General features: G+C 33.9%; 1 protein-coding gene across 1 annotated transcript; it reads left to right on the top strand.

The window, feature by feature from the left end:
- Positions 1-70,501: 70,501 nt before the first annotated feature.
- Positions 70,502-139,820, top strand: GABRG1 (gamma-aminobutyric acid type A receptor subunit gamma1). The gene is made up of 9 exons (XM_057727804.1): positions 70,502-70,602; positions 86,416-86,564; positions 105,084-105,151; positions 123,606-123,826; positions 124,656-124,738; positions 127,914-128,051; positions 128,179-128,331; positions 131,194-131,405; positions 139,551-139,820. The coding sequence occupies exons 1-9, from the start codon at positions 70,502-70,504 to the stop codon at positions 139,818-139,820; spliced, it is 1,395 nt and encodes a 464-aa protein (XP_057583787.1).
- The last annotated feature ends 4,359 nt before the right edge of the window (positions 139,821-144,179 follow it).

The raw sequence follows: 144,179 nt of genomic DNA, 5'->3' as shown, positions 1-144,179 counted from the left end.
AATGTCATCACTTTAACACACATTCAAGGTTGAGTCTCTGAGTTGGTATTAGTATTTCTTCCAGGCGACCTCATCTTTTAGCTTACTGGTTTTTGTTTATTTGTGTTTGCTTTTCAGTTAAGGAAGATGTTACATAGGGGTTTTCTTCCTTCTTGGGAGCTCAGGCATGCATTAAAACAATATTTTATGTAAGGTCTAGTTATATTAAGATTCCCTCCAGATTTCCTAGCCTATCATATTCCCAGTCAACTTTATCCCATAGTGAATTGGTTGTCTTTTATTTGTGAATGCTTTCTTTAAAGTCCTTATTTCTATTTGAGCAAAGTTTGTAGTTTTAGCATGTAGAAGTATTCAACAACTTAAAATATATTGCAACCTATAGTGGTATAAATCATATAGATAACATAAATAACCTCCAGTGTACAGTGCAGAATATTGAACATTGGTTGCTTATTTATTAAATTGTAAATGACAGTTTAAAACTGGAACAACATGTGTACTTTAATACTCATTGACAGTGAGAATGACATTTGAATCTTCATATCATAAAGAATTATTTTTAACTGGGCAAATTGAATATAAAGTGAATTTTTACTGAGAAAAACTTTCAGGCTGCTGTGACTTATAGTATGTCTAACTAATGTTATATGTTACAATATAAATATTGAAATAATAATACAAAAAGATTATATCAGTGTGCATGTGTAAAGCTCTGCAAAATGTATTACCTCATTTAATCTTCACAGAAAATTTATAGAAACAATTAGTGTGATTTAATATTAAGGATACTTTTGCTCAGAAAATTTAAGTAATCTGGCAAAGCTCAAACATATGCTGTGCCCAAACTTATGTTTCTCTTCCCAGTTAAGGTGACTTCCCACTGTATCTTCAGAAAGCACTTCATTTTTAGTTCATAAAATATTAATTTGTCTTGACAACACCAATCAAAATAGATAATTAGCTTTCATTTTCTAATATTGTCTATTTTGCCTGTATTGTTTAGTTCTTTTATAATTTTTCAGTCTTACATAAGAATAAGAAAATTATCTGAAGTCATTTTTAATTTTTTTTCTGAGTCAATAACATGCCAAATGAAGCAAGACACTGGAGTATTGTTGGTGATTGAAAATTAACCATCCTTCTTCATATTTGTCCATATCAGTGTCAACTGGGATTTTATAATATAATTTAAATTGGGCATGATTTTGGTAAATTGCCCAAGTGCCATTCAATATTAGATATCGAGATTAGTTGACAAGAATCATTTCTTGATGAAAGTTAATTATCTCAAAAACTATTTCTATCTAAATATCTCAGATTCAAATGATAACATATTTCCTTTCTATTCTTAATGAGCAAATGTAATTGGTCTATCTATAAAGGTAAGAAAATGTAATTGTTTTTACTTCTAATTTATTATAACATTCAAAGGAATGTAAATTTTCTTGATATCATTTAGCAAAGTTTAAATAATATAAACATCGTAAGAAGTTATATGAAATAGTTTTTAAAATGCATAAGAAGTCAGTATTGTTTAAGAAATATATGTATGTGCTATGTGAATAGCATAGTATTTGAAAACATTATATCCCTCTTTTTATTTCCTCTTTTTACAAAAGTCACCAGGTAACTTCTGCTTCTGTTGAAACTGAAGTAACAGAAATGTGATTTGCTCCCATATCTGAACGGTCCAAAGAAAATCAGACAAAATACATAAAGCAAGATTTATTTTTTAAACCTTACACATTAGGCAATGGAGGATGGTAATCCCTGAGAGACAGGAAGCAAATGACATGAACTCTATAGATTTAAGAGAGTTTAGAAGCCACAGTACAGGAGGGACCACTAAAGCTGAGTCTGGAAGATTCTGTGAATTGAGGAGAAAAAGCTGAGATTTCAGAGAAACCAAGCTAACTATAGTTCATAGGATAGACTGCCAGAAATGAGAGAGCTGCACAGAGGGAGAGAATTCTGGAAATCTGCAGAGGGTAGTCTGGAGTATTCTGAGAATTACTCTTCAGAGCAAATGCATGAGGAATCTACTCAAGTCTTGGGAAAGAACCACCCCAATAGACAGAGGGAACACTTACCAGCTCTCACACAGGGATGATCTCAATGCCTATTCTCAAGAGCTGGACTAGAGAAACTCATAATTCACAGAGCATTGAACAGAGAACTCAGAAAGGTCTTGCCTCAGTACTTGGGGATAATCAGCCATATGCTGATCTCTGCTCAGGACCTACCTAACAAAGCATAGAAGCGAGGCCTGAAATGATTAAACTGTTTCCAAATATATTAACTACATTTTAGAATAAAGCTTAAAATTTATAGGCATGTAAAAAAAATCCAACACTCCACAAAGTAAAATTTGAGACATTGAAATCCTAATGGAGTAATCATAGTTCAGGTATACAGAATGGAGTTGGATGGCCATGGATCATCTGGTCTCAGACATGTCCCTGCACCACTGAGAACTTGAACTTTCTGTGAACTGTACCAAACTCAAGGACACTATCAACCGTTTTTGAAAGAACATCTGCTAGCTTCAACCTTGTGGTCTTAAGGTTCATTTTAGCTGTATCTTCAAAATATATCCTGAGATTATCCTGTTCCCTCTTGTATTTATGCAATCATTTAAGCTCCAACCAATCCTAGCTTAAAAAGCACTCTTACTTCTTGCTAGTTCCAATTACAATTCTTTATAAACACCTTAGGTTACTAACTGTGGCCTTAGGGTTTTTGCCTTTATAAACGTTCTCCATTTTGTAGTCCAGCAGAACACAATTCAAGTTCTTCTTGAATCTGTGTCTCTCAGGCTGTAGTCCTAACAAATGCCAAATGAATTCCTCTTTAGTTTGATTAGGTCTTTGATTCTGAAATATTAATTAACAAATTCATAATGTCGCATTCAGTCGAATATTACTCAAGGCAATAAAACAGCCTACAATGAGGAGAACAATCAACCAATAAAAACTGACATGAATCTTAGATCAGCAGAAAGGGACATTATAACTATGTTATATACTGTCAAATAGTTAAGTAGGGGCACAGAAAATATAAATAAAATCCAAATCAAACTTCTAGATATAAAAACTCCAGTGACTGAGATGAAAGATACACTGAATGGGATTAATGGCAATAATGGATAACAGGGATTGATTAGGCATGGCAGAAGAAAAGCTTAGCAAAATTAAAGACATAGCAATAGAAACTATTCAAAATAAAACATACAGACAAAAAAGAATTTAAAAGTTAAAAGAGCAGAAGCGAGCTGTGGGGTAACTTCAAACAGAGAGGGTCAGACAAAAAAAGTTGAAGACATAATGACTGAAAACTTTCCAAATTTGATGAAAATTGTAAATTCAGAGGACCCAAATCTCAGGATATATTTTGAAGATACAGCTAAAGTGAATTTCCTGATAGACTGGTTATGGGATTTGAGAACAATGGAGTTAAGGACCAGCAATTCCACTTCTTTCTGGGTATTTATCCAAAAGAATCAAAATCAAGATTTCAAAGAAATATTAACTTTTCCATGGCCATTTCAGCACTATTCACAATATCCAAGATGTGGAAACAACCTAAATGTCCATCGAGAGATGAATGAAGAAAATGTGATATATACATACAATGGATGTATACATTCATCCTTAAACAGAAGGAGATTCTGCAATATGTGACAATTTGGGTGAATCTTGATGTTATGCTAAGTGAAACAAGCTAGTCATAGAAAATAAATACTGCATGATTCCAGTTAGACGAAGTATCAAAATAGTTAAATTTATAGAATCAAAGAGTAAAATGATGGTTTCTAGGGGCTGAGAGAAGAGGGAAATGGGAAGTTACTAATAAACTGGCATAAAGTGTCAGGTAAGCACAATGTATAAGCTCTAGACATTTGCTTCACAGCATTGTACCTATAATCAACAATAAATACACTGAAAAAAATCCACTCATAGTAAATCTTATGTTGTGTTCTTACCATAGTAAAATAAATACAAAAAAACTTTTAAAAGAATGAAATTAGTCTGACCCTGAGATTTTTTATCTGAGCAACTGAAGGATATAATTGTTCTCACCAGATATGGAAATTAAAGAGGGTATCACAGTTTTTGTTTGTTTGTTTGTTTTGAGTTGTAGATATCTTGATTTTGAAAAGCCATGAGATAGCTCAGTAAAGATAATGAAGTTTTATATGATCTGGCATCCAGGGGTGAGGTCTAGACCAGAAATACTAAACTGGGTGTTGTCAGCATATAAATAATGAGACTAGATGGGATATCCCAAGGGCTGAATTTAAATAGAAAAGATAATGCTCCCAAACTAAGCCTTGGGGCATTCAGCCATTAAGTGACTGAAAAGGAGAACAAAGAACACTAGAGAATTAGAAGAAATAATGTTGGGTGCAGTAGAAAAATCAAGAGTGTGGTGCATCCTGAAAGCCAAGTGTGCATAGAAAATTCATCTAGAAAAGGAGTACTTGTCTCTATTAAATGCTACAGATTGGTCTAATATGACACTGAATTTAGCCAAGTGAAGGTCATGGTCAACCTGAAGAAGAGTAGTTTCTTTAATAAGAGTCATTCTGAAGAGTTAAAAAGTCAGAACTGGATGAATAAATTTGAGAGAAACATTAAAGAAGAAATTCGATACAAGGAGTATTTTCAGAGTTTTGTTTCAAAAAAAAGTACCAGTAAATGAGGCATCAACTAATAGGAAAAGATGGGAGAAATTTCATCATGTTTATATGCTGATGGTAATGTGTTCAGCTGCACAAGATCAGGAATAGAGCAGGTGGAGGGTTGGCTTTAACTAGTCTGTGGATTCCCAAGTGTGTCAAAGTAATGAGGGAAAAGAGGGACATTCTTTAAAACTGTATTTTTTTTTCTTTATAAACTTCCCTACTTTGGAATTGTCGATCTACCCGAGTACTTTAGATCTTTTATTCAAACGGTTCTTGGTTTGAATCTATGCTTACTGCTAAACTGTCTAATGTTGAGCAAATTAATTAGCCTCTCTGTTACTCAGATTCCTTCTCTACAAAATAAGGTTGATAATGATATCTGTCCTCATGGGATTATTGGAAGAATTAAATGAGGCAAGTGTGTGTAAAGTATAATGCACAGTACTCCAACATAGCATACGGCAAAAAAATTCAATTTATTGCTGGCTATTTTATATGTTAAATATATTTCTGGCCCATAACTTATTCTTCACATAATTATATTGTTCTTACTAATTTGAATGCCACATTTATGACTTAAAAATTGACCTTTTGCCTGATACTTGTGTTCTAAATATTTTCCCCTGATTTAGTTTAAAATTTTTATCACTTTTTTATCACCTTTTTATCACTTTTTTCAAATAAGAACACTGAAATTCAAATAAATTAAAGGTTACTTCCTACATTCATAGAGCTAGTAAATATTGAAGTTGGAATTTAAACCAATTTGGCAAATAACAGCAAATAATTCAGCCTTAATGATATCTGAGTCACTTTATTTTTTCATACATTTATTTGTTTGTTTTTTGGCTACATTGGATCTTCGTTGCTGCACACGGGTAGGGTATTCTCTAACTTTGGTGAGCAGGGGCTACTCTTCTTTGTGGTGTGCAGGCTTCTCATTGTTGTGGCTTCTCTTGTTGCAGAGCACAGGCCTTAGGCATGTGGGCTCAATAGTTGTGGCTTGCAGGCTCTAGAAAGCAGGCTGAGTAGTTGTGGCGCACGGGCTTAGTTGCTCCACGGCATGTGGGATCTTCCCAGACCAGGGCTTGAACCTGTGTCCCCCGCATTAGCAGATGGATTCTTAACCACTGCACCACCAGGGAAGCTGTGATTCACTTTAAATAATCATATAAGCTTCCTATTATCTAGCATGTTGAAAAAAATTGGTGACTCCTCTTTATTAAAATCTTCCTTTCTGATAAAACATAATTCAAGTTGCAGAAAGATTTCTCTCTTCTTTAGCTATGTTCAATTTACAATAAATTTAGGCAGTCACTTTAATCACTTTGTAAGAGCCCTCTCAGGCAAACTGTATATTGAACTTTCCCACTCTGCTCTCATAGCCCTGACTTCGAGGTAGATGGTGGAGAACAATGTTCAGGAAAGGGCTCCTAGAGGCAAGCACACTGGAGTGGGGCATAGGTTGGAAGGGAAAGAAAATGAGCTTGGTCTTCTTAAGTTTGAGGTCTGTGAGGGTCTGGAGGACCTTAGTTAGAGATAGAGATTTGGAAATAATCAGAAAATGGTGTTCCCTGAAGCAGTAGAAGTGGATGACATCAGGAGAAACTAGGTCAGAGACAGAAGTGAATTCTGAAGTTCTAACATGGAGGAGCACTGTTATTTACAAAAGAGACATAAATAGAGAGGCCGCCTGATGACAAGAACAAGAGTGCTCACGAGGTCTTTTACAAATGAACTGATAGAAAAATCTTAGGATAGTAAAGTTATTCCACTTCCCCAACATTCTTGAGTTGACATTTCCCCCTAGGAGGATGGACTGGTTCTAGAATTTTATTACTCAAACATGCTAATTTTGCTAGTCTCAGGAAGACATACAGAAAATGGAATTTATATGTTGGATTCAACCCCAAAGAACCTAAGTCTAGAACAATTTTAGAACACAAGAGTCCCATTAGTCTGAAATTACAAATTCGCTTGGGGCCCTGTTATATTAGAATTGAGACAGTCAAATTCCTGTATTTTAATCTCAGGTGAGTTTCAACCTCAAGATATCTGAATGACAATCACATTTGGTAGCAAATACTTCAAGGGAAAATGATGTACTCTATAGATGTTACATAGATGCAAAGATTTCTCGTTATTCAAAACCTTCAGAAACTTCAGAGCCCCAAAGCTAATTCCTGCCTTTGTTTCTCTCATTCAGAAATGACACTAGCTATAGTTTTAGACATTAAAAGGGAAAAATAATCTTGTTGTTCTCAGCTTATATTTATTCATTCACTTATTTGAATCTTAAAAAACAACAGTGTCTGATTTTCAGTTGTATCTATCTATGTATAAAAATGTGTATTTGTGAATATTTGGTTATCTTCTTATTTCTCTTGCAAAAAATGAATATTTAAATGAGATTTTAGAAGAAATTTGGTATAATTCACCCTTTTCCATTAGTGTAAGTAATCAACAAATGATTAGATATATAATCATTTTGAAATATCTAGAAATGTATTTTTTAATTAAAAAAATATTGTAGAACAAGTAAATACTATGCTTTAAATTCTTACCATTCTTTGGCTTTCTCCAATCATATCTTTTACAACAACTGCAACTATCAGCAAAGAAAATGATTGGAAGATCAAATGATATTTTCAATCATCTTTTTCTAAAATGAAATAAATTTAATCCTTGTGATTACAAGTTATTGCTTAAACTTTATTTTAATCTAGTCTCACAATGCTTGCAAACCTTAACCTGAGTTACATCTACCTTTTGGCTGAATGTAAAGATAAATCTTGCTGTGGTAGAGAAACTGTCAGGAATAAAATGTGTCATGTTTTATTTATGCAATAGATTTCATTCTTTTAAAGATCCCACACTGTGTGCCTTTCTGTTGTTTTGTTGAGCAGGAGTATAAAATAAAATGCGACATGTTTAGGTGGGATGATTCATTTTGTCTTTCTACCTCTAATCTACTAACTCCTTGATCATTGGTTATTTTACCCTTGTCAAGTGACTGTAGGCTATAAAAAACAAGTCCTACTCATGTATCAAACAAATAGAATGAGTACAGGAAGCATATTTATTGAGAGTTTTGTATGTGCTTGCTGGAACATGCCTCTAATTACATCACTGGATCCCTGAAACAGCACTTTAAGGTAGGAATAATGTGCCCATTTTACAAATTAGGAAATTGAAGCCCAAAAGGCTTATATAATAGCCTAAAGTCTCATAGATGTAAAGGAAGTAGTAGTCAAAACCTTTCTGGTTCCAAGACCACAATACTCTGATTTTCTTTTACTTTGAAATTTCACAGCTAATGTTTATACATGGCATTTCAGAACCATTTAATAATAATTATAATATTACTATAATAATCCATATACACAGGTGTTTATTATATGCAAAGCACTAAGTACCTTTCATAAATTAACTCACAACAGCCCCATCAAATAGATCCTATGTTATTTCCATTTCGTAGGTAAGGAAGAAAGTTTAAATAATTTGTCAAAGGTCATCAGCTAATAAATAGCAAAACTGAGATTCAATCCAAGTAAGTTATGTCAGGATAATGGACCTCTTTACTGATACATTTACTACTACAATGAAATAATGTCATTTGTAGCAACATGGATGGATCTAGAGATTGTCATACTGAGTGAAGTTAGTCAGACAGAGAAACACAAATATCATATGATATCACTTATATGTGGAATCTAAAAAAAAAACTGGTACAAATGAACTTGTTTACAAAACAGAAATAGAGTCACAGATGCATAAAACAAACTTTTGGTTACCAGTGGGGAAAGCAGGGGAGTGAGGGATAAATTGGGAGATTGGGATTGACATAAACACACTAGTACATGTAAAATAGGTAGCTAATAAGGATGTGCTGTATAGCACAGGGAACTCTTCTTGATACTCTGTAATGGCCTATAATAGAAAAATAATCTAAAAAAGAGTAGATACATGTATGTGTATAACTGATTCACTTTGCTGTACAGCAGAAACTAACACAACATTGTAAATCAACTATACTCCAATAAAAATTAAAAAAATAATACATTTACCACAGTATTTTAGAAACAGTTCTAGGAGTTCTTGGATCTTTGAAGTTTGCATAGAACTAAATCCCCACCGAAGTTAATCAATCCTGGGATTGGAAGATAGGCCTTAAACAAACCTTAAAGAAAATAATAAATACATTTATGGCAGAATTTAAACTATATTATATATTTTTTGTTTAATATAAAGGATTATTTAAAAATCAATGCAATGGAGAAAGGAAGCAAAAAGCAAAAATGGCAATTTAAAACTTCAACTGATGCAATCAGTTTGCAGGACTAATGGAAAGTTTTATTTCCTTTTAAGTTAAATGTACTTGTGTTCAAGCAGAATACTTTGATGGGCCCAATCTGGTCTAAAACAAAAGACAAGTGGGGCCAGAGGTGATGAGAAGAAAAACAATTCCTCTCAGTCTGTAGCAGGCAACCAGGCACTTTAAAGATAAAAGAAGCATCTTGGATCTCTAACTGAGTAGATGAAGATATATTAATTTTATTTGAATTATAAAGGAAAAGTAATGTTGGCAGTCTGGAAGACTTGGGTCATTTCAACTGATATTTGTGTTTTCATCATGAGTTATAATATGGACCTTCTCATTCAGAGACAGTGCACCTTGTCAGAAGTTTCCTTCTGACTAAACACCACTGGCAGCCAGCCAAATGGTCTGGATAATGTAGAGGAGTAGTCTTCTTGTCACATGTATTTAAGGACTTAACTGTTCAATTTCTCTTTAACCATGATGCGTGATTCTTTACAATCCCTCAGGGCAAAGAAAATGAATTCTACACATATTATGAATAATATAGCATCTCTGAATAAGATGTCAGAATAAGCTCTTTAACAGTCAAGCAATTTCTTAGTTGAATACCTTGGAGAAGTTTTACGAATATTTATTAAAAGTTTGAAATACAAGATGGTACAACAGAATTCTGATTTCCACATGTCAAAATACTGATTTGTCAAGATTGACTCCACTATTTGCAATAGCTTTGTTCTCACTGAATATATTTTGTCACACATGAAGTTTTTCATAGTTTTTAAGAGTATTCATTAAATATATGTTTTTAACTTTTAAAGTTTTTTTTAAAAATCAGAGCTGTGAGAGTTAATTAGGTCTAATATGTTCAATACTCAAATATGAGTGGATAAAATAATTGTAGTTAGTATTATAATATACATGTTTTGTACATATAGCAAATATATACAAAGTATATACACAGCAGTGTGTAGATTGAGAACAACACTACATAGCAATATATAGATTAAAAATAAGCAAAATTATATCCTATACTATGGATAAATTGTATGATTTCATTAGTTGAAATCTGATTAAACTAATCCATTATGTTAAAAGTATTTACACTTGTGAGATTATAAATTAGAAGGGATATGAAGAAGTTTTCTTGGATTCTGATAGTCTTCTCTGTGGCTTGGCTACTGGTCACATAGCTATATTTAATTTGTGAAAATTTACTGAGTTGTATGCTTGTGATTTGTGCTTTCTGTGTGTATACTCTTCAGAAAAAAATTTTACATTAAAGACACAGACATATACATATTCAACATCCTGGATGTATGGATCTTATTTTAAAAATAGGTAAAAATGATAATATTGATGAGTTTTGAGAAATATGCTTGCTGATTAGTCAGTAAAGAATGCTCACCAAAGCTAAAATCACTGGTAGGCTGCTTTATTTTAATAAATATTCTAATAATAAACACTAGTTAATTTTCAAAACATAATCACTTCCAGGCCCATTATTTGTTTGAGAAATACAAAAAATATATGCATGGCTATATTTTAGTGGAGAGACATTTGATAATTTATGCCTCTAGAGTCTGTAACAAAATTATCTCTGAAATATTTAACACATGAATATTTGATACATTAAAATGTATTCAATTCTATCATTTTAGATTATTGTTCCAAAGACTATTTTTTAAAAATACTACTACACAATATGTATTTTAAGAGTTCCATAAATCTTTTTTTTTTTTTTTTGGTATAAAATGGGATTAAAACTAAACAAATCTATAGAGTTCTGAAATTACATGATTACAAGTCTGAAAGTTTACTCGGTTTGTTTCTGAGATCTTTAAGATCTAGGAATGTTTCATTTTGGAATCACCTCCTGCACCTAGTATAACATTCTCTGCTTAATAGGTTTTAATGAATAATTGACAGTGAATGGATGGATACCCTTGATCTTTCATAGCTTATAGATATATATCCTGATAAAAATCAAAGTTCCATGTTTATTGTGATATTCATGTTCTACAGCAATTATATGGAAGCATCTCAGTGAAGATACAAAGGAAATACAGAGCAGAAAGAGTGCCTGACCTGAAAATGCTGACTCACAGTTCTTGCTTAATGAAACAGCCTAATCACCTATTTCTCTTACTTCCACAAATGTAAAAATACTTACAGATTATTTTCACTTTCCTTGACAACCTTTGCTTTGGTTGAAAAAAGTTGTCTAGAATTTTTATTTTCTAATATGATTAATAAATAATTTCATACCATAAGGAATAGAAATTAACCTTGCTTTGGTTTCATTTCTAGTCCATTTTATTAGCAAAAGTCTGTAGCCTGGAGAGTCCAAGAGAAAACAAACCATATATCCAGGTAACTCAGGAAAATAGGAAATCAAAATATCCATACACTAATACAGCTTACAGTTTTCTGGTATATTTTAGGACAAAATATATTTTGGGTCTAAAACAATCTCCTGAATATTATAATCTTCTTTTTCACTCTCCTAACAGATACATGATTTATAGCACTTTAAAAGTATGTAAATTAAGAAAATAATCTACTTTCAGATATTATCGTAAAGGTGTTATGGGTTGACTTGTATTCCTAAAAATGATATGGTGAGGTCTTAATTCTCAGTTTCTCAGAGAGTGATCTTATTTGGAGAAAGAGTCTTTGCAGATGTAATTAGTTAAGATGAGGTCATAGGGAATTGAGGTGGGCCCTTAATCCAATAGACGAGTGACCTTATAAGAAGAGCAGAAAGAAATACATGCGGAGAACACCATATGAAGAAGCAGGTACAGAGGGAAGACAGCCATGTAACACCTGAGGTAGTTTAAGAGTTATGCTGTTATAAGGCAATGAATGCCTGGGGCCACCAGGAGCAAGAAGAGGCAAGAAAGGACCACCCCCCATCCCCCATCCCCAAGAAGGGAGCGTGGCCCCCACCAAACATCTTGATTTCAGACTTCTACCTTCCAAAACCTTGAGAGAGAAACATTTCTATTGCGTTAAGACATCCAGTTTGTGATACTTTGTTCTGGCAGCCCTAGGAAACTAATACAAAGGGTCTGCTAAAAATCACCATCAACCATCTGACCAAAACAAATACTAGTAGGACATGTCAAATATATTAGCACTTATTTCTAGTCAGAAGATGGACGACAAGATTTCTGGTTACTGGGATTATGGAGAACAGTTGTGTGGTGTGTCAGTGAAAAGCTTACACTTGAGAATTATTTAAATTTATTTGGATGCTAGTTTTGCGATCTTGGTCAATGCACTTCACCTTTTTTTGAGCCTTAGTTTTCTCATGGATGAAAAGTGAATATTAAGTATTTCTACTGAATAGCTTTTAAAGATTAAATTTAAGAGGAGCCTGGTAATCCGAAAATGGATTACCGAAATCTGAAAATCCAACAAGGATTCCTTACTATTATTGTATTGTGTTTTTATGTACTCCCCATTCTGTATAAAGTTTTCTGTATTACTTTGTAATTAGAAAAAAAAGAATAATAAAGATTATTTAGAAAATATGTTTAACATTTATTGAGAGCTTGGTTTTAATGAATATCTCAGGTATTATGGGATATGTATCATTTCTAGTCAATATTACATATAAGGTTAGTAAAATTTAAAGATGTGAAATAAATTGGTAAAGGACAGAATAAATCTAGACCATTCAAATTTCAAAACTTTGTTAATAATTATGCTATGTTACCTCTCGGATGCCTAACCAATCCTTCTCCCAAACAAAATAATACAATCTTATGTCAACTGATAATGCTCTTTGTGGTGTGAATAGTGTTGATGTGGTGGAATTACTGTTTAATTTACTTTTCTATTCTTTGAAATTGTGACATGCTAATTAGAAAAGAAGAACCATATCGCTTCTGTATATTTGCTAGAAAGCCTGATTTGGAGTCTATGGTTCTAATTCCCTGTAACCCTCATTCTTTTTACTGATTTCTTATGTTATTTCACTGCCTTTATGTAATATGTCCGTTTTTAGATAGAAATGTGTGTGGGCTGTAAATTAAGACTAAATTTCAATTCAACATCCAAATAAGGAAGCATACAATGCACTCCCCTGAATATCACAAACACCCCTTGCAATTCCTATACTATCATATGCAATATTTTAATTGAGTATAATCTGAGATAAACATGACTTAAACTTCTCTTATTATTCCAATTTGTAAAATCATGGTTCCACGAATTTAGAGGTAGGTTAAAGGCAAAACATATTTTTTGTAATGTGAACATATTTCTCTTTAGTCAAACAAATGTTATTAATAATTTTATTTTACTTTTTCTTTTCTGATGAACCAATTTTATCTATTCTTGTTAAATCTCTCAACAATCAATGGCCTAATAATTATAAGATGGCTTTCCAGCAAGTGCAGAAGATTTGTTATTCCTAAAGGAAGGCTTTCATTGAGAAATTACATATCTGATAACTTAGATGTTTCAGATCTTCTCACAGATACTTTCTGATTTTGTTTACACCACTTCATTTGATGCTGCAGGAAAGAGTTAACTTCTCCATATCTTTCTTTTTTGAATTAAAATACTTGGTGTTTCCCTAAGGTAAGAATGACTGCCAAGACGAATGCATCAAAAAATAGCTCAAACACAAGAGAAACATATTTCTTACTCACATGAAGCTCAAAATTGGTATTCCTGGTCAATAATGGCTCTCCATGAGATGATTTGGGATTGAAGCTTCTTCACCTGTGGCTCCACCATCTTCAATACATGGATTTCAGGTTCGCAGTGGTTATCTTCATTGATCTGACAGTTGCAACAGTGTGGCCAGCCGCACAGAGGGGCTGTTCATAGGCCAGTTCAGAAAGTGATAGATGCCACTTTTGCTTAAAAATCCATAACTACCAATACATGAGATTGCCAACTCTATCTGCAAGGTAAACTAGGAAAGGTAGTCTGGAAGTATGCATGGAAAGGGAAGGAAAAGACTGCCAATGAAGAATCTCACATTCTTGAACTCAAATTATAGTGTAAACTGTCAAGGGCAAAGAATTAGAATAAAATTAGTCCATGCTTTCCTACTATAACTAGAGGAAGAAAACTTATCCACAGATAGCAAGCCTATTTCATTAATGAGAGATTAGCACCAGTCAAAATGTGGTTCGAATGAGTTACAGCCCCAGCATCTATTGCTAGCAAAAGCCATTGTAGGGGATGATGCTCTTTCCTCAAGAGGCTCTTGCCTTGGGAGACTGAGAAAACTGTGCAGAGTGGAAGAATCAGTCTGCTATTGACCTCTTTTCCCTCAACATTTCAATTAATTGTCCCTTGCCTTAGTGCTATGATATTTAGTGCTTATTTTGAATGACACATCTGAATGGATCAGAAAATAGAGAATAAGAGATGGTATCCTGTACCCATATTCTTCTGGTTATTCCTTGGGCCTTCCAGATGCTTTTCTTAAAAAGTTAAATTTAAGATTTAGTACTTGTTAAAGGAAACATTTTAAATCCCTAACATAGGAGGGGACAGTATAACATTATTTTTTAATATTATATTTATTGTACAATCATGGGGTTCCTTTTTTTAATTTCATTTCATTTTTATTTTATATTGGAGTATAGTTGATCATAGGATTCTTAGAAAGAGAAAACAATAAAACTTCTTCTTTTATCCTCAAAATAAGCCGTTAACCTACAAAATTAGTTTGAGGGATTGTTATTTATTTATTTATTGAGTTTTAAAATAATGCACTTTGCTTAGAATAAAGTGTTAGCAGTGCAAAATATCTGACATCTTTCAACTAGTTATAGCAGCAGTGAAAAAAAGTCTGAGATTCAAACAAATGCATGTGACTGCACTTGATTTGAGGAGGTCCTGTCCCTACAGCACTGCTGATTTCCAATGCGGAGTTCCCCAGATGCTAGTTACCACCATTAACAGGCAGACTGTTCCCAAAGCTGCTCAGAAACAAAGGAAAATGTACCTGTAGGCTTGACCAATTCCATAAGGCTGTGAAGAATCTGGGTATTGTTTACTGCTGCAATCTCACTGTATACTGTTCTCAATCTCATTCACTACACTGCTTATGGTATTTCCTTCTGCTTGCAATGTTCTTTGTCCCTGATCTGTTCATGCATTTTTCCTTTCTGTCATACAAATCTCATTTCCAGTGTCATTGTGTTAGAAAGGTCTTTCCTGGCTATCCTATGTAATATTTTGTTTTTCATCTCTGCCCCTGAGTTCTTCTCTATCAAATTACAGTTTATTTATTTGTTTGTTTTTTTCCCTTCATGGTACTTAAACTATCTGAAATGATCTTATTTACATATTGTATTCTACACTCTACAAGGAAAGTGAGCTTGTTTGTCTTGCTCGTTTATTGATGTGTTTCTAGACCCAACAAAAATTGGCATATGGTAAGTATACAGTCAACATATGTTGAATGACAAAAACAGTGGGTAATGATAAGTGGGTTAGAGAAGCTGATATTTGTCCCTCTTAGTATGTAGACTAGTTCTGAAATTGATCAATGAACTCCACATTTCCCTTGAAATACCCTTTCGATGGAAGACTGTGGACCTTCTCATCAAAGCTAAAAAAATATGTAAGGTACCTAGGTGGCTCACCAAGGAAACTGCTCTCTCTCTAATATCTAATTGATGCTGATAGAAATATGTTTATATCCCAGACATCTCTAATGATTTTGATAATGCTGTTTCAGAGAATCACCTAGTCAGTGTAATGTGCAAAATAATTCTATATGAACATCATTATGTAACTTAAAATAATTAGGTTTTCCAATGATTAAAGATAGCAATAATAATACATAATTTATAGTTATCAACAGTCTAATTAATAATGAATAGCAATCATTATTGGTTCAATGAACTTTGTAAATAAAATGCTATATTCCTCTTCTACACATAATAACACTGAGCTTCAGTAATCTGTAGAAGGTCATAAATTGAAGAATGATGAGGCCAGTTTTTCACCATAAATTTTACTGATGCTAAAGTTTGTGCACCTTAACAATTTTGCCTAATTGTCACCAGCAGCAAATGTTTATTGAGTTTTGTTATGTTACACAGAGCTTGAATACGAACCCAAGAGTATGGTTTTAGAGACCATGCTTACAACCTGTACTCTAAGTGACTTCCTCTCTTGTTTTAAATGTTTACTTTGGTCCCCAGTAGAAATATATCATTCTTTTAAAAAGTTATTTCATGTTTCATGATATATTTTTAAGGATATATTAAACATGGTTGTCTAGTCAGGAAGTTTCTTAAATGCATTGAAATAGATTTGAAAGTGTATAACAATTATAATTTGGGGATTATAAATCTCATACTTGCTTATTGTAGTAAAATGAAGAAGAGAAAAATAAAAATCATTTATAATCCCTTCTTTTTAGAGATAACTACTGTCAAGAAATCTTTGGATCAGAAAACAAAATTGCACTTAATTGTGAGAGAGAAGAAAGTTTAGAGAGTATAAAACCCTTTAAGCTCTCAAAAACAATCAAAAAGTGTTTTGATCATCAGAAAAACCATTGAAACCCCTTCGTTTTCACATGCTGTTATAGATAGAAATCACCAAAATATGTGCAGAAGATGCCATATAGCAAGGTCACAACCTTTTGGCACCTCAGATGCTCTTCTGAAATATAAAAATAATAAGCCCTAGCTTACTTGCCTCAGGGATGTTTAAGGATAAAATTAGATTATAAATGTGAAAGCTCTTTGAAATATCTTCTCTCTTGCTGAGCACTTCCCTACAACTATATTCTGTTACTCTGCCCTCTGCCCTTTCTTCTCACATGAGAATCATTGTGTCTAAGTCGGGGCTCTCTTTGCCCTCTTCTTCAACACAGCATGGGAAATCAAGGGACTACATACTCTCTAGGCTACTTTCTGATTCGGTGCTATGATTTCTGGGAAGAAATTAATGACATCGTTGCTAGGGGAAAAATGACATACAGAAAGAGTGTTGGAAAATAGTTTAAAGATGTTGCCTTCTGATGATTTAGTGCACCATTGGTCTGATCTGTCCAAATATAGTGAATTTCCCTTGAGTAGTAAGACTGATTGCCAAATGATGAAGCATTGAATTACAGTTGAACCACACCAGTTTGAACTGCATGGGTCCACTTATATGTGGATTTTGTTTAATAAAAATATTGGAAAATTATTTGGAGAGTTGAGACAATTTGAGAAAACTTACAGATGAACCAAATAGCCTAGAAATACCAAAAAATTTTTAAAAAGGTGGTTGTCATAAATGCATAAAATATATGTGGATACTAGACTTTCATCATTGACTACTATAAAATACACTCAAGTGTATTATAAAAAGTTAAAATTTATCAAAACTTACACATACACTTACAGACCATACATGTAACAGTTGAGAGAAAGGTAAAGATAGAAAGGTAAACAAACATAAATCATACTGGCATAAAATTAATTATACTACATGCTGTATTACTGTAATAGTTTTGTAGCCACTTCCTGCTGCTACTGTGGTGAACTTAAGTGCTGTGTGTATCTGCTTAAAATGCCATGTAATCATCTCTGCCTGATCAGTTTCTCTTCAGTAAATCACATATCAAGGTAAAAAGTTATCTCTCAAGGTTTTCCCATGTTTTTCACCATGTTTAGTGCAACTTTGTAAATCTTGAATGACATCAGGGAACCCACATGAAGTGCCACTAGTGATGCTGGAAGAGTTCCCAAGAAGCAAAGTCACAACATTACCACAAAAAGTTGAATTGCTTGATATGTACTGTAAATTAAGGTCTATAGCTGTGGCTACCTGCCATTTCAAGATCAATGAATCCAGTGTGAAAAAAAGAAAAGGAAATTCATGAAACTATTGATGCAGCTATGCCAGCAGGTGTGACAGCCTTGTAATTTTTCAAAATACATTTTTATCTCATATTGAAAATGAAGCTTTTATGTGGGTGCCGGATTGCTATAACAAAAGCATTCCTATAGACTCTAACATTATTTGAGAAAAAGCAAAGTCATTATAAGACAACTTGAAGCAAAAGGAGGGTTAAGGATCTAAAACTGGAGTATTTAATGCCAGCAAAAGGTGGTTTGATAATTTCAGAAAGAAATTTGTCTTAAAAAATGTCAGCATAACAGGAAAAAGCAGCTTCCTCAGACCAAGAGACAGCACACAAATTCCCAGATGCCATTAAGGAAATCACTGAAGGGAAAGGATATCTGTCTAAACAGGTTTTTTAACGCAGACAAAAGTTCACTATTCCAGAAAAAAAAAAATGCCACAAAGGACATTGATTAGAAAGAAGAGAAGCAAGCATCAGGATTTAAGGCAGGAAGGGATTGAGTTAACGCTACTGTTTCGTGCAAATGCAGTTGGGTTCATGATCAAGACTGCCCTTATCTATAAAGCTGCTAAGCCCCAAGCTTTGAGGGAAAAGACAAACACCAAGTGCTAGTCTTTTGGTTGTACAAAAAGAAGGCTTGAGCAACCAGAATGCTTTTTCTACATTGGTTCCGTTGATGCTTTGCCCCTGAAATCAGGAAGTCCCTTGCCAGCAGGGGACTGCCTTTTGAAGTTCTTTTGATACCTGACAACATCCCTGGCCACCCAGAACCCTGTGAGTTCAACATGGAAGACACTACTTGCCCCTAATCGCAATGTCTTCAATTCTGCCTCTAGATCAGGGACTGATACCACATAGGAACATTTTTAGAGAAATAAAAAAGCAAAAAAATTCAGACAGAAATGATGATGTATTTCAGTAAAGTTACATTTGTGCCTGCCTCTTCTGCTTCCCTTTCAATCTCCTCTACCTCCTTCACCTCTTCCACCCCTGAGAGAGTGAAACCAAACCGTCCTCTTTGCCTTCCTCCTCAGCCTACTCAATGTGAAGATGACGAGGATGAAGACTTTTATGATGATCCACTTTCAATTAATGAAGAGTAAATTGTCATTATGCTATCCAGTTAATAAACTTATCTGCTGTGTAGTGTGTGTCTTTGTGTGAAAATCTAATAAATGTATAGCAGGAACTGTATGAGACCTTTTGGTGTCAACACCATCATCATCAAAGTATTTACCATATAGAACATCATGTGTAAGACTTGTATTGAAGTGGGTAGCCTATCCTTACATAGGCAGAAGGTGATACATAATATAAAATTAATAAAGTGTAAGTTTTCTTAATGTTTTATAACTCTGCTTTCAACGAATTACATTACTGTACAGTATGTATCTCTGTCGTGTAATTGGAGAAAATGCATGTCAGACTATCATCAAAATAAGTGTTTTCTTGAAAAATGTAACATTTCTACTACTCTATTATGAGTATGACAGTGATATTGTATGCCATAAAAATTTTATAATGACCTATTTATTAGTGTACAGGCTAGGCTTCTGTGAAGCAATCATCAATTATACTAGGAAGCCATAAAGTAATCATATTGCTGCTTCATTATATTATAAATGCATGAACTGTTATAACTGTAAATAAATATTAATTTGTTTTTCATATTCTCATTTAATTTTTCATGTCTAATGTTAGTAATACACATAATATCTACAGTGTTTTTTATCATATAAGACAATATTGATGCAGGTACTGACAAACAGATAATTCATCTTGTAAACAGATGATGTAAACTTACGGTATTGATAAAGACAGTACAATACTGTAAATGTATTTTCTCCTTATGATTTTCTAAATACTTTTTCTCTATCTTATTTTACTAAGGTAAGAATATGGTAAATTATATATAAATAAACATACAAAATATGGGTTAATCAACTGTTTATGTTATGGGTAAACTTCTGGTCAACAATAGGCTACTAGTAGTTAAGGTTTTGCGAGAGTCAAAAGTTACGAGTGGATTTTCGACTGTGCAAAGGGTTGGTATCCTTAACCTCTGAGTTGTTCAAGGGTCAACTGTATTTTCATACCCACTACTTTATTCATTCTTGGAGCTCTCATTGCATCATTTCCTACTTTCTTTTATTTTCAAACTCTGCTTTTTAAATTTCTGTATCTTTTCTAATAGCATTAAACATCTCACATCTCATAAAGAAAACCCTCAGTTACTCATTTCTATCTTATTGAATTATCTAATAACTTATTTTCACAAATTGTCTCTTAACACTATTGTCCATATGCACTGACTCTAGTTACTTCCCTCTTGAAGTATGTCTTTTTAAAATCCATTATGAAAGTAATATATACAATGATAAACATTTCAAATAGGTTAAAAGAATTTTTAAGTATAGCTCAGTCTCAGTCCCATTTCCTCCCCAAATTTTTCTGTCAATCTCAGGTCCTAGAGGCTGCCCACTGTCCCTGCCACATGGCCCTCTGCCAGGTTCTCTCACAATCTGAGCTTAATTCTTCAGGATGCAAAGGAGAATTTTTACTCTTTGTGTCTCCTTTTTCAGGGAAAGTCTGTATCTTTTGTAGAAGGACCCACCTTTAAAATCAGGACAGGCTCCTCTCCCTTTTGGTTAATGAAAGTCAATCATCTAGGACCTTAATTACATCTGCAAAATTAATTCACTTTTGCTACATTTTACTGGTTAGAAGTAAGTCACGAATTCCATTCACATTAAGGGGTGGGAATTATACAACTGTGTGGTTATCAGAGGCAGGGAATAATGGGGGCCATCTTAGAATTCTGTTTACCAAGTATTCCTCAGCATACTCGTTGCATTTGAGTCTGTTTATGAAGGTTTTTCTACAGATATCCTAAAATTTTAGGTAAACAGTTGTATCAATCTTTTTCTTTTTATATTTCTATTTGTGCCTTAATAAAGCTTTCCCCATTCTAATAATGAGAACATATACGGTCAGTGTGTTTTTTTTTCAAGTGCGTTTACAGCTTTATTTCCTATATGTATTTTTTTAAATTTTTTATTTATTTATTTATTATTTTTGGGGGGTACACCAAGTTCAATCATCTGTTTTTATACACATATCAACGTATTCCTTCCCTCCCTCGACTCCCCCCCACCCTCCCTCCAGTCCCCCCCATCCTCCCCCTCCCAGTCCTCTAAGGCATCTTCCATCCTCCAGTTGAACTCCCTTTGTTATACAACAACTTCCCACTGGCTATCTATTTTACAGTTGGTAGTATATATATGTCTGTGCTAAAATTTTAGGTAAACTCAGTTTTATCAATCTTTTTCTTTCTATATTTCAGATTTGTGCCTTAATAAAGCTTTCCCCATTCTAATAATGAGAACAACATATACGGTTAGTGTGTTTCTTTTTCAAGTGCTTTTACAGCTTTATTTCCTATATGTATTTTTTCTTTTTGTATTTTGTGAATTATTCTTTGATACATCTAAATTTTTGTTGTGTTTTGTTTGTTTTGTTTTGTTTTCTTAGAGATCTTGCTAGTTGCCCTAGTGCTATTTATAGAGTAATCCACTGACTGTAAACACTAACTTTATCACATAACAAATACTGTAAACAGTAAAATCTTAATTCTACTTAATTGGGTCTGTCTACTTTTTTTTTTTCTGCAGCAAAACAAAATACTTTTAAATTCTGTGTTCTTTTACATGTATCTACTCCTTGAAGGAATAGTGTCCATTTGTTTCTTTTATGTTATTCAGAATTTTCTTAGATATTTCCAAATGTTTATTTTTCATATATATTTTAGAAACAGTTTTCCTGAATACAAATAATATTGGTAATTTTAATAGGATCATAATATAACATTAATTTAGGAATAATTTACACTATAACAAATTTTATATTTTGTTGATGAATAATGGACTTGCTTTGGTTATCTCTTTTTCTAATGTCCTTTAGTAGCTTTGATTTTAGAAATCTTTATATATTTGGTTCAGCAGGTGTCTTAAACTTTACTTTTGTGTTTGATTTTATAAATGAAATATTTTCTTATACTTATTATTTATTTCCACTGATTTTTGTAGAATGACTTTGTGTCAAGAATCATTATTTAAACATCTTATTTTATTTTTAATAGTTTTTTGTTAATTATTTTGAATTCTCCAAGTATATAATCAACCCATTTGGAGATACTGATATTTTTGCCTCCTTCTTTTTCAATTTTGTTCCTTCTTTTTTTTGCTTTTGACTAATGACATTGAAAAGTGCAACCAGAAACAGTAAATAACAATAACAATAGTGAGGATTCTTGATGGATCATTTTACCAGAGGTGCTATTAGTCAAAAATAAAGCACTGAGCTAGAAATTAGATTGAAATTTATATATTATGAAACTAAATAAATAACCATCTGCCCTATTTTAAGAAGCACTTTCTTAAAGCAGAATTCAATGTTATGCCTTATCAGTTATATTTTAAAATCATCTATAAAGATGATTATATGTTTATTCTAGCATGTTATTATGGTGAATATTTTCCAATATTATTAAACTTTCCTTGTTAATGATGTGTTTATTTTTTATTTTTTAATTTTTTAAATAAATTTATTTATTTGTTTATTTTATTTATTTATTGGCTGCGTTGGGTCTTCGTTGCTGCTGGCAGGGGCTTTCTCTAGTTGCTGCAAGCAGGGTCTACTTTTCATTGTGGTTTGCGGCTCCTCATCGCAGTGGCTTCTCTTGTTGCAGAGCACGGGTGTCTAGGTGTGTGGGCTTCAATAGTTGCCGCATAGGGCTCAATAGATGTGGCTCATGGGCTCTAGAGCACAGGCTCTAGAGCACAGGCTCAGTAGTTGCAGCTCATGGGCTTAGCTGCTCTGCAGCATGTGGGATCTTCCCAGAGCAGGGCTTGAACCCACGTCCCCTGCATTGGTAGGTGGATCTTAACCACTGCACCGTCTAAGAAGTCCCATGATGTGTTATTTTTAAAGTGCTGCTGTAATCTAATAATTATAATTGAATTTTTGTATCAGGATTTATAGGCAAGATTAAGATATTTTTTGTCAAATTTTTACATATTTTCATATAAAGTTGTACTGCTTTGTAAAATAACTTTCCATAGAATTCCATAGTCTGGAAGCCTCTCTTATCTCCTTAAGCTTTAAAACACTTTAATGACACTAGAATGATCTGTTCCTAGAACATTTAATAAAATTCACCTCTGAATTTTTCTCAATTCTAGAATGATGTATGTTGAACCTCATAGTGAATATGAATCACTGATTTTTTTTTTTTTTTTTTTCTACACTGCTTACTGGACCAGAGTGGGAACCCCTATTCCCTTTTGTGGAAGCCTGGAGTCCTAACCACTGGACAGCCAGGAAATTCCCCCGGAATCACTGATGATTTTGTTAGAATGCAGACTGATTTCATAAGTGTAGGACTGGGCCCAAGATTCTATATCTCTAACAAGCTCCCATGTAATGCTGATGCAGCTGGTTCTGGAAGCACATTTTGGAAAGATCTAGAGTTTTTTCAAGGTTAAATTTTCTCTGTTAATTCATGAAAATTGGTCTGTGAAGTTTTTATTTGTTTTTGGGGGTTTTTTTACAGTTAAATTTAGAAATTGTATTTTTCTAATTTTTTTTCATACCATGTTTTAAAATCTATAAGAAAAAAGTTGTGCAGACTCTTATTCTAATAAAATATTTTCCATCTCTGGGGATTTGTTTACTTGTCTTCCGTAATATTGTGAATTTAAGCTCTGTTTTATGTTCATCTATTTTAGTCTTTCAAAAGAAACATCTCTTGAGATTAACTCCTGCCTACTGATTTTATACATCTAATTAATTTATGCTCATATTTAATATTTTTCTGGTTTTGTGTTATTTTTTTATTTTCCAATATCTTGAGTTTTATGTTTAAATCATAACATTAATTCATACTAATTACATTATTACTTCATTATAATACTACTCTTATTTTATTAATATATACTTTACATATAAAATTCACACATTTCAAGTGTAATAATTCAACAATTATTGATTTTATGACACTGTGCATTCATCACCATAAATCAGTTTTGGAATATCTCAAAATTCCAATATATTACTTTTTGGTTAAAAAATAAGTGTTTTTTTATACAGATTTTGCACCGTACTCTTTAGCCTAATCTTTGCCTAGGTATTACTCAACCACAAGGCTGAATTACTACCCTTTTGTTAACAGCCTCATATCTACAAATCTACCATACACACTTACCCAACCGTGTAGGAACACATCCCTTGGAATAAAGCACAATGTGCAGAATAGAGTTAATTGACTTCTTCTACACTCTGTCTCCTAACACTCCTTTGCCCTTTTGTCTATTCAATGACAAATAAATTACAAGATATCAGCTCTGTTAACCTGCCTTATAAAGAAAGCTTTACCTGGGGCATATTGGTTTGGACTGTGCTCTGCCCTACTTCCTCTCCTCATTCATTTCCCCCTTCCTGCTTCTCCATTGTCAATTCCCTTCATCCACATAACTCACAGAAAACATTTCAGTGTATGGTATGGTTAAAGGCATGGACTGTGGCACCACACTGCCTTCTTTCAAATCTGACTCAATCATTTGGCAATGTGACTTTGAGTCACCCTGTGAACTTAAACTCTCTGCCTTATAAAGTAATACAAGTACATCCATTATAAGGCTATAAAGTGATTTAATCATAAACATATAAAGCAATGATGCCTGACAAAAAGTAAGAATCTGATAAATATTTGCTCTTATTTTAGGTCCAATATTATCTATTTCCTATTATAAAATCCAAAAAGCTCTGGAAAAAAAGAGCTTTGGAATTTATTTAGCAAGAAAATCAACCCTAACCCTGTGCTTATTGGGATACAAGATCTGACTTGAACTAAAGTGATACTATTATGTTATTTACAAATTAAAATGTATATTTACATTTCTCTGCTGAAATAGAAATACTTTGAATACTGGAGTGCTGCCCCATATCTCACTAGAGATGTTACATAATATACTAAATATGCACCATCTTATCTTTCTAAAATGTGAAAAATTCTGAAGTCAGAAATACATCTGACTCCAGGATTTCAGAAAAGAGATCACGAACTGTACTGCAGTTTAGACCTTAGCTTCAATACTGCCTTCTTATCAGAGCCTTCTCTGTATTCTAAAACTGATTAGAAATACCTCCTGTGTGCCACCAATGCATCTTACATTTACCCATCATAGCAGTTTTGAACTATTTGATTTGCTTGTAAAGCATGTGCTCTTTTATTCAACATAGTACCTGGCACTTGGTAGGTATCCAGCAATTATTTATTGCAGATTCTTTGAATAAATGTATTGGGTAGAACATCCCTACACCAAAAAAACAGGCACATTAACATTTATTTGGTGCCTTGCTGAACATTAAATTTGTTGCATCAAAATGAATGAGACACAGAATCTGCCTTTGAATCAGCTGTAACAGTCGTTAAAACAAGAATATTGACATGGATTCCCTTTAGAGAGATTTATGCACTGATAGCGAAATCCACAGCACTATGGGTGCTTTCAGGAAGCATCTTTGGGATTCTGGCAACATTTCCTCAAAAAAAATTTTTTTTTGAGTTAAGGGTTGAAGGAGGAGAAGCTGTTAGCTCTACAAAGAGAGAGCACTGAGCAGACAGAGCTAATAAGCAAAGGCATGATAGCCGGAAACTGCTAGATGAGTGTGAGGAATCAGAAGCAGGATGATCTCCTGGGGACAAGGATGGGTAGGAGAGGAGATTAATAAGAGTTAGAGTCAACTGATATATCTCCTGGGGATTAATTAATAATCATTGTTTTTCATTTGTAAATGAGAACTCCAAAGAGCAAGGGAAACTGTGCTTGAGAAGAATAAACTCTTAATCCATTATGATTGACTGACTCTTCCAATGGATTGCCCCATAACCTGAGATTTTCTTTAAATTTAACATTTAACTAAGCATAGTTATTTGATGATTGGGTTCTATAAACTGATTTCCTTGTCTGAAAATTATGCAGCTCAATTTCTGCCAAGGATGACAAGAGAGGAAGTACAAAATTATTTTTGTCGCAATAGGTGACTATAAAAATTCCATGGTACAATAAATGTCTAAGTATTATCAAGATGACTGAAGATGAGAATATCATGCTCTGCAATAATTTTGTTAGCAATATTGTGAAAAAGTATAAAAAATTCAAATTACTTCCCTGAGGAAGGTTAAGATTAGGATTTACTAGACAACTTTCAATATGAACAGCTGGACTAGTAACCTTCATTGCAATATGAAAGAGGAAAACATGATCAGATCTAGATCTCTGGAGAAATTCTCCATGTGGTTGGCTTTTACCAACTCTGTATATAGTGTTCAGCCTTATCTTATTTAAAATAGAGCTATGTTGTGTACTGGTAATTAACATAATATTATAGGTCAATTATATTTTCAAAAACAAACTCATAGAAAAAGTGATTTGTAGTTGTCATGGGCAGGGAGTGGTGGGAGGGGGAACTGGTTAAAGGCAGTCAAAAGGTAAAAATGTCCAGTTATAGGATAAACAAGTACTAAGGATATAGTGTACATCATGATAAATATAGTTAACATTGCTGTGTGCTATATTTGAAAATCGTTAAAGAAGTAAATCCTAATAATTCTCATCACAAGGAAAGGTGCATTTTTTTCTATTTCTTCATATATATGAGATGATGAATGTTTACTAAATTTAAGGTGGTATGTAAATCAAATCATTATCCTATAGACCTTAAACTTGTACACTGTCAATTATTTCTCTGTAAAACAGGAAAAAAATGAAACCAAAATTTAAAAATTAATACAGCTATTTTCACAATATTGGTAACATGAGCTATTGAGTTAAAGTAGAGGAAAGAAGTGACAAATAGGACCCTATTTTTATCTTCTGGCCTCAGACCTCTATCCTGATTCATTAACTTCAGATTGTGTCTTGAAAATACGAATTATTTTTTCTGGAATGTTTGGAAACTTACTCTTCTTGTAAAGACAACAGTGAACTGTGTTTTGCTATTTGACTTCCAGACACAGTGTTGGCTTTTATGATTTAAGGAATCAGTAAGTGAGAGGCCAAGTCCCAATGACAGTAGCAATAACCAACGGAAAACAGGTGGTGTTGAGCCATAAGAAGACAAAACTATGGACAAACCCAGAAATTTTATTGCCTATATTTTTTTTAACCATAACCACATAGGATGCTTGATTACTCAATATTAAAATGAGGTGATATCTACAAAATTCTGAATGGCTAAAGATAATATTTCATTGAGCAACAGAAGAAGGGTTATTTATTTGGACATTACCTTCAAAGCATTAGTTATCAATAGTGTGGGGTGAAAACCATAAAATCAAAAGTTTCCCAAGCACGTTTTCTTCCTTTTTAAGGGTTGTGGATTCCGTTGAATAGAGGTTCCACAAGAGCAGTTACCTTGTGTGTGTTTTATTGCACAAGTCATCCCCAGGGCTTGCACAGTATCTGGAAACTGGCATGTGTTAAAAAATAAAATACAATGTTGAATGAATGAATGAAGAATGGCCATAAAATGGGACATTTATTGAAGAAGGAAAAGAATACTTATATGCTTTTAGTAAGTACCTTATTTAATCCTCACAGTATGTCAGGTAAGTAGGTATTAGTATTTGCATTTTATAAATTAGAGCAGAGCTAGAAAATATCTCACCCAAAGTATGAGTGTATTTATATACATATACTCATTATATATATATGTGTGTGTGTGTATATATATATATAATGTGTGTGTATAAACATATATCTATCTGTCATCTGTCTTATCTCTTACCTACTTGTCTATGTGCCTATCCATCATGTCTAGAAGATAGTGGAAGCTCATTAGATGTTAATCTCCTTTTCCTCTTATTAAGGATCCTATATTTAACATGCAGATTAAATAAAACCTTGGAATGGATTAATATTTAGCTTCGTATAATACTATTAGGTCATAAGGTGATTTAAACAGTAAAATTTAAACAGAAAGTAAAACTTTCTCTTCATTCTCTCTCTCTCCCCCTCCTTTTCTCTCATTTGTATAACTGATTTGTCTAGCTTTCTTTCCAATAACTTAAAAAAAGACTTTTGTGTCTCAAAAATTATAGCCACCTCACTTGTTCAGAACTTTTATTCATTTCCATAAAAAACCTAGCATTTCTCTGCATTTCACACAAATTACAATGTAATGTATTTTCCACATTATTTGAATTTGTGTCTAGGAATGTCAAAAGGCCAAGAGCTTGAAAGATAGATACAGTGAATCAGAGAGTAAGGAGATACAAAATTTAAAGTAATATATTCATTTTGATTGTGCTAACCTTTCCCCACAGACTTTGAATAAAATTACTTTTGGAAAGGAATGAGTGTTCAGAGGTTTTAAGTTGTCGAGAAAATGAGGTCACTACATAAATGGTAGTTAAACAAATCCATAAAAATGATGACTTGAAATTCCGGTGTACTTGGAGGAAGTATTTATCAAGTCATATAGAAAATGTTCTAAAATTCAGGCATCTTAACATTGTCCATTTGGGGATTACTTAGTAAGGCATATGGAAATATCTCAATGTATCATTTTCAGAACTCATTCTTTGTAAATAATTCAACTACTTCATTGTGCTTTGTGTTCATCTGAAACAGATTGTAGGGTTTGTTTTTTGTTTGTTTGTTTGTTTTGCTAAATACTGGGCCACAAAGTAAAATCCAATTCATCTTTATTTTTTCAATAATGAAAATATTACAGATCTTTCAAAAGAGAGACAAATCCATTAGATAAAGAGTGCTGCTCAGCCCGATTACAAGCTCTTTACTATTATAATGCTAGCCAGAAAACACAAAAATGTAAGTTTTTATGTAAATAAATGTGAATAAATAAATGTAAATCTCCTTCCAAGTCTGAGGTGGCTGTGTGACTTGATTTGGCTAACAGGATATGTGTTTTTCCTGACAGGAAACTTTAAAATCCAGTGCATGGTTACTCATATGTTATTCCTCCTGCTACATTAACCTTGAGAAAGAGTCTAGGTGGAGTCTTTGTCAGCACAGGTCTCTGACTAAAATGAGCAGAGCTCCTCTGCTGACCTTATTTGCATGTGGAGCATACCTGATAAATGTACCTGCTATCCAATTCTGGTTTGGTTTGATTCTGAAATATAATTTAGCCTCTTATGACTGATACACTATTACTTGGAAAATGTATACAAATGGCCTGTATGCATATTTGAAAGCATAAAGTCACACATTAAAATAATTACTGGTTTTATCTAAAGAAAGCTTTACACATATGCTGCATTGTGCTATAATACCTAGGAGTAAATAATTACTTGTGAATTATGACTATGTTAATTAAAATCTAGTTCACAGTCATTGAGAGAGAATTCAACCTGACAATAATTGTATGTCTAGTACAGTATAGGGGCATAGAAGGCCCTCTATAGACAGTTTTCTTTTTTCTTTGGCTTTTAATTGGTATGGCTATTAACTGGTTTATTTTAAGCAAGAATATAGAATTTGACTAAAATAAGTATTAGTCACACAATCTTGAAGTTTTGGATTCCCAGATTATTGCATTAATAAAAATTCAGTCCTTGCTCTCAAAGGGTTATAGTTTTTAACCAAAGCATAAAGCCCCAAATAATCACTGATCTACTTTCTCTAGTATAAAATAAGCATGCTAGATGGGTTTGTATATATTGGTCAATCACAGTTTAATATAAATCCTGAATCATATGTGTATATGTGCCATAAAATCTTGGTATGGCAGTGTTGATGTGTGATATGGGCCATGTTTTCTCATATCTACATGCTTGTACTTATGGTGTTTAACATGTATTCCCTGAATGCCTAATAAAGTACCACATACTATGATCAGATAGAGTTGTTACTCTTCTGGAAATGCCTATTTTTTTCCTTTACAGTCTGATTTTCTGAATTTGTAAAAGAGGTTTCATTAACAATTTTATATATTTTAATGCTCAAAATAGTGTCTGACACATAGAAATGACAGAAAGAAGTAACTGAACCTGATTGGGTTTAACATTTCCATAGTGTAAATTTTCCTGTGATGAAAGTGGCCACTTATATCCAGGAAATTGCTGCCACGTTTCCTCCAGCCACAATTTTAATTTTGACCTTTATTATTTTACAGAAATGACCACAATAACTTTGAACTGGCCTGTTGCATCTAGTCCTCTTTCCTTCTATTAATTCTGCATTAAATCACTATAGTAAACCTCCTATCTCTACTCTGTAGAAATAAAACAAAACAATCAGTAATATCAGAAGTCAGCACTCTTAAGACTACCTTCGAAACTCTTTTATATTTCTATAGCCAAGTATTATGAGCCAAGCATCCCTATTTCACTAGAGTGGTCAGTTGCTGACCAGTATTTCAGCAAGTGCTTGGCTTTCCAAATGCCGATTAAATTCCATTTTGAGTAATTTGTTCCCTCACTAAACCATTGAATGACTTTTAACCCATGAACCTCACTTGGTATTTATTATTCATTTCATAGTATTGTAAATTCCTTTGCATTATGTCCTCATGTTATCTCTGTAACTAAATTTTAAACTCATGGAGAATATGCATGTTATGTTTCCTCCCACAAAATCTCTGACACAATGGATATATGCCAATTTGATTCTAAAAATTTTTACATTTAATTTACTTTTTAAAAAAAGAATATTGAAAATTGTTACCTTAGCAAAGATTTATATGAGACTTACCCTCAAAAATGAGAAACAAGATTACTAAATAAAAATGTTCTGAGATTAAAAAAAAACCAAAGATTTTATACTTCCTAATATGCAGAAACTTCTAGTAGTCTTCAAGATCCCTTTTTGGAAAAACTAGTTAAATAAGAGAATAGGTCTTTCATCTCCAATGCTCAGCCTTCAGTTTTTGACATTTATAAATCATACGAGCAAGGTGACTTCCATTTTAATATGATAATATTATCCCCAGATGGAGGAAAACAAAAAAAAGATATCAAATATATCTTTTAGAAGAGAAATGTGGTTAAAAAAAAGAAGAATGTTTGCCTTTGTTAGAACAAACAAAAAATAAAGTGGTGAAAGACTGCATTTGTCAGTGTGCAAATGGAACTTTCTTGTTAATAAAACATTGAGGGATGTAGTTGTAAACTTGGACACAAAAATAAATATTGAAAAAGACAAGGGGAATTCATACAATTCAAGGATCATAAACAGAATTTCAAGTCAAATTTTTGTCAATGTGGGGGGAGTTAAAATTACACATTGGGTTATATAGAGCTGGGAGCAGAAAACAGCAGAGTTAAGAATTATAAAGTCCCAGATGTTTTATGAACAGAAAGCCAGTTTCTCCACTTTAAGACTCTGGGAGGCCAGCGGAAAGAAGAAAGATAATTGTCTTGCTTAAGTACTTGAGGTTAAAAGATGAAGCCTACAAATGGCCTCCCAGCTCCTGTCTTCCAGATCACCTTTAAAAAATAATCATTTTAGACTTTTTGATGACTTTTTGTGGAGAAAAGGGAATCCTCCTACATTGTTGGTGGGAATGTAAATTGGTACAACCACTACAGAGAACAGTACGGAGGATCCTTAAAAAACTAAAAATAGAACTACCATATGATTCAGCAATCCCACTCCTGGGCATATATCTGGAGAAAACCGTAATCTGAAAAGATACATGCACTCCAGTGTTTATTGCAGCACTGTTTATAATAGCCAAGACTTGGAAGCAACCTAAATGTCCATCAACAGAGGAATGGATAAAGAAGATGTGGTACATATACACAATGGAATACTACTCAGCCATAAAAAAGAATGAAATAATGCCATTTGTAGCAACACGGATGTACCTAGAGATTATCATACTAAGTGAATTAAGTCAGATAGAGAAAGACAAATATCATATGATATCACTCATATGTGGAATCTAATTTTAAAAAGATACAAATGGGGGTTTCCTAGGTGGCACAGTGGTTAAGAATCTGCCTGCCAATGCAGAGGTCACGGGTTCGATCCTAGCTCCAGGAAGGTCCCACATGCCATGGAGCAACTAAGCCCGTGTGCCCAAAAAAAAAAAAAAAAAAAAAAGATACAAATGAACTTATTTATAAAACAGAAACAGAGATATCCAAAACAAACTTATGGTTACCAAAGGGGAAATGTTGGGGGAGGGATAGATCAGGAGCTTGGGATGAACATATATATACTACTTGTATAAGATAGACAACCAGTAAGGACCTATTGTATAGCACAGGGAACTCTACTCAATATTCTGTGATAACTTGTATGAGAAAAGAATCTGAAAAAGAATGAATCACTTTGCTGTACATATGAAATTAATTCAACATTGTAAATCAACTATACTTCAATAAAATTTAAAAAAGAAAGGAAGAAAGAATCATTTCAGATTAATATTTGTAAAATGTTTGGTACCAGGAAGATAGGCCTGATTTTGAGACTTCTAGAGAGATAACACAAACAAATTTAGTTTGTTAAAAAAAAAAAAAGCTTAGAAATTTTTAAAATATAACACAGTAGTAAATGCTTTCGTAGAAGGAGTATAAAGCAATTCTATCATCTTCCTTTCTGCTGACTTAAACCCAGGACAGGATTCACTCATATCTGGTGAATCTGGGTGATGATCAGCTAAAGGCTCATGTTCCCCCTTGCCCTGCAGTACAGAGAAAAAACAAATTTCATCCATCCTAGAAACAGTGTTCAGTTCTGAGGCTGTTACACTTTTGGAGTTCCTAGACTGAATTCCTGCTCTTCCTGGTATTTAGAAACCTAACTTTTGCCTTTGCTTTACCTCATCCCACATTAGGTTTCTATGCTGTGCAGCAGACCCTCTTGGCTCACCCTTCCTCCAGTTCCATCCAGCTCACAAAGCTCCTAAGTTTAGACTGTCCTATCTTATTGTTCAACTATAGATGCTTTTTCACACCTTGCTCCCAATCTAGAGATGGTGGCTTGTGGATCAAATAACAGCAGGTGAGGTGAAGCAAGAGAGTAGCACAGACATATATATACTACCAACTGTAAAGTAGATAGCCAGTGGGAAGTTGTTGTATAACAAAGGGAGTTCAACTCGAGGATGGAAGATGCCTTAGAGGACTGGGACGGGGAGGGTAGGGGGGACTCGAGGGAGGGTGAGGGGGAGTCAAGGGAGGGAGGGAATACGGGGATATGTGTATAAAAACAGATGATTGAACTTGGTGTACCCCGAAAAAATAATAAATAAATAAAATTAAAAAAAAAAAAAACAACAGGTGTCCAGTCAAGTATCAAGTCTTGTTGCTGAAGACAAATGAAACCAGCAGCTAGCTGATTGCTCAAAAATCACTCCTTACTGTGCTGGATAACATCCCCATTTTTCGCCTTCTTTTAAAGCTAGAAAGAACGCTATATTACTATAAAAGATCTCCATGCTCGCTATTGTCACAACTCATCTTTGATACAAATGTTAAAATAAAATGGTAGTGTCAGCAACAAATGTAAACTGATAATGTGCAAAATTACAAAGGAAATGTGGTTTTAAGTACTTCCACTTGCTCTAAAATCATAGATACCATCTGATCTTCAAAGAATACTGGTCACTACAGCTGTGTGAACAGTACCTGGGAGAAGTTTATTGAAGTTCCCACATTTATAAGTGGTAGAATCAGCACTTAACAGTGTGTACTAAATACATGCTAGATGGTGTGGAGAGGACTGACTGCCAACACCCAGACCCTCCAAGTTATTGCTTTTATGATACAAATGATTTCATTGTATTTGGATCTTATTCTCTGAAGATCTCAGACTCCCACTTCTTTCTTTCTCTCTCCCTTTCTCTCTTTCATTTTTATAAACAGAACTTTGATAGGAAAATTTTCTCCTTTTTAATACAGAGTAAGTTTTCAGATATATATACATTTCAGATGTGTGTGTGTATATATATATAATATATATGTGCTTAGTTTTTATAATGTAAACATTAACAATTTTATGTTTTCAAAATGTTTATTTCTCAGCCCAAACATTCATAATTTCTATGACTTACCTTTCACAGATCTGTCCCAGGCTTGGGTCTCACCTTAGTGGTTTCCAGTTCTCTAGCTTGTCATTACCATGTTTTCTCTCCTTTTATTCAGGACACCCTTAGCCTTAGATTCTCCCTTTTAGTTTTTAGGTTAATTTTTACTTCTGTTATTCTCATAAATCTACCATACTGATGATATTTAGAAAGGGAAGGCTATTTTCTCCTGTGTCCCAGTAATGTATTACCATTTTTTACTTAAACTGTATTATCTATACATAATACTTCCTTGAAATGTGCAAGAAATTTTCTATTTAGGAAAAAAAGTTAATTTTGTTCACTGCACCTTTTTCTATTTCTTTCTTTTATGCATGTTTTTTCTTTTGAATTTTGTCTGTTTTTATTGTTCTAGGCTTATCTAGCCCCTCACCACCAACACCCAGCCATCTCTGGTACATACATGCTGTCTGCCATTGTTTCTCTTGTTTTGTTTTTTTATACTCATTTCTAACCTTGATACGTGACTTCTGACATAATTACCTGTAGGTCCCATGCTGGAACTCTCTTTCCACGACTTCACCTGCAAAGGGTATTAACAAATTTAAAAATAATTTTTGCCAGTCTAAATTATAAAACGTGATGTTCACTGTCATTGTAATTTACATTTGCTTCTTTTTATTATTACCTTTCAATTTCTGTATACTTATTTGCTATTTATTTGGTGAATTGTCCACATTCATTGACATTTATTTTTTAATTATATATTTTATATTATTTTACTTTTTTAATTGAAGTATGTTTGACATACAATCTTATATTAGTTTCAGGTGTACAACATAATGATTTGACACTTGTATACATTGCAAAGTTATCTCCACAACAAGTCTAGTTACCATCTGTCACCATACAAAATAACAACTTGTTCTTGTGATGAGAACTTCAAACATTTACCTTCTTAGCAACTTTCATATTGGCATTGACTTATTTAAAAAAAATTCTTTTACCTCCTTATGCATTCTGCTACTAATGCATTCCATAGTTTCAATTATTTTCTTATAGTTTGTCATTTTTATTTTGTTTAAAATTTAACATTAAGTTTAGAAGTATTCACATCTTTATATTGCAAAGATTTTCCATTCCATAATATGAAACATTCTAAATTTATTCCAGTTGTCTTTTATGTCCTTAATTAAAGTGTCAGCATAACTTTATATGGATTCTACACATACATAAATTTTCTTATAAGTTTGTTGCTTTTTTTTCCTTTGGTTTAATTTTCTTTATGTTGTATAAGAAAGTTATCAACATTTATACATCATTATTTTGCATGGCAACATTAATATTTATGTGTTAAGTACTCACTATGTGCAATGCAATTTCTAACCTCTGAGGACAAAACGGTCCTTGCTTTTATGGAGTTACATATCCAGCTTATATGATGTGTTTAATGACAGTTACAACTCTTCCCTTTCAAAAGACACAATGTGTGAGTGTTTCTTACCAAAATACTTTGTTTCTCCTTGATATAGCTGTGAATCTTAAATTACTCTAAAAAAAAATCAATAAAAAAATTACTAGTATAGTACTGAGTAATAACATCATTCTTGTCCAGTCCTTGGCCGTGATTGAAAATATATCTAATCTTTCACCATTAAGTTTGAAGTTTTTGATAGATTTCTGATAGATATATATATTAACTAAAGTTTTGTTTTAAAATATAAATTTATTATTTCTTTGTAATTACAAATACATGTTAAATTTTCTTGAATGCTTTTTAATTATCTATCAAGATTTTCATGTAATTTTTTCACCTTATTCAATAAGGGTAATTGATCCTGCAATTTGTTCATGTAATCAATCATATTGTCATAGTATATTATCACTTTAATCAGTTCTAAATTTTATGTTATAATCATCAACTTTTTAAAAATACAAACTGTGATCGATAGCTTAATGTCTTTCACTATACATAAGAAATAATTTGGATTTTAAATATTGCTTTAACCATTTTATTTTGTAGCTAATGTTTATTGCATTCTATATCTATCTCTTTAAATACATTTGTAAAAAAATTCTGCTTTACATTCTCACAAAATTCTTTCAAAACTCTCCAAATGACAAACTGACCAAATGCCAATTATTATTTGATAATTTTTGACTAAAAAAATCTGCTTCATCTTCCAGATTTTTAAGTAGTACTGAGAATACAACTCTGAGATGAAAGTAAATTTCATTCAAAAATCTGAAGAAATAATTATATTTCTAGTGTCCAATGTTGAAAAAGAGAAATGTAATGCAAAGTTGATTATTATTCCTTTAAAGTTACTGTTTTCTTTCCCTCTTGAAGCTTTTAAATTTCATTTTATCTTAAGACTTGTATAATTTTACCAGTTTATTAATAGGTCAAAGTAAAGGAAAGAATGAACTGTTTCTCAGCAATTGATAGACTCTTTCAAGGACTAGTTTTAGAGGTATCATCCTCTTAAAAAACCTAACAAGAACAACAACCAAAAGCAACAAACGTTTTTTCTCTTCCATTTTCTTTGTTCTCGTCTTAAGGAAAACACATTCGCTAGACTTCTAAATATGTCCTTTAGACTAATCCTCTAGGTACTGGAAGATTCCTCTGATTTTCCCTTTCAGACAATGAATTTTATTTTTAGCCAAATTCAGACTTACTTAGCTTATATTTCAAAATTACATTTGTAGTGCTGTTTAATATTTTCTCCTCTTTCACAACAGCCTTTTTCCCCTGGATTAATTTTTCCTAAAAACTGCTCTGAGAATTTCTAGTACTCAGAATTTTCTTTTCTTTTCTTTTTTTAAATTAATTTTTATTAGAGTATAGTTGATTTACAATGTTGTGTTAGTTTCTGCTGTACAGCAAAGTAAATCAGTTATACATATATATATATATATCCCTTCTTTTTAAAATTTCCTTCTCATTTAGGTTGCCACAGAGCATTGAATAGAGTTACCTGTGTTATACAGTAGGTTCTCATTAGTTATCTATTTTATATACAGTAGTGTATATATGTCAATCCCAATCTCTGAATTCATCTCACCCTCCCTTCCCCCTTGGTATCCACAAGTTTGTTCTCTACATCTGGGTCTCTATCTCTGCTTTTCAAATAAGTCCATCTGTACCATTTTTCTAGATTCCACATATAAGCAATATTATATGACACTTGTTTTTCTCTACCTGATTTACTTCACTCTGTATGACAGTCTCAGAATTTTCTTTGACTCTTTCTGTTTCTTTTGGGTTCAGTTATTTTGGTCGCCCACTTTGGTCCTTTTCCTTAGGTCTATTAATTATCCCCCCAACTAGAAAATTCATTGTATTACTGAATGAAAATGAATATTTATTTATATAGGTACCTAGTTTAGCACCCCCCCCACCACATACTATTATAAACCTATTTAGACACTTGTGCTATTGTAATAAATTTAACTTCAAGGGAAGGTGTGTTATTAATTAAATATTAACTATGAGAATTGACTAAGGAGTCCCTCTGGATTACTTATTTCTTGATGCTAATATTGGAATATCATGGAATTACAATAACCTTTCAGTGACTTGCTCTTATATGTATTTTACATTGTAGTGGGCTTTCTTCAATCTTCTTTCTTCATCATTATAATCCTAGTCTATCTCCTAGAAGTTTTTTAAAATACATGGCCTATTTAATGGTGCATTTTGGTTTCCAGGGCTATTAATGGTTTTCCTTTAACAAAATACCATTTATGCAAAATCATGATGGATAGGTTTGGAGGAGAGATACAGGTTTTCTCCATCCTCTGTCTTAACCCAATTTTAAAAATAACCGCTCTCAATTTGTAAAATTCACAATCTTAACACATAATAGTATTTATGTTTGTTGGATTTAGTAGATTGGCCCACTTGAACCCCTATTCCAATCTCCTTCTAGTGTACTGAAAGTGTTTCCCAGATTTTTTATGAGCTAGGATCTTGGATCTGAGTTCAGCTTTGCCAACCAGATGAATTAGTATAAGATTTGAATTTGGAAATGAGTTAAGTGGGATGAGAGGTGTTCAAATAAATTTATTTTTTTTCTGCTGAGGGATTAGTGATATGACTCTGAATCCAACATTCTGGAGGGGCATTTCCTGAGTATAACTGCAAGCCAGTGTGCTCTTGGAGCTAAAAATTGCAGAGGCAGCTTTTTGATCCTCCAATTTCCAGATATAACAGAGGTTCCAGGAGTCATTTCCAAGGGGCTTAGCCATGAGTCTGTTCCTAAATTCTTTTCTGTTTAATATCTTTAAAGATATTAGAACAGAGACTGGAGTAAGTTAAACACTCAAGAAACTTAGGATGTCATTATCAATGGAATTTTTACTTTCTGCTTACTATATACATAGCCTCCATAAAAGCAAGGACTTGTGTTTGGCTTGATCTTCTACACAAACGTTCTCTTGCTGAATATATAAGCACAAAAGGATATATGAATCTTAGTCAAAAATTTGCTTTTATCTATAAGTGTAAATTATAAAACCTATATTGGGTTTAAATTGTAGGTTTGAAGCATACAACAGAGACTTTATTTCTTTGGCAGTGAATAACTTCAGAAGAATTTTTATCTTGCATGTTCATAAAAGTTAGACAATATTTTTAAATATATTAATCAGGACATACTATTAATATAAAGGGCACTGATAGAGAAACAAAATATGTATGATCACACTCAAACCAAGATTACAAAGTAATTATCAAATTGCTTTGATATTTATGAAGTAAAACACAATCTACACCATTTTAAATTATGATAAACCTGTTATAGCAATTTTAAAATAATTTTTCTTTTATTTTTAAAGATGTAATTAATAGAAAATATTTACTGTATAATTTTGCACTTAAATTCATGAGTATGGCAATAACAATTAGATTAAGGAAATTATTTTTACAAAGCAGCTGAGGAGTAAAATATGGAATTCAAAATGAATCACACTTGTGGAAGAATCCTTAATACTGAATCACCTTTCCTGGTTTATATACTTCTTTAGCAATTACAGTTAGATTAGATATTAAAAAGAAGATATATTAAAAGGAGTCACACAGAATTGTAAGAACAAGAACAAATTTGTTTAAAAGAAGCAGAGAAACATTTTCATTCCTAACATCTTCTTGATCATTTTGTTTATGTAAGAAAGCCTTGACAATAGCTCAATCATAGCAAGGCAGACATGGCAAGAGCATGGTATGGTGACAGTATGTTATCTTAACCATAAAACACTATTTTATTATTTTTATCTTTATTTTATTTTATATTTTTTATTTATTTTTATTTATTCATATTTCTATTTTATTATGTTATATATTTTATTTATATATTCTGTATACTTTATTTTATTATTTACACATACACACATTATATAGATATAATGTTTTTTACACCTACTCTGGTTAACAATCACATAGTAGGCCTTCCCTGGTGGCACAGAAGTTAAGAATCCACCTGCCAATGTAGGGGACAGAGGTTTGATCCCTGGGTCAGGAAGATCCCACATGCAACTAAGCCTGTGCACCACAACAACTGAGCCCACGCACCACAGCTACTGAAGGCTGTGTGCCTAGAGCCTGTGATCCACAAGGGAAGCCACAGCAACGAGAGGCCTGTGCACTGCAACGAAGAGCAGCCTCCGCTCGCCACAACCAGAGAAAACCCGTGCACAGCAATAAAGACCCAACACAACCAAAAAATAAATAAATAATAATAAAATAAATCTTAAAAAGAAAAAAAGATCACATAGCAGAATGCTGGTTTTCAAACTTCACTCTTTCCACCTCTTACTGATGAGTCTGATTAAGGATTGCTGTTGGATGGTTTGGGATAAGTACTAACAGCAGTGGAATAAGCAAGCAGGGCTCCACAGCCTGGGCCCTTGATTTATCCAGTTAAGGTTTTTGGTTTTTTTTTTAGCTTTTTTGTATATTGGGATTTGTGGTACATTTTTGTCTGAGATTAGGACTAGAAATAAAACCAAAATCAAACCAAAACAAAACCCAAATATTTAAAAATAAGTGATCAAGTTCAAGGTCTGCATTGTTAGATGAAGGAACTCAATCCTTTAAACATCCTTTGATTAATGCTGAAGTCACCATTTAAGACCACTTCCTACATGTGCCAGTCCTCTTTATGCAATGGTACATAGCTTCTTTTTATGTTAGTCTTTGTTCATTCTACTTAATTCAGTTCATTTCAGTAAGCATATTATGGCCCTCCTGTAGTCCATGCATATATTAGGAACTGGAGACATGAAAATGGATAATACATGATTTCCTTCCTTCCCAAATCTCAGTTTACTTAGGAGATAAACAGTAAACACAGATTTCAGAATACAGGAGTAAATGCTACTGCAAGATATATCATACCCAAATATAATTGAGGCTTTTTAAGGCAGGAGTGTTTGAAAAAGGGTTTTTATTCCTGATTTTGTTCATTCTGGGTACCAAAATCTTAATTCTAATATTCAGAATATATCCACATTTCATATATCAATATGAAACAATATTAAAGTGTTTTCATTTAACTCAGAAATTTTTGAAGTTGACAAAAGGATTTATTGAGCATAATTAAATCTACACTCATTTATGAAAGCTATGTAAAATTTCCTAAACTATACTTATACATAAGGAACTCTAAAAGAGAGTGGCTTTTATTATTAATTTCTAGTTTTTCTTCATTAAATAACAGGTAATAACATTTAATCCTTTATAAAAGAGAAGCTGTGATCCAATTTGTGTTTTTCCCTGGCATTCACCATGTTGTTCTTTTCGCATCTTCTGGTCAATTCTGGGATGTTTATATTTCATTTCGGGGCCCTTGTTACTAAAGTTTTTTTCTCCATGCACCCTCTGCCTCCCCCTGCAATGACTGATCTCCATCTCCAGTCTGAATAACGAAATATCTGGAGTCTCCATTGAATCGATGTGCTCCCAAAGTATCAATATTCTTCTGCCTGGTAACTAGAGAGAGGTTGTATTTTAAATTTCTTTGGCTACAAGACTTCCTCTGTTCAACTTAAAACAAAACCTCCATTTACACTGATGACATGTCTAGTGAATCCTTATTAATCATATCACAGGACCTGACTTTTTACTTATCAAATCACATGGTCATAAATGAGATGAAGCTCAGTTGTAGAGCTTAAATTATCAGACTTCATTGGACTTCACTGGAAACTATGTCCTATCAGGAAATAATGTCATAAGTTGACAGAACTCTTCTCTGCTTTGTGTTATACATAATGCCAGCTTTAAATATGCTTGAGATACTAACAAACGTCTATCTTATTACCGGAGAGTAGCTTTAAGCCTCAGAGATCATGGTTCACGTTGCTTACACGAATGATTTTTACTTTCTAGTATTTCTCTGTAGTCAGCTTTATTGCTTGTACTTCTATATCTGATAAATTATGTTCACTTCTATAACATCGCGATTATTTAATCTTGTCTTTGAGTAAGCATACGATCTTTTTAATGAGAGGCTGTAATGAAGACACCTAACCTGAGGTTTCTGCGACTGATTTCTTCATTAATAGATTGTGATACCCTGACTTTAACTTATAATCATAAATTATTGTCAATAAACCCATGCATCTAATAAATTAGAATGAAAAGAAAAACATTGAGAGGATATCTTTAAAGTTATATAGGAAAAGTTGCTTTAGTTATTTTGGATATTCAAGTCCCAAGTTTCTTTTATGATTAAAAAAATCAATGCTTTTTTACCATTGGTGTCCAATTTGCAATTTCCTTCTTTGATGTTTTGCTACCATCATGTTAGTTAAATGAAGCAAATATGCTCTTAGCTTTAAGCAGCTACTTAAATTCTTTTGAAGTATAGTGGAAAGCAGCAGGCTTTTGGAGTTAGAAAGATCTGAGATTTAAATACCCGCTCTGCCATTTAGTAGCTGTGTAACCCTGGGCAAGTTATTTAACTTCTCTGAATTTTCATTACTCTATCTATAAAATAAATATAATAATATAAAAGTGGAAGATTTCTTCTAGGGATTAAATGAAATACTAAATATATGCAAAAACATAACACAGATCCTACTAAAAATATTCATTTAATGGCAGCTATTACAAATTGTATTTCTCAATTTTAGCAGCTTACTTTGCATATACAAATATTTTATTTTCTTTTTTAAATTTATTTATTTATTTACTTATTTTATTTATTCTATTTATTTATTTATTTATTTCGTTTATTGGCTGTGTTGGGTCTTCATTGCTGCACGTGGGCTTTCTCGTTGCGGCAAGTGGGGGCTACTCTTTGTTGTGGTGCATGGGCTCCTCTTTGCCGTGGCTTCTCTTGTTGCAGAGCACAAGCTCTAGGTGTGTGGGCTTCAGTAGTTGCAGCACATGGGCTCGATAGTTGTGGCTCACGGGCTCTAAAGCACAGGCTCAATAGTTGTGGCACACACGCTTAGTAGTTCCACGGCATGTGGGATGTTCCTGGAGCAGGGATTGAACCCATGTCCCCTGAATTGGCAGGCAGATTCTTAACCACTGTGCAACCTAGGAAGCCCTACAAATATTTTAGAATGATATTATACTTAACTTGAACTGATTTTTTATTTAGAATATTCTAGAAGCTTTCACCCAAGACCAACTGAAGTCATAAAGAAGACCTTGGCTGCCATGGGGAGGAAGAGAATAAATGCAGAGAAAGTCCTATTCCCAAGTCTGGTGACACTGGGTTAGTCTCTGACTGAGACTGGACGAGGACAGTAGAAAACCACTATCCCTGCATCCCACACAGTTCAAGCAAAAGGTAACAAGCAGCAATAGTCTGGCACTAGGAAGGGCAAGGACATGCAGAAAAATCCTATCTGTGGTGCAGGTGTGCAAAAATGACTAAAGTTGAAAGAGGAGCAGGGCCACTAAAAAAAAGGCTGTTTCTCTACTCCCTACTTTCCACACAAGGTAACAACAGCCCATTGCTAGAAGAATTTGAAGAATTTGTATCTGTATGAGTCAGGGTTCTTTAGAGAAATAAAAACCAATAGGATATATACATACAAATGTGTAAAAAGAGATTTACTATAAGGAATTATCTCATGTTATTATGAAGGCTGAGAAGTCCCATGATCAGCCATCTCTAAGCTGGAGGCCCAGGAAAGTTGGTGTAGTTCCTGTCCAAACCCAAATGACTGAGAACCAGGAGGCCAGTGGTTTGAGTTCCAGTCTGAGTCCAAAAGTCCAAGAACCAGCTATCTTGGCATCCCTTAGCCCAGTCACGTTGACACAGAAAATTAATCATCATAGTATACCTGAAGATAATAGTAGCAATAACAAAACCCAAATAGAGGTCAACTACAGACTAAATTAGCTCATCCCCTACACTACCAGCATAACAAAAGAGGCATGACCATTTACAAGCATAAATACTATTTAACTTAGTCTTTATTATTTTAGGTACAATTCCTGATACTCAAGAAAATTATGAGACATTAAAGAATGTAAGACAAAAAATTAAAATTATTGCCAAGAGATAAAGCAATAAACAAAATCAGACTCAGAGATGGCCCTGATCTTGGATTATGAGATAGGGACCTTTACATAACTAAAATTAATATGTTAGAGGATCTATTAGAGGATCTACTGGAGAATGCAGACAACATTTATGTTGACATGTATGAGGAAAGTTTAGCAAAAAGGTAGATAACATAAGAAAGTAAAATAAGAATACTAGTGTGGTGGAAGCTCCCCCAGAACAAAGTAACACTAGGGCCCAGAGGCCATAATTCAACTAGAAAGGAATGCAGTTGGATCCTGCCATTAACTTTATGTGCCCATTAACTCTGAAGCCCCTCTTGCATGGTTCCTGCATAACTCTGTCACTATGTAACTCCTGCCTGACTCTGTAACTCAGCAACGGCCCAGAGGTCATAGAAGGGGAAGTACGCAATCAGTTTACCTTATTTGCTTGTTACCTTATTTGGGAGACAAAGAATTCCAATGTATAGGAGTTTAACAACAGTATAAAAGGTGATGCCCCACCGTGTTTGGGGCTCAGCCTTTGGATATGAATCCACTGAGCCTGTGCTAGTACAATAAATTTTGCTTCCTGTTTATAGCCTCAGTGTCCTGTCTACCACTGCCGATTCTTGGGGGTTTGTTGGGGATCAGGAGAAGGTACACAGAGATGGTGTTTTTCACCTCCCTTGTCTCTGGGGTATGATCCCCAGGATGCTGAGAGTGGTGATATCACCTGGTGCCAGCAGACCGGTTGATCTGTAGGGGACTAGCCCTCCCGGCATGTCGGGGTGAGAATTCTGGAAGCACAACGAAACCCAGAGAGGTGCAGGAACAAGTGCAGGGAGCAACGCCCAAAGGACTGGTAAGAACCCGGGTTTGTTTTGGTTAATAGGCCTGTTCCTAAGTGATGGAAGAGGAGCCTGATCACCTCCCAAGAGTTGCCCGAGTAGCCTCTAAGGCTCTCTTGAGGGGAGAGGAGGAGACAAAACCATGACTCTAAGGTTAAGGTTTGGGTGGAGGGTTGGAGTTTGTTGTGTGAGTGTGAGTGAATGAGATGGACAATGGGAGAGTTCCAATAAGACCAAGGGCCAAAGTGAGTGTTAAATCACAATCCATGATTCCGTGGTAATCCTCATATGGCTTAGGGTGGTTCTCTCTGGAGAAGTCCTGATGGGGGTTTATGCCATCCCACTGATTCTAAGAGGTGCCTGAAATATCTCTGAGAGGAAGATGGACTGAGACGGATGAAACAAAATTCCTAACTGCATATTCCCTGATCCCCAACTTTCCTTGTGTGTGTGTGTGTGTGTGTGTGTGTGTGTGTGTGTTGTCTGTTAGGATGGGAAGAAATGGGTGGCAAACAAAATAAACCTACCCCTTTAGAGTGTATGGTAAAGAATTTCAAGAAGGGATATTCTAGTGATTATGGTGTTAAACTGACCCCCAAAAAGCTCCGTATGTTTTGTGAGGTAGATTGGCCTTTGTTTGGGGTGGTATGGCCCCTTGAGGGGTCACTAGACAAAGAGCTAGTCAGCAAGGTGTTCAGGGTTGTCACGGGGGACCCAGGCCACCCTGACCAATTCTCTTACATTGACTTATGGCAAGACACAGTCCTTTCTTGGCCACTTTCGCTAAAAAGCCTGTCTGGAAGAAAACTGTAAAATCACGATGGCTCGGATCACGGCTTCTTCAAAATGCCAGCCGGAACCAGAGAAGCCCATTTTGTCTGGGGAGTCAGAAGAGATTCCCTCACCTTATGCCCCACTGTATCTCCCGCTGCCACCTGCACATCCCGCACCTGCTGCAGCCAAAACCCCGCCGGTGGTCGATTGCACTCCGGAAGGCTCCCCTACCCTCCAACAACCCAGGAAGCCTCAGTCCACAGCTACTCCAGAGCTGCCAATCTTAACCCCATACACCCCGGCAAAAATCCATCAGGGAAATCCTGCTGGCAGCCCTCCTCTTTTTAGAAGCCGAGGTGCCTTATAGATGCCACTGAGGGAGACCCAGGGACCCCTCTACTATGACCAACATGGACAAATACAAGGAGGGCAACGTACTTTCATATATCAGCCTTTCACCACCACTGATCTCCTAAACTGGAAAAATCATACCCCCTCATTCACCAAGAAGCCTCAGGCTATGATTGATTTGATGCAGTCCATCATCCAGACCCACAAGCCCACTTGGGTGGACTGCCACCAGCTTCTCCTGACACTGTTTAATACTGAAGAGCGCCGCCGAGTTACTCAGGCTGCTTTAAAATGATTGGAGGAGCATGTCCCGGAAGGGACACTGAATACACAGACCCATGCCCAATGCCACTTCCCTGAGGAAGACCCCCAATGGGACTCTAATGAGGCCTGGGAACTCCAAGTGCTCGAATGCTATCAAGAGGCTCTTTTACATGGTATGAAAGAGGGAGGGAAGAAGGCTATGAACATGAGCAAAACCACAGAGGCGCTCCAGGAACCTGGAGAGAGCCGAAGCCATTTCTATGAGAGACTATGCGAAGCATTCCGCCTCTAACCCCCCTCTGACCCAGAAGCAGCTGAGAATCAGCGGATGATCAACGCAGCCTTTGTCAGCCAGGCTCAGGGAGACATTCATCGCAAATTACAAAAGCTAGAGGGCTTTGCCGGAATGAATGCTAGCCAGTTGCTGGAGGTCACCACCAAGGTATTCATTAACTGGAACCAGGAAGCTAAATGAGAGGCAGATCGAAAATTAAAGAAAAAAGTGGATCTGCTCGGAGCGGTCAGGACACTCCCGGGAAGGGGCCGAGGCCGAGGTCAGGGAAATCGGTGGGGAGGACCATCTTGCCCAGATGATTAGGACAAAACCAGTGTGCCCATTGCCTCCAAGAAGGTCACTGGAAGAATGAGTGCCTCTATCGATTGGAAAACTCTTATTCCAGCCTTGAAAAGAGGGAAAAAGCCCGGGTGGTTCAAGGACGGTACCAACCCGCACAGAGGATGAATGAGACCTCTACAAATGATTTTGTGGGTCTAGCTGCCATGGGAGGCTATGAGGAAGATTAGGACAGAGCGGGCTCCATTCTGCTAGGCCCCCAGGAGCCCATGGTCCAAATGATTGTAGGGGGCCAGCCCACTGACTTCATGGTAGATACTGGGGCAGAACATTCTGTAGTGACTCAACCCATGGGCCCCCTCTCACCACGACAGGTCACCATTATGGGAGCCACAGGTAGCCAAGCATGTTGCCCCTTTTTACTGCCTCAAAGATGTAACCTAGGAGGCCATGAGGTCATTCATGAGTTCCTCTACATTCCTGACTGTCCTGTAGCTTTGACAGGACAAGACTTAATGGGAAAGCTACAAACCCAGATAACTTTCAACTCCCATAGACAAGCAACTCTGACCCTGGGGAAATCAGGAGCAAAAGTCATGGCCCTTACGGTTCCCTGAGAAGAAGAGTGGCGCCTCTACAGTCTCATAGAAAAGCCACAAGAAGGTCCTGAGCACCCTTTTAAGGTGCCTGGAGTATGGGCTGAGGACAACCCCCCAGGCTGGCCAGGAATACACCCCCCAATAATAGTGGAACTGAAATGTGGGGCAGATTCTGCTCTCCAGAAGCAGTATTTCACCCCTCACAAGGCACAGATTGGAACCCAGAAGCACCTGGAGAGACTTCTAAAGTATGGGATCCTCCAACCCTGCCAGTCGGCTTGGAACACGCCTCTCCTGCCAGTCCAGAAACCGGGAACAGACGACTACCGGCCAGTTCAGGGCCTACGAGCAGTAAACCAAGCCACTGTCATCATTCATCCAGGCGTTCCCAATCCCTATGCACTCTTGGGTCTTATCCCTGCTGAAGCTGCCTTCTTCACATGTCTGGACCTCAAAGATGCCTTCTTCTGTATTCACCTGGCCCCTCCAAGTCAACCAGTCTTTGCCTTCCAGTGGGAAAATTTTGAAAATGGTAACAAAGTCCAGCGGACCTGGACTAGACTGCCTCAAGATTTCAAAAATTCTCCAACCATCTCTGGCACAGTGTTAGCCTCTGATTTAAAAGCCTTTCCAGCCAACCAGCTGGGCTGCATGCTACTCCAGTATGTAGATGACTTATTGAGAGCCGGACAGACTCAGGAGGACTGTATGGAAGGGACGCGGCAGCTCCTCACTCTCCTATGGGAGGCTGGCTACAAGGTGTCAAGGAAAAAGGCCCAGATCTGTCAAGAAAAAGTCAAATACCTTGGCCTTCACCTCTCTCAAGGGCAATGGCAACTTGGCCCAGAAAGGAAGCAGACTGTCTGCTCAATCCTGGTTCCATCAACCTGGTGCCAAGTTTGGGAGACCCTGGGAACCACCAGCTTCTGTAGAATCTGGGTACCCAACTTCTCTATTCTAGCAAAACCCCTATATAAGGCTACAAAGTGGGGAGAACAGGAACCACTGTTGTGGGAATGAGCACAACCAAAGGCATTTGATGAGATCAAGTGGGCCCTCACCAACACGCTTGGCTTAGGGCTCCCAGACATTTCTAAACCCTTCTTCTTGTACGTGCATGAGCTTACTGGCATTGTGGTAGGGGTCATGGCACCGCCCAGTGGCATACATCTCCACACAGCTGGATGCTGTTGCCCAAGTGTGGACACCTTGCCTGCAGGCACTCACGGCCACAGCACTCCTGGCGTCTGAGGCTGACAAACTTGCAATGGAACAAGACCTAACCATCCGCGTGCCCCACTCAGTGTTAACCTTGATGGAGTATAAGGGACAATATTGACTGACTAACACCCAAATGGTTAAATACCAAGGAATGCTATGTGAAAACCCACGCATTTCACCTGGAAGTAGTAAGGACTCTAAATCTGGCAACCTTACTACCCGTCGGGCCGGGTCAGCCAGACCATGACTGCATCGAGGTCATGGATGAGGTGTTCTCCAGCCGACCAGACCCAACAGACCAGCCTCTCAAGGACCCTGATGGTGACTGTTTCACTGATGGCAGCAGTTTCGAGAGAGAGGGAAAACGCCTTGCCGGGTACTTAGTAGTGACACTAAATTCCACCATCGAGGCAAAACCTCTGCAAAAGGAACCTCTGCACAAAAGGCAGAGTTCATTGTGCTAATTCGGGCCCTCCAGTTGACAGCGGGAGTACAGGTCAATGTACACACTGATTCTAAATATGCCTTCACTACCCTCCACCTGCACAGGGCTCTATATAAAGAAAAGGGGCTAATTAACTAGGGGAAAAGGACATAAAATATGGCAAAAAAATCCTTGAACTCTTAGACGCTGTATGGGCCCCTAAAAGGGTGACAGTTATACATTTTCAGGGACATCAAAAGGGAGATACTATGGTCACTCAGGGAAACCGTAAAGCAGACCGAGAGGCAAAGCTTGCGGCTTCCAAGGGAACACTGGAAACAGCGGCTCTGACATCTGCGTTGTTTCCTGATCCCTTGGCAGAATGGGACCCCAATTACTTGCATCATGAAAATACTTGGTTTGACTGAAAAGGGGAGCTATCTCCCAGGTGGATGGTGGAAATCTGAAGAAGGCCAAATAGTCATTCCTGAGGCCCTAGCCCCAACTTTTGTTAAACAATTCCACCAGCGAACCCACAGTGGCCAAATGGCCTTGGAAGCCACATTGAGCCAGCACTTCTATATCCCCTGACTTTCTAGCATAGCCAGAGTGGTATGTGAACAGTGTGAGACATGTGCTCAGAATAATCCATGCCAGGGACCCAAGACCACCCCTAGGGTACAGAGCATTGGGGGAGCCCCATTTGAAAATGTCGTGGTGGACTTCACTGAACTTCCCCGAGTCTGGGGCTATAAGTATCTACTAGTTTTTGTGTGTACATTCTCAGGTTGGATAGAGGCTTTTCCCACCCGTTCAGAGACGGCACATGAAGTGGCCCAATTTCTTTTGAAAGAAATCATTCCCTAATTCGGAATTCCAATCACCATAGGGTCAGATAATGGGCCAGCGTTTGTAGTTGAGGTGGTGCAGTTGGTGGCAAAGGGGTTACGGATCACCTGGAAGTTGCACACCGCATATCGTCGCCAGAGCTCTGGGAAGGTAGAGCGAATGAACCGAACTCTAAAGTTACAACTGAGTAAACTGTGCCAAGAGACTCACCTACGCTGGGACCAGCTGCTGCCCATTGCTTTGTTGAGGATCAGATCTAACCCCACTAGACAGACGGGATTTTCCCCTTATGAAATTCTTTATGGGCATCCACCTGCCATTATTAGGGGTATACGGGGAGACTTAAAGGAATTGGGCACTATAACTCTAAGACAACAAATGCAGGCTCTCAGCTCAACCCCAACTGATATACATCACTGGGTTAGGGGACATCTACCCGTAAGCCTAACCACCGACATCCATTCCTTTAAACCTGGAGATGCAGTATGGGTGAAAGAATGGAATGTCCAACCCCTAAAGCCCCTCTGGAAGGGACCATTCACTGTCATTCTGTCCACTCCCACTGCAATAAAGGTGGCTGAGGTGACACCTTGGATTCACCACAGCAGAGTGAAGTGGGCCTCTCAAGACTGGGAGTGCATCCCTGATCCATCGACACAGTGTAAGCTAACCATCCCGAAGCAGCAAGTCACAGTGCCTGTGGACCCAGAGGACAACAGCCCTGCTTCAGTCACTCTGGAAGCTGACTGATCTACGCATGGTGGAAGCTTGAGGAATCAACCGTCAGGCAAAACAAACTGTTCTTGTTTCCTATGAAATTGTCACCCTTTATCCCTAGCTGTTGCTGTAATTCTTACCTTGGTTTTTGCTTTAGGGCTGACAGCAACCACTCCAGCCGACTGCAGATGAAGCCAAAAGATTTTACTAGCACTCCTCTGTTCCCTATGGGCAGGGTATTTTGTTACTGTTGGATATTTCTAATCTGGACCCCTCTAGTAGACTTAGACTCCCTGTCTTGTGACCCATGCATCCACATAACCTGGTCGAGTCAGGGAGTTACTTGGACCTTGCTTTACCACACCCACTTCTCATGCTAGGGACAAGTACATGGGACTTGCACCCACAATAAGACCACTTGCTCTATCTGCCGGGTCAGAGAATAATATACATGTTTTAACCACAGAATGGCTAGAAGTTCGGCACTCTCAGGACAGGGGGCTTTTAATTAATTGGACCCAGATTACTAATCCCCACCTGCCAGTGTCAGTACTTTTGATGTATGTGAGGCCATTGGTGGTACCTGATTGATCTATAGTGAACCATGTGGGGGTCTACATTGGGAACAAAAGTATGGACCTGCTGATAAATATGTGTGAGGGGTCCATAGGCTTTTTGTCATGTGCTACTGAGGACCATTGGAGCTGTGTTTTATAGACCACTTGGAAAGGAAAGGCTGGGACCCTGGAAACTTATTTGGAGGATGGTTTCCAACCTTTGGGGGCTTCAAGACCCTCATAATTAGTGTGCTCTTAATCTTGGGAGCTTGCCTAATCTTGCTCTGCCTGGCTCCCCTGGTTATAAGACTTGTCTCAAATTTCATTGAGGCCATGGTTAAAAGAAAAACAGCCACACATGCAATGATGCTATGGAAATATAAACCCCTGAGCCAAAATGATGCTCTTGGACCCTAGAAGGGAGAGTCTGAGCATCAAAGAGGGGAATGTGGTGGGAGCTCCCCCAGAACAAAGTAACACTAGGGCCCGAAGGCCATAACTCAACTAGAAAGGAATGCAGTTGGATCCTGCCATTACCTTTATGTGCCCATTAACTCTGAAGCCCCTCTCACATGGTTCCTGCATAACTCTGTTACTATGTAACTCCTGCCTAACTCTGTAACTCAGCAATGGCCCAGAGGCCATAAAAGGGGAAGTACCCAATCAGTTTACCTTATTTGCTTGTTACCTTATTTGGGAGACAAAAAATTCCAATGTATAGGAGTTTAACAAAAGTATATAAGGCGATGCCCCACTGTGTTTGGGACTCAGCCTTCAGATATGAATCTGCTGAGCCTGTGCCTGTACAATAAACGTTGCTTCCTGCTTATAGCCTTGGTGTCCTGTCTGCCACTGCTGATTCCTGCTACACTAGAATTCTAAAAATGCTACTAGATAAAAAGAATTCATTTAATAGATTTATTAGTAGATTGGACATAACAGAGAGAAAGAAGAAAAAAGAGAATCAAAGAGCAGAGAAACAACATGGAATAGTCAAGCATATGTATAATTGGGGTCCCAGAAGAAGAGACAATTTGGTGCAGAAGAAGTACTTAAGGAAATAGTGATCAAGATGCCCATAGAATCTTAATCAGTATACATACAAAGAGAAACAAACAGACAAAAAAAAAAAATACCCACTTAGATACACCATAGTCAAAATGTGCAGGGAAAAAAGATTTTCAAAATTTAAATGCAATCAGGGAACAAAAGAAAACAGTACACACCAAGAAAAAAATAAAAATAATCTTATTGACCAGAAAGTATGCAAGCCAGAATACAAGAGTTTTACATCTTCAAAGCACTGGGCAAAAAATAAAAACACTCAAAGTGGAATTGTACATCCAAGGAATATATCTTACAAAAAACTAACATGAAATAAAGAATATTTTTCACTGACAGCAGACCATGTTAAGAAATTTTTCAGACCATGTTAAGTAATATGATACCAGATAGAAATTTGAATCTAGGCAAAGAAAAAAGAATGTGGGAAATAATATGCAAAAAAGATGCAAATAGAAATCACATACTTTCTTATTGTTAATACCTTAAAACATTTGATTCTCTAAAGCAAAAATGTGAAAATATAATGTGGGCCTTATAGCATATATAAAAGTAAAATTATGAGACCAATAGTAGAATGGATGGGAATGTATAATTGGAATTATACTGTTATAATTTTCTTAAACTCTTTGTGAATTGGAATAATGTTATTTGAATGTAAAATATGATAAATTAAAGATGAATATTGCAAGCTCTGTGGCAATTACTAAGAAAAAGAAATTTAAATAACATATATGCAAAGTGGATTAAAGCCTTGAACATAGACCTGAAATCATAGAACTCCTAGAATAAAATATAAGCAGTAAGCTTCCTGACATAGCTCTTGGCAATGATTTTTATAGTTTGACACCAAAAGCAAAAGTAACAAAAGCAAAAATAAACAAGTAGAACTATATCAAACTAAAAAGCTTTTGTATAGCAAAGGGAACCATCAACAAAATGAAAAGGCAACCCAATGAATGGGAGAAAATATTGGTAAATCATATATCTGATAAGTAGCTAATATCCTAAATATATAAAGAACACATACAACTCAACAGTAAACCAAGCAAACAATCAGATTAAAAAGTGGGCAGAAGATCTGAATGGACATTTTTCAAAAGAAGACATAGATAGCCAACAATTACATGAAAAGATGCTCTACATCATTATTCTTCAAGGAAACACAAGTCAAACCTCAATGAGATACCGCCCCACACTTGTTAGAATGGCTATTACAAAAAAACCCAACAAATAACAAGTGTTGGTGAAATGTGAGAAAAAGGAACTCGAATACACTGTTGAGAGAAATGTGAATTGGTGCAGTCACTCTGGAAAACAGTATAGAAGTTCCCAAAAAAGTTAAAAATGGAACTAGCATATAATCCAGCAAATCCACTTATACAAAGAAATGAAAATATTAACTCAAAGCAGTATATACACCTACATGTTCATTACAGCATTGTTTACAATAGCCAAGATATGAAAATGATCTAAGTGTTCATCCATGGATGAATAGATAAAAAGAAATTATGATATAGATTGTGAGTATATTACTCAAGCACAAAAAAGAATAAAATCATGCCATTTGTGACAATGTGGATGGACTTAGACAGTATTGTGCTAAGTGAAATGTCAGACAGAGAAAGACAAATAGTGTATGATCTCTCTTGCACGTGGAATCTAAAAAAAAACAAAACCAAGCTCATAGATACAGAGAACATACTGGTGGTTGCCAGAGGTGAGGAATGGGGCTGTGGGAGAAATGGATGAAAAAAAAAAAAAAAATGACCTGTGCCTCCTGGTATGATGCTTGGAGGACACATATTTTTCGTTTGTGTTCTTGCCAAATTCATATAACCTAAATCTAATCATGAAGGAATGTCAGAAAACTCCAAATAGAGGGGCATTCTACAAAATAACTTGTCTACTCTCTTAAAAAATATCAAGGGTAAAATAGATTCACTATAAATAACATTATTGGAACAAATCTCATAGTATGAATAATGTCTGTAAATTATGTAACAGTATTGTAATAATCTTACATTTCTGATTTGGATCATTGTTCCTAGGAAATACACACTAAAGTATTTAGAGTTGAGTGATATGATGTCTATAACTTACCCTCAAATGGTTCAATAATAATGATATGATTGATAACAATATTAAGAAGAAGAATATGTATATATAGAAAAAATGATCAAAGATGTGGGAAAATTTTTACAATTGAGACTATCACAGAAAGATGTCCTATATTTCTTTTTATTTTTATTATTATTTTCTGTAAGTTTGAAATTATTTCAAACTAAAAATTTACTAAGTAAATTTCAAAAGAGGTATAAATAGTAGTGAAAATAAATGAAATCATAAAAATAATTAATACAAAAAACATGAAAATGGATGAAAAAAGAACAAAGAATAGATGGAACAAATAGAAAATATGGATCAATATGATAGATTTAAAACTAATCACATCCCAAATAAAGTTAAACTGAAGTGGTCTAAACACCTCAAATAAAATGAAGAGCTTATCACATTGGATAAAAAACAAGAGTAAGCTACATATGACCTATCAAGAAACTACTTTATTTTTAAAGGTATATACAGAATGAAAGTTAAAAAAAAAAAAAGGAAAGAAGAAATAAAAAAAATAAAGATAAGAACAGAAATCATTTAAATTAAAAACAGAAAAACACTAAAGAACTCTAATAAAGCAAAAAGGTGGTTATTTGAGCACATCAATACAATTAATAATCTTCAGCCTGATTGATCTCAAAATGAAAAAAACCCCGCAAATTACCAAAATCAAGAATGAAAGAAGTGACATGTCTAGATCCTACAGACATCATAGCAAGTATTGGTAATTTTTTTTCTTTAAATGGACCAATAGCAAATATTTCAGAATTTCCATGTCATAATACAGCCACTGTAGCATATTCTTGTTTGTCTCTTTTTGCAACAATTTAAAAATGTAAAAACATTTTTACTTCGTGGGGTGTATAAAAAGAGGCAGTGGGCCAGATCTGGCCCTCAGGTTATAGTTCGACAACCCCAGTTAAAAGGTTATTAAGACAAAATTATTAACAATTTTAACTCACTAAATTTGTAATTTACTTAAAATGTACAATTTCCTTGAAATATAGAAACTTTCAATGTTCACTCAGGAAGAAATAGTTAATAGGGTTGATTACATATCTATTAAAGGAATTGAGTCTGCAGTTAAAAAACTCCCAAGGAAGAGAACTCCATGCCCAGATAACTTCACTGGCAAATACTAACAAATATTAAAGGAAGAAATGGTACCAGTTATACACAAATTCTTCCAGGAAATAGAAGAAAGTTGAGAATTTCCAACTCATGAGGGTGAAGAAAGATCCTACTAAAATAATATCCCTCAAGAATATTGTATTAGTTTCTTCTGGTTGCTATAACAAACTACTACAAATTTGGTGGATTAAAAGAAAAGAAATTTATTCTCTCACATTTCTGGATGCCAAAAGTCTGAAATAGATATATATACACACACACATATATATATAGCCCAGAAATAGGCTTACATATATATATTAGTAATTAATTTTTTAAAAAAGTTGACGAGGCAACACAACGGAGAAAAAACAGTCTTCTCAACAAATGGTGATGCACCAGTTGGATATCTACATGAACAAAAGTAGACTTTGATTCATACTTTGCACAATACATAAAAGTCAAACACTAATTGGATCATATAATTAAACACAGAGCCTACAACTACAAAACTTTAGAAGAAGTCATATGAGAAAATCTTTCTGAGCTTGGATTAGGAAAAAAGCTCTTAGATAGGTCATACAAAACACAAACCATTAAAGAAAACCAAATTGATACCTGTACTTCATCAAAATTAAAAACTTTTGGTCTTTAAAAGACACTAAAGAAAATAAAGACAAACTACAGACTTGGAGAAAGTATTAACAATACTTTCATATATCCATTAAAAACAATCCAATAATAATGATAGTAACAAAAATAAATCCATTAAAAACAGAAAAATAAATCTTTTGAACAGATTCTTCACCATAAAAGAGATACGTGTGGCAAAGAAGCACTTCCAAGAGATTAAACATCCTTATTTATTAGGGAGATGCAAATAAAGACCAAATGAGCTTTCATTACACACATATTAGCATGGCTAAAAAATGGCAATGCTTAGTGTTGACATGACTACAGAGCAACTGTCATATGCTGCTTCCAGGAAAGCAAATAGTACAGTCTCTTTGGAGAACAGTTCAGCAGTTTACATATAATATACAAGATGCACCTATGAATATTATATAATATAAAATATAGTATAATTTAATATAATATGCAACCCAGTAATCCCCACCCCAGTCATCTAACCAAGAGAATGAAGGCATATGTCCACAAAAAGACTATACAAAAGTTTATAGCAGCAACTGGAAACTAGAAAAACATACATCAACTGGCCAATGGATAAATAAATCTTGGTACATCCATACAGTTAAATATTGTTCCCCAATGAATGGAACATAATATTGATAACATCTAATAGAGCAGAATCTTAAAATGTGTTATGCTAAATGAAAGATGCAAGAACACAAAATTGCATACTTTATGATTCTGTTTATATTACATTCTGGAAAAGGCAAAGAATAGAGACAGTTACCACGACAGTGATCTCCAGGACTGGGTGTGAGATGGATTGACTACAAAGGAGCATGTTGAGAATTTTCGGATAGTAGAAATATTCTATATCTTCATAGTGACAATGTCAAAACCTATGGAATAGTATTCCTAAGCAGGGTAAATTTTACCATTTGTAAATTATATCTCAATAATCATGAGATATAAGCAATGTTCTTTACACTCATTTCTGTTAGATTTTATCCATGTCAAGATTTCCCAAAGCTAAATTCTATCATCCAACATGTAAGTAAGCTTTCTCTTCTAGCTTCATATTTTTTCATCTTGCAAAAAAATGCCTTTTAATTTTCTTTCAGGGTGACATTGATCAATTAAATCTATACTGTCCTTGTTTGGTTGACTAACCAACTTTAAATCCACACAGACTACAGCTACTAAACAGATTGAAAGAACATGGACCCCAAGGACTTCATAGCCATGTCCCTATGCCATGTCTGTTGGCAGCTAGTTCCTGCAATGTAGTCAACTGAGCTAGGGATGAAGTTGATGAAGTTATCTCAAAGTAACAATTTTTGTCTTGAATTTCAATATGAAAAAATAAAACCTCTGAGGCTATTCCACATGTAAATGAATGTGGAAAAAATGATATTATTTGGCTTTATTTCCTGATTACACTTCCTTTTTGTTCTAAGGCTATACAGACTCTTGGTAATTGCACTTGGCTTAAAATTTAAATGATGTTGGTTGTGAGCCTAGAGTAAAGATCAGCATGCATGCAAATCAACAGCAATATGAGTAATTTAGGGCAGTAGTTCTTACCTTTGGGGGAGAAAAGAAAGAATCCCTTATAGGTAGTCAAATATTTGCTGAATCAATGAAAATGAGATGAAGCTTCTTCTCAGAAAAAAAAAAAAAAGTATATTTATGTAAAATGCAGTTTAAAGACTGTGAATCCCATTCATGTTTTCATTAAGAGGTCATCAAACCCTAAGAGAAGGATCACCATTATGTTGGTTTATAAATACTTGTTAAGTTCTTGGAGGTATTTTAACATTCCTAGGAATGTGATACATTCAGCAAAACTGTAAAGTTGGTCACTTACAGATTCAGTGAGCAAATATGTATTGACTGCATTTTGCCATTGTATATGGTATCAGTGGTTTCAGTAGCCATCTATATATCCTTTGCTTAAGTATCTCCTGAGAAGCTTGTTGTTTTTTTCTTTTTAAGAACTTTTATTGAGATATAATTGACATACAATAAACTGCATATATTTGAAGTGTACAATTTGATATTTTTTTCTTATCAGTAATGTATATATGGCAATCCCAATCTCCCAATGAGAAGCTTCTTAAAAATACAAATCTCAGGATTTTATCTACTGAAACTCTAAATAAGGTTGTATGGGGTGTTGGAATTTCTATTTTTAAAGGCTCCACTAGGTCTTTCTGTTCAATAACCTGGTCTGGAAATATTGTTCAAAAATTACTAAGTCCTGGTCTACTTTTCAATGTTTATAAAGGGATGAAATTATCTAACATGTTATTTAAGAAGTTAAACTTCTTCTCAGTGAAAATAGATTACTGATGATAAATTTATTCCTAAAGACCATGACAGTTAACTCTACATGTTCATAACCATTTCAAACATTTGTTCTAGGCAGAATAATTTATGGATGTCTTTAGCAATAATGAAGGGGCCATTATGAAGTGAACTACTGACTTTGAAGATATAATACTGTAGCACTAAAATAAAAACCAGTTTTCAGAGAATAACACACTGATGTTCATAATTCTTCTGATAGGAAAATATGACAGAAATTAATGTTATAAAGACTTCTAAGAATCAGCTCTATTCATCAAATATTTAATGTTGGGGAAATACAATATTATGCATATATGTTGTATAAATTTGTAGATGCTTTCTCCTCTCCATCTATTCCACTTGTAAAATATTTTAATATGAATTTGACATTATTTGTTTTTATATTCCTCACTTCTGTGCCTCATAATTTGTTTCAGAGATTAATTGTCAATATTCCTGTTCTACCCTGGCTATTAGACAAATATATTCCTCTCTTTCACCCATGAGATATGACACAATTTACCTGATTAACTTTTAAGTCTTGTTTTGATCAACAGAAATGCAATATACCATAATTCTGAAAGGTTTAACTTGTACCAGATCCTCGTACTATCTCAATTTCTGCTGAGAAATCTCTCCCCGTAGTAACCCTGACATCCCATCCTGTGCACCCAAATTTGTGACAAGCCTTCAATTCTTGATTATGTTTTCATGACTTAAATGCTGGTCTAATTTCTATAGTTAGTTATCTAGGTAGATAGACAAACTGATTCACAGATAATTCACAAATTCACTCTTTTTCATCCAAAAATTACAGTTTACCTACTATAGCTAGGTACCTACAAAGACAAAAGAGAGAGTCCCTGCTACAGAGAGTTTACCATATGGTGTTACGACAAACACCACAATATAAAACACTAACTGCTATAAATGGAACACATATACAGTATAGAAATACAGGAAAATAGATGTCAATATCTAATGATGATTGTGTATATGTGGAATCTGTCCATAAAGATTCAATGTAAAAATACATTTTACATTGTGAATCAACACATTAGGCCATATTTATTCACAAATATTTAGACACTAATATTCTTGGAGACTTTTTAATTTGGACTTCTCTCAGACCACCCTTTACCTTTGTTCAAAATGAGTTAGACTTCTATAGAATTTCTTGGGCGGTGGTTTGTCAAAAACGGCTATAGGTCAGCAGGGATAGCAGTTGTGGCAGAAAGATGGCTGTGAAGGGACAGGGAGCAAGGAAAAGCTGGAAACTGGGGTGTTTCACCCCACTTCCAATCTTGACAACCCAGGTAATTTGCAGAAGAAAATGGCATCCATGGAAGGGTCCAATTAAATCCACCTGCTGCCAGGTGGCTAGTTAATGCCCTTGTGCAGTGGTATCATACTTGGAACTAAGTATGAGGATCTGATATTGACTGGTTGGAAATTTGCCAAGTCAGACCATACTTGGTGAATCTATGTTATTGAATCTGTGCATAACATTCATCACCTGGTGTAACAAGACAGTCTGTAAGGACATGGGTGGCTGGAGAAAGAGGGTAAATGATAGTAACACACCACCTGATCTTGTTCACGTGAAAACAAAGGTCTTATACTGGTGAGGCTATCTTTGGTAAGAATCACAGATGGAATGAAAAATACCTCGGACTTCCCTGGTGGTGCAGTGGTTAAGAATCCACCTGCCAATGTAGGGGACATGGGTTCAATCCCGGATCCAGGAAGATCCCACATGCCCCGGAGCAACTAAGCCCCTGCGCCACAACTACTGAGCCTGCACTCCAGAGCCCATGAGTCACAACTACTGAGCCCATGTGCCACAACTACTGAAGCTCATGCACCTAGAGCCCGTGCTCAGCAACAAGAGAAGCCACTGCAATGAGAAGTCAACGCGCCACAACGAAGAGCAGCCTGTTTGCCACAACTAGAGAAAGCCTGCGTGCAGCAACAAAGACCCAATGCAGCCAAAAATAAATAAATGAATAAATGAGTAAGTAAACAATAAAATTAAACAAAAAAATTTCGGTATCCTGTGTTCCTTCAGAGAGGTCTATTCAAATATCTCTTCCCCATTCCTCTTGTCACCAATTTTCCAAGTCTCTGACCTTTAGACACAACCTATAAATCAATGTAGATCCTACTTCTGACAATCTCTCATTAAAAAAAAATATCCAACATAACTGTTATACTACTCAAAGTTCTGCTTACTGGAAGGAGTTTTCCCCACTTTATTTGGGAGGTCCTAGAGTAAAATTATTAAGCTGAAGTTGTCTACTTTTGCCTGCAGATACATTTGTAAATAAGGCCTAATTTTTTTTTTTATCCTAAGTTAACTACTCATAGGAAATTCCTAATGAGACTCTAGATGAAGATTGAGAGAGACAGGCAAAGAAGCTAGAGAAAGGGCCATAGGCATCTTAGCCATTTGCTTGTGTGTCTTAGTCTATGCCTTCAGGCCTCACTCAAGCCTGATCTCTTATATGTCGTTTTCATTTGACTATAGACTTCTGCCCAAGTCAACAACAGCAGTTCATGAAAGGTTGTATGGTAACTTGGTGGCTCATGCTAAGTGTTCAGCCTCTACTAGAAACCTGTAGCAAGCCAGAATCTATTTCGTAAAAGGAGAATAATAACCTGAAGAGATCAGGCATAGCTTTGCTCTAAAATTTTAAAAGTCTACTTTATGATTCACGAACAGGAGTCTGTTCATAAATGCCATAAAGCACCCCTATATGCCACAATCATTTCGAACATAATTGGATTAGCATTCTCTTTTGGCTCTAGTGGTAGCCTAAACCTATTGCAGAGTTTTCTCTTTTTCTGAGTCCTAAAAAAAATAATAAAAGCTCTAATAAAATAACAGACTTTAAGGTTACTCAGTAAATGGGTTGGAGTAATAAACCTAAATAAGGGATATGTTGCTTTTAAAATCTAGAGACATTATGCTCTTTCTTTAATGATAGGAAGGACCTGATGCATCAAATTTCCCTTCACCTTTACAGGAATATCTCCATGTCCACGTCATTGAACCCCTAGTAATTTCATCAAGGTGTAAATAAGGCCTTGAATTTCTGTGGAATTCTTCCCCCACATTTTGGTATGCATGCGTCTTACCAAGCTGTCTAGAGTAGTTTCTTCTTCCTGTCTACCAGATCCAATCAGAGTGATGTCTTAATTGAAAACCATGATGTCTTATAAAATAAAAAAGGCAGTCAAAGTCCATTTAGACTAGACTATGTCACTGGCTGGATGTTTGATTTAGCCCTGAGGCAAGTCAGCAACAGTGTATTCTGACACTCTCCTCTGGAAGTAAACCTCTAATGAGTTTCACTATTGAAATGTTTCCTATACAACACGTATCAGGAGACTTTGGGAACTCCAGATATAAAAACACATCTGGGATAACAGCTTCAATTGGAATCATTACCTAATTAAATTTTTGATAATCCACTCTTATTCTCTTATATCCATCTGCCTTCTGTATAAGCCAAATAGACAAACTAAATGTGTATTTAGTAAGAAGCACCACTCCTTCATCTTTTACATCCTTGATGTGGTAGAGATGTGGCATTGCATTTTGTTTATTATATTGGTAAGTAAAGATAGTCTTGTGGCTTTTACTTGGGTTTTTCTCCCACAGGTAAAAGAATTAATTTGGTATTCTACCAGTTGCTGGCTATGTCCCTTACAACCATGCATTGTATAACTGGGATAAAACCACATGATGGGTTCAGGTGCATGTAGGGCTACCTTGCTTGGAATACCCCAAATCATAAATCATCTCATCTCTATAGATGTCTACTATGGCTACACTGGACCACAGTGACATTTTGGGTCTCCAGGAATTGCTGTAAGTTACAACTATGGCCTTATAGTCTCAAAGAATCTGGTTATTCAGCTTCTACAGTCACTCTGATAAATGGTGGTAGGACTTCTTGGAGGAAGGCTAGGACATAAAGTTACAGAATAAATTTTTGTCTTTGTAGCTACAAGCTTCCTTAAGCAAACATCATCTCCCCTTCATTAAGAGGCTCTAGACTCAAGACTAAAAACTGGTTTGAGGGGCTTGAAATCTTTTGTGATAATTCAAATCACATCTTTCTTCACCAGCCCGAGTGCTTTTCTGGCTGTACAAATCAATAAGATTCTATGGGCTGATCAGCTACTTCAGTTCCAAGGACACCATTATCATTTAACTAACACCAAAGGTCTCTGCAGTTCAAACTATGCTGATTACTGTGTTACCTCTGGTGTACATTTCTGCCCATCTTATCTCTGGTAATTAAATGCTGCCACTTGGCCCCTGACATTCTAGAATTTTATCATGCCCCTTTAATACAGAGAATCCCTGAGATCCCATTATCCCCACTGAATTTGGGAATCCAGTTTGATGGTAGCACTTCCCACTATCATCTCTGGCCTATAGACAATAGCCACCCAGGAACTCTTCAAGGCTGCTGCAGCTTCCCCCATGAATATATTAAAGTGAAGAGAGTGTGCTTAGGGGCGTAGATTGGAGTTGGTGCGCAGGACAAATCCATGCTAACATCCATTTCTTCTTAAAACTTTGGATACCTACTTTTCAGTATCATGGATGTTTTAACTTCATAATTTGCTACTTTTGGGTAAAGGATCAATCAACCATTAAAACAAACTGCGAGAAGCACTCTTGATTAAACATATTGAATCCAGAATCTTCACTTAGCAGAGTGTATCCATTTCAACACATTTTGACAATCCAGCATTATAATCCTTCTTCCCTGATATAATATACTTAGAATTTATCCTCATAAAGGCTCCCTGGATTTCCGTCAACAAGAAAAATTCTTTTGGTGTGCATGGCACCTCCTCATGGGTCTAAAAGGAGATTTTAGGACTATAAATGCTTTTCTGGTACTTACATGTCGTCACTGCATACTTTGTTGGACCAAGAGCTACTGTAAGACAAATGAGGGAGGAAATATGCAAGTAGAAGGAAGTTCTCTCTCTGTGGAGCTTAATGACCATAGTAAACTATATTATTCTTTAGCTGCTAGTTGAAACCATATAAATAGACATATTGTGGGCTATTAACTAGATGAGTAGGGAGTTAAGTACTAGATAGGACCCATTCAAAGATGCCCTTGGGGCTACTATTTCAATGCCAGTCCTGCTAGGGAGGCATTTTTAAAATAAAATATGTTAGGCCATATACGAGGTGAGTGAGTAATTGATATAAAGCTCCATCAAGACCTTTAAGGTTTTCATTAAATGTCAGGCTGAGATATATCTCCAAGTGCTGTACCTTTTCCTGTAAGTGTCTCATATCCTGAACAGAACTGTATTCCTTTGAATCATGGCTGCTTAAGGGTCATTCTTCAAAAACTCTTTCCCACCTTTGACATTTTTATGGAATGGCCCTTTAAAGTAAAATATGGAAGGTTTTCATGACAGTGATGCCCTGGTATGTAGTCACTAAAATAACAGTGTTGGTTAACCTGAGGTGGGAAAAGGTGTCCTGTGCAGAAATATAAATTATCTTCTTTAAAGCAGAGATCATGACTTATCTGTCATCCTAAAGACAATATCACATAGCAGTTTAAACATGGGTTCTGAACCCTGACTCCCTAGATTCAAATCCCAGCTAGATCAATTTTCTCATCTGTAAAATAAACGAATTATAATAGGAAATGTCTCACAGAATTGTTTTAGGCTTTTAATAAGTAAAGATATCCAAATCAATTAAGATATCCACTGTTTAGAAAACTATGAGGACTATAAAAGGGTTAGCTCTTGATATTTTGTATTCTCTTGTCATACTTTCTTTAATCACTATCATTTTGTACCTCTCACCAAAGAGTAATAACAGTGATATCAACAACTAATATTTCTATGTTGTTTAACAGTTTACAAAGAGTTATAATAAGATTATTGTATTTGATCTTCATACCCATTTTGGTAGGGATTGTCATTTCCATTTTGTAACTGAGAAATCTGAGGTTCAGAGAGATGTTGTTTGCAAATATAATTTAATCATATACTTCACACCGTTTACAAGAGTTTACCCATCTGATTCCAAATATTTGCCATATTTTGAGGGCTACTATGTGCTAGGCATTTTTGTATTATCTAATACTATTACATCAACTCCACAAACTTCATATTGATATCCTATACTTTTTTATAGAGAATAAATGTAAGCTTACAGAAATGAAGTATGATGCTCAATAACAGAGATGGTAAATGTAGAAATGTTGTACTTCATTACTTCATTTATTTATTCATTCAACAAATGGCTATAATGGGGCAGTATCCTAGACATTGGGGACAGTGTAGAAAAGAAAAGAAAAGAAAAGACAAAATCTCTTGTCATCAAGGACTGACAGTCTAGATTAGAAATAAAAATTAAATAAATGTTTGTGAAAATATATTTAAGAATAAAAATACATATAATTCATATTACTAAGAGCACAATAGAATGCATGCAAGCTCTATGAGAGCATGAAACTGTGTTCTGTTTATTACGACATGATTAGTATATAGAAGAATGCATGAAACCCTGATGTTCAGTGACCATTTCTTGAATTAAATAAATCAGTGAATTATAAAATACTGCAAGCGTCAGGAAGGAAAAGTACTGAATGCTATTAGATGGCATAATAGATGACTTAATTTAAATTTGGATATTGTGGTTTCCTTGAGAATGTGCCAGTCAAGCTGAGACTGAAAAGAGGGCAAAGAAATATCCAGATGAAGAGTGAAGGGGGAGGTGGAGTGATCCAGATATACGGAAATCTTCTGTAAAGCCCAAAAGTAATAATGAATCTTGGCAATGAAAAAAAAAAAAAAAAAAACAAAGTAAGGTCATCTGGCAGAAACACATTGAGAGAAGTAAAGAGCTGAAAAGATGGAGCAGGGGTGAGAGACAGGCACCAGAAGCTAGAAGGTCTCAAAGTCTAGGATAATAACTTTGCAGTTTTGTCCTAAGTATAACAGGAAATCATTGAATGATATAAGCAGAACATTATCAGATTTCCACTTTTAAAAAACCATTCTGGTAGTTATGTAAAAAATAAATTAAGGGTAGGCAAGATTGAAAATAGAAGGTGCTGTAGTCCAAGTTAGAGATGATGGCTGTTTGGATTCATTGGCTGTAGAGTTAGAAAGCAGCTGGATAATGAAAACAACAGTGATCATTGTTAAGATGCAGCACTTCCTATGTGCTAGGAACTGTTATAAGAGCCTTATATAAATTGACCGATTTAATTTTCACATCAATTGTATTGGGATTAAGGCATTGAAAAATAAGTAAACTTCTTATTCTTACAGTTAGTAGTAGAGTATCTTGAATTTGAACTCAGGCTGTCTTATTTACGAGACCATGACCCCTACAATCTACTTACACTGGATAGACTGGAGATACGATTTGCAAATATTGAAGCGTTCATGACAGGTTAGATGATACATGTATCTAAAATAATGTGAGGTTTCTGGTTTGATTAGCTAGCTGGTCTTGGTTTGATATATGTATCTGAAGCTGGACAGAAATTCCTGAATTTGCAATGTGAGGGGATATATTTCGGTTTTTAAAATTGTATACGTAACTCTGGAAATAGGCAAGTTTACCCAATATGAAAGTGTGATGCAAAAAGAAAAGAAATTGATCTCATATTTGAGGAACTTAAAAATGTTGGGGTCAGGTAGAACAAGCGTGCAAAGAAGCCTAAAAAGAGGTAGCTAAAGGTTCATAAGAAAAAACAGGAAAGCATGGTATCATGATATAGTTTGTTTTGAGAAAGAGGTTCAGCTGAATCCAACACAGATAAAAGATCATACAAGGTGAGTATGGGAAACATCAACTGGATTTAGCCACCTGGAGCCATCAGTATCATGGCACAGAGGCCAGACCACTAAATTTGGTGAGTGAATGGATGGTGATGAAATAGAGAAGAATGCCTGTTAGTGGAAGTAAGGAACAGAGGAGGTAATGAGGTTAATGTAGTATATGTGTAAAGTATACGTATATGTGTAAAGTATAAAGTATATGTGTAGTATATGTATAAAGACAGAGGAGATAATGAGGTTAATGTAGTATATGTGTAAAGTTTAATGAACATATTTGCATGTTGGAGAGGAAATCAGTTAGAAAAGAAAAGCGTGAAAGATACAAAAGATACAAGAAAGTATAGCGATAACCAGTGGCAAAAGATCAGATTCAGAAGATACAATACAGAAACCAAAACATGGGACGGACTTAGAAGCTTTAGACCCGTGGTTGCTTGCCACCAGTGACTAGTACTCCCTCTCTTGGCTATACTCTAGAGGCCAGGTATAGGATCAAGGAGCTTGAACAAAGAAAGTGTGTGTGTCTTCAGTTTTGTGAAATCTCTGGCCCTGTCTTCTGTTTGATTTAAATAATAATCCTATTGCATACATTAAAGTGCCTGGGTTTGTTAATTTTTATCATGGAAACATGTAGATAGGAAAAATAATTAATTTCCATGGTGTGATAAGAAGAAATAAGTCAAGCAACAAGATCTGGATTTTATCTAATTAGAGATAGGCACTTGGAATCTATTCTGTTGAAAGAGATTCCTTAATGGCTCCAGAAATATATAAAAGGGTTAAAGCCATGCATGTGTTTATTTATTTAATTATACACTGAATACTTATTCATTCTACAGCTATTTATCGAGTACCTATTATTTGCTAGCCATTGCTTTGGACAAAAGGGGTGAGTGATGAAACAAATGAAATCCTTGACTTCATGGAGCAAAATTCTAGGGAGAGAAAGGTACTAACCAAATGTACACATAATATTAAATATAAACTATAAGAACATTAAATATATACATAACAATACAAGGTGTAAGTGCTGTAAATCTTTAATATATAAAATTTTAAAACACAGAACTGATAATTTGGGTAGAAATACTGATAGTTTTAAGAAATGTATGTTCTATGATACAAATATGAAATGATTACTTTAAGTGGAGAGTATTATATGCACCTATAATGTAGAACCATTCAGAATAATTCCTGGTAACACACAGTGAGAACTCAATAAATATTAACTATTAAGGACAGAACTGTACCACAGACTAGCATGCAGTGAACAGTCAATAAAGACTCCTTGGGGGGAAAAAATGACACCTAAACTTAATTAGAAAGAATGAAGAGAGACTAGGCAGAGACTAGGCAGACTAAACTGAAGGAATAGCATATGACAGGACAAAGCAAACAAACACACAACAGTATGATATTGAGTGATAAGTTTAGGAACCTACAATTGCAGTGTGACTGAAGTATAGTTTGTGGTCATCAGAAGAAAAGTGTATCAGGAGAACTAGAACAGGACTCCAAATGTCTTCTTGCTCTGAAGAAGCCCGGTTTCACGGCAATGTTGAGGGTGGGGTGAGAACATCAGTGTCTCCTAATCTTCTCCATTCTCCCTGTTAGACCGTACATTCTAGAAATTACTACTCTGTGCCAGATTCTGTAACCAAGGGCTGGAGTGAATGAAAGACTTGAAACCTACTCTCAACAAGTAAACAGCAATGACAAATAACATTTTTTGAGTAATCTCTGTTATCCACATACTGTTTAAAGTGATCCCCATGTCTTCATCCATTTGATACTTAAAACAACTCAGTAAACTAAAAATTCTTACAACTTTTCTATAGTTGAAGAAAGAAAGGCAAAAAGTGATGTCTTGTTCACCATTATAGTCTCAATGCCAGGTACAGTGTCTGACATCATAATTTATTCATAAATATTTCAATGAATACATTAATAACGGACAAGTGAATCACGTGGAAATCTAGCTTTGCTAGGCCAGGATTGCACATTCATAATCAGGTCACTGCCTCACTGGTCATTTTGTAGGACAATTATAGGACAATGGTTTTCAAATGCCTTGACACATGAGAACCTCCAGAGGTTCTTGCTAAAAATTCTAATTCATTTGGTCTGGGAAGAAGCCCATGCCTTTGCATTTTTAATAGATACTTCAAGCATTTTATTCTAAGGTGATACTTGGATACAATTTGAAAAAAATGCTGTGAAATATGCATTGATAGTATGAGATTAATGAATAATGGTTATGGCTCAGCCTGGCAAAGGAAGGAGAAGGGGTATGGTGACTTCAACGACAATATGAGGAAATCATCAGGTGCAGTGGACACTGGTTTGTTTGATAAGCACAGTGTACCTTCTTGGCTTTTTTCAGAGCTCACGTGTCATGCCCCCTCCTACCACATACACACACACACACACACACACACACACACACACACAACTGATTTAGTAAATCAAATGCTACAGGCTGTCAGGGTCAAGATATGGCTGATATACAAAATCATCACTCCTTCTTCAGGTTCCGGAGGGCATGGATCCCTTTAACATAGTCTACAGGGAATTATAATTAACTATGACAGCAGAATAGGATCAGTTTCCCAGAAGACAAATATTATAAGTAGGAAAAGAGAAATCAAAGGAAGAGACACAGAAATAAAAAGTCAGATAAAATTTCTTGAAAGAAAGAATTTAAATAAGTTTGAAATACTTCAGCAAATTGGCAAAAACGTATATTTCAGAAAATACAGAAAATTTCCCAGTTTGGAAATTACTCCAGTCCTTTATTTTTACAAGAAAAAACAGACAATCTGTAACTGCCTAAGGATATATCCTTTATCTTTCCTCTTCATTAATTTCTCTTGATGGTTCTTAGCACTTTTCAGTTATGTATGAGAACAATAAGAGTAAAACCTTAAGAGTTTTTGATGGGAGAACTATCAACTACTATTGTATAAAAATATGCAGCATCATATTGCCATTGATTATATGCAGAAAACTTACCCAATCTTAGCAAAATGCAAAGAGTGCCTAGTTGAGTGTTAGTTATTTACTACGTACTTCTCGTGAATTCATTCCTAGTTCACTGTGTAATCAGAGCAGTGAATTAGTGTGTGCGTCCGATGAAACAGTTAAATAGCTATGCAAAGCACATTCTTAATTGACCAGAAAAAAAAAAAAACTACCCAGATTCACACTGAAATCAACTCTTAACTAAATTTATTCTCCTCAAAATCTATTATAATGAAACTTTATTGTTATACAAATTATTTGGTATGAGCTACCTTGACTAACATACTTTGTGGAAGAGAATAATGCTTCCTAATTAACGAGTAGTAGAAGAAAAATAAGGAAGTCAATACCTATTTTCAGAGAAGACTAAAAAGATGGAGAATCACAGAAAGAGGAGGAAGCCCAGCACTGCACCATCTGTGATTCTGGGCAAGAAAATATCTGTAACCTTGTTCCCCCCATCCAGTTCCTTTAAGGGATTTCAGAAGGTAGGGTAGTAACAGCTACTCATGCACAAACACTGTTACTTCTACCTTGAACTATTTGCTGGGAGACAAATACTCTAAGGTAACTCAATGGTAAATTGCAGTTCATCCCTGAACCTGGTCAATTCCAGCTGGTTGTGAGATGATTCATGACACAGCCAAAGACCCCAACCCCAGGGCTTGGGTGGGAAACAGCGATTTAGGAGGGCATAGAGGCGGAAGATGGCTGGGCAGAGCGAGCCTGCTTTCACCACCACCACTGTCTTAGCCTGTACAGTTGTTCGAGCTGCCAGAGGCTTTCTAGTTGCCATGGCAACTGTTAGGCTCTGCTGCAAACTCCAAGCAGAGCCTCTGAAGTTAGGTACCAAACACTGGAGCTCAACAAACGCAAAGGGGAGAACAAGGATTACACATGTAATCGATCTACAGCTCCTGTGACTAAAATAACCTTTTTAAAATCGGATTTTGGTTTATATTTTTGTAAAGTGAGATCATTCTTGCCTGGTATTGTTCATTAGTATCATCTTCTTGCCGGGAGAGAGGAGCCTGCAAATCCCCTCACTTATAAAGGCAGCGGAAGAGGGGTGGATAGGAAACGTGATGACCAGGAATGCACCCAGCCCGCTCATTCATTCATTCAGTTATATATTTCAACATCTCCCGAGAACATATTTGTGCTGGGCATTGTGCTAGGTGCTGGGTCTGCAAGGAGAAACGTGCCAGGTGCTGGGTCCGCCCCCCACAAAATTAACAACAGTAATTAACAAAAATTAGCAGAAGCTTCGCGAGCCTGGGGAAAACCAATCAGACACGGCAAGCTCCCCCACGGGTCCCTCTTGGAAGACACATTCAGAACCCAAACGCGGGAGAGGAAACAGGTCCCGAAATACAGGCAGGAGGGAAGGCTAGAGGGAAGAGGGAAGCCGCCTTTCCTCAGGGAGGGAAATCTGTCAGGGGCACTCAACTGTTTCTCCGAGGCTGCCAGGGAGAAGAGGTTTGTTTTTCTTTCAGAAAGACGGAGCCCTTTTCCCTACTGGGCTCGATTTCTAGTGGGGAAGCCCCGCCTCTTTGGGCCGTTGATTGGCCCAACTTTTTTTCAGATAATTTATGCCAGCATCCTCTCAGTCTGATTGGCTCCCTTGCTCAATTCCTCTGGGAGTCGCATCCTACCTGGTTGGGAGGTGTACTGCCTTCCCACACTCTCCCTTCTGTACTCACCAGGCTGCAGCTGAGGTGGGAGAAAAAGTCCTGGCTTGGAGAACTGAGCGGAAAAAGCGATCCTGATGGGTTCTTGGAAAGCTCTCTTCTCCCCTTTTCTTCGGTGGAGTCAAAGGAGAGGGGTGAGGTTGATGTTCCTGTTACTGACTCTGCATCTGGGAAACTGGTGAGTAAATTCAAGGACTTAAAACTATTCTTTGGTATCTATCCACTCCTCCCTCATTTCTCTTTTCTTTAAAAAATCATTCTAGGTTAAATAATTTGCTTTTCCCCAGGCACATGTGCGATATTTTACCATCAGTTTATATTTCGATTAGATCTACTCTTTTTCTGATAGGATGAAATTAGCCTATGTGTGAAGCATGGAGATTAGGTCAGTTGTTTTTGACTTAAAGCACAGTATAAAGTAGTAAAGATTCAGTTACTGGAAGTGGGGAGGGGAGTAGAAATGATTTTGGTACTACATTTAGTGAATGAATGCCACTGATGAACTTTCTGGATGATTCTGCATTTTAAAGACAAAGTTATTTTAGAAACTTGTTACACTACATAGCATGTGTGATGCTTTTTTATACATTAATATTGCTTTTTCCCTTATCCTTTTTTATTTTTTGCTATTCATAAAAAAAAGCAAAGTTTTACATCAAGAAAGATCATAAATATGGCTAAAAATCCATCAGGGTTGAAAGTGTGTTACATTTAGGTTAGAAATAACCATGTACATTTATTGAGACAGCTTTGAATAATTTTTATTTTGCTTGGCTGTGTACAAGTAAATAAATATTGTATGGTGATGTGAATGTCTGGGTGTGTGTGTGTGTGTGTGTGTGTGTGTGTGTGTGAGAGTGAGAGAGACAGGGAAAAAGAGAGAGAGAGGGAGTGCTTACAACTCAAGAGTAAAATGCAATCACTATAGAGATGGAAACATGCCTTTTTAACTACTTGCATCATTGCTAAAATTTATTATTATGATGATTATTTTTAGCATATAGCTAGAGTGAATTTTTTGCCATTACTAGCAGATAGAACAACTGTATTTTCTCTCAAAAAATAGAGAATAAAGTATGCTAAGTAATATTAGACTTGCCAGAATATGTTTGACACTCAATGTTTTTTAAACATTACAGTTTTAGTTTATTTACCCTTTTCCTTTAGAAACTTAAATGTTCTGCATGGGCACAAACATACTATTTGATTATATTTTCTTACATTTAAGTGTGTCATAATGGTTTATTTCTTTGACTATATTACAAAATTATGGAAGATATTTTTGTAGGCCATCTATTAGTGCTCTCATGCATCTTCATAACATCACAAATGAATATGTGTTCTCATAAGTAAAAACAGACTTACCCAGTGGTTTTCTGAAATAACCTGTATGCTCCTTTATCACTGTAAGTCAAGTTTCTCTTGCAACCTAATAGACAAGCTGCTTACTAAAAGGTATACTCTCTATTTAAAGAGATATTTGATTTTAAATAATATATTTTCCTCTTGAGGATATTTACATCATGAGAATCATGATGGGTTCCAGAACTCTCTTCAAGCTGCTCAGAATTAGAGAGTTGTGTGGTGTAGTGGACAGAGATGGGCTCTGGCAGTCTAGAGACATGATTCTACGTGTCGAGAGTCCTTAACCTTTCTGAACACAGCTCCTTTATCTAGGAAATGAAGGGTAGTAGTAGATAATTTATGATTTCTTCAAGTTTCATATTCAACATGTCTAAGATTTGAAGTGGAACATAAATTAACTTGATAGCCACGTCACTGGCTTTTCTTAGTAGTTTTCAAGAAGGAAATTCTAATTGGGAATGCTATGTACTTTTTTTTTTTTGCCATATGTATGAGTGAGAGAGAGAGATGTGTTACATAGCTAAAATAAATACATCATTTAATTATAGTATTATAGAAAATATGGGTTATCCTGGTCAGTGAATAAATAAATATTAAAAAATAAAGCTATATGTTGCTGTTGTACTTAGCTCTTAGGACCTCAGTTATGAGTGTGTATGTCCTCACTTTTCAAAGTAGCTACAGTTGTGATGAACTTTTCATCCTTTTAATATTTAGTTGAAGATAACTGATATCAACGTGTATAAACCATTTACATTCACATTTTCTTCTTCCTTTCTTCGCTTTGGAGAGACCTTTCTAAAACTAACCACAGATGGTACTGTTTGTAAGAATTTGGATGTCTGATGCCAGTTTCTAAATTAAATCTTTAAAGTCACCTATTTGGGGATTTACCAAATTGGAAGCTATTATTTTTTGTATCTAATCAAAGACAGTAGCTTATTCATTAGTTTTCATCAAGAGCACAAAGGAGAGACACTTTATTGATTTTTACATTGCTGAACTATGAAAACCAATCTTGTTGTTGTAACTAAAAGCTGCAGTCATGGTTCCTATGTTTCATTCTCTGTGATGCTCTATGGCATCTTGGCAAGTTGGTTAAAATCTCTCAAGCTTGATTTGACTTATTTTTAATGTTGAAAAAATATAATTATAATCAGACCTTTGAAAAGAATTGAAAAAGTGCTTTGAGATTTTACCTGTTCTAAAATGTAGTTTACGGTAAGCTTTGACTAAGAAATTATACTTTGAGAGAGATTAAGGAAGAAGATAACTCATTTAAAACAATTTCATGAATCAATAATCATACAATTTAGCATTCAGTTGCCCAAATGATGATATTCAAGTATAATTGCTTTATAAAATATATTATTTTAAGATAATTTCAGTAATATATTTTGTGAAGATGGTAATGCATGATTTTTCTTTAGGCATTCAGATTTTTGCCTTCATTTTCTAATAAAATATAGATGCAAACTTGAGTACAAAATGACTAATGATACTTCATGATAATTAAATATTCAAAGAAGAACTGAGAGGCAAAATGATTTTGAAGCTAAAATGCAAATGCTATAATTGATGAAACCCCTGTGTACAGAGTCTTTTAGGTATACTCTTCTTCCCTTTTATCCCATTATATACTATGAGTCATATTTTTGGCTTATCAACAAAAGGAAATGTTTGATTTTTCATCTAAAACTGAAATGGACAAATCTAGTATTTTATATTTATATAAAGGTGATTAAAATTTGTCTAAGAAAATAATAATGAAGGCAGCATCCCAAAGAAGAGGAGACAAGGCAGGGTGGAAAACTGAAAAAAAAAAATGGCTCTTGAGATATCACAATGTGATGAAATGATTGCCACAGGCCTCAGGAGAATAATTCACATATATGCATACGACCAATTGAGAATCCTGGACTTGACCATTAGATGTAAATTCCAGCTCCAGTACTTCCCACTAGGGTGATTTCCGGCAAATTTTTGAGGCAGAGAGTTCTCATTTGTGAAAAGTAGAAATGACATCTACCTTTCCAACTTGCTTCAAGACCGACAGAGAAAATTTGTGCAAAGTACATGGCACTTAAAGTTTTAACTGAAAAGTCATAACAGTAGATATTCTCGGAATCACAGTAATTCTAGAATTTATTTATTCTAGTTAAAGTTGTTAAAGTGCAATAAACTCCTTGAATCCTTTGTGCATTATTAAATATCTTTTGGATTATGGGAGAGATCATTCTTTCATTCAGCAAGTATTTATTGAATGCCTGCTATGTGCTCTACACAGTGCAACTTGCTGGGTTTACAGTGGTGAATAAACTAGACATGAGTACTAACCATATGGATAGTACTTGTGTCTGGTGTTCTACGTGAGTACTACCATTATACACACTGCAAAGGTAAAGGTTTATGGTATTAATCAAAGGAACACAATAAGGAAATATACCTTCACAACTCCAAAGATAAACAGAGGAGTCTCACTTTTTAAGGTAAGAGGCTACTGATAGGAAAGATCACAATCAGGGAAAGAGAATTAGAACACCATGAGATCACTCATCTACAATACCAGAACACCATGGGGGAAAGATTTCCGCAATTCTAAAGATAAATGTTCAACCTAGGTTATACTTAGTTGAACTACCAATCAAAAAATGAAGGGAAAATAAAGCCTAAATACTATTATTCTCCTCATTTTACAGGTGGAAAAACCAGGGCACAGCAATTTTTAGGAGCTCAGTAAAGATCATCTTGCAGATGATGCTGAATCCAATACTTAGATCCATATGCTCTATGCCCAGAGCCTGCATGCTTAATCATCTTTCCTTTAAGATTACAAGTGGCGTACAAATCAAAGCAATTAATATAACTGTGGATGAGGGGGTGGAAAGTAAGGGTGGGAGGAAGAGAAGGAGGAAAGGAGAGGAAAGAAGAGGAAAGGCAAGGGAGAGAGGAGAGGGGAAGGGAGGGGAGGGGAAAAGAGGAGAGTGAGGGGAGGGGAGGGGAGGGAGGGGGAGGGAAGGGGAGGAGAGGAGAGGAGAGGAGAGGAGAGAAGAGGAGGGGAGTAACCAAGTAGTGAAAGCTATGTGAAGGCAGATTTAATCAATACAAATGCCCTCTAACAAAATAATGGATGTCTTATCAGTAAACTTCAAGCAGAAGGTTGTTAGAGTTCTTGTACTCTGTGGGGGAACAAATGATATTTGTGTTTTTTTCTGTTTTCAAATATCTCAGAATCTAATTCTATCTGTATTAAAATGGTGTAACCAACTGAAGCCCCATGTTTCAGGAAATAGTCTTAGTTATTAATTCACTCAATAAACAGTTACTAAACATTAGCATTCATTCAACAAATATTTACTCAGTGCCTACTATGTATTAAGCAGAGGTCTGGGAACTGGAGATACAGTGGTAAGTGAGACATAATCTTTGCCCTACTAGTGTTTATAGAGTGTATACAGGACATATATGTGATAGTGTACATGTTGGACAAAGAAGGCAGAGCTCCCGCACCCAGTGAACTTAAACTCTGGTAGTTAATGTTGAGGTGGTCTATCAATATAAACAAGTAACGAAAATAAAATGCTATAACAGTTACTCAGAATTCTAGATGAGCTATAGTGGGGACACTAAGGAGACTGGCATCAATTGTAACTCTGGGAAAAGACTGAATGTTCTAAGCTGTCATAGGCATAAGTTCAGGTAAGTGTTAGTGAAAAATATACGTAGAAAGATAACACTACTACTCTGAGGCCAGAGGTATTGTCTCACAGTGTGGTGGGCCTTTTGAAAACTATATTCCTAGGATATCTTTTACTTCGGTCATCTAACATATGACAGTAAAATAGCAACGTCCTATTAAAATCTATATAACTTAGTTTAGTAGTAAATTTCTAAACGATAGGAATTCTTTCCTTAAAATACAATTCATTTGGAGATTTAACATTTCTTCCTATTTTTAGATAAATATATTGAGCAACAAATATTTTAAGCAACACAGTAGTAGAGACTGTGCTAAGTATTAGGGATAGAGAAGGTTAACATAGAGAGGTGGATGAGCATCTCAAAAGGTCTATGATTAGAATATAGTGGGCTTAATATGAAAATTTTAATATTGTTGTGATCGGGGTGTGATTTGGCTCTCCACATAACTATAGGCCTGCTAGAATCAAGGGTTCTGGAAAACAAGTTAATCTGTGGGTAGATTGCTAGAACCATGACTTGTGGTTGCAGAATTTGTGAACTGCTTCAATACAGGCAGGTCATGTACCTCTCAGTTGTCCTAGATGTGTGTAACTATCAGAATAATTTCCCAACACATGTAGTAGAGTGTTTTGAGCAAGGATTAATTTTCTACTAAATAGCCATATTGACTAGAACAAAGTAGCCCTATTGGTTGGATTAAATTTAAGTTTTAATCAGACATCTGTGTTCTATAAGCTAATTTGTTGCTCTAGGCAGGTGGCTTATAAGTGTATATTTTTTCCTGTCATTTCCTTAGTAGCAATTCTTCCTGAAAAATTTGCAAATTGTTATAACTGGAGTTGACTGGAGAGTGTTTTGTTGTTTCTGTCCTACGTGTTTGTATTCTCTGCCTTTTGAAGTGAAAGTTCTGAGAGGATACTATGTCAATGAAAATATTTTACCTCTCATTTTATAATCCCAAAACTTAGGAAAAAGGTAGGAATACCTTTTTGCATTCAGAAGAACACATTCCCATTTCTTTCTTGCATTTAATTTTAAGATCTTTTCATATATTTTATACTTTAATGTCTCAATATTATGCCTCAATTTTGCAAAAATTTTAGCAGCTGTATAGAATTTATCTGGTGCATAAGCACATCAAAGGCTTAAAGAATGTGAATGTCATGAAGAGTTATATGTTTCTAAGTCTAATTTATGTTCTGTAATGTTCTATGAATATAAAGTAGAACAATGGAAATTTGGTGTTCATTTTAATATACTTTCAATCCAGCAGTAATTTTTTAATGGACTGTGAAGAAAATTATGGTTTCTTTCCCTTCCTCCAAAAAACATTCACATGGAAACAGTCTCAAAAGAGCATTTAGAATCTCTGCATATTCACCATCCCCCTAAAGACTATTCTTTGGAAGCATGGTTCTCAATTTTCTAAACTCTGTTTTAAGAAAATAAGAGTTGGCCTGCCAAACAAAGCAAATAAAAAAAAATTTAAAAACTGGCAAAATATATTGTTTTATTATTAGTATTAGTTGTTTTCTTAAGGATCAATCACTAAACTATGAAAGTTTCATATCTATGAGCAAAGATGTTAAGAAAAAATAATCTGCTTTATTTTATATTTTTCTTTTTTTGTTTTCCTTCTAAAAATATGTCACTATACAAATTAATTTTAAAAAATCTATTCTGATATCAATCTGTCCCTTTTCTCATTAACTAGTATAACTCTACATTCCTATATCTAGTCTAACCAGATCAAACTGTGTTCTACTAGATTTAGGAATTGGCCATTCCCCTTTTTAAAACTAACAGTGAAGTACTCTGTGCCCAAAGCAACCTCTATTGCCATTAATTTCCTAACATTAATGTAATTTGAAAGATGCTATGTATTTTTTCTTACCAAGGAAACTACATAAAATTCACAGTGGATGAAGATGTCACATTTTATTTTTTCCCCAGACTAATATTCCACACCTCAAATTGTAAAATCATCAATATATAACCCAATTTCTGTTCTATTCTGTGGACACAAAATATTTTAAATTTTAAGTTTTTTACTACAAATAGTTTAGAACTCATTTTTCTTTATTTTTTTTCTGAAACAAATTTAAGTAATCCCTAAGTGATAAACATATGTTGTTGAAATATATGGAAAAAACAAAACTTTTCCCCCTAGCATCATAATGTTTTTGATCATATAATGTAAATAATAATGGAATAATACTTATTCCATTCTACTCCTCAAAATTACTTCACAATTTGGAGCCTGTATTTCCAGATTTTTCCATAAGTTTAAACAAGTATGTGTATACACATTTGTGTGTACATTTTTTTATACGAATGAAATCTAACACTTGCTTTTGTCACACAACTAATATCAAAGATATTTTTCTAGATTAATATATATACTTAGTTGTACCTCCTTTTTAATGATGATATGGTATTCTATATTAAGGAATTATCATACTTTATTAAATTATTCCATTGAATCCTCTGTATTTTATTTTGTTTATCATGAATATTGTTACTGTGTACATATATACATACATACATGTTTTAATTTCAATATTTCATCAATGTCGCCAAATTACTCAATTTATTCTATTAGAGCAATTTATTCTATTAATGGTTATAAAATGCCATTCATGTATATTATCGATAGTTCTGAATGTAATGAATCTTTTAATATTTTGCCAATGTGATCGCTAAAATTTGTCACATTTTAAATTTATTTTCCATTGCTACCAGTAAATGTTAATGTGATTTGATATTTTTATTAGTCTTTTTTTCCCTCTGGAATTTCTGTATAACAGTTATGTTGCATATATCTTTGTCTCAATCTATCCTTTGTCTTTGGTCTTTGTCTAAATTGTCCTATGTCCTCCGTAAGTTATTTTTCCTTTTTTATGGTCCATTTTTTTCCTTTCCTGGTTTGGTTATGTGTTGTGTAGAAAGACCTCCTCATCCCCCCAAAAAACATTTTCAATATCTTCTTTAGTAGTTTATACTTTATTATATTTTGATCTTTAACATATCTGCAATTTATTGTGTAATTAGTAATCTATTTTTTTCTAAATTGACTTGACAAGCATTCCAGTCCAATTTACTGAATAACTCACCTTTTCATTTCTAAACTGACTAGTCATGTTTATTGTACACTGAATTTCTAGATACTTGGGATCTGAATTTGAATCTCTGATTTTGTTCTCACTGATTTTTTTATATATTATCACAATATGGTTTTGATTACAGTAACTTTATTTTGTTTTCTTTTTTATTCTGGCAAGGCAAATTTTATCTAACAATCTATTTTTCAATAATTTCTTGTAATTCTTATATTGATTCTTCTACTTAATTACAGTATAATGATTTTAACCTGTTACAGAGGAACTCTGGATTTTAAATTTTTATTAAATTTATAAACTAATTTGAGAAATATATTAATAATATTGTTTTATAGCCAAAATATTTTTTGCCTTTATTTTTTTCTGTTCTTATATTCTTCAATTGGTTTTTTAGTTTCTTCACATGACATATCTTCCCTGATATATTTTTTGAAATTATTTTATAGATTGTATTGTCATTGTGAAAGAAATCAGTTTTGTAAAAGTTTTTGATGGATTAGTACTAGGATCCAAAAGCTACTGTGTTTTAAAATTAATTTCATATTAGGTTAACTACAATCAATTCTCTAAGGCCAATAATTACAGTTTTAGCTGTTTATTTTCTTTATTCACTGTAATTTTAACTGTAAACAGCAAGATGCGTTTTCTTTCCATTTATTCATTTATTTAGTGAATTTTTTAATTGAATACCTACTATATGTCAGGCTAAGCACCAATGGTATCACATTGAAAACCTTAACCCTGGTTTTCAAGGGAGCTTACAGAGGGTCATAAATAAATAAATAGTTAATTAAGATGTAGTGTGATCAATTTTATGGTAAAATTAAGCACTTGACAGATTGGAACACACTTATTTAATATTCTAGGCATGCTTCCCTTCCCCCTCCTCAAATTTTCAAAGCATTCTTCTCTGTGCCTTAAGTGATGGGTCCCAAATTCTTTTGTGCTAATAAGATAATCACAGAATTGAGTGGACTATCATTTTACCTCTCTAAAACTCTGAAAGTTCAAATCTGTAACTCTATTATCTAACATCTTTTACTTGTTTTGCTTACCTATCAACTTTTATGAGCAATAGAAATGATTCAGCATACTACCCTAAAAACAGCTTTGTACAAAAGAATTAAGCAGCTGGAATATAAAGGCAAAAAAGAAAATAAGAATTAAATTCTTTAAATTTTACCTTTGTTTTCTTGAACTTTCAGATCTAAATTTAGTGCCTATACATGCTCTTTAAAAATTGGCTCTTATAGGCTTTGACATTAAGATATAGTCTACTCTGAAACAGTAAAACAGGTATGTCTCTTCCCTGAAACTTGTCACTTGACTTATAGAAATTATCTGATGTTTATGAACAAACACTAATTTGTCATGAGCAGCAGATCACAGATGAGGCCTGACTCTGGAGTTTCATCTGTACTCTCTTAATAGATTAATGGAAGAGTCTTCCCTATGTGTCAGAACAAGGACATTTGCATTGTAGTCAAATTTATATGAACTATATACAGCATGACTATATAATTTATCATCTAAATTAGGCCATTTTGTGAGTGAAAGAGGGTCTATTAATATTGGGTTAGCCAAAAATTTCCTTCCATTTTAAGTAGAAATAAAGGACACATTTTTTTCATTTTCACCAAGAACATTATTGAGCAACGTATTCATTATTTTGTTCCACTACTTTCTGCCATTTTTTAGGCAACTTCATAATTCCATCTTCCCAAAGCTATTTATCTTTTTGAGCAAAGAACTGTCCCAAGTACCTTTACAGTCTTCCAGTAATTGAAATCTTTTCCCATTAAGAGAATTTTGTAAAGACTGAAATAAATGGAAATCCAATGGTACAATGTCTGGTGAATATGGAAGATGAATCAGAACTTCCCAGCCAAGCTGTAACAGTTTTTGCCTGGTCATCAAAGAAACATGTGATCTTGCGGTATCCTAATGGAAGATTACACATTTTCTGTTAATTCCAGATGCTTTTCCTTGAGTGCTGCTTTCAGTTGATCTAATTGGGCGCAGTACTTGTCGGAATTAATCATTTGGTTTTCCAGAAGGAGCTCGTAATAGAGGACTTCCTTCCAATCCCACCAAATACACAACATCACTTTCTTTGGATGAAAACCAGCCATTGGTGTGGTTGGTGGTGGTTCATTTCACTTGCCCCATGATCTATTCTGTTCCACATTATTGTACAGTATCCACTTTTCATTGCCTGTCACAATTTGTCTTAAAAATAGAGCATTTTCCTTACATATAAGTAGAGAATTGCATGCAGAAATATGGTCAAGAAAGTTTTTTTTTTTTTTTTTTTTTTGCTTATGTGGAACCCAAACATCAAAGCTATTAACATAACCAAGCTGGTGCAAATGATTTTCAATGCTTGATTTGGATATTTTGAGTATGTCAGCTATCTGCTGCGTGGTATACCATTGATTGTTCTCAATTAATGTCTTGATTTGATTGCTATCAAATTCAACTCTCTACCCGACCATGGAGCATCATCCAGCGAGAAACCTCCAGCACAAAACTTCACAAACCATTTTTGACATGTTCCATCAGCCATACACTGCACAAATTTTTTTTTTCCATTTCAGTTGTGTTTTTAGCTTTCTTTAAATAATAAAGCATAATATGCCAAAAATGTCGCTTTTTTCTTTCATCAACATTAAAATGGCTACACAAAAATTCATCAATTTTGATGTTTTTTTTAAATGAGCACTGATATGACAGCTGTCACAATACAATCTAACAAAATTGTTTCAAATGAAGTTAAAGACAACTAAATGCTACTAGAACCATCTTACAGAAACAACTGAATGAGCTTTTTGGCCAACCCAATAGTTATTCTAGAACAACAGGTGTAAATCAAGATTGTTCTGGGAAAATCTTGATGAATATTTACCATATGTATGAAAAACAGTTTATATTGATTGACTGACTTGTCATAGACATATATTACTTTTTTCCTAGCTATAAAGATGAATCCTCCTCATAGTTATAAGGCTTAGCATATCTTGCCTTCGCTTACCCTATCTCTTAGTTATCATTAGTTTAAAACTTTTGCTTGTTATATTAAGAAGAGTAATACAATCATTAAAGTACTTTTTACATATAATAGTTTACTATGTAATCAGATAGATTTGCCAGTGTACTAAAATAACTTAGTAAGACAAAAAAGAAAAAACCAACACTGATACAGGTGACTCAAAAACTTTCTTTAGTAACAAGTTACAAGTGTCAGTTAAAGAATATGAGAAGCAAAAGCCTCAGAGAAGCAGGTGCCAAGCTGGAATTAGACATGTAAGAGATTTTTGAGAGCAATGCCTGTGCAGGGTAAATGAGAGGAAGTGGAAGTAAGCAGAGAGAGCCTTCAGGTAATAATGGCGATCTGACCCCTGTGAAAGTATAAGTCAAAGAGGCTGTTTGGGTCAAAAGAGTCTCAGACTAGAGACCCCATCTAAACAAGCTTTGGCCAGGCCAGCAGGATTCAGCCAACACAAGCTGCCCTTTAGAAATGCCCTAGTCTTGCAGGAAGGGGTCTGTACTGCCATTGCCACAATGCTCAGTTATTGCCGGAAAGGAGACTGGGAAAGCTTGGATCTGGTGCAGACGCAGCGCTGGTCCAAAGGGCTGGCAGCTGGGCTGTCAGTCAACCATGTTCTCACCCCAGGAGAATCGAATGGCAACTTTTTAGGGCTGCCAATTTCATTTTCTTGGCAGAATATAAAGCTCTACTTGTCTCTATAAAAAGCTCAATTTAATTAGTTGCTTTTTATGATTAGAAATTTATTTCAGGGCACTATCTGGTATATAGGAAGAGGCAGTTCATTTTTAGGTAGGCATTAATGTCAAATTAACTCCTTTTCATATATTTATATTACAAAATTATGCAGAAAAATTGTAGTATACTATTAATATGCAGAAAAAATTAAAATTTCTATAGCTCTACTAGCATAGACTACTTAGTATATTCATTATACTGCTTTCCTGTTAACTCTTTAGCCATTCTATACCTAGGTTTTGATCAAGGAAAATTATTATATGTTGCTTTGCATAGAACATTAAATTATGAAAATAATTTAATATTTTTACAGACTCTTCACAATCACCAATTGAGTGGATGCATCAGTTACACCATATGGACATATAATACTTTACCTAAACCTGCTCTTATCGTTTAAAATTTGTGCTACTATAGATAACACTGTGATAAGCATCTTTGTATATGATGGTTTTCTGTATCATTTGAATAGTTTTCTCCTTCATTAGAAAATAAGATCATCTAGATCAGGAATACAATTTACTTATCTTTTTGTTTTCAGCAATTAGCATATTTGCAGTACATGGTATTTCCTCTATAGATGAATTAAAGCATTGGACTGAAGATTGAGCACACACTTTAGAAAGTCTTTTTCATCAGAGAGAGTATGTGCGATTCCTTGAAATTATTATTCTAACTTCTCAGAACTCAAAGGCAGAGACTAAACATCCTACCCATGCATAACCCAAATGTACTTACTAACTATGTACCATAAATGTTGTTTTCTTATAAATTAGAAAACTCAAAATCTAACTACCCTGGATTGTTTAACAAAGATAAGATACCATGGAAACTTCAAAGAGAAAATGAGTCTTCAAGTTAAATTCAATCTTGTTTCAGATCCTAGCTCTATTATTTAATAGTGTGGGGCCTGGAAATTCTATAAGTTTATTTTTTCTAATTTGTAAAATAGGAATAGTAATGTTTATTTCATGGGATTACTCTGGATTAAATGACATACCTTAATATGGAAAGAACCTAGGACATGGTTCCTGAAACATGGTAGGAACTTAATGCTGAATTATAGGCAGTCAGCAGCTGATTAGAACAATAAAAACATCAATCATCAAAATAAACAATTAGAAAAATTATATATTTAGGAGTATATGTATTTCCAATAATGATAAAATTATGTTTATTCTGATTATTTAAGAGAAGTGCTTGCAAAAGTCTGCAAATTCCCAGAGTATTACCTAAGAAAATAATACTCGTTTCCTCCAAATGAATGTTCACTCAACATAGGTACATATTACAAAATCTTCCAGTCTATTTGAGATAGTGAAACATCAGATATGCTATATAAACTATCTTTAAAATTATGAGAAGTATTTTTTAATTACCAAAATAATACCAATATAACATTCAGGTAGTTAATGAATGTTCTGAAGGTAATTTAGACAGTGTGGAGGAAAAATGAAGAAAATTAACTACAATGAAATTTCCTTTCTGTTATTGCCAAAAATGAGGAAAGTTACTTTGTAATGTCATTGAGGTCAATTTTCATATTACCTCTGAGATAGCTGGGAAAGAATGTAAATCAATATGAGCTTATGCTTTTCAGATTATCAAGATGTTACTACCCTAAAAAATAGGAAAAACAATTTTTTCTGGGAACTTCCATTTGACTACAATTGTATTTCAAAGAAAAACCAAATTCTTATATGTGCAGTGGTCTGCCTCTATCCATCAGATGTTTTATTTTATAAAACTGTGATTTAAAGCTAGATGGATGCCCTAAATTTTGGTTGTTGACAACTTCTCAGCAGTTCAAATTAGATAAAATTTTCCTAGAAGACACAAGAGCAGGGATTCTTAATACCTCAGTACTTTTAATGCTTTAGTTTATAAATGAATGTATATCTGTATGTATGTATATATTTAATTGAGAGAAAATAAATTATTTAAAGGAAATCATATAACTATATTTCAGTAGTATATATTTTTGAAGTTAAATTCAGCAAAATAATGAATATAAATGAGCACTTCATTAAAAATCTGTGAACTAAATGTACCCAGGAGTTTACATAGGGATAAAATTTGTATACTGTAGTAATAAACTACCCCCAAATCTCAGTGGCTCTAAATGTTTATTTCTCATTCAGGCTACATGTCCATTGTAGGTCACCTGTGGCTCTGTTCATGTTCCTTTCACCCTGAAAGTGAAGTCATGGAGTACTAGCCTCTGTCTGAGCATGGCTGGTCTTCTGACAGAAGGACAGAGAGATATGGTGAACCATGCACTGACAATAAATCTCCTTCTTGGTAGTGATGCATGTTACATGTATTCCATTAGCCAAAGCAAACTGCAGTGCCAAACCTGAGTTTAATGGGACAGGGATGCGTTGCAGAAAGGAGTATTTCAGGTCACACGACCAAATTAGAAGTCAGTGGAGTGAAAAGAATAATTCTCTGACAGGAAGAAGAGGAGAAATATTGAGAATAATGCACTCCATTGTCCATTAACTATCCGTTAATAACTATCAATACAATTATTGTAAAAATATAATGAGGTACAAATACATAAAGGTTAAGTTTTAATTTACAGTGTTAATTTATACTCTTTAAAAGGATAAAGAGGGTGGATGTTAACTAAACTTTTGATAATCACTTCGCTGTATATACATAGATCAAATCACTTGTTGTATATACATAGATCAAATCATGTGTTGTACGCCTTAAACATATACAATGTTATATGTCAATTATATCTCAGTAAAACTGAAAAAAATTAAAGGATAAAGGGGTTGAGGGCTGCATTAGCCAAGATGTTTAGGTTCACAGCAAAAGAGATCTCGAATAGTGTAGAAATATCAACTAAGGCTATTAAGATAAATTTGAATATCTATTGTGGGAGGAAAGCCCACCTCTGAAATATATGTAAATAAATACATTATAGATTTACCTGATTTTACCAGTATAAAAGTTTATATATATTTTTCAGTGGGGGACTAAGATTTACTAAAGTTGGATGTAAGTCTAGGCAAACCTCACTCAAATGAAGATGGGGTTACTTAAGGGTAATAAACAGAGTAGTTTATTACTTTTGGTGAATTATAGATGAATATCTATATTACTACATGTTTCTACCACAATTCATAAGCAAGCTGAAACTTTATGCTTGTTTAACACACAGATGTAGCAGGAAGTTTTGAAAATAAGTGAGTTTGCGCTTTGAATGGTTCCCTACTGACTTCAGTTTCCTCATTTACAAAATAAAGGCAGTGGGTTGTGTGATCCCTAAAGTCTAACTTCTAGTCCTAAACTGTGATAATCATACTAGCTAGATAGATATAGATAGATAGATGATAGATAGATAGATAGATAGATGATGGATAGATGATAGATAGATGATAGATGATAGTGAGTCATCCACTCATGATTTGGTAAGACAATCTTTGACAAAGTTCTTGGAATAGATGTCTGGGGTCTGGGTTCTTCTAACTTAAAAGGAAGAAACATAGGTGTGTTCAATACTTTTTCCTTTTTTCTTTGAACCCTTCTTCACTCATCTTTCCGTAAGTCTTCTTTTCTACACATGCATTTTAAAATACATTTTACCAGACTAAGTATTACAACTTTTCCTGTATTTATTTACCTTTTAATTTTTATGTTAGGGTGTGGTGGTTTAGAGTTACTACATATGGTTGTGCAGATTATGTGCTGCACAAATCTAGGGCCACTACTCACATTAGCAGTGCGTAATCTCTGTGGCCTTAAATGACAGTTGTGGGGGTAGCAAAAATTTATATTATTATATTAATATTATATGATTTTTTCCTTGTACTTAAGTCTTCATTTTTGAGTATTATTAAAACAGGCCAGTTCATATGATGAAGGTGTTAGTCTTATTGAATGTCAAATATTTCTAATGTTTTTTCCCCTCATTACTCCCTTATACAATTAGAATTATCTTAAACTACTTTGAAAAATACACTACTTGAGTGAACTTTCCATCATACAGTTTTTTCTTTGAATTCTTTAGTGTTGATAAAGCAGATGATGAAGATGATGAGGATTTAACAGTGAACAAAACTTGGGTCCTAGCACCAAAGATTCATGAAGGAGATATAACACAAATTCTTAACTCCCTGCTTCGAGGATATGACAATAAACTTCGCCCAGATATAGGAGGTAAGGTCGAGTGATCATTCTGGGATTTTGGTGACTATGAAAGCCACATGTATTGATGTTATTTTATCATATTTCATATTCTTTGAGTGTCTGATGTGTTTTAGAGACTGGGAGCTTGACAATCATTAGTGGGAATGGTACTGCTTTGAAAAGTTCACATTTCGATGTGAGAAGAAAGACATCTAAACATTTTTGATGAGATTATTTTGCAATTGCTACAACAAAGGGTGCAACAGCAAAGTTTTGATAAAACTGCCTGAAAAACTAAGAGATATTTCATAAAAGGGAATATTTGAAAGGTATGTAGGAGTTCCAATTTTGTGCAGTGCTGCACTGTTTTAGTTAAGGTAGAATTATAAGCTTTGAGAGCGTATTTAGTGTAGGTAACCCAACTTTGTTCTCCTTTGTCAAAATTGTTATTCTTGGTTCTGAGTATTTGCATATACCTTTTATAACTTAAATAATATCTAAGTGTCCCAGTGTGACACTTTAAAACCAAATATAAATCAGCCAAGATTTTTATTGGGATTGCATTAAATCTGTGACCAATGTAGGAAAAGTGAAATGTTTACCACACTGCATTTTTACCGTACCAAATTCATGATCATTTTATATTCTTCCACACGTGTTCAATTTTTTATTAATGTCTTCTGTAAAGAAGAGCTGAATATATTTCACTAGATTTAATTATCTATATTTGGAGTGTTAATGTAAGTATAAATAGACTTTTTTAAAATTTACTTTCCAAGTTTTTAGTAGCGTATAGAACTACAATAGATATTTTGCTAATCTACTCTGTCTTCAGTAGCCTTGCTAAATTTATCAACTTTATTTATTTTTATATTAATCTAGATTTTTCTATAAACATAGAGAGTAATGATTATTACCAACAATGACTACTTTGCCAATAGTGTTTATTTTGCATATAAAGAATATTCTAATTAATTTTCAAATTTATACTTTTTTTTGTGACATATTGCACTAAGATTAGAGATCAATGTTGAATAGTCCTAGTTTGTTCCCAATACCAGGGAAAGCAGTCTATGTTTCACTATTAATTATGATGTTTGCTGTAAGCTTCTTTTTTTTTAAGATGCTCTTTGTAGTTCCTTTCTCTTCTTATTTTTCTAGGGTTCTTTTTTCCTCCCTAGTGATCCAGATAATTTCTGTGCATCTATTGAAACAATCATATTGACCATAGTTTACCCTTTATTTTACTTACTTTTTTCTATAATTAACTTTGGCTGATTTTTAAAACTTAAAATTTACATGTCTGTAATAAATGTCACTTGATTGTGATATGGTAATATTTTTAAAATATCACTAGACTCAAATTGATATATTTAGTTTTGGAATTTTATGAAGGGTATTAACCAGTGATTTTACTTTCTGTAATGTCTTTTTCAGTTTTGGAGTCAGTATTATGCTAGCAGCTACAAATGAATTACATTTTCCATCTCTTTTCATCTCTGAGTTATCTAAAATGGATACTATTTCTCCCTTCAATATTTGGAAGAATTACTTGGTGAAGTCATGTTGGACTAGAGTTTGCATTTTAGGAAAAATGTTTAGCAGTTCCATTACTTTTATTACTCAGTTTTGGTTAGTTTTCAAGGAATTTAAATTTTAAAATTTACTTGTGTTAAATTGTTCAATAACATCTTTTGTGATATTTTTAATGTCTTTAGGATCTCAGGTTTTTCTCCTTTGTCATTCCTGATATTAATAATCTATTCTTTCATTTATGAATCAATCTTGAAGGACTTTAAAATTTTTATTAATTTGTCATAAAATCGAATTTTAGCTTTGTCAAATTTCTTTGTTGAAAATTTTCTTAAATTTTATTATTTTACACCATTTTGTTTATTGTTAATGTATTTTCCATGTATTTAATTTTCTGTTTTCCTAGATTATTTTAATTATTTTTTCAAAATAAAATTTAGACAATAAAATAGTATCTATCCATGAATTCCCATAAACCTTGCAGACATAATGTCAATATTTACATAATCATAAAACCATTACCTAAATCAATAAGTTAATATTGGTACAATACTATTAACTAATCTACAGACCTTATTCAAATTATGGCAGATACCTCACTAATGTCCTTTTTTTCTGGTTCAGAACCCCAATCAAGATCACACATTGTTCTCATGTCTCCATACTTGCCTCCAGTCTGGTATAGTTTATCAGTTTTCCTGTTTGTTTCATGAACTTGATCATTTTAAAGTATACTGGCCGGTGGAATGCCCCTCAGTTTGTCTGATTATTGGGCCGTGTTTAAGCATTTTTGCCAAGAACACCACAAAAGTGATATTTTGCTATTTTAGTGTATTGTGTTAGGAGGTATGTGATGTTTATATATCTTATTAGTGGTGATGTTAAGTTTGGTTGTGGTTTCTTCCACGTTTCTTCACTGTGAAGTTATTATCTTTCTTTTTTTGATTAATAAATATGTTGTGAGGAGATACTGTGCTGGAGAGAAATATGGAAATATTTCTCAGCACACTTTTGTCCATTCCTCTGCTCTCTATTCTTACCTGCAAGAGTATTACAGTGCTGTTTGCCAAGTGATAACTCAATATTATCACCATTCCTTCTACACAAATTAATTGTAATGCTGCAGTAAGGAGGATCTGTGACTTGTCCAATTGTTTATCTATTCACTTATTTACTCGTGTAGACCTCTAGATACATGTTTTATCTTATAGCTTATTATCCTTTACCATCGTTATTTATTTTATTGCTCAAAATAAAAATTTGGCCACTGGTATGTCCTATAATTTTACTTTTCTGTCCTTTCATGTTTCCATCATTTTCTGAGCATATCCTTACTTTCTAGCATATAAGATTTTCCAGGCTCCTCTTAATCCAGCAATGGAATTCATCATTTCTCCAAGAACCCTGGTTCCTCTTTTTGTAGAATGGTATTTAGAAACCAAGATGTGAGTACTACATGTATTTGTTAAGATTGCGTGTCATTGCTTCATGACCTTCTCATTGGGCAGAAGGAGAAAATATATGTTCTACCCACACATTCACAGGCATCTACATTTCTATGTGTATCCCTGTGTATATGTATTGTAAATCAGGAGTCGATACTGACAGCCTTGATTCTGAACCAAAGACCAAAGGGTTCATTCTAACCTTTCCCTTTTCCTTGTTTGTGACTTCTTTTTCCAACAGGGAGACACCTGGCTCTCATTTACCCATAGTACATTTTCTTATTTGTTCAATTCCAGTAAATGCGTAAAGTAATTCTATAATATTAACACATCTATAAAAATTAACTAGAATAAAATATTCATGTACAATTATCTTGCCTTTATCTTTGCAGTATGTAATCAAAATACTGTTCTGCAAAGTTACTTAGCTTAGTTCTTTTCTTCCCTATCCCCATTCAGTGTGGTTATGTTATCCATTTTTTAACAGTTTGGTTTCAGTGTTACTGGTTATATTCCAGTTGAATGGAATTCATCCATGCTTACTTTTAACATTTATATTGTTTTATTTCTTTTGAATTTTATTCCCGTGTATGGTGAAAACTATGAATCTAATTTTTATCTTTTTCAAATGGCTTTTCTGTTGACTCAGCATGATTTATTAAAAAGTCAATCTTTGCTTCTGTTATTTGAGATGTCAACTTTATCATATATTGCATTTACTTATGTACTTTGGTTATTTATGACCTTTCTAGTCCATTCTCTCATTTGTTTTTCTATTTATTTGCTACCACACTATATTAACAGTAGTGATTCAATAGTATTTTGAAACTAAAAAATTTAGTATTAATATTTTATAAAGCTGCTCCCACCTCATATTTTCATTTTGTTTTGTTTTTCCTTTTCAGTTTTCCTGGATATTGCATGTTATTTAAAAAAAAATATGAGCTTTATTATCAATAAGTTTAGTTCCATTTGAAAAAGAACTGTTGGTATTTTTATTGGGATTGTGTTCAATTTATAAATTAACTTTGGGAGAACTAGCATCTAATAACGTTGAATCATCTAATATGGGAACATGGGCTGTCTTTCTAAATATTCATGATTATTTTGTATCTCTCTGGTATGTTTTAAGATTTCCTCATAGATTTTTCACATTTTAAACTAAATCCTAAGTATTTATTTTTCTCTCCTGTAAGTGATAGTTTCTCAATGTCCTCTACCTGATTATTGGTTTTGTATATCAATGTCATTGACTTATTAATGTTCTCTACCTGATTATTGGTTTTGTATATCAATGTCATTGACTTATTAATGTTCATTTTATATCTTACTACCTTCCTGCTACCTTATGAATTTTTTTGTTAGTTTAAGCATCATTTGTTTTCAAAATATGCTATCATACCATATATAAAAATTATATTTTCTTTACCAACTCATATGTAAATAATCGAATTCTCTTGTCTAAAAGCATTATGATGTCTCATTGTCTAATATGTCTAGTATAATAATGAATAGTAGTGGAGATAGTGGGTAACTGCTTTATTCTAGTTCTATGGAAATGACTCTAGTATTTCTTCATATGAATATTCACATTAAGAACTTATTCCTCCATTTGCTTGATTTAGTTTTAAAATCAGAAATTGGTATTGAAATTTTTCAAAGGCTTTTTCAACATTTCTGGAAATAATTTTGAGTTTTATCCTCTTTAAATCTATTAGTACTGTGTATAATATTAATTGAAACAATTTGCATTCTGGACCAAAGCCCTCTTGGTCATGGTATATTATATACTTAATGAAGTGTTAGATTCTGCTTGCTAATATATTATTTAGTATTTTGCATTTGTATTTATAAGTGATATTCATCTTCCATTTTATTTTGGAGTACTGTCTTCATTTGTTTTCGCCATCTTTACATTTGTTTCATGAAAAGTTGTTTTTCTTTATTCTCAAAGGTCTAGCACTTTATCAGGGTATTAGCATCATCTGACTTTTGGAAGTTTGATACAATTCCATTATAAATTCATCCAAGTCTTGTGCTTTTTGGAAATAGTTAATCACTTTAATCACTTTGTTTTCCTATGAAAATTGGTCTGTTTGTGCTTTCTACTCAAATAAGGTGAATTTTGGTAATCTGTAATTTGCCTGGGAAAACTATATCTTTTATTTAGGTTTTCAAGTTTATTTGCGAAGAAGTCTTCAAAGTATTTTCTTAGGATTAAAAAAAAAACTTATTCTGTTTCAATATTTAGTTCCCATTTGTTATTTCCTATTTTATATTTTGTATTATTACCCCCTTTTATCTGATCAAGAAAATTAAGAGAAGTGGATTTTTTCAGAATTTCCATTTATTAAAGAATGAGTTCTACTGTTTTGCTATTAACTACCTTGTAATTTCTACTTTGTCTTTATTATAACCTTCATTATATTTTCTTTTGTTTTGCTTTTCTTTGAGCTGGAAATTTAATGATTTATTTTCCCTCTTCAATTTTTTGTGTATTATCATCTCTGTTTCCCTTTTTCTCATATAGATTTTGCCTCATAAATGTAGCTGCATTGTTATTTGGTGTATAAATATTTTGTGTTATATCTTCATAATGACTCATGGCTTTAAATATTAAAAAAGAGACCTTATTTGTCACATTTAAGGCTTTTTGACTTACATTTTCCCTCATCTGGTATCAAGATATTGCTACCCCTGTTTTCTTACTATTTCCATTTGCCTATATCTTTTTGTCCTTCCCATTAATTTTTGCTTCTGTAAATCACTTTGTTTTCACTATGTCTCTTATATGCACCATATCATTATGTTTTGTTTTGTAAGCCAAAATGAAAATATCTTTTTCCTTTAACAGATAAGTTAATTCTGTTACATTTGTGAGTATGACTGATAGGTTTCTTCTCAACTCTGTTTTAATATTATAGTCATATTTGCTGTTTCTATATGAGATTAGATTATTTGCATTTTGATAATGCTCATATTTTAGTGTTTTGAAAGTTTTATATTTTTATTCTAGTTTACCTTTGTATTTTTAGCTTTCTTAATGGCCTTAGTCCCCTTTTTAAAGTCTTTGATCTTTCAGTTATCACATGGTTTTTGGTATCATTTGACTCCACCTATTATCCATGAAATAGCAAGTTTTTTCTATTTTTTTCTTTTCCTCTCCTATGCTTTATTATTTTTAGTTAGCATATTTTCTGCTTTTTAACAACATATAAATTTTAAATTAGTTTCACACCCTTGTCTCAATTTTTATTTTAGTATTTCATGTGCATCCATATATGTTAAAAGACTCACCATTATTATTTTTTGCTGCCATTTTCCCATTCCCAGTTGTCTCTTACTGTTGCAGGTTTTTCAAGAACTTTTTATATATCTTTTCCATTGACCCAGTGCTTGAAATACACATTGGCTGCACATAATATCCTCAGTTCAGGTTTTCTTTTACTGAGTTTTCTTTTATTAAACTGTTTCAAAGTTGATTTGCTATGTGTCACTTAAATATATATATATATATATAGTTGATGTACAGTATTATGTCAAGTGTACTACTTTGTGATTTGACATTGTTATACATTATGAAATGATCACCATGAGAAGTCTAGTAACTGCCTGGTCCCATAAAAATTATAACAATATTACTTATCATATTCCTAATGCTTTATATCATATACCCATAGCTTATTTATTTTATCACTGTGGGTTTGTACCTCTTAATCCCCTTCACCTATTTTGTCCCTCCCCCACCACTCTCCCTTCTGCCAACCACCTGTTTGTTCTCTGTATCTATAAGTCTATATTCCTTTTGGGTTTTTTTGTTTGCTTTTCAGATTACACATATAAGTGAGATTAAACTCCCTTTGTCTTTTTTTGACTTATTTCACTTAGCATAATGCCCTCTAGATCTACCTATGTTGTTGCAAATAGCAAGATTTATTTTTTTTAATGGCTGAGTAATAGTCCATTGTGTGTATATACATACACACACTCTGTCTTCTTTATCCATTTATCTATCAGTGGACACTTAGGTTGCTTCTGTATCTTGGCTATTGTAAACAATGCTGCCATGAACAATGTGGTGCATATATTTTCTTTCAAATTGGTGTTTGGGATTTTCTTTGAGTAAATAACCAAAAGTGAAATTGCTGGATCATATGGTAGTACTATTTTTATTTTTATTTTTTTTTGTCATTTAGTGTTTGTACCTCAATATTTTAAAATAGATAATCTGTTTATAGAATTTGAAAGTAAAAACAATATAAAAGTTATATGTGGAGAAATCTTACTCCCATATCCTGATGTATTCTATATTTCTCCCCACTCTGCTCTCTATAGGTAACTCTATATTAGTTTTTGTTTATCCTTGCAGAGTTTCTTTATGCAAAAACAGATTAAATTAATTTAGAAAGACAAATTTGTGTGTCCTTATTATCCTCCTTTTCTCAATAAAAGGTACCCTTCTGAACACATTTTTAAAATTGAAGTATAGTTCATGTATAATATCGTATAAGTGCACAATACAGTGATTCACAATTTTTAAAGGTTACACTCCATTTATGTTTGTTATAAAATATGTGCTATAGTCCCTGTGTTGTACAATATATTCTTGTAGTTTATTTCATACTTAATAGTTTGTACTTCTTAATGCCCTACTCCTATATTACCTCTCCCCTCTTTCCTCTTCCCACTGGTAATCACTAGTTTGTTCTCTATATCTGTGAGTCTGCTTCTTTTTCCTTACATTCATTAGTTTGTTGTATTTTTTAGATTCCACATATAAGTGATATCATACAGTATTTGTTTTTCTCTGACTTATTTTACTTAGTATAATGTCCTCCATGTCCATCCATGTTGCTGCAAATGGCAAAATGTCATTCTTTTTTATGGCTGAGTAGTATTCCATTGTGTATATCTGGCCATCTATATATCCTACCTTCTTTATCCATTCATTTGTTGATGGACACATAGGTTGCTCCCATATCTTGGAAATTGTAAATCATGCTGTGAGTATTGGAGTGCATGCATCCTTTCAAATTAATGTTTTTGTTTTTTTCAAATAAATACCCAGGCATGGAATTGCTGGGTCATATGGTAGTTCTATTTTTAGTTTTTTGAGAAACTTCCATGCTTTTTTCATAGTGGTTGTACCAATTTACATTCCCACCAACAGTGCATGAGGGTTCCCTCTTCTCCACATCCTCGGCAACACTTGTGTTCTTATCAATGATAGCCATTCTGACAGGTGTAAGATGATATCTCATGGTGATTTTGATTTGTATTTCTCTGAGGATTAACGATGTTGAGCATCCTCAAAATGGGTTAAAGGCCTAAATGTAAGATCAGAAACTACAAAATTCCTAGAGGAAAACATAGGCACTCTTTCACATAAATCATAGCAATATTTTTTTGATCTGTTTCCTAAAACAAAAGAAATAAAAGCAAAACTAAACAAATGGGGCCTAATTAAACTCGAAAAACTTTGTACAGCAAAGGGAACCAGCAACAAAATGAAAATCTACTGAATGGGAAAAAATATTTGCAAATGATCTGACTGATAAGGGGTTAGTATCCGACATGGAAACAGCTCATACAGCTCAACATCAAATGAACAACCCAATTAAAAAATGGACAGAAGAACTATTTTTAATTTTTTGAGGACCCTGCATACTGTTTTCCTGTAAAGTGGTTGTACCAATTTACGTTTCTACCAACAGCGCACTAAGGCTTCTTTTTCTCCACATCCTCACCAACACTTGTTATTTCTTGTCATTTTGATGGTCATTCTGGCAGACATAAGGTGATATCTCAAAGTGGTTTTGATTTGTATTTCTCTGATATTGATCATGTTGAACATTTTTTCATGTGTCTGCATGTCTTCTTTGGTAAAAGATCTATTCAGGTCCTCTGCCTGTTTTTAAATTAGATTTGTTTGTTTTGACGTTGAGTTGTAGTGTCATTTTTGTTTGTTATTTTTGAGAAAATCTGATACCATCCAACTTTATTGCCCTAGTGATTTATTTAATCTCCCTTTTATTTAACTTTGAGACCTTTAAGGATTTTTCTTTGTCTTTCAATTGGATACTTTTGTTAAGATGTGTCTCAGAGTTGTTCATTTTGGGTAATTTTTTTTCTAGGTAACTGATGTATATTTTTAAAATGCAATTTCAGGTTTTCTTTCAACTCTGGATAGATTATTTATTTACATTATATATTACTTATTTATATTTGTATATTTATTTGCATTACATTGAATATTAGTTCTTTTTCATTGTTTTGGCTTTCTTTTTAAGCTCCAATTACAGGTATGTTAACCATACTTTATTTGCTTTCTGCTTGCAGTCTTTCTCTCTGAATTCTCTCTTTATCTCCTGTATAGTCTCTTGATAATTTCCCTGCTTATTATTCATTTTTTTAGTTTATTCATTTTTTCATCTAGTAATTTTGTCTTCCATTTCTTTCCTAAGTTCAATAAATTCCTCATTTATTTCTTCGTGTGTGTGTGTGTGTGTGTGTGTGTGTGTGTGTGTGTGTTGGGGGAAGGGCACCTCTTTATGTTTCTGAATTTCTGATTCAAGGGGATTTTTCTTATCCCCAAATAATTGTTTGAATATACATAAATGTTTGAAATATTTCTTACAGTTTTTTTTTTCTGCTTATGTTTTTTTGAGGGAATTTTCCACAGTTGATTTGTATTGGATCCTGATTTCTTATTTCTTCACCCACTTGGTGTGGATGTTTTCCTTTCTGTTTTCCTATTTCTTTTGTGGTTTATGAATGTTTTGCAAGAGTCCTAGTTCAATGATATTCTCTTATGTAATTACAGCAAAGCCCAGATACTATGAATGGATTTGTTGTTGTAGGTGGTATACACTTGTTTTCTTCTGAGTGAGGGATTACATGACTTCCAAATTATTGGCTTGCTCTCTTTTGTTGCAGGAACAACTTTATACAGATTTTATTTTTCCTCTATTCTTTACCTCTTTTGGATTCATCATCTAGTTATAATTTTATTTTATTTTTATATTATCTTATGCATACAATTGTTTATCAATTTTAGTGATTAAAATATGCATTGTTTATTAGATTGAATCATACATTAGTAACTTTAGCACAATTTAAGGACCTCACAAGCCATTTACTACATAAACTCTAGCCATTTTTTTTGCTATTACATCCACATATTTTCATTCTATATTTTGAAATACCAAAAAGAAACTATTATTATTATTATTTTAAAATGTTTAACAATTAACTCTTACCAAGAAATTACCCTAGCTAGTATTCTTTCCTTTTTTCAAAACTGTATTTCCATTTAGAAACATATACCCTATAGTATTTCTTTTGGTGCAAGTCTCCTGGCAGCAAATTATTTCAGTTTTTATATGAAAATATTTTTGTGTTGCCTTCATTATTTGAATCATATTTTCAATGTATACAGAAACCAGATGGCTGTTATTGCCTTTCCAAATTTTGTAAGCATTACTCCATCTTCTGGCTTGTATTATTTCTGTTGAAAATCATTTTTAAACACTAATAATTTTTAGATCATTTTCAGGTATTTTATTAAATTTGCCGTCTTTTCATCTATTTTCTCTTGTATATTTACCATAGTTATATTAAAGTCTTTGATAACCACAATATCTTGATTACGTGTGTGACTTTCAAAATATTTCTTAAAAGTTTTATCTCTTAGTTAAAGGTGATTTGCTTCTGTTTCTTGGAATGTTTGTTGATTTTTTTATTGAATGCCACTAAGGAATAATAAAAATAATAGATATTCTAGATGGTGTTACTTCCCTCTAGAGACGATTTAATTTTGTTTAGGTAGTCAGGCTCAGTAAAGGAAAACAAACTTCATTTGACCAAAATCGGTGTATTTACTTTTGCAGAACTTTCCTTTCTCCTAGGGCATAGACATTTGAAATATCTCAACTGATAGCCTAAGGATGGTACCAGGATTCTCCCTCCTTGGTGGCCCCAGATATCTCTGAAATAGCTGAAATCTCTGCATATTATTTTAGAGTTCAGTAGCTGATGTATATTTGTTTTCTCAGCATCATGTAGTGCATATACACAATTGTAAGAATTAGTAAATGCCTTGAGGGAAAGTTGCCTGTAGAGAGAGTCTGCATTCCCTGTAGTTTTCTTTATTCCTGGAAAGTCCTAGCTGTCTTGACAGACTTTCACTCTAATTTTATCTCTCCAGTCCAATGAGACAGGTACAAGCTCTAAGCCACTGTATTTTGTTTAGACACTGTTGCTGTGCAATGACACAGCAAATGCACCAAGGAGAAGTGGCCAAAGAATAGTGCAGCGTTCATGTCATTTTTAATGAAGAGCATTTTAAATTCTTCCCAGGAAAGTGTTGCATCAAATCCTGACTGTCTTAACTGCTGGGTGGGCCCCTCAATAATCTCAATTCTTATGTTAAATTAATTTATAGTTTTATTTAAATAAATTTATAGTTGTTTTTACTAGGATGATTAAATTGATGCCAATTACTTATCACAAGAAGCAGAAATATATACTTCCATTTTACTTATCATATTTCACTATTATTTGACACTCTCTTTTCTTTCAATTAATGTCAGTTCCCTGAAAGTAGAAAGCACCCTATCTCTCATTAAAACAATGCCTGAAACATAAATTATGTTCACTTAATATTTACTGAATGAATTTTTCTGAACAGAACCTAGCATGTATAATCTTTTAATTTCATATGTAAGTATTTTGACAGTTGCTCTTTTTCATGAATTTAGCATTTTACGTATATTATTTCAGATCCAGATTTGGACTTTTGAATGCTATATACATCTGTGACATCACATTGTTTAATACATTAGATGAAACATGTCCTAAGTACCTTGATAATTATACCATGCATAGCAGCATTCACATCTATGCATCTCAGATTATAATGAATTATTTAATTGTTCACATGATTTGTAGCCATTCCTTTCTGTCCAAAATTTGTGACATCTTTCTTCCTCATTGATGTAAATTTAATCAATTTACTGAGGACTTCTGAAATTAATAGGGAATTAACATTAAAAGGCTTTGTAATTTTAGTAAAAGCTTTAATTACTTTATGTTGAATTTTCTTTTTTATTTCTTAACAACTTTTCAGGTAGAGTCTACAGCTTTTCAAACAATTTCAGTGGTTTAAATAGTTTGACCTAATCTAAAAATTTACAGTTTTAATAGATTTAAAGCTATCCTTCTCCCAGGACACATGATACACAAGTTCCACTAGACAGGGACTTGGGGTGAGAAGGGGAGGATCTGCCTTTTTATTCCATCTGTTTAATTCTTCTAGGTTTCTAGTGATGGGAATATGCAGGAGATAAGAGGAGAAGTGCTGTATGTGTCCATTTAACTGGGTACAGTTGAAATTTGTGTCGTTAGCTAGTTTTTTTTTTTTTTTTTTTTTTTTTTTTTTGTAGCTAACACTAAATAGCCTTTGGTACACTTTGAGAGGCAAGTGTATAAATAATGACTCTTATATAGGTAGGAAGCTAGGAATGCTGTATGTCATTGTTCATAGGCATTTTGTGCTGCTCATTTTCTTGACCTGGGGAATCTGGGTGCTTCTCTATATCTTCCACCTGCCTTACCTCCTTTCATCAACAATCTAGTCTGGAGATATGTGCTGCTGGTGGCCTAAAAACTGGTAAGATGTCTCTGGTCCAGTCATTCTCTTTTGATGTGAATTGTACCAACAAGAAAATAAAATATCCTAGACATTCTAAAGAGTGGGTGTTTAGATACTCCACTGCTTCTCTTTCTTTAAATCCCACCACTGCCTTCTAACCTTCTTTTCCCCTGATCAGGTATAGGAGCAGGAGCAATTTGCTAAGTCAGCTGCCGAAAGAGACATCTAACTATAGAATAAGAGATCAGTCTTTCATTCTCCTAAGAAGATATTTCCAATAATTAAATTTACATGTATTTAATATATGTTATATATATTAATAATAGTAACATATTTATGAATATTAAATACTTGAAATTGGTTATTGACTATTGAGGACTTGAAATGTGGTTAGTATGGCTAAGCAAATACAGTTAAATTAAAATTAAATTACTTTCTATTTAAATATAAGTAGTAATATGTACTGTGCAGAGTAGCATTTTATCTGTTCACTTCATAGCATACGTAATAAATTACTTAAGTCTCTTTAAAAAGTGATGCTGGGAAAGCTGGACCACTACATGTACATCAATGAAATTACAACACTCTTTCACACCATATACAAAAATAAACTCAAAATGGCTTAAAGACCTAAATATAACACATGACAACATAAAACTCCTAGAAGAGAACATAGGCAAAACACTCTCTGACATAAGTTGTAGCAATATTTTCTTAGATCAGTCTCCCTAGGAAAAATAAATAAAAGCAAAGATAAACCAATGGGACCTAATTAAACTTAAAATGTTTTGGACAGCAAAGGAAATCATCAACAAAACAGAAAGACAACCTATGGAATGGGAGAAAATATTTGCAAACTTTGCGACCAACAGGAGTTAATATCCAAAATATACAAACAGATCATACAACTCAATATCAAAAAAACAAATAACCCAATCAAAAAATGGACAGAAGACCTATATAGACATTTTTCCAAAGAAGATATACAGAAGGCCAACAGGCATATGAAAAGATGCTCACACCTCTAATTATTAGAGAAATACAAATCAAAACCACAGTGAAGTATCATCTCACTCTTGTCAGAATGGCTGTCATCAAAAAGCCTACAAATAGTAAATGCTGGAGAAAAGGGATCTCTTGTACACTGTTGCTAGGATTTCGAATTGGTGCAGCCACTATGGAAAACAGTATGGAGGGTCCTTAAAAAACTAAAAATAGAGCTACCATATGATCTAGCAATCCCACTCCCTGGTATATATCCAGAAAAAACAAAAACCTAGTTCAAAAAGATACATGTGCCCCAATGTTCATAGCCGCACTATTTACAATAGCCAAGACATAGACACAACCCAAATGCCCATCAACAGATGATTGGTTAAAGAAGATATGAGATACATATATATATATATATATATATATATATATGTATATGTATGTGTATGTGTGTGTGTGTGTGTATATATATATATATGAATAGTACTCAGCCATATAAAGGAACAAAATATTGTGATTTGCAGCAACATGGAATGGACCTAGAGAATATTATACTCAGTGAAGTATGTAAGACAGAGAAAGATAAATACTAGATGATATTACTATATGTGGAATCTAAAAAATAATACGAGGACTCTGTATGCAAAACAGAAACAGACTCACAGGCATAGAAAACAAACTTATGGTTACCAAAGGGGAAAGAGAGGGGAGGAGGGACAAAGAAGTATGGGATTAACAGATACAAACTACTAAACATAAAATAGATAAGAAACAAGGATTACTCTATAGCACAGGTAATTGTATTTGATATCATGTAATAATCTCTAATGGAATACAATCAGAAAAAAATAACTGAATCACTATGCTGAACACCTGAAACTAACACAATATTTTAAATCAACTATACTTCAATAAAATTTTTGAAAACAATTATTAAAGTGATCTTGTAGGCATTCTTTTCTGTCCAAAATTTATGTTAATATCTTTTCTACCTGTCTGTGTTAGTATCTACCGGCTAAGATATTAGATAGCACAGTCTTAAGTATTATTTATCTATATATACATTTTCATCCATATGTTTTCAAGTGTCTATTTGTCCATATGTAACCCGGGGAAGGAGATGGTGAATTTTAGTGACATTCCTTTGGTTGTAAGGCCTGGGAAGAAATATCTGGACCAACATATGACATTTTTGGGTTGAGAACCCTTGCTGTCTATTCTAGGGCAATAGACATATTAATAAGTCATAGTTCTTTCAAAATCTGTGTATTATAACAGTGCAGCTGTTTCTTTTTTAATACCATTTAGGAGCAATAAGAAAAGACCATTAAACTTATTTTCCAGGATTAGAGTGTTTGATTGACCTGAATTCATTTTAATATCCAAAGTGATCAAAAAGCTACATATTATGTTAAAGTTATCATAGAGTAATTGGAATGCAGCATCCAAGAAAGCATGGTTAAAAATTATGAAGAAAATATTTTAAAAATTCATTTTAGTTTGCACCTTCTAATTGATAATTGATTACCCACTCAGAATTGGTTCTCTTCAGTTTTGCCTTAACTACCTGGAAATTCAGCACTGATCTCACTGTTTTTTTCTTTTTTTCTCTTTTTCTTCCTCTTTGTATTTTCTGGACTCCTAAGTTGAATGGAATGTCTGTTTCCATATACTCACTCCCACTATTTTATCTACTTATATTCTGGTGAGATACTTAAAGCAAAGTACTTATGAATCACAGCACAGAAAGAGGCCTTGGAAAAATAATTCAGTGTCATCTTTACCTGTGTTCTCTGTATCTATCAAAAATGTAATTTGCTGTGGCAATACATGGTTTTCTCAGTCATTGTTGTACTATCAAAAAAAAAAAGAGATCTTTGATCTCTGTGTGTATTGATGAATTAAACGTAGTGTGCCCACTTTGTAAGCATCGTTTAATGAGCTTGGAATAGCAATTTTCTTTTAGTTTCATTTTCCTACTTTTGAACTGAAGTATGCAGTTTTCCTTTTTAAATATCACTAAAATCCTGCAATTCGACAAACTTTCTACTGAGAAAATCATAAACCCAAGAAAGTACTTACTAATTCTAAGAATCCTATATTTTAAGTGATTTCACCCAAAAATATTGTTCATAGTATGAATTAATAAAAGCAGTAATAAGCCATTATTAAGGAACAATTACAGATTTTTGTTGTCTTCCTTTTTATATTTTGAAGCATATAAGCACTAGCTATAGTTTCAAATTAATCTGAAATATTTTAGTTCACTTTCAGGTTTATTCTACTTCGTGTTTTGGGGCTGAAGTTTAAAGGATTGTATCCAATGCCAGCATCTCAAAGTTATAAAATGATATACATAATAATTCAAAAATGCTCATAGTTTACAAATATATATTTATTGTATATTTTATTAAATATCTTCCCTGTGAATAGTGATGTTCTACACTGGACTTACTGATGTAATACATCTTTTGTCCCATCTCAGAATAACTTGATTTATGTTCATCATGAAATACCTCAGTGTGGCTCAAGCCCTTAATGCCAGAGCTAATATTTTTGTAACATACATATGTCTGTCTTATATTTAGTAAAGGAAATGTTAATATCAAGGAACCAGGATAGATCACTCATATCTAAATGATTCTATACTGTAAAATGTGAAAAGTATGTCCTGCAAATAAAAATGTCTTCAAGAATCATTTAGTTCTTGGCATAGACAGTGTTTAGCCCCAAGTATCATGCAATAGAGAGCAGGCATTAAGTTTTTGGTGATTTATCAGATGAACTGAAAAAATCTAATCAAATAAGACTGGTACATTGCACTTAATTTCTTATAACTGGTGATAAATATACTAAATGAAACTAATAAACCTATTGTCTTGTTATTAATTGACTTTCATAAAAATTCTGTAAATCTAGTTATATTAGCTTAATTATATGATATGTATTGGTTATAATTCATAGCTAGTCAAAAATAAATGGGCAGATGATTAAAGCAACTCATCTCAGAAGTCATCAGCTTAAGTTAAGCTATAAAACCTTCTATAAATCATAGGACCTACCTTTATGTAAGAAATCTAATTGTTGGCTAGTAGATGGAATTACATTGTCATGTATTGTGAGAGTCTAGAAATCTATAGTTTTGCATACTAAAACTATTTCTAACATATTTGATTTATTTTTCTAGCTAAGAAAATATGTATATCATGTAATAAAATATTTGCTTGAGGAAAAACAAACTAAATAAATACTGTAAGTTTTTCTAAGTGTAAGGCTTTTTATAATTTCAAAGATTGAAAATGAATATGGCTTTAAAATAATAGGCACTGTTTTTCAAAATGCCTCATTTTCCATGGAAGCTTACCAGCCCGGAAGCTCTGCCAGACTGGAATTTACCAAGATAGGGAGACTTTGGACAGGATAGGAACTCAGACAGGCAGACTCAGCTGTGTACTAGGGGAGGAGGTTCATCCTGCCAGGTCTAACTAGTGTCTGCGTGGCAACAGTAGTAAATACTGGGCCAGAAAGGGAAATCACATGAAGTTATCCAGAAGGGATAACTGAGTAAATATTACTAGAAACATGCTTACATTAGTAAAGAAACTTTCAATGTACAAGGTGGTTTTTCTACTTTAGTTTATTTACATTGTCTCTATGTAAATCTCCATGAGATCTCTGATGGATTTTCTTCTCACAATGCTTTTTTGCCCCCTTCTTGTCTACTTTATGAAACCTTTACATGCATTTCTCAACAAGTATTTGCTGAATCAATAAATGAACACTTTATACTCTATATGGCGGGGGGAGTAGGGAAAAAAAGGAAACTGTGTGAAAATGTTTTTCACAGTGAACAAAAAAACTCATGAGTATAAATTATCATCATTATGGTAAATCTCATTATAGGAAGCCAAAAATGCCTGGCTTTTGGCTTTCAACCTTTGCAGGTTGAAATCACAATTATGCACTACTGCACATATTGGTTACTCGTATCATTTGATAAACATTTAGAAGGCTGACCTGTGCTGCACATTTTGATAGAATATAAAAATACAGTATATACCATTAAAGACTAACTCAGAAAACACAAATGTTTATGTATAAAACACAACAGATGAAGTCCACAGTGATGGCTATACAATATACTCCGATAATTAGATGAAAATACACCTTTCTTTGGAGCCAACTATAAACAACCCAAAGGAATACTGTTAACAAGGGAGGAAGGAGGTGTGAGCAAATTTCATTAAGCTCCTCGTAAGACTCAGACCTGGAGGTAGATGCTTTACATATAATATCTCTTTTAACCATCATAACTGTGCTTCAAGTTCTAGTGTGTGCTGGAAATGAATTATACTGGCTCACAGTAGCACTAATTATATATTGTCCCAACTCTGCCTTCAGTGACTTCACATTACTATCTTTAAATCAATCATTATGGGAGTATTTAAACATTGAAATCAGCAAAAGATATAAATCAGGACTTTTTTTCTACCCCTCCAAGAGCAAGTTGGTTAATATTTACTAGCAGACCACTGATGTGCACTAAATAGGATTACATAACAACATTTAGGCTCTAAGATCCATCGAATGCTAAAATTCTATGACTATTGCAGAGCAAATTATCTAGCATTTTTAATTGAATTAAATTCCTTAATTTTAATGGATGATTTAGACAGCTTTAACATTTTTAGGCTGTACACTGGAATGTTTTTAGTCAAAAATGGTAATTTTTAGTTACATAATTGATTTGTAAACTAAAAAGTTTGTTGTGTTTATATAATGGGCCATGCTTCTTCATTTCATGATGAGAAATGTTTTATTATTGAAACTGTAAAATAGTAATAATTATTAAAATTCATTAAAATAAGATTTATTTAACAATCTCTGATTATAGCTTTGACCATTCTTTCTATTGGTATTTTGCAGTGAGGCCCACAGTAATTGAAACTGATGTTTATGTAAACAGCATTGGACCAGTTGATCCCATAAATATGGTGAGTAATGAATATTAAAAATAGCTATCTGGCATACAGTTCTAGAGTATATACCACAGTAATAGAATGAATACTGAATAATTTCTGATAACTGCTTCTGAATGAGTTCAGGGCAACAGTTACAATTATGATTCATTGGTTGTGCATAGGCTGACTCCAAGGTATAGAGATGACTTTGCAGATAGTAGAGTCATTTTTCAAGATAAGGAATATCACCATATGTGCCCTCAGATGCTAAAGACACATTCAGGAGGAACTGCCCAGCAATGATTTGGATTTTAAGTTCAGGAAAGAAGTTAGGACTGGAAATAGATGTAAATTAAGAAAGAAAGAGGGACAAGCAGCATAAAAATATAGTTTAAAGCCTCAAGAAATGATCCAAAGGAGATGCAGATTAAGAAGATCACAGATCTGAGGATCAGATGGTATAATGATGTCAATGCATATAAATTATAGGTGGAAGAAAGACAAATGCAGAAAAGGGACATAGAAAAGTCAGAGAGAAGGAGAAGAACCAGGGAGAAGATGATATTATATAATCTGAGGGAGAAAAGAGAATGGAAAAGGAGGAACTAATAATTAGTTGTCAACATACATGAGAATCCAGTGATAAATTGATTAAATTGGGCCCACTGGTATTGGCTATATGTACTGGTTATCTCTGTTAGATGAAATTCAATAGAATGGTGAAAGTAAGAAAAGCGTAACAGCTGAATCATGTGTGTCCTTTCCATTCTCAAAATCGGTCTCTTTTCCACCTTCTTGTCAGAGAGCCAGAAATATGGGTTCTGCAGGGATAGACATGGTATCATGTGCAGATTTCAAGGTGATGGAGAGTAAGTGGGAATGCAGGTTAATTTTATGAACTACTATTTTGAGAAACCTGATTTAGAAGAGAATGAGATTCGAGTTTGGTGGTAGAGGAGGAAGAGAGCGAGTTTAAGAGAAATATGGGCAAGAGAGAGAATATGAAAAAATGTCAAGGAAAGGTCATTTAGGATGGAAAATGATTAAAGTATGTAACTATAGTTTTTATTGTCATTTGAAAGGCATAACTAACACCTCCAATACAGCCCATAGACATTATTTAAAATAGGTTGAAAATGTGCTGTTCCAAACCCTAATAATCCCATTTCTGTGAGTCAAAGTACTTTGTCCCATTCTATGGGCTCGATCACGGTGTTATGTTCATCTTCTTTGATTTGGTCACCTGTGTTAGTCTCTCAGGCTCCCATAACAAAGTAACAGAGACTGGATGGGATGGCTCAAAAAACAGACATTTATGTCTCCAGTTCTGAAGGATAGAAGTCGAAATCGAGGTGTCAGCAACTTTGCTTTCTTCTTAGGACACTCTCCTTGGTTTGCATATGACTGCCTTCCCACTGTGTCATCACATGGGCTTTCTTCAGTGCATACACTTCCCTGGTGCTTTCTGTGTGTCCAGATTTTCCTTTCTCATAAGGACAGCAGTCAGATTGGATTTGGGTCCACCCTAAAGACCTCATATTAACTTAATCATCTCTTTAAAGGCCCTATCTCCAAATACAGTCACATTCTGAGGTACTGGGGGTTGGGGCTTTAACATATGAATTTTGGGAGGATGCCATGCAGCATATAACACCATTCAAAGATAATTCTCTAACATTTTGATGATTTTTCTCCCTAACTTCATTTATGCGTTATTACAACAGTCAAATTGTCTCTTTATTACTAATCTTAACCACTTTATACTTGAACCATCATTATATACTTAACACTTGTTGGTGTCTGCTTATTCCTATAGTATTACAGTCATGCTCAGTTTTTCTCTTACTCAATATGATGTTCACATGATTGTCATTAACTGATTGATTACCGTACTGACAGCATTTTGGCCACACATTAATAGATATCTTTACTGCCTTAGTGCAAATGAATGTGAACTGGCTGTGGATAAGTTGAATTTGAGAGTCAGAAAATAGGAATCAACTCTCAGGAGGAAAGGCTAGAAAAATATTTGTCAGGGATTAGCTAAACCTCTGAGGAACTGGAAAAACAGTGTTAAAGTAAAGAGAGAAGGAAAAAGAAACAAATATCAGACCTTGAGGAACATATACATTTAAGGACCTGAAAGATGAAGCTAAGGTAGTAAATTAAACAGCAAATTTGGCAAGAAAATGAAGATAAAGCAAAGGGAAGAGAAAGTCTCAAAGTTAGAATTACTTCTACCCCAAACAAATATGTATATAACCTCTTGGTTTTTGTAAAGATAAAACATTCTATACACCTGTGTGTATTAATTTAACATTATGCAAATATAAGATTTCATAAAGTAATGCCTTACTAAAATGTTAATTTTCTCTTTAAAACAACCTTAAAATATTCAGTTTCTGATTAACCAATGCTTAGATAAGATAAGCCCATTTGGGCATGTGGAAGTCTAAATTTTCCTGCATTGTACATTTTTTACTTGGAGCTTTTGTTTTCAATTTGAATGAATTCATTAAAGAAAAATGTGGTCATTAAAAAAGACTGAATTAGTATTCCAGAAATACTTTCACAAGGATGGCTATCAAGAGGCTTCTATGATGATCTTCATGTATAAAAGTTTCATGGTATTAAATATTTAGTTTTCCCAGTGGGGTGAATTACACACTTGTAACCTTGGACAGTGATAGTTTTTTAAAAAGCTAATTAAGTGAAATTACTATTAGAAGTGGTGATACTACAGCACATGTAAGAAAAAAACTGTGGAATATTTGATAGTGTTTGTTAAAACAGAAGCATTATCATACTAAGAATTAAGGAACGGTTTACATAGAAGACTATTTTAACTAAACAATGCAGGAAAATTAGAATTCAATTATTGTAAAATGAACAAAATTACTCTATGAGTGTAATAAAGCAAGCAGATGAGTATAATTAAGAAGAAATTTTTTTTTCCCCTCTTAACTACACATACAACTTAAGTTACTGGTAAGGAACAAAATGGGTTTAATGGTTTTATTTTTTCAAATGAGACAAAATTTTGTTTGGTTCAAAATGGTTGTTTCTTTTTCAGCTTAGTTACATAAAATAGTATCTGTAGCTACTGATAAGACCTAAAACAATATAATTCACAATAGGATATGCCTTTCTTTTCTTTTCTTTTTAAATCCAGGATTAGATTAATGGCTTCAATCCTGGTGTCACTGTCAAAAACTAGATATTTAATAATTGCAGTTTGAAAGAATGAGTAAATTAGTCAATATAGATTGTTCCTATAATTTCTATTTTGAGAATTAATAAATGCAAAGTGAAGAACAGATGCACTAATGAAGACTGAGAAAGAAATTCACTTGGAAAGAGGCTGTTCAACTATGCATCTCTAATTAAAACTATCTAAATGTAAATGGAACAAAAATATATAATCAAAACTGAAGGAAAAAATGTTAATAGAGGTTATTAGACTGAAATTAAAAGTATTTTAACCTCTTAATTTTTCAGATTTTGAGGAGATTATGTATTTTCAAACCAGAGAGAAAAACAGCTATAAAAAAACTGCTCAAGAACAAGATCCCAATTCATGTCTGTAGAACTTAACTTTATATCATTCTAACTGCCAAGGTCATAGGTCACATGGTCCTAGAATATGTTTCTGAAGCTGAATAGATTCTTCCAGTGTGAAATTGTGATTGGTTTTGGAAATGGAGACAGGGCTGAAGAATGAAGACATGAGTTATGAGGAGGGCAATTTAGAAAGGAGCCAGGGCACCAGCTGGGCTGGACTCCAAAGTAACTACCTGTTGGAGATGACAACATGGGGGAGAGCAGTACACAAGTAGGGTTAAATGAATTTAGCAAAAGACAAGTCATTTTCTTTCTGACCAGTATGGAAATATTTGACAATAATGCCCCTTTTCAGACTTCTTTCACCAGAAAAGGAAAATCCAGCTCTTCCCTATAAAAGAAAAATATTCTTTAAAAGCCTAGATGGAATTATAAAAGTTACAAACACTAATCATTATTGTATGGTAATACAGTAAAGGGGATAAGAGATTGTCCTAGTAATCAAATTTTGTTCCATCATTTAAGTGGAATGGCCAAGCATCAAATGTGCGTATAGGGGGTGAGGTATAGTTAAATAATCTATTTGAGAATGGTGACAACTGAAATTTAAGATTTTTTTTACTTTCCCTTATTTTATCAAACTCATTTTTGATAATAGACTCCCTAGACATATGACTTCGGTTTAAATATTCTAGATAGATTGAGAAAGCTGGTGCTCAGAGAGAATTTTTTTCTCCATGAATTTCTTGCAAGGAGCACATTTCTTCAGCATGGTTCATACAACTTGTGGTAATGTTCATAGGTTCATCTTTCCATCTCTTTCTCTCTCTCTCTCTCCCTCTCATTCCTCTCCTTCTTTTCCTCTTTTTTTCCTGCTGCTCCCAGATTTAAGGAATAAAGCCTTAAGCATAGCCTCTACATATCAAATTAACCGTGTTTTTTCCTTTTATTATATTAACAGGAAATGGTCACTCTTTGCCAGCTATATTACTTTCAGGAATTATGAAAAAACAGCAAACACATTAAGTTGATTTGTTTGGTTTGTATAACATTTTAAATTTGTTATCATAGTTTTAATTTCCTTTCTTTTGCATATTATGTTACCATTTATGGTTTTCATTAAATACTATAAAATCTGTTTTCACAGGCTTTTTTTTATAACAATGTAGAATTTAGGTACTTTTTGATTCAACACTAACAGATAAAATTAAAAATTATAAATAAAAGAGTGTTATTTGCATCTCTGTGCTGCTTTGGTCCAGAATGTTAATTTGCCCCATGAATAGGAAGTTAAAGCTCTTGGAATAAAGAAATTAAAATAACCTCTGAACCTCCAAAAATTATTAAAATAATTTTACTATTTCTTGATGTGAAAAAAACAATGTAAATTTTTATTTTATGGCCTTATTTGTCTTTTATTTATGTAAGACTTTATTGTGACAGTTGGTATGTTGGCTACTAAGTTAGAAAATATATGGTCTCTCTCCTTTAGAGAAGTATAAAACCTAGTGGGGAGGATAGCTAAAAAATAACAAATTAGATCTATACAGAAGAGGAAGGGCCAGGAAAAATTCTTTGTATATACATATTTTAAATTGCAAATGGTGACCCTATGGTATTTTTTTTCTAAAAATCTTTCATTAAAATAGGACTTTTTCCCTTAGTATAAAAGAAATACATGGCCAATATTGGAAAACTAGAAATTCCATTTAGGCAAAGGAAAAAAATTAATATTCTAGATTATGACTATCCAGTGGTCACCATTGTTAACTTCCATTTTAATAACTTTATGTACATGGTTTTCCCAAATGCATATTTTTTGCTATTATACATATTTTTATAGCATTGTGCCTCTACTTATATCATGACTGTTACTCCACTTAATTACTTTTAAAAAATATCATTAAATGTTGCATAATATTAGGGGATGTACTTGTACCACAAAATATTTAATAATCCATTATCTAACGTCTTGGTCAGATTTCGGAGGTGTCTATACTGAATTCTCTTTTAATGAAATGCCTCCCAGGTTAGTTACAATTTTGAGTCCTTTATTAATTAGTAGATATAGAATGGTGTAGAATGGGCCTGGACTGCCTCATAGTTCTGCCCTCAGGCAGAATGAGGACCTAATCATACACCTGATTCAAAGCTGGTTTAGCCTTGCTTCCTACCTAGCTGATTCAAGGCACTATTTCATTTGTTAAATGTTACAGTTGATATAACTATACCTTATGAATCTACATTTTTCACCTCTTTGTTTAAAATCAAATTATATGAGTTATATGGTACCTACCAAGGGCTTTTAATGATGAACTCAAAGTTATTAGGCAACCACTTTGAATGTTTCACTTCTTAATATAAAAATTATTTACACAAGGAGAGTAGAAAATGTTAAGACATTGCTAATAATATTCTTTAAAAAAAACAATGAACATCTAAGAAAAAGCAGTTTAGCACATATGGTGATAATTTTTTTTTTAATTTTTTGGGGGTACACCAGGTTCAATCATCTGTTTTTATACACATATCCCTGTATTCCCTCCCTTCCTTGACTCCCCCCCTCGAGTCCCCCCCACCCTCCCCACCCCAGTCCTCTAAGGCATCTTCCATCCTCGAATTGGACTCCCTTTGTTATACAATAACTTCCCACTGACTATTTTACAGTTGGTAGTATATATATGTCTGTACTACTCTCTCGCTTCTTCTCAGTTTCCCCTTCACCCCCTGCCCCTCCCATACCTCGAGTTCTCCAGTCCATACTCTGTATCTACATCCTTGTTCTTGTCACTGAGTTCATCAGTACCATTTTTAGATTCCGTATATGTGAGTTAGCATACAATATTTGTCCTTCTCTTTCTGACTTACTTCACTATGTATGACAGATTGTAGTTCTATCCACCTCATTACATAGAGCTCCATCTCATCCCTTTTTATAGCTGAGTAATATTCCATTGTATATATATGCCACATCTTCTGTATCCATTCATTTGTTGATGGGCATTTAGGTTGCTTCCATGTCCTGGCTATTGTAAAGAGTGCTGCAATAAACATTATGGTACAAGTTTCTTTTGGGATTATGGTTTTCTTTGGGTATATGCCCAGGAGTAGGATGACTGGATCATATGGTAGTTCTATTTGTAGTTTTTTAAGGAACCTCCAAATTGTTTTCCATAGTGGCTGTACCAACTTACAGTCCCACCAACAGTGCAGGAGAGTTCCCTTTTCTCCACACCCTCTCCAACATTTGTGGTTTCCAGATTTTGTGATGATGGCCATTCTGACTGGTGTGAGGTGATACCTCATTGTGGCTTTGACTTGCATTTCTCTGATGATTAGTGATGTTGAGCATCTTTTCATGTGTGTGTTGGCCATCTGTATGTCTTCTTTGGAGAAATGTCTACTTAGGTCTTCTGCCCATTTGTGGATTGGGTTATTTGCTTTTTTGGTATTAAGCTTCATGAGCTGCTTGTATATTTTGGAGGTTAATCCTTTGTCCGTTGTTTCATAGGCAATTATTTTCTCCCATTCTGAGGGTTGCCTTTTAGTCTTGTTTATGGTTTCTTTCACTGTGCAAAAGCTTTTAAGTTTCATGAGGTCCCATTTGTTTATTCTTGATTTTATTTCCATGATTCTAGGAGGTGGGTCAAAAAGGATCTTGCTTTGATGGATGTCATAGAGTGTTCTGCCTATGTTTTCCTCTAGGAGTTTTATAGTGTCTGGCCTTACATGTAGGTCTTTAATCCATTTGGAGTTTATTTTTGTGTATGGTGTTAGGAAGTGTTCTCATTTCATTCTTTTACATGTTGCTGTCCAGTTTTCCCAGCACCACTTATTGAAGAGGCTGTCTTTTTTCCATTGTATACTCGTGCCTCCTTTGTGAAAGATAAGATGCCCATATGTGTTTGGGCTTACTTCTGAGTTCTCTATTCTATTCCATTGATCTTCCTTTCTATTTTTGTGCCAGTACCATACTGTCTTGATCATTATGGCCTTGTAGTATAGTTAGAAGTCAGGAAGCCTGATTCCACCAACTCCATTTTTCCTTCTCAAGATTGCTTTGGCTATTCAGGGTCTTTTGTGTTTCCATACAAATCATAAGATTTCTTGCTCTAGTTCTGTGAAAAATGCCATTGGTAATTTGATCGGGATTGCATTGAATCTGTAAATTGCTTTGGGTAGTACAGACATTTTCACGATGTTGATTCTTCCAATCCAGGAACATGGTATGTCTCTCCATCTGTTTGTATCGTCTTTGATTTCTTTCATCAATGTCTTAAAGTTTTCTGCATACAGATCTTTTGCCTCCTTAGGCAGGTTTATTCCTAGGTATTTTATTCTTTTTGTTGCGATGGTGAATGGGAGAGTTTCCTTCATTTCTCTTTCTGCTCTTCCGTTGTTCATGTATAGGAATGCAAGAGATTTCTGTGCATTAATTTTGTATCCTGCTACTTTACTAAACTCTTCAATTAGTGCTAGCAGTTTTCTGGTAGAGTCTTTAGGGTTTTCTATATATAATATCATGTCATCTGCGAAGAGTGACAATTTTACTTCTTTTCCAATTTGGATTCCTTTGATTTCTTTTTCTTCTCTGATTGCTGTGGCTAACACTTCCAAAACTATGTTGAATAATAGTGGTGAGAGTGGACACCCTTGTCTTGTTCCTGTTCTTAGAGGGAATTCTTCCAGTTTTTCCCCATTGAGAACGATGTTGGCTTTTGGTTTTTCATATATGGCTTTTATTATGTTGAGGTAATTTCCTTCTATGCCCATTTTCTGGAGAGCTTTTATCATAAATGGATGTTGAACTTTGTCAAAAGCTTTTTCTGCATCTATTGAGATGATCATATGGTTTTTATCCTTCAATTTGTTGATATGATGTATCACATTGATTGATTTGCGTATATTGAAGAATCCTTGCATCCCAGGGATAAACTCCACTTGATCATGGTGTATGATTTTTTTAATGTGCTGTTGGTGTCTGTTAGCTAGTATTTTGTTGAGGATTTTTGCATCTATATTCATCAGTGATATTGGTCTGTAGTTTTCTTTTTTTGTGACATCTTTGCCTGGTTTTGGTATCAGGGTGATGGTAGCCTCGTAGAATGAGTTTGGGAGTGTTCCACCTTCTGCAATATTTTGGAAGAGTTTGAGAAGGATAGGTGTTAACTCTTCTTGAAATGTTTGATAGAATTCACCCGTGAACCCATCTGGTCCTGGGCTTTTGTGTGTTGGGAGATTTTTAATCACTGCCTCCATTTCCATACTTGTGATTGGTCTGTTCATGGTTTCTATTTCTTCCTGGTTCAGTCTTGGAAGATTGTATTGTTCTAAGAATGTATCCATTTCTTACAGGTTATCCAATTGATTGGCATATAGTTGCTTGTAGTAGTCTCTCATGATGTTTTGTATTTCTGAGGTGTCCATTGTTTCTTCTCCTTTTTCATTTCTAATTCTGTTGATTTGCATCTTCTCCCTTTTTTTCTTGATGAGTCTGGCTAATGGTTTATCAATTTTGTTAATCTTCTCAAAGAACCAGCTTTTAGTTTTATTTATTTTTCTTATGGTTTCTTTCCTTTCTTTTTCATTTATTTCTGCTCTGATCTTTATGATTTCTTTCCTTCTGCTCACTTTGGGGTTTCTTTGTTCTTCTTTCTCTAGTTGTTTTAGGTGTAAGGCTAGGTTGTTTATTCGATCATTTTCTTGTTTCTTAAGGTAGGACTGTATTGCTATAAACTTCCCTCTTAGAACTGCTTTTCCTGCATCCCATAGGTTTTGGGTTGTTGTGTTTTCATTGTCATTTGTTTCTAGATATTTTTTGATTTCCTCTTTGATTTCTGTAGTGATTCCTTGGTTGTTTAGGAGTGAATTGTTTAGCCTCCATGTGTTTGTCTTTTTTGCAGTTTTTTTCCTGTAATTGATATCTAATCTCATGGCGTTGTGGTCTGAGAAGATGCTTGATGTGATTTCAATTTTCTTGAATTTGCTGATGTTTGATTTGTGACCCAAGATGTGATCTATCCTGGAAAATGTTCCATGTGCACTTGAGAAGAAAGTGTAGTCTGTCGTTTTTGGATGGAATGTCCTATAAATATCAATTAAGTCGAGATGGTCTAATGTGTCATTTAAAGCTTGTGTGTCTTTGTTTATTTTCTGTTTGGATGATCTGTCCATTGATGTAAGTGGGGTGTTCAAGTCTCCCACTATTATTGTGTTACTGCCGATGTCCCCTTTTATAGCTGTTAGCATTTGCCTTATGTATTGAGGTGCTCCTATATTGGGGGCATAGATATTTACCATTGTGATATGTTCTTCTTGAATGGATCCCTTGATCATTATGTAGTGTCCTTCCTTGTCTCTTTTAATCGTCTTTACTTTCAAGTCTAATTTGTCTGATATGAGTATTGCTACTCCAGCTTTCTTTTGACTTCCATTTGCATGGAATATCTTTTTCCATCCCTTTACTTTCAGTCTATATGTATCCATTGGTCTGAAGTGGGTTTCTTGTAGGCAGCATATAGAAGGGTCTTGTTTTTGTATCCATTCAGCCAGTCTGTGTCTTTTGGTTGGAGCATTTAATCCATTTACATTTAAAGTGATTACTGACATGTGTGTTCCTATTACCATTTTCTGAATTGTTTTGTGTTTGTATTTGTAGGTGTTTTCCTTTTCTTGTGTGTCCTACTTAGAGAAGTTCCTTCAGCACTTGTTGTAAGGCTGGTTTGGTGGTGCTGAATGCTCTTAACTTTTGCTTGTCTGGAAAGCTTTTGATTTCTCCCTCAAATCTGAATGAGATTCTTGCTGGGTAGAGTATTCTTGGCTGTAGGTTTCTCTCTTTCAGGACTTTCAATATACCCTGCCATTCCCTTCTGGCCTGCAGAGTTTCTGGAGAAAGGTCAGCTGTTATCCTTATGGGTTTTCCCTTATATGTTGTTTGTTGCTTTTCTCTTGCTGCTTTTAATATTTTTTCTTTGTGTTTAATTGTCGTTAGTTTCATTAATATGTGTCTTGGTGTATTTCTCCTTGGGTTTATTCTGTATGGGACTCTCTGTGTTTCTTGGACTTGGTTCATTATTTCCTTTCCCATGTTAGGGAAGTTTTCCACTGTAACCTCTTCAAATATTTTGTCAGACCCTTTCTTGTTTTCTTCTTCTTCTGGGATGCCTATAATTCGAATGTTGGTGTGCTTAATGTTATCACTGAGGTCTCTGAGACTGTCTTCTATTCTTTTTATTCTTTTTTCTTTTTCCTGCTCTGTGGTGTTTATTTCCCCCATTCTATCTTCCAACTCACTTATTCGTTCTTCTGCCTCAGTCATTCTGCTGGTTATAGCATCTAGAGTATTTTTAATTTCAGTTATTTTGTTATCCATTGCTGTTTGTTTTTCTGAGTTCTTATGAACTGTTTCTTGTACTTTCTCTATTTTGTTATCGAGATTTTGTATCATTTTTACTATCATCACTCTGAATTCTTTTTCAGGCATTTTTCCTATTTCCTCCTCATTTATTTGGTCTTGTGGGTTTTTTTTCCTGCTCCTTTGCCTGCATGGTGTTTCTTTGTTTCCTCATGGTTGTCCAAACTTTTGGGGTTGCTTGTCCTGGCAATAGAGGTGTTTATAGAAGACTGTCCAAGCCTCAGACTAATGTCCAAGTATTGGATTAAACGAATATTCAGTCTAGGAAACACATACATGTATAAGACACACAATTACTGAATCCATTAGGACATAAGGCTCTAGAAAGACCTGACAGAACCCCAGTGTGCTATCAGATATTCAAAGAGAAACCCAACAGAAATTGACAACTGAAACAGAACAAATCAGAGACAAAAGCAAAAGCAAACAGACAAACAAATAACACCTTACACATACAAACATTAATCCAGGGAGATTTTGTAAGCTAGGATCAAATATAGAAAAGAGCCAGAGTACCACCAGAGAGAATGGAGATTCTCAGAATGTAATTAGACAACTGTACTAAGAACTAAGATAAAGACAAAAGCCTAATATTAAATACCAAGGCAGTGCGTCATCTGGAGGATAGAGCAAGGAGTCTGAACAGACCGATAGTGTTGCTTATAAGTATGTTAAGGTAAAATAAACTTAAAATAGCTGGAATAAAGAGGAACAGAAGAGCGTAATGTGGTTGGAAATATGCAAATAAAAAGAAAGGAATAGAAATGCATAAAAGATAGGGATGAAAGGAAAGTATGAGAGATATATTGTCCGTACTACCAAAAACTTAGCTAGATATAGAAGTATATAAAAAGTCAAAAAAAAAAAAAGAATAAAAAATATCATTAAAAAATTATGTTATAAAACTTGTAGATCCCTTAGGGCTAAGATTGTATTTAATAAAGAAAAAAAAAAAAAGAGAGAGAGAGAAAAAGAAAAAGAAAAAAAAAAATCCAGAACTGATCCCAGAAGTGACCAGTTCAATAGGTATTAATACTACTATTTCTGTTTCCTTAGAGTCTCAGCGGTAAGTGTCTTTCTCCTTGCCTTGGGTTTTTTTGCATTATTCTGTGACCAGCAGAGGTTCTTTTATTGTTCGTCTGTAAGCGTCGATGTGTGGGGAGGGAGAGGGTACAATAGTGGCTCCTTCTCCTGGGAGTGAGTGAGCAGTGGCATACTGTTGTTTCAGTCAGGCTTGGAGGTGCCTGTTGCAGAGGGGCGCTGGTGGCTCAGGCGTAAACAGAAAGTCTTAGAGTTGGGCCTCTCTCGGGGGTTTTTTTTCTTTTTGATGCTGTTGTTGTTGTTGTTGTTGTTGTTGTTTTGTCTCAGCAGCCTCCCTGCTGCTGGCATTGCAAGGGGTTTTAATCTAGCCCCGCCCAAGTGCCTGAGGGTGCTTGTTGTCCCTGAGCCCCATAGGTGGCCCACCGGCGTCTCTCCATTGTCTGTTGCAGAGCTGCTGAAAGAGAGAGAGAGGCTATGAGCGCAGCTCCTCCCCGCCGCCCGTGAGCCTGCAGCCTGCAGCCGCCATCATGGCCGGGCAGCTCTCAGGGACGGGCACTCCTCTCCGCGGACCTCCTCCCTCCTGTCCTCTCGGTCCGTCACCCTACCAGCAACAATGTTTCTCACCCTGAAGCAGCTCTCTGGTTCCCACGCTCCCGCTCCTGGACCCTCCGTTCAGCTGCGGATCGATATCTCGGTCCAGGAACGCTGAGCTGCGCTGCGGACCCTCCGTATGTTTTATGTTTCTCACTCCCTCCTGTCTGCCACAGCTCCGCCGCTTCACCCTCTTTGAGCCGTCGTAGATGCCTCCCTACCGGCTATGTCGGGCTCCCCGCAGCCCTTTCTGGTGTCCGAGGCCGTCTGCTGGTGTTCAGCTGGTTCTCTGTGGGAATGACTGCGTCCTTCCGTGCATTCCCAATGCATCTGTGGAGAGGGATGCACTCCACGCCTCTCTACTTCGCCGCCATCTTTTTTCCCCCATATGGTGATAATTTAACATGGCTTAAGATAACTTCAGAGGGATAGTATTTCACCGTTTTAGAAAATTGCATGTAAAATTCTGTAGAGGTACATTTATTAGTTGAATGTTAAAAACCAAAGTTTTCTAAAATACACACACACATGCACACACACACACCTACACACATAAGCACACGTTCTCATATAGTGTTTCTATATAGAGCTTCTACTTAAAGAGATGGCAGATTATACTGTGCGGTTTAAGGAATTCTGTACAAATCTCATCTATGGATCATCCTCTCTCTTTATTTCATTTTCTTTTACCTTTTTTTTTGGTCAGAAACCTAGCGTATATTGGATATAAATACCTTGAGGAAGTGATAGAATTTATATCAAAATTTTCCCAACTTTTAGAAACCCAAACTGTATTTAAGAAAAGTGCATTTTTCTCAGTGTTGCTCAATGAGATTCTGATTCAGTAATCTGGGATGGGAACCTAGAATCAGAATTTTGAAAATGCTCTTTGGGGACTTCTAGTCAATCAGTTTTGGCAACCACTGGCTTGAGCAATTTTCAACTATAAATTTAGTAGAGATTAGGTGGGATTAAATGAAAATAACAAAGATACCTATAGATCAGAAGTATTTTTATGAGAATGGGTCACTGGATGACACCATGTCCATTGTAGCCTTTATTTTTGTTTGTGTTTAGAACATGATCACCAAACTTTAGAGCTGGGAAAGATCAGAATTATAATTTCCTGTAGTGCCCTCATTTTTCCAGTGAGAGAGAGTAAAGGACTTGGTCAGATCCTACTGTAGGAAGTCACAGAACTGAGACTCTGACATGATTTCCTAACTCCATCCAATCAGTAATTCTTTAGATTACATCTGACATGATTTCCTAACTCCATCCAATCAGTAATTCTTTAGATTACATCATAACTTCTCACTACATACACTAACTACAACACACTTTTTTTTAATATATAAAATTAAATTTTTTTAACTTTTTATTTTTTTATTTTTTACAATAAACTGCATATATTTAGAGTGTACAATTTGGTATCCCAATCTCCCAATTCATCCCCCGCCAACCTTCCCCACTTTCCCCACTTGGTGTCCATATGTTTGTTCTCTACATCTGTGTCTCTATTTCTGCCTTGCAAACTGGTTGATTTGTACCATTTTTCTATAGTCCACATATATGTGTTAATATACAATATTTGTTTTTCTCTTTCTGACTCACTTCACTCTGTATGACAGTCTCTAGGTCCATCCATGTCTCTAAAAATGTCCCAGTTTCATTGTTTTTTACAGCTGAGTAATATTCCATTGTATGTATGTACCACATCTTTACAACACACTTTTGATGTATTAGTACTTGTTGTTGTTTATCTGAAAAGTACTTATGATTATGTATACAATTACAGACAATGCCCTACCTCTTACTCAGTTGTGTTATATTTGTTTCAGCCCAAAGGCTTTATATAATGTACTAAAGTTTTAGGTTTTAGATTGGCAATGAATTTGAACTCACATCAGTTACCCTACAGTTTAAATTAAAATCTGAAGTAGAGAACATTTGTTAAGTGTCTCTGCTTTTAATATTTTGCTATAATGGAAATCATGACATATCTCTATAATGGAAATTGTGCAAATCTTGCATTAGGCTTTGGCTTATCTGAGTAGAGCACTTAGCTTTGTGATATGTACAACTTGATCTGAACCACCGAACTAAACACTGGAAGCCAGCACTTCCAACAACAGTGTGAACAATGCCATCCTTGTAGCATAGTGACACATCAGAAAATTCTGGTTCTATTTTTGTGTTAGGATTTTAACTTTAGAGATAAAGATCTCTCTTTAATGTTAGTATTCAGCTGTGTTTGAAGGTCAGTTCAGGTTAGACACATCTTGGTCATGAAGTCTTTCTTAATTTCCCATAGCTGAAAATAATCTCTATCATTTCTATTTCTCTTTAACTCTATCTCCTGTAAGAATTATTAATTTCCAATTTTATTATGTATATATTCATAACAGGAAGTCTTCATGTTCATCTTTTTAAACCAAGAACAATACAGAAGTAACTCGAACACTGAAAAATATTTGTTAAAAAGTTAATTGATGAATGCACATGGTGTTATGTACCTTTGGAAAGTTAAATTTAAATTTAGACACATAAAACTAGAACCCAAAGAGTTGGTAACTGAACTCAGGATTTATATCTGCTTTTGTAATATCTCCTAATGTATTGCTGACTGATGTCAATGATTTAAGTACCTGAAATAACCTGCTACCATATTTCTTTTCTCATTTGAAAAATAGAATATCAAGTTTTTTACTTATCTTGTGATAGTATCAAGAAGTTGGTGCTTTTACAATAATTAAGCAAAGTGGGGCAGAATCCTATGAACTTTTATCACTATTTGTGCAGGGGATTAGCTACTCCTACCTTTTATCTACATGTTTATAGCCTTAGTATCTGATTTACTGCTAACCATTGGCCCATCATACTGTTGATATTTTGGCTGTGTGAATAGTTACTTTAGGGAGAGATTAATGCCAAGGTGGTGAGATCAGATCAGGATCAACCCAATTTCATGATGTAATTATGCACGTAAATTAATTATTTAGGTCCACATTTTGTTTGATGTTAATTCCATTACTAAAAAAAAAACCGTATTTAATTAACCAATGCTTTTAAATGTTAGACACAGCACGTAATTGCAAAGCTGACAGTAAAGCAGGAAGAATGCACTACACAAACTTTCATCAATCATGGTCTGATTGATTGAGTTAGAAATCAAGGTGGCTCACTTCTTCACCTCTATTCACTAATGCTATTTTCTGGGCTAACTTGCAAGGAGGCAAAGTTTCATAATGTGCATTGGATCTAAAATGCTAACGCACTGCTCCTCATCTCAAAATATTTATCCTAGAAACTAATCTACTTGTTGTTCTGAATGGATGGAAGTTCCTTTTCATGTTTCTTTTGCTTATTTATTATGCAGGTAATTATAACCTCTAAATAGGAACATGAAGTACAAGAACATAGTTTGATCATTTTCTTGAAACTACACTAATACAAATGAGCAAACAAAAAATTAGTTTTCAGTTATGTATAAAATGGCACAAACTTTAATAACTACTTATCTCAATGAGACATTTACTAAGGATTAGTAATTTAAAAAAGCTTGGAACTATTAGCCTCTGCAAAACATTTAGGAAGGGTGGTTTATCAAGACATGCTCTGTATTCTTTTCTTCTTGAACTTAGATTGAGGAAATTGTGAGCAGAAAAAAATCTTCACATTTTCCCAAAAATCTCTGTTTGGGAGAATTTGGCCCTTTGGAAGTCATAACTCTTCCAAAACTGATTAGCACGTTTATAAACAGGTATGCTAAAGAAGATCCGGCCAGCTGCTAAGCAGGATTCACAGCTGCTTGCTATATCCCAACTCTATACAAGTTAGTTCTCAAGTGCCATCTTTAATACCCTGTTAGTTAGGAATACTGCAACCAAGTATACCTACTAAGTTGCTTGAAGTTTCCTCTACCAACCAGTGCTGGATCTTTGCCAAACCATAAACCTTGTGGGCATGTTAGCCTCTTCCTTTATCTTAAGCACTTTCTGCTGTTCAATTCCATACAAAAGTACAATGTAATCCTGGTGTAGAATGTTGTTTAAACGGCAACCAAGACTGTATGAAGAGAGGGTCATGATGCAATGTTTCTGTGCACAGAGACCTCATGTCCTCACATCTATGCAAAACAATGAACAACACACAGTAGATGTTAAATATATGAATGATCACTAATTACATTATCATATGGGACAAATTATCCATAATAATGTATCTATGCATATTAATCCCTTCATACAACATACATTTCATATTCAATTCACAATGCTGGCCTGTGTTGGGTTTTAAATAGTTAATATGTATGTGGCTTTCCCAGATTGCAATAGAGTTCATATAAAATAGATAAAATAATGGTGTTTAAAGGTATAAACTTAAGAGTATTAACTAATCTATAGAAATATAATGCACAGTATAATGAATATAGACAATAATATTGTACTGTACTTAGATAATGTGAAATATCACTATAACAGTAATCACATAACAATATATAAATGTACTAAAGTAACCTTAAATTTACACAAAGTTACATGTCAAATTTATTCATTTAAAAAGAACCCATCAAAATAGATAAAATGAGGTTTTCCTCTCAATTTGCTCTCTGTATTCTAGTGAAGTAAATTGTAATTATAAATACCCTGCCTGGAAACTAGGATTTGATCCAACTTCTCTATTAACAAGTTGACTCATAATCTGTTTACTTATTATTCTCTCTACCATTTAAACTTTTTTTTCACTCAATAGTCAAACTCCCAATTATGCTTCCATTTATTATATTAAATATTTCTCTCCAGGTAAATTGGACAAGAGCTAGCATCAATTACATTAAGAGTGAGCAACCAATCTCTCCTACCTCAAAAGACTCATAAAACTTCATATCTTTCAATTTACTCTTTTCCTCCTGTTTTAATATCAAAGTTACACACACATACTTATAATCACTTTCTTTTCTCAGTAGCACTGATGATGCATTCTTATTCATTAATTTTATCAAATAAATTTTAATGCTTATTATATGGCAGGCATTCTGTCAAGATATAAAGGTAGGCTATACCTAATCACCTACTCCTAAGAATTCTCTCATAACCATGCAATTTCCTGCTTACAGTCACTTGCTGATTATGGGCAGAGCCTTTGCTCTAATCATGGCATTTATCAGGCCTCACTATGGCCACCATTATATGTGGGTGTTATGTATGTGGATTTGGAATTCAACCTGAAGTGTCTCAGTTTTCATATCATCTGCTCTATGATGTGGCGAGTATTTACAGGGCTGTAGTAAGGATTTAATAACATGATACTTGCAGAACTCAGCAGAATACCTGGCATATTGTAAGTGCTTAATAGGGTGTGTCTGTGTGTGTTTGTGTGAGTGTGCTTGCTTTAAAGTATTTGAAAACAGTGCATCTAAATAATTGATACTATTTTTTTGGACAAAGGACAAGATAAGGACTTTTAGATAATTTGGCGAGTCTTTGGATTTTGATTTTGTAGCTTGTGATTTTTTGTGTGACAAGCATTCATAAATATCACAACATTTTTAATATAATTGTTAACATGAAAATGATTGGCCATTATGTTTAATAACTATATCCTACATATTATAAAATCTTGAATACAATTTGTAAAAAAACACGTAAAGCCACACTGGACAATAGTAATTACTAGAAATCTTCAATTTTAATTTACATGACTCATGTAAACAATGAAAAAGACAGGTTAAGATAATGGCATACGTTTTTCTACAAAAAGACTAGGTTTAAGTGCTATTTACTTACAGAAACTTTATAAAAATTCAAACTTCTGAAGAAAACATCTAAAATAGTGGCTTTACTATTACAAGTCATTACTCTTCTTTTTATCTTTTAGGAATACACAATAGATATAATTTTTGCCCAAACCTGGTTTGATAGTCGTCTAAAATTCAATAGTACCATGAAAGTGCTTATGCTTAACAGTAATATGGTTGGAAAAATTTGGATTCCAGACACTTTCTTCAGAAACTCAAGAAAATCTGATGCTCATTGGATAACAACTCCTAATCGTCTTCTTCGAATTTGGAATGACGGACGAGTTCTATATACTCTAAGGTACTACAGTTCAAAAAAATTTGTAGTTGCTCTAATTTATTTTCCATAGTAATATTTGATAAACTCATAATTTCCCTTTTTAAAAGTGGCAAAGTAAGAAAATATGAAGCTTCTTTTATACACTAAAATCTAAAATGATGATATATTGTGGAAACACTAGTTTAAGCTCAGAGTTACTATTATGTGAAAAGGAATGAAAGCAAAGAGGAAAACCTCCTCAGTTTCCCTCCTTTGAAGCAGGAGAGATTGTGGCATAAACATTGTTTTCATTAACCTATAAGGCAAGAGATTGACAGAGATTTTTCTGTAGAAGTCCATCCTGCTGTAACATTTTAAAATACTCTGATTTTCAGTGGTGTAGTAAAACATCCCTAACATAGGATTAAATGAGGGTTGGCGTATAAGATTCAAGTTTATTTAATTCATTGTCTTGAATGTGTCGACCCATTAAGAATCATACTTTTAATGGAAAGATGTTTATGGTCAAAAGAAAAAAAATCACCATACTTAACCAGGTACACTCTGTTAACCTGCATGCGTGTTTGTTGAGAGCCTGAAGTATGAATTTTTAACTGTAAACACAGAGACCACACTTGGGCTAATTTTGAGGCAACTTAGTTGGCTGGAGAGAAAAATCAGAATTTTCTTATTCATTTATGAATGTTACAATATTACTACTTAAGACTTTGAGACTTCAGAATTATTATTATTTTCTAGTATATCACAATCCATTATTGTAGGTCAAAATCATATTTAAAAATTAAACACAACATTTTTAGTGCCTGAATTTATTTCTCATTATTTAATATTTATTTTTTCATCTAAATAGATTGACAATTAATGCAGAATGTTACCTTCAGCTTCATAACTTCCCCATGGATGAACATTCATGTCCATTGGAATTTTCAAGTTGTAAGTGATAAAATACTTGATTTTTCATAGAATTTTATAGCCTCTGATCCTGTTTATTTAAAAACGTAAAATGAAATGAGATAAACTACAATTTATACAATTCTCAGAAGTGCAGACTATGTTTAACTGTCTTAGATAAAATTACAAATGACATATTTGTTTCTGGCTTTAAATTAAAAAGTGACAAAAATGCATAGTGAATATATATATTTTATCATTCTTTACAAATCTTAATTATATTCATGTTCTTTTCCTATTTTGAGTAATAAGGGACTACTGAAGACAGATTTGTTTTCAAATATTTTTACACTTCCATGAATAAAGAGTTGATTCAAGTTTTACTCACCTTCCTAGAGTCCAGATTTAATGTTACTACATTGTACTTTAAAATATATTTCATTGGTCTGGTGAAGAATATTTACTGTATGAGTAGCAAATATTTGAGAAGACTTTAATGAGTTAGAAAAGCCAAGGTATAAATAAGTTTATTTTATTCAAAAGAATGAGTGAAACCGAGAAATGACTAGAGAGAAATAATTTATATACAAAAACTTAGTATTTTGTTGCAAGGAATTATTTATAATCTTTCTATATCAATATCAGTTCTATTTTATAATTACTAACATAGTTTCCTCACATATATTTTTATAAAAATATTTTTCTACATAGCATATAATTGGGCAAATCTTGAAAACACACAAAAGGACTTTAAAAATGATATTGCCTACATCTATGAATTACATAAGGCTATTTTCCTTTTTTAAAATTCAATTTTTTTTGGATATCATGTTCTAGAATTTATTCATAGTAGATTATAAGTATTCATAAGTATTGTCCTGCTTCTTCATTTTAAAAATTCCATGTAGCTTTTGATACCCTTTATTAAGTATTTTCTTGACTTTCTTAATAATTTTTATCTCACTAAAATGTCCTTTTTAATTCAAAATCTCATATCTCACTGCTCTGATTTTCTAACATTGACTTCTCAGTGAATGAAACAGCCAAATAACAGCAAAGACTTGATTAATAGGAACATTCAAGGAGTAGTTGACATGCAAATATTTAAAGATGTAGCTATTACTGTATTCTCTAGATATCATGCCTAAAATCTTGGTGTGATATCTCTTTAGCTTTGATTGTCATTCTTGGGAATATTCCATCCCTATTAGTGCAATTGGGTGTCACTGACATAAACATAATAATCATAGTTATCTTTTTTTAGATATTCTTTATGGATCCAGTAGAGAATACAGCCTTCTCCATCTAATATCATTATGGTTCCCATTTTACGAGTCAATACCATGAGATTTAGAGTGGTTAAGTAACTAGCTCCCTGTTTCTATTTGTACCGGCATTCCTATATATTATGATTATACTGTATTACTTCTACAATTACAATGAAAAAGAATGGGAAATGTGGGAAAACAAGATGGCCAAACCTTTAGAACAAGAGAGAGAAGATGGAGAAAAGAATGAGAAAAAAGATCCCTAAACAGGCCAGCAAAGATGACAGCAATTTCATTGCATGGCCAATTAGGGGATCCTAATGGAAAATGGTTCTGTTTTGGAACTTTTTAAAGTCGATAGTGAATTTCATTCCAGTAATATGGTAGATCAACCTTTATGTTGAAAACAACTTAAAACATTTTATTATTAAAGTCTCCTCAAAAACATGTAAGTGATCACTAGGAAGGAATTTTCAGCCACAAATTTCACATTAAAAGTTGAAGCCCAAAAGGGGGGAAGTTTGTACCCTGAGCACATTCGGCAAAAACAGGTAAATTTGAGCTTTGAATCTGACAGCCTTGTGGACTGGAAATGTAATAAAACATGATCGCTACTTACAGCGGGGTTACAAAAGGCTGGACACTTAGGGTAACATGAAGAAGTGCCCCCCGCCCCCCATACACACACACATGCACATACAACTACTAAGGTCTAAAAGGAAAGTTGCCTCTGCAAATCAGCATACCAGGGTGAATTCACTCCTTTGAGAGGATTTAATCACAGGCCCACACCCCACATGGATTTTCCCAAGTTTCTCTTACTTGGTTTAGAAAACCCTTGTGGATTTCCAGGACATGTAGCAGAAACAAAAGCATATCTTTTTTAAAAGAATGCACTTGCATTCTAGACAGCTGCAGGGAAGGCAAAGGCATTTTCAACACAAATAACTAACAGAGGTCTAGTATCCAGAATATATATAAGAATTCAAACAAAAAGAAAGACAAAAAAGAAAACCCAATAAAATAATGGGCAATAGAACAAGCAGTTATCCAAAGAAGAAACCCAAGAATCTAATAAACACATGAAAATTTTTCTAGGTTTTATTCCTAATCAGGAAAAAGTGAAATAAAAAACACTCTGCAGTGAAAATAAAGAAGACTTTCCACATGAACTTTATTGAGAATATGGATCCACATGTATTCTCACTCTGGCTGCTGAGACAGAAAAAAAGATTGACCGTGTCTCATAAAGTGGGAAATATACATAATCCACAACCCAGCTTTTCCATACCTAGGTATATATACCAGAGAAACTTTTGCATATATGTGTTTTGTGAGACCTGTATAATAGCATTACGAACAGCAGTGTTAGCAATAGCCAACAGGAAAGATTACAAGTACGGACACAGTAGAATGGATAAATACATTTTAGCACATCTTTACGATAGGACAAATTTACTACAGCTACATAAAACAGCACAAATGACTATTACAAATATGATATTAAAAGAAGTAAGACATAAAATAATGCATCCAGTATGGGAACAACCAAGCAGAGTTCAAAAAGAATCTAAACTAAGCTATAGTTTTCCAAATTGCCTATCAAAAAATTCTATAACCAAAAAACAAGGCGAGGATTATCACAGAAATCAAATTAGTGGTTACCTCTGGTTGGGAGGGGAAATACTGTATTGGAGTGGACACGTGGTTTTTCCCGAATGCTAGCAAGATTTTATTTCCTGATTTAAATGGAGTTAACAAGGATTATCATTATTTAATCATTATGATTTTTCTTTAAGCTATACTCATAAGTTGTATGCAGTATTTTTGACATACAATAAAAATAAGGAAGAATTTCAAAGAATTTGTCTTTGGATAATTTTGGTATTGCAACAGTAACAGATTTGGATCTGCTAATATATATATTTTTTATTTTAACTTTTATCTAGATGGATACCCTAAAAATGAAATTGAGTATAAGTGGAAAAAGCCGTCTGTAGAAGTGGCTGATCCTAAATACTGGAGATTATATCAGTTTGCATTTGTAGGGTTACGGAACACAACAGAAATCTCTCACACAATCTCTGGTAAGAAGAAACACAAATCAGTGACTAATGCTAGCATCGAGTGGCATTTGTATTTAAATCTATGGCTTGGAATCCTATATTTACATGTACTTTATAGCCAAAATGAAGCATATTTTTTTTCTTCCAGGGGACTACATTATCATGACAATTTTTTTTGACCTGAGCAGACGAATGGGATATTTCACTATTCAGACCTACATTCCATGTATTCTGACAGTTGTTCTGTCTTGGGTGTCTTTTTGGATCAATAAAGATGCAGTGCCTGCAAGAACATCACTGGGTATGACATGTAATAGTATACTGTAGTGTCATATGACTTTTAATAACATTTTAATGTGATAAACGTTTATAATTTAATGTATTAAAAATATTCCTCTACAATCAGGCAAAAATGGACAGATACTCTAGTGTGATATGATATTGAAATAAATATATGAAAAACAAGTAGGAAACAGAATAACAGAACTTTACAGAATTCAAGCTTTACAGAACTTCAAATCTCAGAAATGTTTTTAATAGAGGTCAAGGGAAGTATAAAAACTAAGCAAGAATTAATCCATGAAAATCAGACATAATCCCTGAATCTTAAATGTGATCAATATTTTCAATCACTTTTTATCAAGATTTTATTTATTTTTTAGCCGAATCACTAAGAGCCAGTATTTATTGAATGGTGTGTGTTTAGAAGGTTTTGAAATCTCCTGCTCTTACAATGGTGCTAATGAATAGTCAGCATTCCAAAGGGCAGGTCTCTGAAAGGAACAAGAAATTTCTGGGCTTCTGTGATCTATAGACTATGTAATTAGTCTGTGAACATTTTTGAGAGTTGCTTATACAATAACATTGATTAAAAGGGTAATTTGTAATTCATACTTGATGAAATAGACTTTTCCTTTCTTTCTTGGCAACCTGTTGCAATAATCAAAGTCGTAAGAAAATGTGTCAAATTACTGTACATTTGTTTAAAAGAAAATGATAGCCTAAATTCATGTATTGATATACAAAGATAAATTGTTGATTGATTAATTTGCAACATCAGTATAAGACATGAATCTCACTACTCATAACTGTGTTTTAAAAACATAAAGAAAAAAACAAAGAAGGTTGGGGCAGTTTCCATTTTCAATAATAAAGAGATTTTCATGTGGTTTCTATGGTAGCTGGTGAATAACTCCATTTAGTAAATATAGTAAAATGCAAATCACATAAAAGTAGCAAGATAAAACCAGAAGTACCTAGTTCTATACTTGGAAATGCAACTCCTTGGGAATCTAAATAGAGCTGTAGATATAGCTAGGGGACAGAATGCACCAATATCTGTTTTGTTTCCTACAATTCTTTCAAATTATTTTATGTTCCAAGGTAAATAAATTACTTTAGTTTTTTTTTTGGTATGCTACTCTGAGTGTAACAAATATTGTATTCTTTTTTTAAATATTATTCTCATATTTTTTTCCCAAAGAGAATTTGGATGGATTATTTCTACCTTTAGGTTTATATGAAGCCAAAAGCCTATGCCATAGTGTCATGAAAGAGAATAACCATCTGTGGAATTGTGTTCTTACATGGACTCATATTTTTAATGTTACCATTAACATAAGCCATAGCCAGATCTAACATAAAGAATATCTCTTACAACTGTGGGTCCTATGTAGTTGAAGGATCAAAGATTTTTTTAAAGCATACTTATATACATGCATACATACATCACTGAAGGACAATTTTCTGAGCCCATTTATTCAACATTGCATTTTAACAAACATTTATCGAATGCTTTATGTGAAATAGGCAGCATTCTAAGTGCTGCAGTGTTAACAGTGAACCAAATGTTGTAAAGTGCTAATGCTCATGTTAAAACATAAAACATTTATGTTTTAGTGGAGTGTACAGGTAATGTACACAGAGGAGTTAAGAAACTTCCCTGAGGTCACATTGTTAAAAGGTGGGAACATCAGAATTTGAATCTAATTTGCCTCCATGGCTTCCAATTCATCATATGTGTATCACCTTTAATTTTTTTCAATCCTAAGTGATGATAAAAATAAAATGTTGAGCATGTGAAAGGAATTATTATTAAGGCATGTTTCAATGTAGACATGAGGGAAAGAGGTGGCTATTGCCTTCACCATACCAAAGTGGCACTTTCTATTTTTTTTTCAACCCAGATGTTGCCACTCTACAAATAATTGGCCAAATTAAGATTCATTTGGCATTATATTTAGTACTTTTTGGAGAGAAAACAATTCCACTAATGGTGCCTTATTTCATGAGACAAAGAATGAGAATTAAGGCAGTTCAGATAAGAAAAGACATAGCATGTGCAGCTGTGAGTTAGGGGGCCTAAAATTAGCAGTGGTGAGAACCACAAGAAGGCCATGAATAAAGAGAAATAGACACCCCCAAAGATCCCTACACAGGGCTGAGGCCCCAGGGCATATCCTAATTTTATGTGTTGACTTTTTCAAAATATGAAGGTTTACTCTGTTCTTTTAAAGTATTCCCTTGATATCATTTTGCCTGTATTCTTTACTGAGATGAAAAAATGGGTTTAATTCAAGTTATAAAAATATGCCATAGTAGTTTGGATTACTTTTAACTGTGTGTGGCAGGAACCCTCAAATCACTGTGAATTAAATTGGGTGGAGGTCTAAAATGGCTTCTGATACTCTTACCAGTGTATTCTAGCAGAAAGCAATGAGGAAGAGGGAAAGAAAGGCGTTTCCTATCTTTCTAAGGACATCTTTTGGTCCTTGTTTACACCTTTGACTTACTTCTTAGCTAGATCTCAGCCTGTGGCCACACATAGCTAAAAGAAGCTGGCAAATAATTTTGTACTTTCAAGCAGGCACAGGCCAGCTAAAAAACTGGGTGATCTATTATTATGGAAAGGGGAGGATAGGTACGGGGAGTCAACTACTTGCAATCCAGAGAATTTAGATGATTAAAACTCACACAGACACAAAGAAAACATTGAATACAATGTAACTATGGTTACCAAATTTTTTTTTCCTGTAAATCACACATAATTATATTATTTTGTTTCGGTTGTTTATTTCTGCTCACAATATTGCCAAATCAGATGGAAGAATAAAAAGGATCTAAGTTATTTTTCACCATCTATTTTTCTTCCCTTCCTCCACAGGTATCACTACAGTTCTGACTATGACAACTCTGAGTACGATTGCCAGGAAGTCCTTACCTAAGGTTTCTTATGTGACTGCGATGGATCTCTTTGTTTCTGTTTGTTTCATTTTTGTTTTTGCAGCTTTGATGGAGTATGGCACCTTGCATTATTTTACCAGCAACAAGAAAGTTAAGACTACTAGAGAAAGGAAGCTAAAAAATAAGGCCTCGGTATGTTAAAAAAAAATCTCTATTTTATAAACAACTTAGTGTTAGAGATACTCTTTTGAGTTTTCATGTTATCCTTTTTAGAGTGTTATGGATGCTAGAGGTACCCTAACAAAAGATAAAGAAATATTAAGATGAAACTGGAGTACCTAACATTTCCCACCAGCAAAAGTATACTTATATTTTTCCCTAGAAAAGAATTTTGGATCACCTTTGTAAAGAGTTATTATGCTGTGAAACTTTCCACAAGTAGTAAATTCTTTGTACCTAAAATAGTATTTAAACTTTCTCTTTGAATCTATTTTTGTGATAGGATTTGGATTTATAACATGAGTGCCCCACAAAATTAACTTAACTTTTAAAGATAAAGATCCCTTTTTAATGTTAGTATTCAGCTGTGTTTGAAAGACATAGCTTTCTATGTCATAGAAAAGATATGTTTGGCTTTTGTACATTTGTACTCTCTTACTCCCCCTTCCTAAGCATATATGCACCTTAACTTATATCACATCAAGTTGATAAATTAGAATTAATTCTACTGATTCTATAATACGTAAGTATTGGATGATTAACTGTAATTTCTTTATATAATGGCAAATATAACAACCTTAAAGTGATATCTAACACTTACTGAGTGTTCTGGGAACTCCTCTAAGTATTTTATATGCATGGTTTCATTTATGCTCATAGGCACCTTATAAATACAAGTTCAGTAATGTGCACAAGGACAACCTTAGGAAGTGAAAGATCCAAGACTCAAACCCAGGTCTTTTTTGGTGCCAGAGGTCAAGCTTGTAATCCTTGCTTTATGTTGCCTGTTCTCATATGACTCAGAAAAGTAAAATCTTTTTCTTCAATATTAACAAAAAAGACACTTCATTGTTAATTCCAGTAAATGTTTTCAAAATTTGTTCCAAAATACCAATATACTTGAGAAATATATAAAACAATTCTGCATGAGTGGCAAGCTTGTAAACCTACCATAGCATGTGCACAATGAGGCATGGGATTTTTCATGTTATGTCCTAAATGTGTAAGTTCTAGGATTCAATGCTTTTTCTCCCTTCCCCCATTTTTTATTAGTTTCTTTATAAAACTTTGCCATACTTTTAAATTATATTTTATTTTTATGTTATGCACCAAGGACCAAATATCTTGTGTATGTGCTTCCAGATTCCCCCAATATCACAAGGAAGGAGAACACATTGTTGGTGGTACACATTTCAGAACTTACATGGTAGAATTAGCCTGTGACCCCCTCAACTTGACATGATTTTAGCTTATCCGCAGGATTTATTATGGCCTCGGAATGGACAAAGCATCAGGAGCAATGATTTCAACTTTAATATCCATTTGCTATATTTTTAGGTAAAGAAAAGCACAGGTTTTCTACTAACTTCCTTTAATCCAAGCCAACCATCCACTCTGGATTTTTCATTTCATCATTTACTCATCTACAGCTATGCTTGATTACTACCTTGAAAATTTTAGTTTTGGAAATTGTGAATGAAAACATTTAGAATAAAAATAATTAACATTATAAGCCAGACAATGTACAATCTCACATGGATTCTAGAATTTCATTCTAAGGATATGTAATATAGGTACTAATATTATCTAAGGCTACTCAACCAGTAAGTGGCTACTGTAGGACTACAGATAATCAGTTTGACTCCAGATCATGTGCTCTCAACCACATTAACAGATGTATCATTTACTCAGGAAGTTGAAACACTGGAGTGCAAACTTTAAAATTATGATGTTCATTTAATCATTCATTCATCATATATTAATTAACAACACCCATTTCTAGGCACTGTTCTAGAATAGTTACTTAAGAAAAAAAAACTATATGTTGAGTATCTAAAATTTAGCACCAAGCCCAAGAAGCAAAATACTAAAGATGAAAAATTAAGGAATTAAAAAATAAATGAGATTTTTGAAGCAGTAAATTGCAAATATCAAAAGTTAAAATGACATGTAATTGACTACCTAGGTAAGAAAAATACTTTATTTAGAGCCATCCAAAATAAAATTCTATAGTATTTTCTTCTGTTCAGTTATGTGCTTCATGAGTTCTTTCAATACTAAATGACAGTTTGAGTGAAAAAATGGATCAGTAATCAACTTTGACTCCCTGCCTAGTTCAGTGTTCAGCCATATGGTCTTGCTAATCAGGTAAATCAGAACACACTTTTATGAAGAACAGATCGCTCTGCTTGCTGCTGTCTCAAAACGTTCTATTTAAGGGCTTTGCAGAATCTGTGTTTTTCTTCTGTTCAAGCCAGGGGAATCAAATACAAGCCTAGACCCAGAAATCTTGCAGCATCTTGCCTTCACACCTGTTTCAATTGTTTGTGAGTTTACCTTCCTTTCTCTCTGTCTCTCTGTCCTTCCAGCTCCCCACTTTATTTTATAGGCTCAAAATTCTGAGTAATTTAAAATCCAGCATTTCCCTTTTCTTCACCAAATATTTATGGCACTAGGCCAGGACCAAAGATCTTGCTTAGAGTCACTGAAATGTCGACATATCTGTTATTAAAACTAAAATCCCTTTCTTGATATCTCTTTGACTGCTTAGCTGAGAATCCCAGAAAACTCCCGTTTATTTTACTTAGAAAGAGATGATATTTTAACACAGTAGATTTTTAGCTTCAAGACCCCTCTAAGAAAAATATAAATTAATAAAGATACTTTCTACCTGACTCTCCACATGATATATTGGACCTTTACTCTCTTTCTCTTTTTTTGCTCTCTTTTTCCCTCTCTCTCTACCTCCCTCTCTCCCTCCCTCCTTCCTTTCTTCCTTCTTTCCATTATTTCTCTCTTCCTCTGTCCTTCTCTTATGTCCATATTTCTTTCTTTCTTTTTTATTTTTTATTGTGAATGCCAGCGACATTTTGACTTGGTCCATATTACTATCCAATATATTTTATTGGGTTTTTATTTCTACTCATTAAGAATATGATTCAAGTATGTTTGTATCAATACTTATTTTCAAGAAAATCTAGTAAGTTAATTATGTTGAAGTATAGAATCAAGATCCTTTACGAAACAGGCAAAGATCTCAGAAAAGCAATAGTAATAAACCAGCCAACTAAAGAGTAGTTCATAGAGAAACACAAATATTCAGACCATTGATGATAAAAAAAATCTCAGAAAACCATGTTATGTCTACATCAGGAGCCTGATATATCCATTTGAGGTAGGACTTACTTATTTGTAATCTCTCAATTGGTTACAGTGTTAAATGATGAAAGTTTATTTCACCAACCGTGGACAAGGTACCATGAAGATAATAATGACAGAATGTGTTCTCTGCTTTCAGGGATCTTTAAATCTAGTTATGGAAAAATATGTTTGAATTGTAAATGTAAGATAGTAATGTACACTACAAATAACAGTCCAATATAAAAATCAAAAGTAGACAAAGACACTATAAGGAAGTAGCGATCAGATGACTGGTTTCAAATATCTTTTCAGCAGCAAAATAGTTTCTATGACAGATATAAGTGAAGAATATTTAGAGACGTTCTTATTGAAATAGAGATAGGTACCCCAAAGTCCGAACTAAGTGGCCTGTACTATGCACAGAGGAAATCTTGAGACATCATAGAATATGGTCTGTGAAACACTAACAAGTACATAGTGTTGAGAAGAGGCCTTGTCATTGTGAGCCAACAGTGCAATGGGTGGCTTTCTTTCATTTTATTGTAGATAATTTATTCAAAATGTATGTAACATAACTCTTCCAAAGGGAATTTGATAGAGAAAATTACAAAGAAAGCATGACATCATTGAAGTAGTTCTTTGAAGAATAAGTTGCAGTTTTCAGGAAAACAAATTATCAATAATATTTAAGAGAGATGGAACCACGTAAGCCAAGTTGAGGCATATATATGAGAAAAAAAGAAGATTGATATATTTCTTAGGCTGTTCATCTAATACAATGGCTGCTAACCATATGGCTAGGTTGATTTAAATTAATTAAAATCAACCAAAATTTAAAATTCAGTTTCTTAGTAATGTGTCACATTTCAAGTGGTCGATAGCTACATGTAACTAGTGCTACCACATTGGACAACACTGATACAGAACACATTCTAGCAGTGCAGAAATTTCTATTGGACAGTACTGGTTTAGAAAATAGGAATCTTAGGAAAGAAAATAACCCAAGTTGAGGATAGAAAAGTGGTTTATTGCTGAGATGTGGAAAGTCTCCAATACCATGCCAAAAAATTTATATTTTGCACTGTTGGCACTGAAAAGCCATGCATGTTTTTAAGCAAGATGGCATATTTGTTTTTATGTTTCTGAAAGATAATTATAAGTAGCATGGAATATATAGTTGAATGGTAAAAGAAGCAAGATAACCAAAGATTATTGAAATAGTTCAAGAAGTAATATATTGATATTACTGAGAGTGGAACTAGGGTATCACAGTGGAAATAAAGTGTGGAAGGTTTTGTTTTTTGTTTTTTGTTTGTTTGTTTGTTTTTGCCCACAATACCCAACCCATAGGAAATAAACATTCTTCTATCTTTCAGAACACAAAAAATAATGTAAAGCTGAATCAATACACAGTTTCACAAATTATAAATCTTCTTTCCTTTAATGGTATTTAGCAAAGCCCCCAGGAAGGATTATTTGATATTGGTGAAATGTGAAATACAGTAAGAAGGTTACCTGTGCATGGTTGAAACAAATGAACAAATCAAACAATATATAAAGGTATAAATGACAATACAATTCTCTGCTCCACAGCCTTGGTCCCAACCCTTAGAATTAGTGTTTTTGTTTTTGTTTTTTTTAACTTTCTATTGTTTACTTTCCTTTGATAATTATTTCCATTAACTTCTAATTCTTGGAGTACCAAGACTGACAAGCCAGAATCACCAAAATCCACCTCATCTACTTTTTAAGAAATTTTATTGAGATATAATCGACATACAATAACCTGCATATATTTAAAGTGTACAATTTGATATTTTTTTCTTATTAGTAATGTATATATGGCAATCCCAATCTCCCAATTCATCCCACCCCAACCCCCGCACCTCATCTATTTTTAACATTGATGTAAATTTTGTAATTTTTGAAATTCTGACTGATAATTAGCTGGGACTTTGTGAAAGTGGAGTGGAGAAAATCTGTGTTTAGTTTGACATTCTCATATGTAACTTTTTGAATGAGAAATTAATACTAGTGATATTAGTTAATATTTCATAAAATCAATAACATGACCTAATAATGTTTGCTAGTCATGTTGCTAATACTTAATATTATTCACAGTATTAGTAGATGATCTAAATAGTAGTTATATTATCGGTCTTGGTGCTTAAAATATATTTAACTATATTTAACTATATGATTAATCTATAAGTAAGAGTATTTAATATATAACAAGACACATATGTATCTTTAATAGTGAGAATGGGATTGATTTCTTAAAATGTTAAGTTCAACTATTTTTAGTGACTTTTTGAGATAACAAAAAAATGGTATATTCTCAAAACTACGTCATTTGAAGTAAAAGAAAATTCTATTCAATTGTGTTGTTTCTTTTTATATCATTTAAATCGATCTTTTATTGTTTCAATGTTTGCTATTTTGGGGGTCAGCAAGATCTTTATTTGAGACATTATAAGGTGGGTTATGCTGTTGTACTTCAGATAAATGAGATATATAATATTTATATTCTTCCAAGTAATTTTTCAGTGGTTTCCAAGGTCACAAATCTATGTGTCAAAAATATTTTATTTTACCGATACTGTGTCAGCTCTTTGACTATTTTTCTTAGCGCATATAAAATTCATTCCTAGTCACATTCATCATTCAGTGAAGTGTAGTTTCTTTCAATTTATGAATTAGTGGCATTTTGGGGGAGGCAGCAGGAAACTAGAAAATTGTCAATCGAAAGTTGTCACTTCAATAGAGCTCTCCATGACTTTGACCACCAGGGATTGGTCCTTGTTTTAAATGAACCAGTTGCAATTTTTCTCCATTTTGTGCACTTTAATGCCTAATCATCTCTCTCATGCACAGTTGATATCTTCCAAGAAACACACCATCTTTCCATTTATGGCAGTTCTAAGTAATATATGGAATGTGTTTTATGCCATATAACCTTGAAATTGCAGACTAACAAACTTGTATTTTAACCACTTTTCACTCTGATTAACATTGGAACATATGCTATTTAAGTATTAAGTGACAAGAAAATGAATATCAATTCATTTTTGTATGTGAGTTTAGTGCTCCACTAAAATTTAGGATTTAATAATATACTGCCTTTGTTTTTCATGATACATCTAGGCAAGTGGAGTCATAAATTTATTTGTGTTTAGGGCCTTGCTTATTATTTTCAGGCTGCACATTTTGTTTCTAATGTGGATATTATGTCTTGTGTGATGGATTTACCTTTTAAAAATATCACTAAATCTGATTATTTGCTTCTCTTTGCATCTACTGAATGTTTAATATTTAGTGGTTCAGAGTCTATGTTTCTTTTTAGAAATAACATGCGTTTGAATACAGGTCCAGGTTTTTTTTAATTATCACTTTTTTGTGCTAATTTTCTAAATCTTTCTCATACAATGTTTAATTTTCATGGGTTTGAGATTTATTTATTTCAAAATTTAGGATGAAAAAATTTTATAAACATTTTCATTAGAATTTAAAATCAGAATAAAACAATTGTTATAATCTTAGCATTGAATTCAGTGTTTACATAATAAAACCACTGATTATAATAAATTGTGAGATTCACATTTTAAAATAACCCTGAAATATGTGGAAGTCCTGAGGGATGAAGAGTTACTAAAATGGCAATCGTCACTCATATTTTACTTGCCATTTTATTCAAGCATTCATTAATGTATTTCTTTCCAGTAACATTTTTGATGAAGTCCAAGTTTTTGTCATTGTTATTATTGCCTGTTTTACCACATATTTTATAGCCAATTTTGATATATCCTCTCCAGGAATCAACAGTAGCAATGACAATTACAACAGTATTACCAATTGGCAATGGAATACTTGCTATGTTTCTAATATTTTGCTTGGTGTTTTATGTATATCATCTCATTTAATCATCAAACGGGTCTATATATTGTTATTATGGCTTTGGTACAGCAAAAGACACAGACACACATTTCCTGTCCAAAGTTGCAGGACTACTGGGCAGAGCTGGAATTTCAGCCTAAGTGATTGCTTTAATATTCCACAATATCCTGACTCCAAAGTGATTGCTACAAAGTGATTGTTCCAAACTGATGGCTTTAATATTCCACAGTATCCTGGACATGCTTGATTTTTTTTATATATATTTAAAAAAAAATTTTCTTGTTTAAGTATTATTCAGAACCTGGTATCATCAAGAGTTAATTTGATATGTATCCCAATTAATCTTGGTAAAAATAATAACTATTATTACTGGGCAAGATGAAGCACTGGTCATTTTACATGTTATGAAATTTATTCATTGCAACCATCACAAAAATTAGGTACTAACACAGTTCCAACTATGGTGATAGCTGGAAAGACCAGAATTTTTGGTAGAATGAGCAGAGTTTTGAATACCAGTTGTCGCCCAACCTGAATTTTTAACTGCTGCACATGTTTTCTCCCAAATATGATGCCTTGTGCTTATCCACAACTCCACACCTCATATCTTTTTTATTCATTCACAGCTCCTCAAAGTTTTCTGCTTTAGCAAAATGTCACCTTTACTATTTGTTCTCATTATTACTGAAATAAATACAGGGCAGAATGTAACCCCAGAAAGTGAACAGATGTTTATAGCATTGTAAATGTTTCACTGTAAAATATCATAGAAAAATATAGTTCATTCTCATGTTAGAATTAGATTCATGGTTAACAGTAATTTAGTAGATCAACTTTCAAAAGGTATAAAATACATTTCATTTTTGAGTGTTCTTTTTTCCTCCAAAATCTTTCGAATGTAAAATAATACTTTTGTGTGCTATAAATTGTAATCTAAAAGCATGTTAGGACTGAATATTTGTTTGATTTTTGGAAAATAAGATTATTTTTGTTGCATATCAGTCTCTTATAGGTTGTCTTGAGGAGACAGATTGGTTTTTTTATGCTACTTTTTTATCAAAACTCATTTATTATTTTACTCAGGTGTCCTCTGGACTCCATCCTGGATCTACTCTGATTCCAATGAATAGCCTTTCTCTGCCACAAGGAGAAGATGATTATGGGTACCAGTGTTTGGAGGGCAAAGATTGTGCCAGCTTCTTCTGTTGCTTTGAAGACTGCAGAACAGGATCCTGGAGGGAAGGGAGGATACACATACGCATTGCCAAAATTGATTCATATTCTCGAATATTCTTCCCAACAGCTTTTGCGCTATTCAATCTGGTTTATTGGGTTGGTTATCTTTATTTATAAATTCTACTTACTAAGCAAAACTCATAAGAAGTCTGATTAAATCCAGTATAATCCACTGTCCTTTGATCATATGAAGTTTAAATTTAAAATGCAGAGAAACCAATGGTTAAAATATGAATAGCTTTTTAAGTATTTTACAGCTTTCATAGGTAAAGTAGCATCTTTCAGATTAACGTACTTAAATTTATGTAAAGTGGATTAGTTGCAAAAATCAGTATATTAACAAGTATTATATATTTGTACTTTAATTTTCTTTATTTTACATATATCCTATTAGGATTTTGAATTTATAAGTTCTGTGATTCATATTTTAATGATGGAATAATTTTAATACATATTTTATTTAAACATAATCTATCATTTGTAGTGGTAGCCTAATCTAATGCCTAATATTTATGTAATTTTTTTTGCCAAGAAAATATTGTTAATTTGATTTTTTTTTCTTTTTATTTGTATGCTCTGTTTGGAATAGAGCTAGTTGAAAACATAAAACCATGATTTCATTGGATTGATTCCTAAGATGCTTTACTCCCCAAAAGAAATTAATTTATTTTTAAATTTTTATTATATAAAGAAAAAAAGGCCAGTTTTTACCTTATTTTTAACCCAGTTCATTTCCTGATGAAACTTTATATAGAACTCCAGTTATATATTTAGCTTGGTGATTTACAAACTAGGAAGAAAACCATCAAAGTCATTTCTTTTAAATACAAGGTAAAAAAAAAATGAAGAATATTACATTTAACCATTTTATTCTCTGCCTCATTGCATTTATGAAAAACAAAGAGATTAATGAATTGTTTAGATCTACCAACCCTGAAATTAAATGTAGAAGGAACTGATTTTTTTCTTACCCCTCCACAAAGGTGTTACATTCCTTAAGTTAACAAAAAAATATTGAGGAACAGGGCTTGAATTTACTCATTGTGGCTAAAGAATTATCTAGCAAATTGACTTTCAAGTTTCATATTGAGGATATGGTCTTAAATGCACACTATTAACGTTTTTCAGACCAGAAATATTCTGGCAACACAGTTTTAGGCCTATGTTGTATATCGCGTTTCCCAGTTCCTAAATTTGGACCTGGTCAGCTTTACGATTTTATTATAAATTGTAATGATATTCTCTTTTTTAGAAAATGTGAACAGGCACAAAAATTCTGTTAAAGATGGAGTTCATGAGTGTGTGCAGCTCTCTCAATTCTGAGAAACGAGAACAAAAATACTCTTACTATAGTTTAAAGCCTGTTGGTTAACAGTTTCCAAAATGTCTGTTTTGTTAAGAAGTGAGTTAAATCTAGGCCTTAATTATTATATTCCTGTAACTAGTTTGGTGTATCAACTGTTTATAAGAACTCCCTATTCATTCACCATCACTTAATTATCTGGAAATCACCAGAGTGCTCTTGAAGATAGCCTTTAAAAATTGTTTCCATTATCAAGAGCAACTTTCCGGATGAATACTTTTATAATCAGGCCTATCTTACGGTGTGTGGAGGAAGCTATCACCTGTGCACTTGACACCACGTGATTAGTGAATACATGAATATGCTTTGGCATGATTATATTTATGTTTTTAGAATATATAGGTTTCTTTTTTAATCTAAATATGTTTCATTGTGTACCCAGCAACTACATCTGAATTTTTTCAGTTTGCTTATAAATCTTGGGAAAAAAGTAAGCATGAATTAGATGATATTGCCCAAATATCCACCGACACTGCTTTTTTTGAATGGAGAGCCAAATTAAACTTTGGCCATGTATATATTCACTTACGAAGTGCTCATGTATTCACTTTTTAACATTGAGTATTGATGGGTATTCTTAAGGTAAATATTCATTTAAAGATAAATGAAGTACCAACAAAGAATAAATCATTTCACTAAAATATATTATGTCTATTTCCATGTTTAAGCTATAGCCTGCGCATTATCATGGGGCAATTTTAATTTTAGGATTCTTTCAAGTCTGAGCATGATCATATTTTAAAATTCTTAAAAGTGCTTAATATAAATAGCTTTGATTTTTCTCACTGGTGTTCTATTAACTTGGCTTTAAGTGTTGACAGTATTTACAAGTGGAAATAAAATATGATATGATAAAACTATGACAGATGTTTTTCTATATACATTCATTGTATATACCATCAAAACAAGTGTGTTGTTTTCAAAGCCAGTGCTATTTTGAGCAGTTCTGTTTAAACATGTTGATCAGAAAGGGAAGTGTGTACAAATCTTATTATTTCTAAAAATGAGAATGAAAAGATAAAAATATAGTTAGAGTATGTTTACAAGAAGTCAACTAGAGCTTACTTTCAAAGGGAATGCAGTCTAATCCCTGTTTCTCTCTTCTCTCAAGTATTAGTTTTATCATCTTGAGAAATAATTTTTAAAAAATCCTCTTCTTTGGATTCAGATTGCTAGTATTTTATTGAGGATTTTTGTGTCTATGTTCATCAGTGATATTGACCTGTAATTTTCTTTTTTTGTGGTATCTTTGGTTTTGGTATCAGGGTGATGGTGGCCTCACAGAATGAGTTTGGGAGTATTCCTTCCTCTGCAATTTTTTTTTTTTGGAATATTTTTAGAAGGAAACTATTAACTCTTCTCTAAATATTTGATAGAATTTGCATGTGAAGCCATCTGGTCCTGGACTTTTATTTGTCGGGAGTTTTTTAATCATAGTTTCCATTTCAGTACTTTTGATTGGTCTGTTCATGTTTTCTGTTCCTTCCTGGTTCAACCTTGGGAGATTGTGCTTTTCTAAAAATTTGTCTATTTCTTCCAGATTGTCCATTTTATTGGCATATAATTGCTTGTACTAGTTTGTTATGATCCTTTGTATTTCTGTGGTGTCCATTGTAACTTCTCCTTTTTCATTTCTAATTTTATTGATTTGAGCCCTCTCCTTTTTTTCTTGATGAGTCTTGCTAAAGATTTATCAATTTTGTTTATCTTTTCAAAGAACCAGCTTTTAGTTTCATTAATCTTTTGTATTGTTTTCTTGGCCTCTTTGACATTTATTTCTGCTCTAAGATTGTCATACTAAGTGAAGTAAGTCAAACAGAGAAAGACAAATATCATATGACATGGCTTTATGCGCAATCTAAAAAAAATGATACAAACAAACTTATTTATAAAACAGAAACTGATTCACAGATTTAGAGAATGAATTCATGGTTACAAGGGGGAAGGGTGAGGGGAAGGGATAGATTGGGAGTTAGGATTGTTATATACACTTTGCTATATTTAAAATATATAACCATCAAGAACCTACCATAAATTTTTTTAAAATTTTTTGAAAAGGAAAAAAATTTGGAGGACTCACCCTTCCTGATTTAAAAACATGTGTCTGAAAAAAAGAATTCTTCCTCTTTTTCCAGCTGGGTTATATCTTGACTTTATTTGATTCACTGGTACTTGTGTTTCCTGATGCTTTAAATGTTTTTAACACTAACATAGACCAAAAAAGTACATATACATGAGGGGAAAGATAATTTGAGCAGAAGGATTTAGAACAATTTGGAAAAGTGTTAATTCACATAGAACCATCCTCTATGTGACCAGGATCTGGAAGTATCAAGAAGGGAAATTGTGACTAGCATGATTTTATTCTCTAGAATTTACAATTACGTGATAATATTTTATCTATTCTTGAATTGCATAGATAGGCTCAATTAAAATCAATTCCTAAAATGCCAAATAGTTTCTGAGAATAAAAAAAGGAAAAAGAACTGAGATTACCTGAAAATTAATAGGGAACAGGCAAAATTTAAGAGTAAGTCAAACTAAATAAAAAGTGCTAATGTGAGTAGAAATTAGACATTTCATTGGCTATGTTTTATTTTAAAGATACACATTTCATTAAGGAGTTTTTAAAACATTAACTTTAGATTAAAGTACAGCAAAGGTGGGTAAATGTACAAAAATCCCCAGGTTTTTTTTTTCCTCTTTAGTGTATTTCCATATTCTGACCTCAATATTTAATCATGAAATATACTATATTTCAGTTTAAGAGTAAGGCCTATATTGAGGGCTGCATTCTTTCCAATGATTCACCAACAAAAAGTGACAGTACTCTCACAACAAAAGTCCATAGTTGTAAGATGTGAGATTGTATTCCAAGACCAGGTATTGTGAAGAAGTGCATCTTGTACTTTCATTATGCAAGAGATTTAGATAGGATGATTTGTTTGAGTTTAAAATTTAAATTAATAACTAGTAATTGAATAAACACATAATAAATGAATAAATACATGTATAAAATTATCAAAGTTTTATACCAGTGCCTATTTTCACTCTTGCAAAATTTCCTGTAGCAAGATATGACATTCACAATTATTTCATTGATCTTAGCACTG

This window comes from Hippopotamus amphibius, chromosome 3 (genome assembly GCF_030028045.1).
Source record: "Hippopotamus amphibius kiboko isolate mHipAmp2 chromosome 3, mHipAmp2.hap2, whole genome shotgun sequence".
In the NCBI taxonomy this organism is placed as follows: Eukaryota; Metazoa; Chordata; class Mammalia; order Artiodactyla; family Hippopotamidae; genus Hippopotamus; species Hippopotamus amphibius.
Note: the sequence above shows the minus strand (reverse complement) of the source record. Positions and strands in the feature narration are given on the sequence as shown.

Bases quoted from the DNA above. Each gene is read 5' to 3' on its own strand.
- GABRG1 (XM_057727804.1), top strand. From the start codon at position 70,502: ATGGGTTCTTGGAAAGCTCTCTTCTCCCCTTTTCTTCGGTGGAGTCAA. The intron at 70,603-86,415 runs GTGAGTAAATTC...TGAATTCTTTAG, and splicing joins ACTCTGCATCTGGGAAACTG to TGTTGATAAAGCAGATGATG. The intron at 86,565-105,083 runs GTAAGGTCGAGT...GGTATTTTGCAG, and splicing joins ACTTCGCCCAGATATAGGAG to TGAGGCCCACAGTAATTGAA.